Source organism: Ochotona princeps, chromosome 11, assembly GCF_030435755.1.
Source record: "Ochotona princeps isolate mOchPri1 chromosome 11, mOchPri1.hap1, whole genome shotgun sequence".
In the NCBI taxonomy this organism is placed as follows: domain Eukaryota; kingdom Metazoa; phylum Chordata; class Mammalia; order Lagomorpha; family Ochotonidae; genus Ochotona; species Ochotona princeps.
This window is the reverse complement of record NC_080842.1, coordinates 7,005,924-7,146,084: the sequence shown is the minus strand read 5'-3', so window position 1 is coordinate 7,146,084 and position 140,161 is coordinate 7,005,924. Positions and strand designations below refer to the sequence as shown.

Below are 140,161 nucleotides of genomic sequence, written 5' to 3'. Positions count from 1 at the left end.
AAGGATGCTGACTCCGAGAGTCCGGAGTGGGAGGCGTGCAGCAGATTCTCCGAACCCCCCCCCTCACACACACACACTGCGACCCTCGGAAACCGATATCCGGCCACATCCGTGTGCGTGGGTGGCAGCCCCTGGCCTCACACCGGCAGCTGTGGGCCGAGGTGGGGTGACAGGGGTCCACCTGTGATGTGGTCTACTACAGCTCCTCTGGGAGGAGCCTCCCAGGTCCTCACCGGCTGCCTGCCCTGCCCCTATGACCTGTACTCCCTCTTGCCCGGACACCTGCTCTTCCGGACGTGTGCATGGCGCTCTGACATGTTCCAGGGATGGAGACTCGTCTTCCCCCTCCTTCCTCTCCCACTTCCACCCTAACCCCCGTCCCGACTGCTCTGCATGCACCCCTGATTTTCTGCTGCAGCCTGCACCTTCCACACCTGTGAGCCAGGCCCTCTGCCTGTAGGGCTTTCCCTCTCCAGTCCCGCCCACTCCGACCTCAGCTGACCCCCTGGGACTCCGGTCAGGCACGGTCTGCAGCCCCTACCCCAATCAGGTCGCGGCTCCCTGCCCTGTGATGTGATGGATTCTCTGGAGCTTCGGCCTAACCTCATTCCGTCAGAGACAGAGAGCAGCTGCTTCGCATCTTCTGAAGCTTCAGGTTTGAATCCTGGGCAGCTTTTTTACTTTATTCCTCCCTGCCAGTTAAAAAGTCCAACAAGAAGTCAGTGCCATCCCTGTTCTAGACTGTAGGTGGCGCCACCTCCTGGCACCTGCTGTCATCACAGGCTGCTTTGGAAAGTGTGGAATCAGCTGGGAGTTACTCAGAGACCCTGGAGGAAAACCAGGCTGGGCTAGCCATGACCTTGGCACCCTGGAGGAGGCCTGCAGTGGGCTTGGGTGGCTTCTCACCTCCCGATGCTTATGAGCAAATCCTCAGGCACCTTCATTTGACCTTGGAGCCCAGCCTCAGGGGTAGGGATAGGAGACACAGAGGGTATGCTGTGAATCTGGCCTTTTCCACCCCCATTGACTGAGGTTCACGTTCACTTAGAAGACCTGGGCCTCTATGTGCAATAGACTGAGCCCAGAAGCTGGAGCAAGTGCCCCGCTGATGTGGGGCATGGGATTGCTGTAGTCAGTGGAAGCAGGGCCTGCAGGTATGCTTGGGGCCATTCTGGTCTCCCCTGGAGGGGACAGGCCTTGTCTCACCCTGGCTAGCAGGACGCAGGCAGCAGAGCCCCACTTCGGTCACAGGGACCCAGGTTTGTGCCCTGCTTCCCACAGCTTTCTTGTCTTGTAAATGGGGCCACTCCCACAGTTCCCCCCTTGTAAGGGAACAGGCTCCAAGGTCAGCGGATGGGGCCAGGGTCTCCTGGTGCTCAGGACCCCACGCTACTTTCCCAGCCTCTGCTCCTCAGCCTTGCTCTCCCACTGACACTGTGCAAGGGCCCGGCTGGGGGAAGACAGCACGGACACAGCCCAGGCCTGACCACTTGGCGTGATGGACTCGTCCACACAGTCTCTCTTCTGTGGTTCAGCTTCAGGGATTTTTCTCTTGCTGTCTTACCAAGCAGAGTGAGCTTGCTGTGTGTTTTCTTGGCCCTGTTGGACTGCCTTCCTTCCACTGCACCTGTCATTTTGGAATTTGAGTCCGGGCCCAGCCAGCCCTTTATCCATTCTGACCAAGCAGAGCCCTGAGTGGAGCAGGTGCAAGGCCCCCCTCCGCCCCCACCTCCTGGGAATCCCCTCCCATGGTTCTGCTCCCGGTCAGGATTAATGATGCCTCCGTGCTGCCCTGGTTAGCCAGGCTGTCTTTGGAGGAAGTTGATGGGATTTTATTATCTGCGGGAAGCAGCCGCACCCGCATGGAGCCCACTGCTGATGGAGGATGGAAGCTGGCTTCCCTTCTTAATAAGCCTCACCCGCAGTAGGTGACCCAGGGGAGAACTCCATGTACTCCCTCCGTGACCTGTGTGTTCCCAGGACAGAAGGTCACAGGCTCCAACTGGCCCAGGCAGTAGAAGCCTGGAGTGGGTCCTTGAGCAGCCAGGCTGTGGTCCTCTTTCTCTGGTCTCAGCCAGGGGGGTGGCTATTTTCTGGCGAATGCATGTAGCTGATAGTTACTCTGTGTGCAGGTAAAGCGGGTTTGGGAGCTGCCTTGACATTGAAAGGGGGCTGTTTAGGCTTGGACCCCTGCCACATACACCAGTTGTGTCAGATTTCTTTCCAAAACACAGCTAGGAGCATGGCACCCCGACTAGGGTGATGATTGGGTCGAGCAGGTCAGACTGCTGCCTGCTGGGGCAGCCCTGAGCTGCTCCCACAGTGCCCAGCTTTCTCCCAGCCTGAGTGGCTGTGACTGAACCATGGTGACAGGAAGGTGGTGAGATTGGCACTGATTCCATGGCCCTTGGCCTCAGTGCCAGCCGCATGCACTGGGCAGACCATGCAGCCACAGGAAGCACCCCCAGATGGACAGGGCCTCCCACGAGGTCTGCGGGGATGGGGAGGGTTGGAGGACTCCAGGGACAGTGATGGCAGAGAGTGAGCAGGGCATATCGCCAGTGGTTCCCAAAACATCAAAGTGGATTTTATTCATTTGATGTCTTTGTTTTTATTTGAGAGGCAGAGAGGGGGGGGATGCCCCCACCCCATTATCTAGTGGTTCACTCCCCAAATGCTTGGGATCCAGGAACTCAATCCAGGCCATCTGTGTGGGTGGCGGAGACACGGTGAGCTGAGTGGCCACTGCTGCCTGCTAGGATCGGTTTTGTCACAGAGCCAGAGGTGGGACTCCCATAAGATATGGGGACATCTGAGCTGAAAGACAGCAAGTCTGCCCCAGGTGGAGGTGTGGGGGACAGAGCTGGCCCCGACTAGGGTGATAATGGTGCCATGGGACAGCTCTCTGGCTGCCTCTGGGACTTGGCTTTCAGCATTTCGAGGCTCCTTGGAAGGGCCCAGAGGCTCCGCGGCTGTGAGGTGGGTATGGAGGGGAATTTGTATCGTATTCTCTCTTCCTTGGTGCTTGAGCCCTCTGGCCTTGGGGTGACCCACCCTGGAGAAATCCCAAGCCAGAAGAACCCAGCCAGGTGCACTGAGAGCTTACATAGCGCTGGGGTGGGGAGGGATACGTCCATGAGAAGCGTGGACCAGCCCTGTGCTTTCCTGGAGTGACCTGTCACTCAGTGCTGCCACCATCCAATTGTCATTCCCTTCCTGTTTCTGGCCACCTTGCCTGAGAATCTCCACAAGGGAGCTGTGATGGCCTGGAGGAATGGACAGCAGGCTGCAGCTCAGGGCCTGCTGTGTGTGAGGCCAGTCCCTGGGGCTTACCTCCTGCTGGGGGACACGAGGCTAGCTCCCAAGGTGACAAGTGACCGCCAGACACCAATGGGGGATTTTTTTTTTTAGCTCGCTCCTGTTTTTTTGTTGTTTATTTGTTTTTGAGTTTCCAGCTAATTACAATGACATGACTCATTCTTAGAACCGGAGCAGTCAGCCGTGTCCCTTAGTGGGCCAACGTGTGCTGGAGAGACCTGACACTAAGCTTGGCAGGGGTGGGGCGGGGCGGGGAGGGTGCACGGCAAGAGAAGTACAGCACACCCCACACCCCTGCTCCTGTGGCTGCGACAGGAGGAATGACAGGGACAGAGGGCGGTGACAAGTGCAGAGCCAGGAGTGGGTCCTGCAGCTGAGGCTCCTACAGTGCCCAAGCCAGACCCAAGGGGCCAGGGACAGCGCCAGAAGTAGGAGGAGCAACTGCATGGGCAGAAATAGGAGCAGAGTACCTGACAAGTAGTTGCTGGACTGGGTCGGGGTGCTGCAGGATGCACCCAGGCTCTGGGCCATGGCTTGGCAGGATCAGGGATCGTCCATGGAGAGGAGAAGCCCAGGGCTCAGTCCAGATCTGCCTGGCCATTGCTTCTCGGCCTTTTTGGCTAAGATCAAGTGCAGATCTGCCTGGCTCCATCCCGGAAGCTTCCCAGGCATCTCAACCAGCCATGGAGGCGGCTGCTACCTATTGCTGGGAGAAATCCATGCCCCACCCCGTGTGTGGCAGCAATACCTGCTGGCTCCTCTGCTGTGAATCGAGGAGGCTCTTCTTGTCCTTCTGGCCTGAGGGCGTGACCCAAGGGCCTGCTAATGCCAGATGTGGGCAATCACCCCTTGGCAAGAATTTCAGTGGAGGATTTCTAGAGCGTATATGGTTCATCCTCATGGGGGTGAGACCACACTGTGTTCCGGAGGCCTCTCTGGGACCCCCAGAAAGAACGCAGGCCCTGGAGCCGGGCAGCCACCTCCATGCACGGCTTCCATGCCCTGGGAACTGGGCAAGTTGGGGAGCGTGACACCTGAGCAGGTATCTCCATGGTTAAGCTCCTGGGGTGAGATGCAGTGGAACCCCATGCTCTTCTGTTTATATACGTATATTTAAAGATTTATTTATTATTATTGGAAAGGCAGATTTTTTTCTACTCATTTCGAAGATTTTAATATTTCTTTTGGTCTCTGCCTTCCTTTCCTTTTTGTGGCATGCTCTATTTTTTTAAATTATTTTTTAATAATCTTAGTTGATTAGGGTACAAAGGGTTAAGGGCTACAGGGTGGAAGTGGGTAATACCATTGTTTCCACACTTATATTATCATTTTTCCCTGTATCTGGGGTCAGGGGAGAAACAAAGGGAAAAACCCCACCCAACCTCCCAACCATCCCAGATCCCCAACAGGAGGCGCGCTCCGAGGGTCCTGCTTAAATAGTTTTGATAGTTCATCAGTTCTAGATTGCTGCCAATCTCGCCGTTCCAATTGCAATGAAACCTATTCAGAATCCACTGGCTGACAGTGTCTTTATGGTTGGGGTTCTAAGATCAGCAGCTCAGTTGGAGGGATCTCCAAAGAAACTTCATCTGAGATGATCCCAGACCTGATTCTTGAGTGAGTTTGCTAGTACAGACTCCAACATAGTCCGTCACACCAATCAGCTTATGCACATGCTGGTCGTTGGGATTGTTGGGTCCGTTCTGTTTCCAGCCCTGTCTTCCTCGTGAACCAACGGGTGTTGTAGTCCAGCTTGATCTTGCCCACTTCATACTCGGTCCTCACGCAAACCGGTTGGAACTGCAGCCTAGTTGGGGCAACTCCCCATACCCCCCACCAGTTCTGCCCCCTACCCTGGCTCCCATGCTTGCCAGTATGTACCACAGGCTTGTTCAGTCTGTCCCACATCCCATTTAGCTCTCGCACATGTCAATGGGCATTGAAGCCTAGTTCAACCCAACTAACCTACTATCCAGCCCACACACGTACTGGCAGGTGCCTTTCTGTCTAGCCACCCCTGCCCCTGTCCTGGTTTTCGTGCTGTCCAATGAGAGTGGTAATTCCGAGGGAGGTGCCCACTATTTCCCTTCTAGGCCACACCCACTCCCAGATTATGCACTCTCCAGGTAGTTCTGGCATTTGACTTGACAGAATTAGCTCCCAGTGCCAGCCTCTGCCAGCTAATGCTGCGGCTAGCCCAACCAACCCTCACCCACTCTAATTTTTGCTTGCACCAGTTGGAACGGTCAGCCCACCGTGGCCCTTCTCTTATCTAGCTCACATGAGGCCCACAGGTGTTATAGCCCTGCCTAGTCTGATCTGCCCCCATCCAGACTCACGGTTTCCAATGGAAATAGTTGTCCAGCAGGGGAGCCCATGTTTCCAGGTTGGCTTTGCCTTCTCCCCCTGATTGTCACATGTGCTGTTTGGTCGCTGCAACCACATCTGGTATGGCTCATCTCTCCTTGGCATTCCTTAATGTGTACTGGTATGTGTCGCAACCGAACCTGGCTCGATCCACACTCTGTTCTGGTGCTTGGATTCACCAGCGGGTGATGTGAACTGGTTCAGGCTGGTCTGCTCCCAACCCATGCCATGTGTATGCCAGTGGAATAATTTCCATTGCCTGTTCTGGGCTGTTTCCTATTGTGCTTCTTGCGCTTACCTGCAGGGACCGTGTCCTGCCAGAGAAGTTGTCCAGGCTCTGGAAAGGCAGATTTACAGAGAAGAGATACAGAGAAAAAGATCTTCTATCTGCTGGTTCACTCCCCAAGTGGCCACAAAGGCCAGAACTGAGCTGACTGGAAACCAGGAGCTTCTTCTGGGTCTCCCACATGGGTGCAGGATCCCAAGGCTTTAGGCCATGCTCGACTGCTTTCCCAGGCTGCAAGCAGGGAACTGGATGGGTAGTGGGACAGCCGGTACATGAACTGGTACACATATAGAATATCAGCTCTTGGAGGTGGAGGAATAGCCAGTTGAGCCATCACGCTGGCCCCTATTCTGTTTAATTATTAATGTTTATTTTTTTATTTGAAAATCAGAACTACAGATGGGGAGAGGGAGGAAGACAGTGGTTCTATCTACTGATTCCTCATTCAAATGGCCACCATAGCCGGGTCTGGCCCAGGTCAAAGTGGGGAGACAGAAAGTCCATCTGGGTCTCCCATGTGGGTAGGCAGAAGCCCAAGTCCCCTGGCCCTTATCTGTGGCCTCCCAGCACGTGCTTTAGCAGGGAACTGGATGGGAAGTGATGTATCTGGGACTGGACCCAGTCACTTCGACAGGGATGTGGGCATCCCATGCAGTGACACCACATGCCTTCTCCAGAAACGCACACTGCTCTGAGCCCTGCTGTCCGGCAGATGACTGGCCGCGGGGCATGCAGCCCATGTCCCCTGTTGCCCTGCAACATCAGGCAGCGGGTATGCTGTGGACAGCGTGTCGTCAGGGGCCAGGGGATGGAAGCAGTGAGAGTGCCAAGGGCCGAGACTGAGTTTACACAGGGATCATGGGCCCTGTGATTTGTGCTGATGTCTTTCTAAGATTTGGAAGTGAAGAGTGAGCTCTTCCATCCCTACATAGCCACCACGCCACAGCTAGGGCTGGGCCAGGCTGAAACCAGGAGCCAGGGGCTTCATCCGGGTTTCCCACATGGGTGGCAGGAGCCCAAGCACTTGGGTCATCTTCTACTGCTTTAACCAGCTCATTAGCAGGAAGAGAGATTGAAAGTGGAGCAACCAGGGCACAAACCGGTGTCCATATGGGATGTCAGCATCTCACGCAGTGGTTTAGCCTCCTGCAGCACACAAAAGCCAACTCCCTAAATTGTCAAATTTTAAAAATGCTAATGACATCCCACCCCACTCGAGTGCATGCACACGTGTGTTATCTAAGTCTCCAGAAGCTTGGGGTGTGACTGGTGTCAAATTCACCCTACTGGCTTATGGGGGAGGTCAGGCAGAAGGACTCAGTTAGGTGGGCTCAACTGGGCTCTCAGGGTTTTATTTCTTCAGCCAAGTGTGGACATGCATGCTGTATTTTGAACTCCCTTTTTCCTGTCTTAAGCATTGCATTTGAAGAAATGGTCAAACTGCTTTGAAAAAGCATCTCCCTATTAGTGTTAGCTGGAGAAACAGTGGTGGGCAGGAAGGTTGGGTGAGTACTATCTGTTTCCTCAACTGGGTACTTTTCTCTCTCAAGTTGTCTTCCATCTGCATCCACCGCATCTCCCCCCACCCCTTCCCAGGGGGCTCCCCACCAGCGTTCTAAGCAGTTCTATCTCAACAGTCAGTTAGAAGTGCACCTGACTTCATGCCATCTTCTGTGCGGAACGCTGTTGCCGCTATGTAGCACCTGCTCTGGGCCATGTTACACACATGGTCTCACATGGCCCCTGTGCTCCTCAGAACCAGCTGAGAACAAGGGAGGTGACAGCCACGCAGGCACACACCGAGGGGTCGTTGAGTCAGTCAGTGATTGGCTTCCCCCAGTCACCCGCCCCTGCCTCTGCCCTTACTTTGGCTCTCAACCTGGTGGCCGCTGGCACAAGCGTGTGGGACATCTGGCAGGCTCAAAATGTGGGCAGGGGCTTTGGAGGCCAAGAAAGGGACTAGTTCATCCCAGAAGGGGTGCTGATGCCCTGGCAAGGGCGAGAAGACTTTAGAACTTTATCTGAATTTGAAAACTCTCAAGTGTTAGTTTGTGTTAAGAGTATATATAATGTTGGGCCCGGTGGCGTGGCCTAGCGGCTAAAGTCCTCGCCTTGAAAACCCCGGGATCCCATATGGACACCGGTTCTAATCCCGGCAGCTCCACTTCCCATCCAGCTCCCTGCTTGTGGCCTGGGAAAGCAGTCGAGGACGGCCCAATGCATTGGGACCCTGCACCCGCGTGGGAGACCCGGAGGAGGTTCCAGGTTCCCGGTTTCGGAACGGCGCGCACCGGCCCGTTGCAGCTCACTTGGGGAGTGAATCATCGGATGGAAGATCTTCCTCTCTGTCTCTCCTCCTCTGTGTATATCTGGCTGTAATAAAATGAATAAATCTTTTTTTAAAAAAGAGTATATATAATGTATACATACAATAGTACACAAGTGTGAGTTATAAAGAAGCACACATTCATAATCTGAAGAAACAGGCTCCAAATCTTTGTTTTAAACATTATTTATTTGAAAGGAGAGTCCCAGAGACAGAGAGGAATCTCCCAGCTACTGGTTGACTCCCCGAGTGGCCACAGGAGCGGGTCTGTGCCAGGCTGAGGTCAGGTGCCAGGAACTCCATCTGGGTCTCTCCACATGAGTGGCAGGGATCCAAGCCCTGGGGCCATCCTCCACTAATGCTCTGGCAGGGAGCTGGGCCAGAAGCGAAGCACCCAGCACTCAGATGGGAAAGGTGGCAGCATAGGCGCTCTACCACCATGCTGGCTCCATGCAAGTGTTTATTGATGAGTGTAATGTTTGAAAAGTTTAGGACCCATATAGAGTCTGCTGCACTGAGCCAACACGCTACCGCATCAGAGACTGGCTCCCGAGGAGGCTGCGAGCTGTGGTCTGCCAGCTCAGAGCAGGCCTCTCTCCTGGTGCAGGTGCACGGGCATGTGCAGTCACCACGACACTGTGGAAGTGCTGGCAACACTGTGCTGAACAGGCCGGGAAATCCAGAGACCGGCACGGTTCTCACTGTTCACACGAGCAGATTTCACAAGGCCAGAGCCCTGCAAGGCATTTAGCATTGGCTGCTAAACAGATAGTGCAGGAGGAAGCAGCGGACCCTGGCTGCTAGTGTGGTTTTTGTGGGAACAAGGCTTGGCCAGCTGTCGCACTCAGCCGTAGGGTCCTCCTCTCTTTGTTCTGTGTATGCATGCGTGTGTTCACACTCCACGTGGCAGCTAATTACCGGGTATCTATCATGTTCAAAGTCGGTGGTCAGATGCCATCTAGCGATGGTTTATTGCTAGTTCCGCCCCCTTTATAATGTAGTGGACATACACGCATACAAATCACTGTTACCTCGGTGTCATCACGTGATATAAACAGCCAGGAGGCAGCTGGAGGGCTCCGGTGGGACCCACGATGCCAGTTCAGCCAGGACGGAAAGCATAGCCTTCTATGTCTTGGCTTTCCATACCATATTTTAAAAGCTATTTCAAAGTCTTGGCGACTTGGCAAGCAAAACATGGGTGAAGGGCGGGCCTATGGGTCACTTGCAGGACGTCTGTGTTCACCCAGGGGCACGCTGGCTTCACCACCATCACAGCAACGGCGTCACTGTATCTCCTGGGCAGGGCTCAGGTGCCGCTTGAGGTTTTCAGGGAAGGTTAAACCTAGACCAGATGGAAGTCTGATATTCAGAGTCATCCATAAGCATGGCCGTGGCCACGGTTCTTGAACACCGCACCATCTGAGGGCAATGAACTGGGTGCCCGTCAGCCCCAGGAGGCAGTCACCAACCACTGCTTGGTCCAGTTGGACTCATCCAAGGTCAATGAGGTGGCCCAGTCTGACCCAGGCCTGGAATCCAAGGCTGGGGCTGCCTGACTACCCAGCCCGTGCCTGGCCCCTGGAGCACACACCTGTGACAGGGAGCCTGGTGCCGGGTCAAGGTTACGAGCTTGTTGATGAGGCTGGTAGGCAGAGCCTGGACTTGATGGGGGTCTCAGCGCAGCAGCAGGTTTTGAGAGAGATAGGGAGAGAGAAAGAGGAAACTGGGGCTCTCTGAGGACAAAGGCTCCCAGAGAGGTCCAAGGAGGGCCGTGCTGTTTCCACCCTGAGGTCCTCCAGTTGTGCGTGGGTGGCATCATGGATCTGCATCCCCCACTGGGTGGCAGAGGGCTCCCTGAGGGGAACTTCCGGTTGGCAGGCTGCTGCATGGGGTTTCCCAATGCTCAGCATGGGTCAGTGTTGCGGTCTTCATGGGTGGCAAGAAATCACCACTCACCTCAGGGATTTGGGGGTTCTTGAAAGCAAAAGTCACCCCAGCAATGTGACTGAAGGAATTTGATCAGAAGATTGGATTCTGTGGCCTGTATCCTACAGCGCACAGCTTCGTGTTCCAACTGCTCCATTTCCTCTCCAGCTCCCCAGAAAGCAGTGGTATAGATGGCCCAGGTGCTGCTGGATCACCTGCACCCTTGGCCGGAGACCCAGATGGGGGCACAGCTAGTGGCCATTTGGGCAGTGATCCAGCAGACAGAAGACTGTCTCTCACTCAAATGAATAAAGCTTATCAAGGAAAACACTGATTCTGGCCTTGGTCGCTTATCTTCTACAGGACCGTGAGTAATTTGATTTTCTGAACTGTACTTCCATTGCAAAGCAAGAGTTACAATTTTTGATGATAAAAACTCTACAGAAATAATAGCTGTTTTTAAAGATTTGTTTCATTCTATAAAGCAGAATGACAGAGATGGGAATGGGGGAGAGAGAGAGGGAGAGGAAGAGAGAGAGAGATTATCTCTTGCGCTGGTTCAGTTCTCAAATGGCCGCAGCAGCCAGAGCTGGAGTTGGATCGCCACCCAGATCTCCCATGGGAGTAGCAGGTGGCCCAAGCACATGTGCTCTGATAAGGAATGCCAGGGTTCCTGGGGGCAGCTTCACCCCCTGCCCACCACAAGAACTTGTCCGAATTGTAGGAACCACAGAGAAGTTTGGGGTATGAGCCATCACGTGCAGGTCACCGTGACTGCAGCTGGCCGTCTGGGGACTGCTCTCTGGTCTAAACATGGTTTCTGATGACCCCCTCCGAGGATTGGAATCATTAAGGCCGCAAATCTTGCCCAGGCTGGCCCAGTTAGCGCACGTTTAGGAGGAAAAGCCCTAGCGATGAGAGTTCTCTGGGTCACAGCCCCCAGGGCATTAGGGGCCACAGTCAGGCCCCAGAGTAAACAGGCTGTGACCGGCTAGGTCTGGCCAAGTGAAGCAAGCCCAAGCCTCGCACAGGAAGCCCATGGCTGGCTGAACAGTGTGCGGTTCTGATCAGTAAGACGTTACCAGCCAGCAAGAGCGATTGTCCAGTGCATACACAAACCGAGAATCAGTTGGACAAGTATTCTGCGAGGAAACCCACAATGCCAACAAATAATGGTACCCTGTGGTTTGTCTGCCTAGGTCAGTGACATGCAAGGACCCAGGATACTAACTGGTACTTTTTTTTTTTTTTAATTGAAAAGGCAGATTTACAGGGAGGAGGAGAGACAGAAAAATCTCTGTCCACTGATTCACTCCCAACCGGCCACAATGGAGCTGAGCCAATCCAAAGCCAAGAGCCCTGAGCCTCGTCTGGGTCTTCCACATGCGGGTGCAGGAACCCAAGGTTTTGTTGTCCTCGACTGCTTTCCCAGACCACAAGCAGGGAGCTGGATGGGAAGTGGAGCTGCCGGGATTAGAACCAGTGCCCATATGGGATCCCAGCAGTTGTAAGACAAGTGTTGAGCCACAGTGCTAGGCCCACTAATTGGAACTTTGAAAGCAAAACATATTTATTTGAGAAGCAGAAAGAGGAAAATACACAAAGAGATCGTCCATCCACTGGCTCACTCCCCACCTGGCTGCTAGGGCCGAGCCAGGTAGAAGCCAGCAACCTGGAACGGATGTCTGGCCAGTCTCCCCACATCGGTGGCAGGAGTCCAAGGACTTGGGCCAGCCCTCTTGGGGTGCATTATCAGGGAGCTGGGTCGAAAGCAAGACAGCTGAGACTCGAACCGGTGCTCCATGGTGGATTGCCTGCACGGGAGGCAGCAGCTACACCTCATCCCATTGAGTTGTTGGAGAGCTAGCCTGGGTGTTTAGGTGTAGGAGATAGATTTAAATGAACCAGCAGACATTCCTAGGACACTTTGCAGTCAGAACAACCCTAGTGCCTAAAATGAAATACATATATATATATATACCATTGCTAAGTTAACAAAAGCAGATTATAAAACACCATAAATCCTAGTTTAGTAACCCCACCAATGTGTATGGGTGATAGTATATGTACTTTTTTTCTTAAAATCTGCAAGGATGTTCCATAGGGAACCAATGCCAGTGCTTGGGCCCTTGCTGCAGGGCAGGGCTATGTGTGTGGGATACCCTGTTTAAAGGAAGATATCTAATATTTATACCTGATGGAGAAGGCAGCCCAAGGGCCTCACGGTGCCGGTTAAATCTCGGGCCTTTTGGCTCACTTGCAATTAGGAATTGATGAGGGGCCTAGGTGCAGCCCAGACTCAGTTTTATGGGGGCTGATGCCCGAGCCCGGGCAGTCAGCGCGACAATGGGAGGAGAGTCTGCAGAGCGGAACAGCTGCTTTCATGGCAGCGAGTCCTGGGCACACAGCACTTGGCTTTGCAGAGCCTTGGTGTTCTGCGCAGGAGCTGCTGGTTTTGTTGCACATAACACACTCAAATCACCATGGTGCTCCCCACAACACTGAGGGAGGCCCCATCTTGGGGACCTTGCGAGCCTGGGTGTGGGCTGGGGGAGGCCAGATGATGTGGGGGTCCTGGTTTGCAGTTAGGCTACACGCATGCTTGACCACAACTCCAGGCATGTGAGGCCACCGGAGAAGGAGTTAAATTTTTTTTTTAAATTTTTATTGGAAAATCAGATATACAGAGAGGATGAGAGACAGAGAGGAACATCTTCTGTCTGTTGGTTCACTCCCCAAGTAGCCGCAATGGCCGAGCTGAGCCCATCTGAAGTCAGGAGCCAGGAGCCTCTTCCAGGTATCTTGAGCAGGTGCAGGGTCCCAAGGCTTTGGGCCGTCTTCAACTGCTTTCTCAGACCACAAGCAGGGAACTGGATGGGAAGTGGGGCTGCTGAGATTAGAACTGGCACCCATATGGGATCCCAGTGCGTGCAAGGTGAGGACTTTAGCCACTAGGCTATTGCGCTGGGCCCGGAGAAGGTCGTTAGACCCATTTTGTGGATGAGGAGAACTGAGGCTGTCTCACTCCCCAGTCCAGTGCTGTTTTCCTGGAGGGGGTTCCAAGAGGTTGGAGACCCCCTCTCTGCAGCTAGGGCTCCTCGAACCCCTGCATTTCACCCTTACACTCAGGAGCGTGAGTGTCCTCACAGGGTCACATGTTGGCTCAGGACCCATCCTGTTGGACACAGGTTCCCTTTGGCCGTCACCCTGCCCAAACCATCCTCATTGTCACCCCCAGCCCATCTCACGAGCTCCCCCACTCTTTGTCAATAAGAACTTGGGCAGAGCTGATGTTGTTAAGCTGCCGCCTTTCCCATCTGAGTGCTGGGTGCTTCGCTTCTGGCCCAGCTCCCTGCCAGAGCATTAGTGGAGGATGGCCCCAGGGCTTGGATCCCTGCCACTCATGTGGAGAGACCCAGATGGAGTTCCTGGCACCTGACCTCAGCCTGGCACAGACCCGCTCCTGTGGCCACTCGGGGAGTCAACCAGTAGCTGGGAGATTCCTCTCTGTCTCTGGGACTCTCCTTTCAAATAAATAATGTTTAAAACAAAGATTTGGAGCCTGTTTCTTCAGATTATGAATGTATGCTTCTTTATAAATCACACTTGTGTACTATGGTCCCTGTACATCATGTATACTCTAATACCCACATAGAGACTGCAGAGCTGATAACTCAGTTACGGCAGGTAGATGGGCAGGGCCTGAAAATGTACCCGTTTGCTAATCATGCCACACAGCAATCCAAAGGAGTCTGCTACCACTGCATGGTGGGTTAATTCTTCATGATCTTATCTCTCCTTTTCTTGCTCCGCTCCTGTCCGTGGGCACCATGGGGAGCGGGACTGGAGGGAAGCCCCTCTGCAGAAGCCATGGGGTACCAGCTGAGGGCTCCCGGGTGGTCATGCCACGCATTTGTCATGCTGTGGGGTGGCCCTGCCACACTCCTGCATTTTTTCTTGACCCACCGCACAGCATGAAATGTTCCAGTGCCTGTGTCTGCAGCTTCGTCGCACAGTGCACGGGGCCTCCGTCCTTCCCAGGAGCTTCCAGGATGTGAATAGATTTCATGATCCCAAGATCACTCGGCCACACCCATGCCGAGGATGCAGAGGCTTTCCTGGCCTGCTCCAAGATCCTGCGTGGTCGTCTAGCTCAGAAACATCCACGAGATGAGTTTTGGGGCAGCATCCAGCAAGAATTCCCTGGTCAACTGGCACCTGTTGGATACAGACCTGACAGGAGGGGTCACCCATCTTCTCTTCCCTTTTATTTATTTTTATTTGAAAAGCAGATTTTACAGAGAAGGAAAGACAGAGAGGAATCTTTCATGCACGGGTTCACTTCCCAGATGCCTGCCACAGCCAGGACTAGGCCAGGACTAGGCCAGGACTAGGCCAGGTCAAAGCCAGAAACCCAAAACTCAATCTAGGTCTTCCTAATGGGTGGCAGGGACTCAAGTACCAAGCCGTCATGAATCAGCAGGAGGCCGGATTCGAAGGAGAGTAACCAGGTCTCCAACTAGGCCACACTGTGTCTCAGTGTCTCAGCCACACTGTAGTGTTTGTGGATTCCGTTTCCTCTTTTTTTTTTTTCTGTGTCTTGTTCCTCTTTTTTTTTTCACCTAGTAGTGGAAAGAACAGATTTCACCTGCTGTAACAAATGCTTGCCTCTAAACAGACAGTTTTTAAAATTTTCAGTTTTGGGCCCTGTGCGGTAGCCTAGCGGCTGAAGTCCTCACCTTACATGCACCAGAATCCCATGTGGGCACTGGTTCTAATCCCAGGAGCTACATGTCCCACCCAACTCCCTGCTTGTGGCCTAGGAAAGCAGTCAAGGATGGCCCAAAGCCTTGGGTTCCTGCACCGATGTGGGAGACCTGGAAGAGGCTCCAGGCTCTTGGCTTTGGATGGGCTCAGCTCCGGCTATTGCAGTTGCTGGGGGAGTAAACCAATGGACAGATGATCTTCCTCTCTGTATATCTGACTTTAAGTAAAAATAAATCTTAAACAAACAAACAAAAAACAACCTCTCAGTTTTAATTTCTTATGTGATAAATATTGATAGATAAAACCTGCATTTGAAAGAGAAAGCTCTGGAGCCAGCATTGTGGCCCAGGAGGTTGAGCCACCGCCTGTAACTGGCATCCTGTATGAAAGCCGTTCTGAGTCTGTCTGTTCTACTTCTGATCCGGCTTCCTGCTGATGCGCCGGGGAGAGCAGCAGAAGATGACCCTAGTGCTTGCATCCATGTGGGGGACCTGGAAGAAGCTCCTAGCTTCTTCACCACTGCGGCCATTTAGGGAGTGAACTAATCTGTGGAAAATCTCTCTCCTCTCACTGACTCTGCCTTTCAAATAGATAAATAAAGCTTTTTTTTTTTTTTTTTTTTTTTTTTTTTTTAAAGAGAACTGTGGAGTCCTCTGTTGTTTTTAGAAGTGCAAAGTGGCTCTTAGAACAGGGAGTTTCAGCACCATCAGCCTAAACCGGCAGGAGTAAGTGGGAGTCGGCCTTAGGTTTTATTATTACTATTATTATTAGCTGACATCTTTGGGTCAGCCTCTTGGGCTTTTTGTCTCTTCAGACAGCCGAGGCCCTTCCCTGCTTCAGCCGCGTTGTCTGCTGCCGACAGCGGCTTGTCTTCCCAGCGCTCACAGACGGTGCTGAGCAGATGGGGCTGGGAAGGGTTGCAGAGACGGGAGCCGAGTTTCCCAACTCTAGCATGTGTTGGGAAAACATTGATCTCCTCCTTCACTGTAGCCCAGACGGACGGATCACATTTCCCACAGCAAGGCAGTAGCCACCCTCCACTGGAAAAGACATGTGGGCTGTTTTGTAGGTGACGTGAATCGTCCGTGCTTGGCTAAAGCTCACAGAGCACAGCACAGGGAACGAGCAGGTGGGCCTGCAGACGGGGAGGGGTCTGGCCACGCACTCTCGGCTCAGGTCCCTTTGGCAGTTCCCTGTCCTTTTGCCAGGGAAGGAACAATGGCAGAGACCATGCCGGGTGACATCTTAAGAGGTTCCTGGCATCTGCGTGGCTCTGTGGGACACTGGGGTGTGTGTTTGTGTGTGTGCAGCCAGCTGCACAGTACTTGGCGCTGGACCAGGTCAAGGCCGGGAGCCAGACACTCCGTCCCAGTTTCCATCGCCCTAACAGGGACCCAGCCTTGTGAGTGGCTCGCACTGGCAGCCAAAGTCTAATGAGTGAGCAGCTGGAACTGGGGGCATGTCTAGGTCCTGAATCTCCTTTCTGGGACCCGGGGACCTTACCATGCCTCCTGGCCTGTGGGCCAGACACCTGCCCCAGCACTCTTTACATAACTATTGATGTCTGTAGTGGTTTGGAGGTGGCTTGCTTCCCAGGGTGGCTGTACGGAGGTGCTGGGGTCTTCAAATACATGTCACTGCAGCCCAAAACACCGAGACACACTCTGCAGGAATATTGTGAGCGTTCATGCTTAAACTTGTAGACACAAATTCTGTTGAGCTTGCATTTATTTTTTTCATTGTCTGCAATACTTTATCGGTGCTGGGTATATTGATTTATTACTGCAGACACAGGCCAGGGAGCCTGGCTTGCTTGAATATTATCTGCTATGCTTTATCTCTTAAAAAACAAACAAACAAAAAACCCCAACGGGTATAACAAAATTTAATGGAGCTGGACAGTGGACACAGGAGCGAATGGATATTCTCTGTCCTGTTTAAATGTCTCATGAAAATAACAATAAAGGGTGGCCAAGGAGGAAGGGCTTCCAGATGGGCGCTGGGCTGTGCTGGGGATCCTGAGGGAGACAGGGGAAGACGCGGCACCCCCTGCCCTTCAAGAAAGGAGATCCCACTATTTCTGTGATGAGGCTGTTGAGATACTTATCTGTCTGACTGGTCTCAAGTGGACCACCAAGACAAGAACACGGTGACGTTCCACCAACACTCTCTATTCCCACACATACTAAGGAGCACACCCCTGGCAGCTCTGAGCTCCAGAAACAAGGATGGCGGGCGTGGCTTCCAGGCCCTCAGTCAGGGTTGCCAGGGTCAGAAACCAGGCTCTGCTCAGGAGTGGACTTCCTTTTCCTTTTTATTTTTCTCCCAATGGGGCATTATTTAAGTCAATACTTTAAAGTTGCACATGTGTATGTATGCATGTATGTATTTGAAAGGTGGGGTTACAGAGAATCAAGATGGCAGAATAGGGTAAGGACACTTTTTTTCAAATATATTTTTATTTTGAATTCTGAATTATGTGGTAAAATTTAATATAGGATGGACTCCCCTCCAAATTCCCACCCCCAACAGATTTTCCCCATTTTACCACAATAGTGTAGTCCATAAGGTATCATAATTCTATTAGTCTCTTATTTAAGTGTACCCCGACATTGTTGGTACAGACAAAATCAGGCAGTCCAGCACCCCATTGTCTACACATGTCCAACAGTTTCATTGGGAATCTATCTTACATCTGGAAGCAGGGATGCTTGTTCTGTTATTCCCCCACATCTGTATATGATAGACCCCACTACTCCATCACTATACATTTGCATAATTGAGAAGCCATGAAACCAGATCAACAACTGGTATGAGTTAGAACAGCCACAACAACAACAACATCAACCACAAATTACAGCACCATGAAAAAATGCACCACTGAGTAACCAATACTTGGATAACAAAAAGGAAACACAAAAGTCTCTTGGGAAAAATGATGCCACCGTGTAATCCATGAGCCAGTGATGAATTCAACAAGAGAAAAGGAATTGTTTGGAATAAACAAAACTGAGATAAAAAACATCAAAACACATGCGATATAGCCAAAAAGCAAACAAACACCCAAATAACAGTATGGATCGGATTATTGAAGTTACACTTTCCATGTTGGTTTCCTTATATAAGAGAGAGCATATGGTATTTGTTCTTTTTTGATTGACTCATTTCACTGAGCATAATGGTCTCTAGCTGGGACCACCTGGTTGTAAATGGTATAATTACATTCTTCTTAATAACTGAATTATATTCCATAGAGTAGATGTACCAGTTTCTTTAACCACTCTTCTTTGGACGCACATCTGGATTGTTTCCATGTCTTTGCTGTTGTAGATTGTGCTGCTGCAAATATAGGATTACAGATCCCCTTCTCATATGCAGATTTCACTTCTACTGGGTATATTCCTAAGAGCGGGATAACTGGGTCATATGGCAGGTTTATTTGCAATTTTCCAAGCACTCTCCATACCGATTTCTACAGTGGTTGTACCAACCTACACTCCCACCAGCATGAAGGAGGGTGGGTAAAGACACATTTACACTTGATCTTAGCCAAAAGGTCGAGAAGCGATGTAAAGACACATTTAAACAGAGAAACATTAGCCAGTGTGAAGCAGAGAAAGCACATTCCAGGAAAGAAGAGAGGAAAGAATGACAGCAGAGGGGCACCTGGAGACTGACACACACAGGAAAGCAGCAGACACAACAGTGTGGCGTTGCAGTGACTGATACCCCAGCAGCATTCAGCAAGTGGCGATTTGAACTGCAGCAGCAGCTGGAACTCCACCTGCAACAAGGTGACAAAGAGCTTTCACCGGGAGCTCAGGAGGTGAATCCAGACAAAACACTGTCAGTCCTGCTGCTCTGCTTGATTTGACCAGGAGCAGAGACAGGACGGCAGGTCCCAAACAGGTGATGCGGGAACAGGGTGGATTTTACAGCCCAGTCAGCCCCTCGGAAATGAATTGGGTGCCATTTGTTTAAGGAGCAAAGGCTAGGGAAAGAACTGAGCATACACTGAGCTGGGAGTGAACTCATTTCTGGCTCAGTGAATTGCAACAGCGTGACATCCTACAGGTTCCACCCAAGACAGGTCCGGGTAGCCCTCAGACCTGATGACCAGCAGATCAAGAACTCTAGTAGTGGCACATCAGGTGCCATTTTGTATGGTGTGACATAGGGACAACAGTGAAGTGTGCATACGCTGTCCTGGGAGCAAACTCAGAGCTCAGTGCATTGCACTGGTCCCACAAGGAAAATAATACCAACTATGGCATTATATGGGTCAAAATAAGTCTGTGTGGCCCTCAGACCTAAGACCAACAGGTTCTGGCAAGATCAGCATCACCAACAACCAGGTTATATAGGACACCTGGTGTCTCCCTAATCCTGGGACCTATTCCAACCAGAAGAGGGAGAAAGGTTGCAGAGAGAACAGTGCAGCCTCAGCACAGTAACACAGGAGGTGGAGAGTGGTGAACCAGGAGCTGGGGCTACAGAGACCATGGTGGAAGTCTGATGTAAGAACCCCGACCTGGAACTTGCTGGTGGGAGTAGCACAAGTGACTGCAAACAAACAGCCACGTATGTACCAACCACAATGAGTAAAATCGAACTGTAGACCTGTGGGTGACAGAGCTTAGAAACATGTCCCAAGGAGAAGTACAATGACCAAGAGCAAAAGAAGAGACAAAGATACAATGAATATTACTGAAGACTCCCCTGCAAAGGAGCTAAAGCCTTTGCTAACCTCAAAGTTCATGGAGGAAGACATCGAGAAAATGGGGGATGCAGAGTTCAAAACATTTATTTAAAAGCTTCTTATCAAAGCGAGAAGCACATGCAGGAATTTAAGGAATGCATCACACAGGAAATAGCAACACTGAAACAAATCAAGCTGAGTCATTGGAAATGAAGGATATAATAGAGCAAATTGAAAATTCAATGGAAAGTCTCAATAATAGAATGAAGGAGGCAGAAGAAAGAATCTCAGAATCAGAATATATTTCCTATCACCAGGGGGAAACAAACAAAAAGTTGGAACACAGCTGGGTCAAGCTAAAAGAAGTATTCAAGAATTCAAAGACACTATTAAAAGGCGAAATATAAGAGTTATGGGAGTTCCAGAATGTGCAGAAAGAAAAGCTGGGTTTAAAACTCTATTTAATGAATAATAAAGAAAAATTTCCCTAATCTGGAGAAAGAATTGGGAAACAACATCCAGGAGGGACACAGAACTCCCAACAGGGTTGACCAAAAGCAATTTTCACCACGACACATGATAATCAAGTTATCTTCAATGGAACATAAGGAAAAGATCCTGAAATGTGCACATGAAAAAAATCAATTGACATATAAAGGAATGCCAATTAAATTCACAGGAGACCTCTCACAGGAGACTCTACAGGAAAGAAGAGCATGGAGTGACATATTCCAGATTCTAAAAGAAAAAAAAAAGTCAGCCCAGAATAACATACCCAGCAAAGCTTTCCTTTGTCTTTGAAAATGAAATAAAATTCTTCCACATTAAAGAGAAGTTGAAAGAATATGCCTCTTCCAAACCTGCCCTACAAATGATACTTCAAGATGTCCTCTTGACAGAGAAGAGGAATGGCAACCATCAAAACCAAAGGCAAATGTGAAGAACATCCCAGTAAAATGACAACAGAAGACTAAATCAATGAATAACCGCTTGCTAAAATGACAAGACCAAATTACCATCCATTCATATTAACCCTGAATGGAAATGGCTTAAACTCATCAATCAAACATAGATAAGTAAACTGGACTAAAAAGCAAAACCCATCTATTTGTTGCCTACAGAGACATATCTCAGCAGCAAAGATCAGCAGAAAATGTATCTCTTGGATTTTTTTTTTTAGTTTCATCTCTTCAAAACACTTTCTCATTAAATTCTTCACTGACTCATAGATCATGCAGTAGCATCATTTTCTTCAAGAATGTTCTTGATTTTCATTTCTTCAGTGACACATTAGTCATTCAGCAGCAGCATATTTTTTAACTTCATGGCTTTGTAAGTTTCTATTTTTTCTTCCTATTGTTGATTTTGTATTGTGGTTTTTCATTTAAGGGGATGTATACTAACTGTAATGGAGACTATCATATCCGTATGTGAGGATAGAAAACAGTATGCATCTCTACTTCCAGACCAAAGACAGACTCCCAATGAAACTGTTAACTCTATCTTGACAATAGGATGCTGGACTCTGCCATTGTCCATGCCCTCAATGATGGACATATGACTATTTATGAAGAACTATACTACAGTAATAATATTGGGGAACTCAGTGGGGGGGAGAACTTCGGGAGGGGGGCTAAGGGAAATCCCAGGGCCTATGGGACTGTATGATAAAATTATAATGATAATAATAAGAAGAAATAAAAGGGGAAAAAGAAAAGAAAGACAGGTTGGAGAGAGTTCTTCCACCTGCTGTTTCAATCCCTAAATGGCTGTGATAGCCAGGATTGGGCCAGGCAGAAGCCAGGAGCCCAAAATTCCATCCACTCTCCCATGTGCCCAGAATTCCATTTGTCTTTCCACTGCTTTCTCAGGCGCACTGGCAGGAATCTGGATAGGAAGTGGAATAGTCCCAATTCACACTGGCTCCCATATGGGAAGCAGGCTTCACAAGTGGTAGCTTAACCCATTGTGCCATAACACCAGTCCCCAAGTAGATTTCTTGAATTCTTTAAATTGAGTGTAAATCATAGGGAAGATTGTACCAACTAATGAGAGTGATAGGAGTTAGGATTTCACTTAGGCTACTATATCCAGATGTGAAGACACAATGCAGCATCCATCTCTACTTCCAAACAAAAGATAGACTCCCAATGAAAGTGTTGGATGTATCTAGACAATGGGATGCTGGACCGCCTGACACTGTCTGTACCAGCAATGTCGGGGCACACTGAAATAGCAGACTGATGGAATTGTAACTCTTTATGAAGAGTGTGACATTATGGGAAAAGTCAATTAGGAGTGGAAAATGGAGAGAGGGGAATCCCAGACGATACAGAATTGTATGATTAATTTTAAAAATAAAAATAAAAATAAATCGAGTCTAAATCATAGGGAGGACTGTACCAAGTAATCAGGGTGATAGGAGCGTGTGTGGTGTGTGTGTGTGAAATAAATAAATGCGGGCCCAGCAGCATGGCCTAGCGGCTAAAGTCCTCGCCTTGAAAGCCCTGGGATCCCATATGGGTGCCGGTTCTAATCCCGGCAGCTCCACTTCCCATCCAGCTCCCTGCTTGTGGCCTGGGAAAGCAGTCGAAGACGGCCCAAAGCTTTGGGACCCTGCACCTGCGTGGGAGACCCGGAAGAGGTTCCTGGTTCCCGGCATCGGATCGGCGCGTACCGGCCCGTTGCGGCTCACTTGGGGAGTGAAACATCGGATGGAAGATCTTCCTCTCTGTCTCTCCTCCTCTCTGTATATCCGGCTTTCCAATAATAATAAAATCTTAAAATAAATAAATAAATAAATGCAACAAAACAAGCAAGGGTGTGGGAGGTGGTGCTCCAATCCAGGGGCTTTTCCCATCAGGACTTGGGGTAACCTTTTGGGTCCTGTCCAGAGATTTTAGACAGAAAAGGGTACTGTTGCCTGGCAGGAAACTTTGTAAAAGCTCTCTGGGCGGTTGAAGGAGTAACAGGTGCCATTCCAGCTCCGGACACTTGACACATGTCCATAGTTGGCTGTCGGGGACACAGCTGGAGGTGGGGCAGGCGCTGCCTTCAGGGGTCCAGGCTGGGCTCCAAGTATGGCATGAGTCTGGCCACGGGACACCAGCCTGGCGCACTATCTGCCTTTAGCCTGGTTGACTGGTTTGCAATGTCTGAACAGATACATGAAAAAATTTATATATTTGTGGGGCACAATTGTCTGCTGTCCAATCAGGGCAAACACATCTGACTCCTCAAACACTTAGCATCAGTGTGTGGTCAAGATGTTCAAACCCTGCTTTCTAGTTGCCTTTTACCTATATAGAGACAGTATATTAATATTACAAAGGCTCCCAGCACTGTGCCATAGAAACCCAGTGCTTCCTCCTCCCGTCCCACCACAGCCTAGCACCCATTCAACAGCCTCGCCCCATCCCATCAGCACACTGTGAGGGCACCGTGGTTTTAGACTTCACATATGAGTGAGTGAGATGGTGCTGGGATTGTCTGTAATGTGCTGGCCTCTGTCCACATTACTGTAAATAGTAGTATTGTATCATTTTTCGTGGCTGAGTAATATCCCACCATGTTTGGGGATGGCTCTTGGATCATTCCACTTCCTGGCCACTGTGAATGGTAATGGTCAGCGTTTGGAACCCTTCTGGACAGACCAATTCTGTTTTCCTTGGATCCAGCAGTGGGGTTGCCTGACTTTACCGTGGGCAGTGGTTACTTTTTTCTTTTTTAGCACCCTCCCTACTGAGTTCCCATCTGTGCTCCCAGCGACCAGCAGTTGCCCCATTTCATCTTTGTTGAACCTAGCCGTGCCCACTGGGACATGTGAGCCGTGCCCACAGGCTCCCCCTGTGGCTTTTGTGCGATTCCCTGAGTACATGTGTATGTGTGCCCTGTCCACCATCTGCGTGCCCAGCCCTCCTTCCTCTGGCTGCGCCAGGGGCAGGAGTGGAAACCCATGCTAGCCTCGAGGGGCCTGGTTCCCCGGTGAAATTCTGCAGTGACACCCCTCCAGCTCCTTAGCTAGTGCTTGCTTGGGGAGCATGGGGCCTCGGAAGAAAATGGCCGCCCCCCCTGCCCCTTTCCTGCATGGTGACAAGGCTTCCAGGTCTCAACATGGCACTGGTGGTAGCCAAGGGTTAAATCCGGAAATCCCTGCCGGGCACCCAGCCGCTGCAGCCCAGCTCTCGTGTCCACGCCTCCCACTGTGAGCCGGCCCAGCCTGGGATTCCTTGCCAGATGAGACCATCTGCCTGGTGCTAGCGCTGTTGGGACTCGCGTCTACCACGGCCTGCTGCTTTTACGTTTTTAGCTTTCCGCCCCCTCAAAAAAAAAAAAAAAGCCACTGTTTTGGGTCTAATGCTTCGCCTCCCGCCCCCAAAATGCCTGGAACGACCGTGTGGTGATCTAGCCCAGACCCTGCCTTCCCTATATTCAAATGTCAAGTGCTGGCCTGCAGGGCACCGGCCCGGCCCCTTGCGGAGCGTCAGGGCGGACTGGGGTACAGGGCCCGAGGCGGTCCTGGGGTGAAGGGTTCTGCGCAGCCGCAGCCGCTGCTGTGCCTTCCTGGCACGGCCCGGGAGGTTCTGCCGGCAAGCTGCGGAGCAGATGGTCACCGCGTCAGGGGACCTGGAGCGGCTCAGCCTAGCGGGAGGGCCTGCAGAGACTCTTCTGGGGCCCGCGGTGCCCTTGGCCATCGCCCCCCTCGCCTTCCCCAAGTGGCAGTTCCATCTGTTTGAGCCTCCACCCCCTGCCCTGGGCTCCAGTTCCCTTGGGTCGTCTGTTCTTCCAGGGCTTGCATTCTCAGGCGGTGGGCAGGTGCAGCTGGGGTTGCAAGTGAGCCCAGCACAAGCCAGACCTGCAGGGGGAGCTTGGCTTGGCGGGGGCAGCGCTGGGGCGGCCTCCGGAGGTGTGGCTGGGCCCCTCCTGTTCCTTGCCCAGCCGCTGTTTGAGAGTGACTCACCTCTGCTTCTCCGGGAACCTTGTTATTTTGGGCCCCGGTGTTATTAAAGTTGTGCCCAGATCCCTGTAAAGCGACGCTTAAGCCTCCTGGGAGCGCCCACTATTGGGGTGGAGATGGGAGGGATGAGGCACGGAGGGCCACAGCCCTGTAACATGGAGGGCCACAGCCCTGTAACATGGAGGGCCGAGGCTGACCCGAGGCGCAGGGGCCCTGTGTGCACCGGTCCCGTTCTGCGCGCTCAAGGCATGCCCTTGGTCTTCGTGCGCCCTAGTTCCCCTCTCTCCTCTCCCACCCCTCCAGGGGCCAAAGCGCTCCTCTAATCTGCTAGCCCCAGGTGGGCGCCGCCCTTGGCCTGCCCCCGGCACCCTCTGGGAGCTGAATAGATAGCGCGGCCTGGGCGGATAAGGCTGCCCCGCGGCGCGCAGGGGCCCCAGATGTGCCGGCTCGGCGGCACAGGCGGCTGCAGTACGCGCCGCAGCCCCAGCTGCTCCTCCTGCAGAGCCCGGGCGACCCGCGGCAGGACCCTGGCCAAGGACAGCATGCCCGGCCTCATGGGCTTCGGCAGAGTGAGTACCGGTGCAGGGGGCACGGGATGGGGAAGGGCAGGCTCCACGAAGGGCGAGAGACACCGTGTGGATCTCCACCCATGTGGTCCCTTCTGTGCTGTGTGGCTGGTGTCCCGTGTCACCAGCCAGAGAGGGCCCTGTTGTGGACTGGAGATGGCCTCCCCGGGGACTGGGAAGGGCGACTCCGAGTTCTAACGCCACACTGAGCCCCGCAGAGCGATACAGACACCTGTACAGGGTGTGGCGCGTGGTGGGGATGCGACCTCTTCATCTGGAAATCTGGATGGGGACGTGTGTGTGTGTGTGTGTGTGTGTGTGTGTGTGTGTGTGTAGATGTGGTGTGTTTCCTCAAAGACTCACCAAGGCCAGTTCCGTCCTGTTCACCTCTCTGCTCTTGGGATGTGAGCGTGGGGAGGTGCTTTAGCAAGGCGGAGAGCGTGCACAATAGAGTGGCCCGGGAAGATAGGGTCCAGGCAGAAGGGACCAGGTGGGCGTTGTGGAGGTCGTCCCTGCACCTCCCACGCAGATAGAGCTATCGGGGCCGCGCAGTGGGCGCGAGGGCTCCTGGGTTTGAGCGCCCAGTGCCCAGGGAAAGGCGCTGGGCTTGGGGCTGGCCCTGCTCAGAAGGCAGGATGTAAGAACACCTCTGGCCGTGTTACCAGCTGTGAGTGGGGGCATCTCTCTAAAGTCACCTGAGCGTGCCTTTCAGTGACATCGTGTCTTGGTGTCTTGGCTATTTGCTTTTCCTGGTTCCTGCTGAGAAGGAAGTGGAGGCTCCCTTTCAGCCTAGCCAGCGGCACACAGAGTCAAGTTCACCCCAGCCCGTTGCCTTGGTCAGACTGTTCTGCCACCGGCCGTGGACTTGCAATGAGCCTCCTTTGCCGGCTCTTGGCAGACCTCAGGAAATGGGCTGGCGGTGCCACAGGGGCTCTGTGAACCATCTCAGATCGAAGGACCCACTAAACAGCTCTTGAATTTTGGGGGACTTAGGCATCGCTGAGGAGCACGTGTTCCAAACTAGCCTGCTGCTTTCACTGGCCAGCTGGCAGTCCAGGGGATCTCTGGTTTCTGGGGCTCAGTTTACTGGGAATTGGGTCTGCTACCGGCTGCAGTGAGCTACTGGGGCATGAAGACATTACAGAAGGGAACAAAAAGTCTGGGGTGACCATAATTTCCCTCACTAAGACATACACTCAGCTGGTCCTGTGGGTAAACGGTAATGTTGTTGTTTAAACATTTATCTATTTGAAATGCAGAGTTACAGAGAATGGGAGGGAGAGGGAATCTTCTATCCACTCCACTCTCTCATTCCCCAAATGATCAGGGCAGCATGGGCTGGGCCAAGGCAAAGCCAGAAGCTTGGAGCTCCATCTGGGTCTCTTGAGTGAGTGAGTGAGTGGTTAGGAATCCAAGATTTTAAGCCATCCTCTGCTGCCTTGTCAGGTGCCTTCACAGGGAGCTGGTTCAAAAGTGGAGCAGCCGGTGCCCTTACAAGCTGCCAGCCCTCATCATGATGTTTTAGACCTCAGTTGCCGACCCTAATTGCAGTATCATGGCATAGTAGCTGCCTTATTCTGAGGTCATCCTGAGAGAGAGAATGTATGTGTGTGTGTAAACAGGGGGCTGCTGGGCCAGGAGAGAGCCTTGCCCACCTGTGCCCGTGCGCACATTCCAAGTCCAGCACCAGGGTGCATGTGGGAATAAGGAGGCCAGTGTAGCTGGGGCAGGAAGAGGCAGAGCCAAGACAGGCAGGAAGGCAGAAAGGGGGTGGGAAACAAGGAGCCTTGTGTCACGGTGCAAACTGGACCTTCACCTCAAGTGAGGTAGGGAGCAGTGGATGGCTTTCATGTCAGACAAGGAGAGTGGAGCAGGTCGTGTGCTGTGCCCACCGTGGGCGTTTTGGGGGAAAGAAGGAGCCAGTAGATGGGAGATTGGTGTCTCTCAAAGAAACAAATTGGGCAGCTCCTGGAAACCCCAGCACGGAGAGCGCTGGTGGGTTGGGGGTGGAGGGCAGAGCTGCCCCTATGTGACTAGGGTGAGGCCAGCCTGTTTGTGAGGTGCTTGGCCCACCCTCATGATCAGGCAGGGAATGCCAGGGAATCAACGAGGCCTGCAGCTGAGATCTCCCTGCCCTGTGGACTCCTGAGGCTGTGCCTTTAGGGTGCCTGAGGATGCCCCAAGGGGCTCCTCTCTGCCCACTCTCACTCCCTCCTCCTGGAGCTCCTTTTCCATCCTCCTCTGTTTCCCCACACCTCAGCGTTCATTTACATAAACCCTGCCCCCAGATAGTGACTCAGCCTTGAGTCACTTCCTCTTCCCACCCCTCCCATCCTCAAGCTGAGCCTGTCTTGAATTTGAACTCAGGGCTGAAAAAATAGGTGTTGAATGCCCCAACTGCGCCCTGGTGGAGAAGGATCAGTGACCGTCAGGGCAAGCCATGGTGGGTGGAGGAGCAGGCGGTCATGGCCAGCCCAGCCCAGGCCCCTGCACGTGGGAGCTGCTGCTCGGTTCCAGCTCCAGGTCTAGAACCATCTCTGCTCTGCACCCATCCTCTGTGGCTGCTGGTCACCTGTCCAGCCAGGTGATCTATGGCCCCAAGGAAGGAGAGAGGTGGCCAATCTCTGGGGGTGCTCTCAGGTGCAGAGGGGACCTGGGCTATGTTGTCTGTTCACAACAGATTAAGCAAAGCCAGCAATCAGTTTTCCCTTTCTGAGAAGGCTCCAGGTCCCCTGTCTGTATGTGACAGACCATGCAAGGCAGTGTGGTCCTCACCAGGCAGAGGTACAGCCGGACAGGAAACTGCTGTCATCACGTTGCACGTGATGCTATCTGCTGGCACCTCAGAATGTTCATGGGCAAGGAAATCGAGGCAGCTCAATTTGTTTCCATGCCTGAAAAACGTCCCTTCCATTTCCCATATCTAAGATTCGTTTGTTTGTTCCAAGGGCAAGAATTACAGAGAGCTCTTCCATTCGCTGGTTCACTCCCCAGATGGCTGAAGCTGGTGGTTTCCTCTGGGTCTCCCATGTGGGTGCTGGCGCTCAGGCAGTTAGGCCTTCCTCTGCTGCTTCCCCAGGTGCCTTAGTAGGGAACTGGATCAAAAGTGGAGCAGCCGGGACTGGAACCGGCACCCAAAAAGGATGCTGGCGCTGCAGGTGACAGCTTCACTCACACCGTAGTGCTGGCCCCCTTCCACAGACTTGTTGAAGCAGCTCATGTCTTGAAAGAGAGAGCGCCTGGGTTTCAGGTGCCTTCAAGGTGCTCATGCCTGGAAAAGCTGAGAAGACGCTGGCTCTGGGTGGCCCAGTGTGGATCCCGGGTGTTGACCACTTGCAGACGAGGGGACCAATCTTAGCTGCCCACCCGACCAGCCTCTCCCCTGGGTGGGGGGAGCTGGGCAGGTGGGAATGCGGTCCTGTGTGTGCTGTGGTTTCTCAGGGGGACTTCTCCCTCACGAGGCTGGCTCCCACGTAGTCCCCACAGTGTGACCTGCACGTGCAGCATTTTATTCCTGGTTCCTGAATGCCAAGTGCCACCACTGGGGCTCTGAGGGAGGATTGTCTAGAAATACCTTCTGCTGACCGTGTCTATTTTAAACTTTACACTCGGATCTTGAGTGATAACAGGGGCAAGCAGCTAATTCCCTGTGGATTCAGTTGTGATTTGGGAAAAACCAAGATGTGGCATTCAGGGCAGATCCTCGAATGGGGACCTAGGGAAGGAAAAGCTTGTCCAACACTAGGGACAGCTGGGCTGGAGCTGCCTCCCTAGGGACAGGGTTCCAGGCTGCCTGGGTGTCACAGCATGGTGCCTGCCTGCGGGCAGTGGCGGAAAGGTTGGCAGCTGTGACCAGGATCGCATGTGTGCCTCTCTGGGGAGGGTGGTCCAGACAACAACTGGGTGAGGCCAGGAGCTGACAGGGTCTTTGGGATGGTGTCCTCACTTTCCAAATCAGGTCATAGGGGCTGGTCCTGGCTGCTGTCCATATGCTTCTTGCCTGAGCAGACATGCTTACGGCCACCTAGCTTTTGCACACATACCCTGCCTCCCAATCCCGGTCGTACCTGTCTCCCCACTTTGTTTCAATCCCAGTAGAAAGGTTCATGGGGAATGTGTATTAGGAAAATATTAGGCATGAATGTCAACATTTTAAGAAAGATTTATTTATTTTTATTGGAAAGGCAGATCAGATTTACAGAGGGGAGAGACAAAGATCTGTCTGCTGACTCACTCCCACAAATGGCTATAATGGGCAGCGCTGAGCCGATCTGAAGCTAGGAGCCGGGAGCTTCTTCCAGGTCTCCCACATGGGTACAGAATCCCAAGGCTTTGGGACATTGTCTACTGCTTTCCCAAGCCACAAGCAGAGAGCTGGAAGGGAAGTGGAGCAGCCAGGACATGCCCACATGGGATCCTGTTGCATGCAAGACGAGGATTTAGCCACTGAGCCCTTGCACTGGGCCTGGATATCAACACTTTTTTGTACCAAAACAAACTGGTTTTTGACTGCATTTTCCACACACTGTGCCCACATCTTCACTCCTTGCCTGTCAGCTGGAGATGGTGGTGATGGCCATAGTGTGGAGGGTGGGGCCTGGTGTTCTGGGGAGCTTATTAGTATTAGCATTTGGGCAGGGAGTGGAGATGGGAATCGCAAGACCACCCCTGGATCAACAGTTTTCTGTATTCTAAGAACTCTGGAGATTCAACATTGGAAAAATCTTTATTTCACGCTGGCACTGTGGCACAGTAGGCTAAACATCCCCCTGTGACACCAGAATCCCGTATGGATGCCAGTTTGTGTTCCAACTGCTCCACTTCCCATCCAGCTCCCTGCTAATGGCCTGGGAAAGCAGTGGAGGATGGGCTAAGTCCTTGGGCCCCTGTACCCACGTGGGAGACCTGGAAGAAGCTCCTAGCTTCAGACTGGCTAATATCTAGCCCTTGCTGCCATTTGGGAAGTGAACTAGTGGTTGGAAGAGTTTTCTCTGTGTGTGTGTGTGTGTGTGTGTGTGTATGAGAGAGAGAGAGAGAGAGAGAGACACTGGCTTTCAAATAAACATCTTTCTAAAAATATTTATTTATTTGAAAGAGAGAGAGAGAGAGAGAGAGAAACTTCTATCTGCTGATCCACTCCCCAAATGCCCACAGCAACCCAAGCTGGGCAAGGCTAAAGCGAGGAGCCAGGCACTGAATCCCGGTCTCCCCAATGGATGGTCCAGCTATTTGTTGTCTCCCAGGATGTCCATAGGGTGGAAGCTGGAGTTGGGAGTGGAACTGGGACTCGATCCCAGGCACTTGGATATGGAGTGCAGGGGTGTTGAGTGACATCTTAACAGCACCCTAGGTGCTGAGAACTTTGGGAATTTTCTCCACACTAAGCATGCCTTTGATTCTGGCTAGCAATGCTGGTGGAGCAGGGAGTGACTGAATCGTGTAGCCCCTGGTCCCTGAGAAGTGGCCAGTCTACACTGGGGGGTGAGGGGCTGAGACCGAGGTTGGGGGGGGGCCTTAGCTCATTTGTCAGGAGCGCCAGGGAGTCTCCCAGGGCCCCTCCAGATAGTCATGGTTCAGAGCAAGCACACCCAAAGGAACGAGCAGTCCAGAAGGGCCTCGAGTGTGTGGGAAGGGGCTTAGTCAGAGATTAGAGGTGGGCGGCGGCGGACATGGCAGGACGTGAGGATGGGTAGGGGTTAGTGGCTGGCATTGTAGCACAGTGGGTTAAACTACCAATTGCAGTGTGAATATCCTGTGTCAGGACTCCTGTTGAGTCCTGGCTGCTCTGCTTCCCATCTAGCTCCTTGCTAATGCGCCCGGAAAGACAGCAGAAGGTGGCCCATGTGCTTGAACCCCTTGCTGCCCACATGAGAGATTCAAATGGAATTTCTGGCTCTTGGCTTCAAGCCTGACCCAGCCCTGACCATTTGGGAAGTGAACCAGTGAATGGAAAAGGTGTGTGTGTGTATGTCTCTGCATAACTCTGCCTTTCAAATACGTAAATCTGAGAGAGAGAGGAGGGTAGAGAGGGAGTGTTGTAAACATTTCTGAACTCCAGCATATTTGTCCTAGAGGGGTTGGGGGAGCCAGCTGAGAGTTGGAGTGGGAAAGTGTTGAGGTCAGATCTACCTTGGACCGGGAGGGGTCTTCAGGCGAGAGCCAAGCCACACTGCCAAGCGGCACCGAGCACCAGCCATGTGACTCATGTCCCAAATCGCCGGCATCAGAAATTCCTACCCTTGCAGCAGAAGAGCAAAGGGAGTTGGACACGGTCAGGAAGAGAGGAGGAAGGTTGCTGTCAGGGTTCCATCTGGCTGTCTGTACAGGTATCCCCACGGGGTGGGAGCTGGCCCTGGACCTGCCACTACTGATCTGGGGCTCACAGTAGCACATCTGAGGGGACCCCGCCTCCTGGAGCCCTGTGTCCTACAGTTCATCAGCGTCCTGGTGGGTGCAGGGAATCTGGAGGGGGCTGTCAGCAAGGCCAATGCATCATTCATGCCGGCAGCCGGTGGCATCACGCCTCCTACAAGTTGCTGATTAAACAACCCTGGAATAGGAAATCAGCCTCCTTGGCTGACGTCATTGCCGGTCCAACTTACAGCAGCTGCCTGGGGGGAGCCGTGCCCAGGGAGACCCTGAGCCCCACATGGGTGAGGGGCAAGAGTGCTATGATGATTTGGGAAACTCTCTGGGGAGCCTGGGCAGCAGGGGCACCATGGTGACAGGATGGCCATGGGCATGGGAGGCAGGGCAGCGTTCCTGTGTCTCTTCTCCCTGTGCCTACCCCGCCTCCTTCGGGGCATCCTGTTTGTTTATTTGGGTGCCGTCCTGTCTTTCAAGGGTGTCCCCGGCTCACCGCGTGTGTTGGTTCACTGGCTTGAAAATTCACATGCTGTCCCTCTCCCTGCCCTTCCTCTCCTCCCTGGCTTCCCTCCTTTCCAGCTCTCAGCCCTGTAAGGCCTCTGGCCCTCGGCCAGCAGTTCCCCACCCCTACCTTCAGCAGTCTCTGATACCTAACAAATAACCCATGGGGTTCTGAAGCCAGGGACCAGCAAGCAACAACTCTGGCTTTTCGTGGTCAGCATGAGTCAGGTACGGCTGCGTCCAGATCATGGCCCCTGACTGTGGAACTTCCTGCATCACTGCCTTCCCTCCTCTCTAATTGGAACCACCCCCACCATCCCCTCACCCTCTGCAAAGGAAAAAGAAAGCTTTTTTTTTCCCCCCTTAAAGAACTACAGGCCTCCCAAACATCTGCAGGGAGAGTGAGAGTTGACGAGCTCTGCATTTTTCCCTCTCTGCCGGATGCTGACAAATCACTGAGATTTTGTTGTCCTTGGTTCCTAGGGGCACTGGCTGACTGCCCCCAACCAGGAGTGGCCTGGTTAATGCCAGCTGGGTTTAAGCAGGTTGTTCTGTAGGTGTCAGGTACAAAGGAAGGTGGAAGTGGCCACCCCAGGGCTGGGGATGCCCGGCTCAGAGCTCTGCTTGTGGTCATTGATTAAAGCCGAAGGGCACTTGAATACTGTAAGCTCCTAAATATAAAAACGAAAATAGACATGAGACAGCTGAATAATACTCTATAACTATTTTAAGGTGTATATCAGTCAGTTGTGTATAAACTAAAATCGAGATGTCGATGAAGTAGTTACAGGATGTGGTTAAGAACTTGCATATTCTAACATATTGGTCACTCAATACCATGTGAGTTAACTTCCTGATGTTGTAAATTGTTGTTGAAGTTGTGAAGTGGCTTTTCATTGGAGGGGATGATATTCTGCCAGCTCTACTTTTGGACCAGGGATGGTTTCCCAATGAAACTGTTGAATATGTCTGGACAATGAGATGCTGGACTCTCTGCATGATCTGTGCCCGCAATGAAGAAATCATGACTGGTTATGATCTGTACTAATGTAACAATATGGAGGAATTCAGTATGGGGGGAGGGTTTGGGGAGGGGTCTGGGGAATCCCAGAACCTATGAAACTGTGTCATAAAATGAAATAATAATAAACAAATAAAAATGGAAAAAAAGAAACCCTCCTCCAAAAAAGCCGCAGGGGCAGCCTGGCATGGCTGGGAAAGACCTCTACTTGCTCATATATGATTCCTTTGTCAGGCTGAGATGCACCTGCTGCAAGACACAGACCAGCCCTTTTACACCTCCACACCTGGTGCTTTGTTATCAGGGCCCTCAGAGCTGTGAGTCTCCTCTAGGACAGTTGGGCCGAGGACCATCTGAAGGGTGGCCCGGGGCCTCCCCACCCTGGGCAAGGCGTGAGTCTCCTCCCCACCTGGGCCCTGCCTTGCATACTCATGGGTCTCCTCCCTGCCTTTGCCCTGCCTTGCGCATGCTGAGGCGTGAGTCTCCTCCCCATCGGGGGTGTGTCTTGCACACGCTGAGGCCTCCCACTGGAGTGTACCTGCCTCCTGGAGCCCTGCAGGGAACGGTGATCCCATTCCCTCAGAGGCTTGCTGCCTGTGGATGAGCAGTGCTGAACAAGCCATGGAGAGCAAGCAACCCTGCGCTGTGCTGCTCTGACAAGGAGGGTAGGTGGCCGTGCCTGCCCCACCCCGAGCCCAGTCCACGAGGTGTCTGTGGGGACCTGGCTGTGGGGCCACAGAAGATGAACCCAGGAAGCAACAGCTCCAAGCTGACTTGGGGTGTGGGGGACGCTGTGGGACAGGCTTCCAAGAGTAGATGGGCGGGAGCTTCCCCAGGGTGTTCAGCCCAGCTTCAGGCATGGGACTCCCTGGGTCCTCAGGCTGGGAGACACAGCTGCAGGTGGCCCATAGGGACCTGGGGAGGGGGAGGCAGCAGCGAGCAGCACTGGTTGGGGAGAGGTGAGGGTGCACCAGGCCTCACTGTACACGCTGTGCATTGGCCCCTGTGCAGCCCTCAAGCGCTGCAGTTAAGCCCCAGAAGCTTGCAGTATTGAGCCTGCACAAGGCTGCATGGCTCTGCAGCCTTCTTCTCTGGCCCACCATACCTCTTCCTTGCCTTTTCCTCTCTTTCCTTCCTTTGTTCTTATCTCCTTCCCTTCCTTGCAAATATGTATTTATTTACTTGAAACTCAGAGGTACAGAGAGAGAGAGAGAATACTCCATCCACTGGTTCACTCCCCAAATGGGCACAACAGCCAAGGTTGGGCCAAGCTGAAGAGATTCTTATGGGTCTCCCACATGGTTGCAGGGACCCAAGCACTTGGGCAATCCTCTGCTGCTTTCCCAGACATGTTAGCAGGGAGCTGGAGTAGAAGTGGAGCAGGAGCTGGGACTCGAACTGACGTCCATTTGGGATGCAGGTGTGGTAGGCCATGGCTTTTCACCTAAAGAATGCTGAAGCCCATGGGGTAGGTACTGAGAGCTGTGGAGCCTGTGGCAGGATCCCTTGAGGATCTGCAACATCTCCCACCCTGCCAACACACACACACACACACACACACACACACACACACACACACACACACAGATGATATTAGCAAATCCCAGCTGGGCCCATGGGGTGTGTAGAGAAGTTTCTTTTTTTTTTTTTTTTTTTAAGATTTATCCATTTTTATTACAAAGTCAGATATACAGAGAGGAGGAGAGACAGAGAGGAAGATCCTCCGTCCGATGATTCACTCCCCAAGTGAGCCGCAACCGGCCGGTGCTGTGCCGATCCGAAGCCGGGAACCAGGAACCTCTTCCAGGTCTCCCACACAGGTGCAGGGTCCCAAATCCTTGGGCCATCCTCGACTGCCTTCCCAGGCCACAAGCAGGGAGCTGGGTGGGAAGTGGAGCTGCTGGGACTAGAACCGGTGCGTCTATGGGATCCCGGCGCGTCCAAGGCAAGGACCCCAGCCGTTAGGCCACGCCACCGGGTCCGTAGAGAAGTTTCTTGCCTCCTCAAGCACAAACACGATGCTCCCTCACGTGTATAAGCATCGAGTGTTTTCCTACGGGCTTGTTTAATCCGCAAAAGCTTCACCAAGGGACCGCTTTTTTTTTTTTTTTTTTTTTTTTTTTTTTTTTTTTTTTTTTTACCATGTATACCATATAAAAGTCCCTAGAAAGGAATGACATTGTATCTGAACAGGTTCAAATCTCTGCATGTGCTGCAAGTCTTCAAACTTGTTTCCATTTTCTCCCTACTTGGCCTGCTTGCCAGTAGGCTTAACCATAAACACCGATTACCTACAAAACACCCTTGCAACAGTGAAGGCGTGGCAATGTGTGACAGGCAGGTCCTACTCCAGACAGAGAAACTTGGGGCTAGCATTGTGATGTGCAGATTAAGCTGGTCCCTGCAACGCCAGCATCCCATATAGATGCTGGCTGGAGTCCTGGGTGCTCCACCTCTAATGCAGCTCCCTGCTAATGGCCTGGGAAAGCAGCAGAGAATGGGCCAAGTGCCTGGGATCCTGCACCCACGTGGGAGACCTGGAAGTAGCTCCTGGATTCTAACCCAGAAGCTCCCTGGCTGATCCAGCCCAGGCCATTTTGGCCATTTCAGGAGTGACCCAGCAGCTGGAGGATGTCTCTCTATGCCTCTGCCTCTCCCATTCTTGTTGCAACTCTGCCTTTCAAATAATTAAACTACATCCTTGTTAAAAAGAGAGCGAGAGAGAATTTTACATATACAAAGCTGGAAGATTAGGCAATTCTTTCATCTTATCCCAGAAGGGACAGTGGGTCATAAGAAAGCAGATTTAGGGCCTGGCGGCGCAGTGGCCTAGCAGCTAAGGTCCTTGCCGGGATCCCATATGTGCCAGTGCTAGTCCCGGTGGCCCCACTTCCCATCTAGCTCCCTGCTTGTGGCCTGGGACAGCAGTCGAGGACGGCCCAAAACCGTGGGACCTTGCACCTGTGTGGGGGAGACCTGCGGGAAGTTTCTGGCTTTGGATTGGTACATCTCCAGCCATTGTGGTCACTTGGGGAGAGAATCACTGGACAGAAGATCTTCCTCTCTGTCTTTCCTCCTCTCTGTACATCTGACTTTGCAATAAAAATAAATAAATACAAAAAAAAAAGAATAAAAAGAAAAAGCAGATTCAAGCCGACTTTAACTAAGAAGGCACTTTCCAACACCCAGAGTCCTCCAAAGGAAATCCTTTTCAGAACTTTTACAAGCTTTTTATTATTATTATTTTATTTATTTAGAGAGAGAGGCAGAGAAAGCTCTCCCCCAGTGGTTCACTCCCCCAAAGCCTGTGACAGTCAGGGATGGATCCAGCTAAGGCCAAGAAAGAGCCAGAGACTCCATCCGGGCTGTTCAGGTGGGAGGCAAGGACCTATGTGAGCAGGCAGCTGGAGTCGGGAGCTCACACCAGGGCCTGAACCTCTTCTGTAGTCTCGGGCCTCCTGGCCAGTGTGTTAACCGCTGTGCCAAGTGCTCAACCCTGGGCAGGATCTGTGAGGCAGGGACCATCACAGGAGGGGGCAGATGGCCTGAAGTGGCCTGGCTGTCAGCCGCCAGCTCTGCGGGCAAGTGGCTGCAGGCACTGGGGCTCACTTAGCCGTGATGGCCCCAGCATAGGCTCATTTTCCTCTCCTGCCTGGCCAACCTGTGGGCCTCTGATGGGCTCCGAGCTGGGTTTGAGAGCTCTCTGCAGAAATGAGAAAAACACTCAGTGAGGCCTGGAGAGGCATGCAGGCGCCCTCAGGATCAAGCTTGTCGGGGGTGCCCTGGGGCCATTCCGACAGAGAAGTGAGGAGTCGCAGGACTTTGCCAAGGGTAGGTGCCTGACAAGGTGGGTCGGTGACCCCATGCGGGCCCTGGCTCCAGCACATGTGGCGCGATAGCTGACTCTGTGGAATGAACTTGGAGGAATTCAAGGCGGCCTCCATTTTTCAGGGAGGTGAGGGCATTCTGGGGGACAAGGAGGACCCCCCAGAGGCGGCAGCCACCAAGTGAAGACTCACTTCCAGTCAGCTCCTACCAGGGGGCAAAGGCTGCATTCTGCAGAATATGGCTCGCTGACACAGAGGAGACCCGTGAAAGTGGCTGCTGGGCAAGCCAGGCATGGTAGTTTTGCCCTCCCTGTTTGAGAGACAACCCTACCTCCCCCACCTGCCCCACCTGAGCAATGTCAGGCACACCCTCGGCAGTTGGTTTTCTCTGCGGTGTCTATTGTAAGGGACCCCTGTGCAAAAATTGGTTCTTTCCTTCCACAAGCAGGGAGGGGACTCCATAAGTGGGTGTGGCCTGGAGACTGACCTCACATCTGGAGCCAAAGGGGCGTGGCAGGCAGGTACTCTGGCTGGCTGCTCCTGGGGCCCTCAGGGTATTCCCAGGCAGCTGGGGGAAGATGGGCAGGGGGGTGGGCTTGATGCTGCTGTGGAAACCCCGGTGCTGATTTTCTCTCATCTTGTACTTTGCAGTTGAAAACCCTGCTGTTTCCTTAGCTCCCTTGGCAACTGGATCAGAGCCACAGGTGCCTGGGCCCCCTATTCCTATGACCCTAACCTCCCTCCTCAGCCCAGTGCTTCAGATCTGCACCCCCACCTCTGTCCCCAACCCCCAAGTCTCTGCACTGGGGGCAGGGTGTGTGTGCCCTAAGCTGTTCTGTGCTCCTTTACCCCGTCCCAGTGCCTTCAGTTCCAGCTCCTCCCCTGCCAGCAGAAGGGGCTGTGAATGCACGCACAGACCGAGACCTGGGGTCTCCCCGTCTACTGTCCCCAGGGCGGAATATGAGATGGGAGCTGAACTGAGCAGGCTGGTCTCCAATCTGAGAGCCCAGCATCCCTGCACATGGTATCCCCCACAAGCAGCAGGGACCTCCCCACAGCTCTGCCAGGGACAGGCTGGGCTCAGGGGCTTTCTGGCTGCAGATCCTGGTGTCACAGGTTATGATGGGCCCTCCAGCAGGACTGTGGGTGCAGGGGGTGCAGGAAAGTGGAGGTGCCTGGGAGACAGAGGGAGCGTACGAGGGCACCCCTCAGCTTCATCCCAGCACAGTGTCTGCAGGCTTCTCTCTCCTCTCCCAAGCGGAGCCCCCAGCAGGCAGGGCAGCTTGCCAGGAGCGTGGGTGAGCAGGGGCAGGGGATCCCGCTCGCTTTCTAGGGTGCTGAGGACTTGAAGGTATGGGAGGGGAAGGGTGTTTTCCTGGACATTCTCTCTCCCCGCCCGCTGTTTGCTAAACTATAAACACATCCATGCTTCTTGCAGGGGAGACAGCAGCTCCCCGCAGCCCTCCTCCCTCTTCTCTAGCACCCCCGGAGTGGAGTCTGACACCCTCCAACCTCAAACCTGCTCCAGCTGGCATTGCGTCTGTGTGTGTGCACGCACACAACTGACTCACACACACACACTCCGTGTGGGGGTGTGGGAAGCAGTGGAGCGCCTGACAGGTGTCACTCTGTGGGTCCGGGAAGGGTCGCCCCATTAGAGAGCAGGGAGGATGCAGCATCTGCTCCCAGCCCCCTCTGTGGGAGGATGTCTCATCCCTGGGGTGTGGGGGTAAGGAAGAAGTGGGTGCTATAATGATGGTGAGTCACTCCGGTTCCCTCAACAAACTCCCACGGGCATTTGAAAGATGTGAACATTCCTTACGCTGGATCCAGTTCCAGACCTAGAGGAAATCATGGAGAGAGAGAGCTAGCTCTTGGTTAAAAATCGAGACCAAGTCGGGGGTGAACCTACGGTCTGAGCAGCCATATGCATTGGGTGAGCCCTTGGGAAGGCCTGGGAACATGCCCACCTGCCTGTGGCCACCCGCAATATGGTGACCCTCGCCTAGCCTCAGGCCGGGAAGGCACTAGGCTAAGCTTGCCTGATGATTAGAGTAAGGGGCCTGGACGGTGTCCCTGGCTGCGATGGAGAGCGGAGGGCTTCCCTTGGTTCCCCATGCCTGCCATGGCTCTGGGATCACCCCCTCTGAGGCTTCAGAGCTGCGAGTGTATAGCTGCAGGCTCTGGTCACGGAGTTCATTTCTCTGTGCTGCGCCATCTCTGGCTGTGTGACTGCGGGCGAGACTTTGAACTCTGCGCTCTGTTCTCCATTTGTAAAGCGGCAGATAAATGCGTATGTGAAGTTGCTGTGGGAGGTCAGTGAGCTAACACTGGGAGCATACTTAGAACACAGCTTGGCACCGCCCGAATATTATCTTCCCCCAGCCTGCCTCCCGCCCTCCCCCTCCGCCCCTCCACACCTGCCATTGCCTCTACCTGCCTCTGACCAACTGGCCTCTATCCCACGAACACACATCCAAAGAGATGTAGAATCTACATGCCAGAGAAAAGCATTCCAGCCGGGTAGGAGGACATGTCTTGGCTATGGGCATGGTGCACCAGGTACCGCCTACACCTCCCCCTGCCAGAAACTGCAGGCGGGTCCCCAGGCTGCATTCAGGCCTGTGTTCCATCATCACCCCCATAGGAAGATCCTACCTGTGCCCCATATCACTCCACATCCCCCGTCCCCTTCAGCACTGTCCACTGTCCACATGACTTGGTGGGTTGGGTCTTCTGTGCCTGCCGCCCCCTCGCCCACTAGCTCCTGGGGAGCTGGACCGCCAATGTCCTTTCATTGTTGGATTCCAAACCGTGCCTACCACCTAGCAGACGCACACACATTTCTGTCCTTCTCCTTGAAAAAAAAAAAAATGTGGGGGCCCAGCATGATGGCTCAATTAGCTAAACTTCCCCCTGCAAGCACCAGGATCCCATATGGGTGCCGGTTTGTATACCCGTTGCTCCACTTCCCATCCAGCTCCCTGTTTGCTGTCTTAGAAAGCAGTGGAGGATGATCCAAAATCTTGGGACCGTACGCCTACATGGGAGACCTGGAAGAGACTCCTGGCTCCTGGTTTTGGATCAGCTCAGCTCTAGCTGTTGCGGCTATTTGGGGAGTAAACCAGTGGATGGAAGATCTTCTGTTTGTCTCAGCTTCTCTCTATAAATCTACCTTTCCAATAAAAATGAATAAGTAAGTTTTTAATATTCAATTTTCAGAAAAGATTTTTTTTTATTGGAAAGACAGATCTTCAGAGAGAAGGAAAGACAGAAAGAAAAGATCTTCCATCTTCTGGTTCACTCCCCAAGTGTCCTCAAGTGTCTTCTGGGTCTCCCACACTGGCGCAGGGTCTCAAGGCTTTGGGCCGTCCTCTGCTGCTTTCCCAGGCCACAAGCAGGGAGCCAGAATGAAGTAGAGCAGCTGGGACATGAGCTGGAGCCCATATGGGATCTCAGCGGTTGCAAGGCAAGGACTTCAGCCACTAGGCTATCATGCCAGGCCCTATTTTATGTATTTGAAAGACCGAATTATAGCAAGAGAAGGATAGAAAGAGAAAGAGAGATCTTCTACCTGCTGGTTAGTCCCCAAGTGGCCATAACCGCGTGGGCTGGTCCAGGCCTAAGCCAGGATTTTGGAAAGCTATCTGGGTCTCCCATGGGGCTGCAGGATCCTAAGCAGTTGAGTCATCTTCTGCTACTTTCCCAGATGCATGAGCAGGAAGCTGGATCAGAAGCAGGTCAGCTAGGACTTGAACTAGCACCCTATAGGATGCCAATGTCAGAGGAGTTGGCTTAACCGCAAAACAATGCTGGCTGTCTTTGAGGCAGAGAGAAACAGAAAGAGAGAGACTTGCTTGCATCTGTTGGCTTACTCCCCAAGTGCCTACAATGATGGTGTTGAGTGAGCGGGAGCCAGTGTGCTCTCTTGTGTGAGTGGCAGGGACCCAGTCTTTCTAGCTGTCACCCATGTCTTACCGGGTGCGCCTTAGCAGGAAGCTGGAAATGAAAGTCACCCAGACTCTCTAAGATGGGATGTGGACTCTTAAATCTCTAAGTCAGATTCTTGGCCTGCCTGGAATGTTTAGCCTCACTTCCATGTTTCCCAAGTGAATGAAAGAATCTGATGCTCTTCATCTCCTGTTCCTCATCCTAGCAAGCAATTACAACCTCAGCAGGTGCACTGTCGCCGGGGACCCAGGCTCCTCTCACAGAGTGAGCAGGCGTTTTCCTCCCTCCCTTCCAATGCTTCTGCCTCCATGAGCTCTGGTCAGGGAGCCAGGGCACAGGAATTACCCACATCACCACCCCTTGGCTTTCTTCTAGAACTCAACGCTGGGCATGCCAGGGGTGTCAGCTTTCTCACAACAGCAGTCCTTCAGGGCTCTGGTCAAGTCACAGCCCCACCTCAACCGTCCCCTTTAAGTACTGGGGCATCCCGGTCCCAGTCCCTCGTGGAACCTCTTTTTTGGAGCCTGCGTGTACACCATCAATGGGGCCTCTCTTCAGCTGTGTCTCACTGAGGGTCCAGCTGGTTCATGGTTTTTCTGCTGATTTTCCACATGGGGGCTGGGTAGTTCAAGAGCTAACAGAGAAGCAGGGTTAAGATGCTACTTGGGACGACAACTTCAGTTCAAGTCTCATGTCTGTTCCCAACTCAGCTTTCTGTTAATGGGCATGCTGGGAGGCAGCAGGGGATGGCTCCAGAACTTTCCTTCCCTGCCACCCACATGGGCGACCTGGTTGGAGTTCCAGGGCTTCTGGCTCTGACCTGACCCAACTCTGGTTGTTGCAAGCATTTGAGGAGTGAACTAGCAGATGGAAGATCTCTCTGCCTCTTAAATAAACAAAACATAACTAAAGGAAATCCATGCTTCAATTATTCGTAATACACACTCTGTATGAACCTCTTGAAGAGCCCCTGGGCTGCCCATTCACTTCTGCTTAATGTCAATCTTCCCACTAGTGGAAAATTCAGAGAATGTGTTTGATTTTCCTTCTCTGGGCTCCCAGGTGGCACACAGTGACCTCATGGGTTCCTGTTTGAGTGACAGAATGAATGAAAAAGGAAAACATGACTGTCAGTACCGATGGCTTCTGCTGTTGACACTGTCTGGGTTCCTCTCCCCCTGAGAACCCAAGGGACACTGGTTCCCTTTGGAAGTGTGCCTTGGCCTCCTGGCATCTCATTTCAGAAATCCTGTAAATGTACCCTGAAGACTCAACCCCAGATTGACCGTTCCAGAAACCCTAATGGTTGCTTGGTGAGAGGTGGCCCTGTCATTCCTTCTTTCTAACATTAACATAGCTCCAGGTCAACGGCACTAAGAAAGGTCATTTTAAAAGAAGATTTTTAAAAAATTTTTAATGCAAAGTCAGATAATCAAAGAGGAGGAGAGACAGAGAGGAAGATCTTCCGTCCGATGATTCACTCCACAAGTGACCGCAATGGCTGGTGCTGCACCGATCCAAAGCCAGGAGCCAGGAACCTCTTCCAGGTTTCCCACACGGGTGCAGGGTCCCAAGGTTCTGAGTCATTCTCTACTGCTTTCCCAGGCCATAAGCAGGAAACTGGATGGGAAATGGAGCAACTGGGGCATGAATTGGAGCCCATATGGATGCCTGCATTTGCAAAGTGAGGATTTAGCCATTGAGACACTCTGCCAAGCCCCAAAGGGTCATTTTTTAAAAAAATCTACCTATTTATTTGCAAGGCAGAAGTCCAGAGAGGGAGGGAGAAGCTCCCAGGATGGCCACAACAGCCAGGACTGGGCCGGGCAGAAACCAGGAGCCTGGAGCTCCATCAGGGTCTCCCACATGTTGCAAGCTTCATGTGGATCCATATCCCACTGCTTTCCCAGGAGCATTATCAGGGTGCTGGATCAGAGCAGCTGGGATTCAAACCAGCGCCCGTGGGAGTGGTGGAGTTGCATGTGGTGGCTTAACCCTCTGCACCCCTGCATCTCCTGCCTTCAGCTTCCTGCTGAGGCCGCTGCTGGCTGCAGTGATGGCTCATGTGGTTGGACGCACGGATGAGGCTACAGGCTCCTGGCTTCAACCTGGGCCAGTCGAAGCCCTCATGGGCATTTGAGGACATGGGTTGATGAGCGGCATCTCTCTGTGTCCTTCCGAATCTCAAAGGAAACAGGAAGAAAGAGACTGGTGTTAGAGGAGGGATGAGGTAGGTGTTGATGGGGGAAGGGTTGGGGAAGAATTTCAGGGCCAAAGTTTTCAGAGGGGCTGCGAGTTATCCCTTTGGAGCCACCCGAGCAGCTGGGGTTTTCTTGCAACACAAAATAAAGCAGGTTAGAGAGAAATGGCGGGCGTGGCTGAGCTTTCTAACCGATTTCCTTGGCATTTGTAAACAGTTATTAAAAGCGTGATGGGAATACTCGACAAAAAGCTGCGGCCAGAGAAGCCAGCGAGAGTTCGCAGACACTTTCCGGGGAGAGCTGATGGTCTGAGGGCTGTTATTAAGCAGAAAGCCCGCGAGCCCAGGGGAGGCAGCGTTTGTCCGGGCAGCTGCTCGGCGCCCCGCGGAGAGGCGCTTAAGAGGATCTGTGAGAGCAGAGCCCGGCTTCCTGTTAAGTCGAGAAAATGGCCAATTTCAAGAGCGGGAGGTAGGATGCTTAATAGTTTAATTTGTCTTAATTGCTTCGCGCTGTTCTGGCGTTCTGGCTCCCGGAAGGCAGCAGCCTTCTCTTGAGCTGGCTGGTCTGCCCCTGGAGCCGGGGCCTGCAGAAGGGACAGGAGAATGGGGTGTCCGCCACCTCTGCACCCCTCCCCCGCCAGGCTTAGCACCTGCTTCCTGCAGCCGCTTCTTCCGCACTGGAAGGCTGCAAGGGCTGAAGTCCTGGTGCAGGGAACTGGCTGGAAATAGGCCTGGGATTAAGCTCAGCGTTCTGTGTCACAGACCTCTCAGACCTGTGAGGCCCTAGCTTGGTGCAAATATATATATATATATATAAAGATTGATCTGTTTATTTGAAAGCCACAGTTACAGAGAGACAGACCGATAGATCTTTCATCAAGTAGTTCTTTCCCTAGATGGCTACAATGGCCAGGGTTGGGCCTGGTCAAAGCTAGGAACCAGGAGCTTCCTTTGGGTCTCCCACATGGGTGCAGAGGCCCAAGGAGTTGGGTCATGCTCCGCGGCTTTCCCAGGGCACCAACAGGGAGCTGGATGGGAAGTGGAGTAACCAGAACACAAACAGGCACCTATATGGGATGTTGCAGACGGTAGCTTTCCCCACTACACCGCCAGCCCCACTGCAGGAATCTTTCTGCCTGGAGTATGCCTCTGGTGTTGTTGGGATGGAAAGATTGGTTGACATAATCAGGGTGCCCCAGTGGCACCCCTATTTCTGAGACTGCCTGATTCTTTCACTTGTTTCCCTTGACCTAACCACTGCTGGGGTTCGATGGGAGCCCTTGCCCTTCCTGCTGCCTCGTGCACCTGGACCACATCACTCTTGATGCCTCCGTGCCTTGGAGCCACTCCTGCCAGTGGCTGAGGAGCTAAGACATCCAGACTACTTAAAACTGCGCAGCGGGTATATTTTTGTTGCTATTTTCTTTCTCTCTGATAAGATTTATTTGTTTATTTGAAAAGCTGAGTTATAGAGAGGCACACAGAGATCTTCCATCTGCTGGTTTTGCTTGCTAGGTGGCCACAACAACTGGGACTGAGCCAGAATGCCTGGTCCCCGACATGGGTGCAAGGACACGCACATTTCGACCGTCTTCTGCTGCTGCTTCCAGGCCCATCAGAGGGAGTCAGATGGGAAGTGGAGCATCCCAGGACTCGAACTGGTGCCCACATGGGGATGCTGGCATCGCAGCAACAGCTTTACTTACCATGCCTCAGTGCCAGTCCCTCACTGCTGCTGTTTTCAAACCCATTCTCCCTTCCTGCTCGCTCCTGTGCGTGCCATCATCCCCGTCATGAGCCAGAGCCAGGGCAGGGGTTTGTGGCATGACCCCTCGGGCTCCACTTCCTTCCGTGCAGAGACCAGCCATAGCCCCTGCAGGAGGCTCAGGCAGGCCTCCCACCGTCCTGGCTGGGTCCCTCCAGAACGAGTTCTTCAAATAAAGGAGACACCTGGGTGGACCCACTGGCCAGTCCTGTGGGTGCTGGGTGGGTGCCCCAGCTCAGTGTGCTCACAAGCTGCATTCTCCCTCCCGGATCTGAGCTTGCTGCTCTGCCCAGCGTACGCCACTGCTCTTCCCCCGTAGCAGCAGGCTGCAGAGGGAGCTTCCCACAATGTTTGAAAACACTGGAGGTCGCTTGCTAAAACAGGGCCGATCTGGCAGTGCGGCTCCTACCCGCACTCCAGAGCGTGTGCGGTTTCCACTCTAGTCCCGGTTCCCCAGTTGGCAATATGTTTCCTCAGGCGTCGGTTCTAAATGGAGCCACGCATGCACACGCCAGGGTGGCAGGGAGGCCTGCAGAGCCTTGGGTGTGCACTGCTCGGACTGCAACTCCAGCAGCAAGGTGGCAGCTCTGATGGCCCTAGGAGGAGGCTGTGAAGTGCCAACAGGGACACAGTGCAGGGTCAGGGGGGCGGGCTGGGGCCTTTCTCTGCACACAGCAGCACAGGGTGGCCCCAGGATGGATGGGGCTGGGATGGACACGTAACCCCTGCTACCATCTGTCCCACTAGGCAACTCAGGCCATGGCAGCTTGCAGGGAGAGGAAGGAGTGAGTTAATCAGCCCCAAACATTGGACACCACCCCCTATACACCCAGACATACACACACTGATGTGGCTCATTTTAAAATCTGCATCGCTTGCACTCATTTGGATTCCAATTTAGCTAACATTTATTGCAGAGCCGCAGGCGCCCAGCCAGCAGTAGCACACATGCTCATGTCCTGGCAGAGGCAGGCTCCTGCTGGGGGTCTTGAGTCTCTGTTCAACTTGGGACACATGCCTGCAGCGACACCAGGATCCAGGTGCATGGGCACCATGAGAAGCCTTAGCTCACCCCCACTTGCCCGCCCGCCTGGGTTCATCCTGGGTGACCCCACACAGTCACCCCACCCAAGCACCCGCTTGCTTGCCTGAGGCGGTGGGTTCCGCAGGAATCCTGGTTTTATTGCTTAGCTGAAGCTGACATTCACCATTGCACATGAAACATTTCTGTTCTCTTGCTCTGGCTGTCTGGTGAGACACAGTGACTGTGGATGCCCATGTATCTCTCGCTAGATGTAAAGGAATCCTGACCCCACAGACTCAGTACCCGCAGAAAGGCAACAGCACGCTCTCCCGGGGCCTGGATTCCTGACCCAACAGGCCATCCTGGAGCTCCCCACTGGCAGGCTCATGGCTGTGACTTCTGAGCATATTTCGAAAGAGAAGACGTAAGGGTTTGAGTCCCAGATACTCCACTCCCCAGCCAGCTCCCTGCTGATGTGCTTGGGAAAGCAATGAAAAATAACCCAAGTGCTTGTGCCTCAGCCAACCATGTAGGAGACCCGGATGCAGCTCCTGGCTGCTGGCTTTGGTCTGGCCCAGGCCACCGGGCTGTTTGGCCACATGGTGAGTGAACTACTAGAGGAGCGATCACTCTCTCTGTGTCACTCTTTCAGAGACAACAAGTAAATCTTTAAATAAAAAGAAAGAGGGAACTACCTCAACAATGAAGTAGCACACCCAGAATGAAAAACCATTTTTTTTCCACTCCAGGGCTCCTTAGCAGTCAGCTGAGGCTTTGCCGAAGACTGGGCCTGGGATCCAGCAGAACCCTTTGTGGGGTGGGCAGAGTCCACGTCTGGTACCAGGAACCAGGGGGACCCCGAGTGTGTGCTGAGAAAAGCCCAGGGCGCTCTGCCCACCCCCTCCTCCTGCAGGAGTCTCAGGTTTACTGTTGGCCCTCCACGGAGCACCTTCATCATGGGGTTAAAAATAGACATGAGGGCAGCCAACCCTCTTAAAAGGAACACGGCTGAGACTGGCGCCAGCTCTGGGACCTGACACCCAGGCTCCTATCACCTCCCTAAATAGACCCCCAGCCACTGGCTTCGCCCATTGCAGTGGGGTTACCCGATCAGCACTGGGGTGGGCCCCCCCGAGTCAACAGACAGGCAGCCAGGCCTCCCTGGCTCCCCTCTGCACCATAAGGAAGGAACCACAAGGTGTTTTAAGTGGAAGGAGGGAGAAGGGTCAGCCCCTGGATTTCCTAGTCAACTGGGGGCAGCATTTGTACGGAACAATCTGGAAGTATTTCCGAGGGAGTCAGGGGTGGGATTATGAGCCTCCAAGCTGTGACATCTCTCCCGTGGCACATGCACTGCCCAGGGTGTTTCTCGCCTGGCTCCTCACAGGAGATAAACCGGGCCCCATTTTCTCAGCAAAGGGTGTGTGTGTGCAGGTGGTTGGGGTGGGGTGGGGGTAGGAAGGGTTCCTGGTATCTCCTTATCAGTGGCACCCAGAGCCGGAGTAACTGAAGCTACCCCCTCCCCTCGTGCGTGAGGGACTCTGCAGATAGAAGGGCCAGGAGCTGTGGCCTCTGGCAGGAGCCTCTGCAGAGGCCCAGGGCAGGCCTTGCTGCTCTCCGCTGCTCGGCTCCAGGGCAAGTGGAAGCCCCGGAGGTCGGGCATGCTCCGGGCAGGTCTCAGGCTCCTGTTCTTGGCCATGCATGTATGACCTTGACTGGGGCCCGAATTTGCAGGGTAGAGGCAAGGTTGGTAGCACCACAGGAAGGAGGGAAGGGAAGGAGGGGGAAAGCACACTTTTGACATGATTCCCCCCAACACGAGGACACCCTGCAAAAAGCTTGTGGTGGAGGGAATTAAAACAGAAACTTCTTTTGGTGAACCCTGCCCCCTCCCCCCCCCCAAAAAATACTGCAATGCATGCATAAGAGAGCTTCAAAAAGTTCATGGAAAATGCATATTATGGGAGGAAAAAGGTATGCCTAATTTCAGGGCAGTGGGCTTTTGAGGGGCACCAAAACAAACTTCAATCTCTTTTTCCACAGACTTTTTGAAGTTCTCATTTTGTACTCTGCGTTAGCTCAGAGAAAGTTTCAGGCGCTGCAGGAAAGTTTCTTTCCCACATCCAAGTCGTGAAGGGGCCATCCGTCAGGACAGCCACGTCTTGGTTCACAGGGATTTTGTGAGGTGATTAGTCCTTGCCACGGCGCCCAAGCTGCCAGGACACCCTCCCAGCCAGTCGCCCTGGCAAGAAGCATCCAGGAGAGGCCCACTCTTTCAGGACTTTCAACTTCAAGCATTTTTGGGGGAGGGGATGCTTCCTGGTTGGGGGATTACAGCCAGTGGGGTTCTGGCCTTGGGTCCCCACCACCTCTTGGACACCAGCTGAGGTGAGCTTGGGGGCTGTACATGTCACTCCTGCCTGACACAGCCCAGTGTGGCCTGCAGCGGGGAGTGTCCCGACCCCAGCCTCCAGCACAGTGTGCTTGTCTACCGAGGGGACCAGAGATGCAATTGAGGATATACTTGGCGGGACTGGGGAAAGCCTGTAGACTCCGTGTCTCCACAGGAGACAGGGGTCAGGAATGCTTGCCGAGAGCCTGTGGGTTCTCTAGTCTCCTTCTCTCTCAATGTCAAGGTCCCCAATGGGCTGTTTTGGTGCATTAAATTCCTGCTTTGGAAAGCACAGGCTAGATGAAGGGAAGAACAAGGGATGGTGAAGGAGAGATCATCTATGGTCCTGAGGGTGCAGAGAAACAATGCCAGCTAGCTTCTCCTTCGGAACTGCCCAGGGCCTGAAGACGCCTCGCAAGCTGCTTCCACTGCCCCGTACAGGGCAGGGCCTGTATCTCCTGGCAGACTCCTTTTCAGGGTCATGGCCCCTCGCAGCTGCACATGGGCAACTTAACCCTCAGACTCAAGGTTGCCCTGTGACATGCAGACATGGACAGCGTGTCCTCCCTGGCCAGCACTGGGCCAGCCCTTGGAGGTTGGGCTGATTCCATCCACCTGGGAACATCCAGCTCAGGGGTCCATCTTGGGGCAAGGCTCCAGGCCCGGGCAGGGCACTGGGTGGTGATTAGCTCGCCTCTGAGGTTCGGGGGCTCCCGCCTTCAGCCTCCTCTTCTTTCCTCCTGTGAGCCCAGAGCCTTCCAGAGCAACAGGCCTGAACAGTGGCATCTTTCCTTTCTGCATTGGCCCTGCCTGACTCCTGGGTATGTGCAGGTGCACTCAGCTCCATGTGAATGAGGTCAAGAACTCTGGGCAGTACTGGGTGTCAGTGTCCTGTGATAATGCCTTAGCCTCTTACCCATTGCACTCACCGGACTCTATGACATGTCTTCATTGCGATTCATTGGTTACTATGGAAATGCGAGTCAGACTCACACCAACATACTACTACTCATCTATTGGGTTGTGTCAATGAAGGCTGACCCTGCGGAGGGTTGGCCAAGATATGGATGGCAGGCAAGACACAGGGGCGGGAGCAACTCAGAGAGGCGGTTGGCAAGTGTGCTGGGGTGACTTCATGGCATCCCACATGTGTCAGAACCCACCAGCTTGTGTGTTTTCAACATTCAGATCTCAGTGCACCACTTGTCACTTAAAAGGCTGTTGAAATAGTCTGTTTTTCAGTTCATGGTACAAGAGTTCGCTCGCATCAGTGTTTTTGAAAGCGTTATGCATATTCATCATCCATTTGAGTAGGGCATTCTCTTTTCCTCTCGCTAAATATTAATGGAGGAACAGTGCTTTTGGATCCCCTGGGATGTGCCGCTGGGCTATATTCAGGGTTGTTCCAGTAACCATCACTTATTAATTGAAGTGCACTGGGCACAGGATTCTAGCCAATCTGGGAGGCAGCCCCGAGAGGCCTTGAAGAGCGAGGCATGTGGTCACAGCAGGTGCACACAGAGGGCTGGCTCCAGTCACCAGTCACCAGCCACCTGCCCACCTGCCCACCTGCAGCACCTGCACGTGGGACAGCAGCATGAACATGTTCCAGCTGCCTGGCAGGGCTGGCCTGTCCTCTAGTTCAACCTCCATTGGTGCAGGGGGTCCCTGCCCCAGGGAATTCTGCTGGCACTGTCCTAGCAGTACCCCCATGAGGGGAAGTGAGCCACATTGTTGTGTTGTGTTGTTTTGACTTTTCAGCCACATTCTGGTCTCTTCTCTTGCTCTACAACAATCTTACCTTCCTTGCTTCTCCCTTTGCCCTCCTGCCCCCACCAATGATGCTGTGTGTTTGCCGAGCAACCTACCTTATAGGGCATTGCCCTTACTTTCTCATAGAAGTTCCACCATGCAGTGAGTATGCCCTTGCTATGTCACTGGTGCCCTTAGTGAGCACACTTGGTGGTAAGTTCGCCCTTGGGCTGCTTGGACCCACGGTTCACTCGTGGCAACCTGGGTACTGACCCGTCACCTCTGCGGTGCAGCTTCTTCACCCACACAGCCACAGTGGCAGGCACTGCCTATCTTTCCATGTTGGGGTTGGAGGGGATCAGGACGCTGTGAGGTCAGTCAGCTGCCAGGTGCTCACTGGCACCCAGCCGTCCTGTACAGTAAGACTGAGACAGGTGGGGATGAGCGCTTGGTATTGCGTCCAGACTGTTCTTGAGAGACAGCATGAAGGCGACCTAGTGACAGAGGAACCTGCAGCTGGCACAGGAGCCCAGCTCCCTGCGGTCGCTCCACTGTTTTCTCATCACTCAGATTTGTTGTCTCCAAAGAACTTGCCAGCTCCTCACATGCCTCTCGCTCCTGCCCCTGGAATGACCTCATGGACGGGGGCCTGTGTTGGGGGGGCACCGTGCCTGGGAGGACAGGAGGGACAGCCAGGTGGCAGGCACAGGTCTGTCCTCGTCTCCTGTCACTGACTGCGTTTCACCCAGTGGCTGGCTGGCAGGAGCTGAAACAGACTGATTAACTGACATCTCGGGACACCATAGAAGAGCTCCAATCCTTGCCGATTGGCTAATGGGGCGCCCACAGTCGGTGCTGAGCTCACCCTGGCCGGCCCTGTGTGCGCCGGGGCCCATTTACGCGGGCAGCCGGCGGCGGCGCGCAGGCAGGCGGGGGGCCATGCATCTTGAAGCGCCTCACCTCCATCGGACGTGTGCGTTTCTCTTCTGCAGCCGCAGGACGCTCGCCCTGCGCCCGGGGCCGGCCGGCACCTGCCGCTCAGGTTGCGCCCGCGCCCCTGGACACCTTCTGCTAGGAGACCGCCTCGTGTGAAGTTTGCCCGCGCCCGGCTAATGGAGAGACCATGAAGAGACCCCGTTAGCGGCGAGAGGCGGGCAGCGGGAGGCGCAGGGACCGGGCGCGCCGAGCCCTGCGGAGCGGAGGGAGTCAGTATTTTTAGCCCAATGCCGCGTAACTTGCCGGCGCTCCCCGCACCACCCAGCAGATAACCGGGGAGGGTGAGCCGGAGCCGGGCTCGGATTTCAACCGCGGGCGCTGGACTATGGCAGCGAGACAGGGCAGGTCCGGGCCAGACTCTGCGGTGAGTGGACGAATCTGCTGGCGACCGCGCGGGAACACGGGGCCAGCTTTGCGGGGCACCCCCCACCGCGGGCTGCGGCTCCCGCGCCGGCTCCGGCCGCCAACTTTCTCCCCCGGGCGGGTGCGGGGACGCGGCCGGCGCTGCCCTTCTGCAGCCTCGTGTCGGGCGCCCGGGCTTCTAGCAGGATCCAGAGGAAAATTCCTCTGGCCCGGAGATTGCGGCCGCGAAGGGATGGGGGCCCGGGAGGCGGCGTGGCCGATGGCCGGCCTGGAGGGAGGCGGGAAACGGCCCCCGGCGGGGAACGCAGAGTCGCCGCAGGACACCCCCTTCCCCAAGGTATTAGACCCACGCGCCCCCTCATCCCAGGACTAGAATGGTCGTGGCTGTGACCGTGGCCTTGGCGGGAGAGGCGACCTCCTGGCCCCAGGGCAGCCTGACCCCTAGCCCTGAGAAGCGTTGTGGCCGGGAGGTCTGGGGGTGGCAGGAAATGAATGGGACGCAGGCGAGGCCGACCCGTTGCGAGCCGGCGCCTGCGCCGCCACCAGCTCCCGCACGGCGCGCGCGCTTCGGTGCGCACAGCCTGCGTGCAGCCCTTGAGGCCGGCAGTCCATAGCAATGAAGGAAAAAATATGGGGGTTTGGGAACTTGGCCGAGTCCACAGCATCAAGTGTCAGAGCAGGCGGGTCCTCCCCAACCCCCCCCCCCGGGTCGCCTGGCTTTTCTGGTCCAGGCGCCCTGGGTCTCCAAGGTGGGTGGCAAAATGGGCAGCCTCCTGCTTATGCCTGGTTCTTCCTGGTTTGCCCAGACAGTGTCACCTTTAGTTTACTGGTGGGGTCTGAGCCCCCAGCACCACTTTGGGTCTGAGTTTGGGTAGGGGTGGAGGCTCGGAGTCAGTGTGTGAGGCAGGTGTGGCAGCGAGGGGCTCCCCAATGGCTTATCCCTAAGGAGGGGAGCAACAGGCTGGGGCCTGGACAGCCCCACCACTACCACCACTGTGTGCCAGCGGCTGCAGGCAGACAGCAGGTACTCCGCTCCCATGCATCTGCCTAGAGAGGAATCTGACCCGAAAACCCCTGAGAAAGCAAGTCCTGAGGGTCGGATGGGGGCAGTGGCCAGGCCTGGGGTCTGCTCCCCAGGCTCACCCCGTAGGTTGCCCATGAGCTCATGCATTGGAGTGTCCAGCTGCTTCTGGACACCCCCCTGTTGCTCATATGTTGCTCTGTGAGATCACTCAACTCCGGAAGTGCAAGTTTAATAATAGTCCGAGTGTCTCAGGGACCCAGGGTTCGCAGCAGGCCTGGTAGAACTTGAGCCCCAGAAAGAATCCCGCTGCCTTCTGTTCACTTCCGTTGCCTTCCTCCGGTCAGGGCTGAGCCAGGGAAGCAGCTGGCCAGCAAGGCCCAGGCGTCCCCATGGTCAAGCAGAATGACACCGGGGCGGGGCCCGAGGCTAACTACTGTGTGGCTTTGGACAAGTCCTCACTTCTACACTGGAGATGGTCACAGTAGCTGCTTCCTGGGCCTGTTGGAAGGGGCAGGTGCACCAAGCGCTTACCACACAGGCTGATTCTTCAAAAAGGCAAACATACTCTGCTTTGTGTGACAATTCAGGGCCCTCCTGTGGGGCATTCAGGGATGTGTTGACCAACAACACCTGATGGGTGCTGTGTGCACCACCACCCTCACATACCTATGCGTGTACACTGGCAAAAACACATTAAAGTGACACTCAAGGGGCTGACATTGTGGCATAGTGTGTTAAGCTGTGAAGCCGCTGCCTGTGTTGCCGGCAGCCCATTGTCAGAGCAGTGATCCCAAGCCTTAGCTGCCCTGCTTCTGATCCAGCTCTCTCTCAATGCTCCTGGGAAAGCAGCAGAAGATGGCCCCAGTGCTTGGGCCCCCGCACCCACATGGGAGACCCAGGTGGAGTTCCTATCTCCCAGTTTTGACCTGGAGCAATCCCAATTGTTGTTGCCGTTTGGGTAGTGAACCAGCAGATGAAGGATCCATCTCTCTCTCCCCCGTCACACTGCTTTCCAAATAATTTTTTTAAACAAATGACACTGCAAGCCAAATGGGGCAGCCTGGGAGTTGTGTGCAGGAGATGGCCAGTGTAGCTGAGGGGTTCCCGATGCCCTGGGTTGACTTATAAGGCAACAGGCCACGCCCAGCTCCCCTGGCTGTCTGGCCTGGAGCGTCCTCTTTGTGGCTGGCGACAACAGGGCGGCCGGTGGCTACGCCTGGGGACAGGCCAGCAATGTAGCTGTGGGTTCTCCCAGCCCAGACAGCCTGGCTAGTGTTTCTTCATCTACTCAGGAAATGTTGCTTAGGGGAGTATCGGATTCTTGGACCCAGCTTCGGCCTTCCCAGGTCCCATGGCCCTGTAGACTGGGAAGAGGAAGGATGAGAGCAGTGGGGATTAGTGGGAGGGGAGATCTCTCATGCCAGCCAGGGCCGCCCCCAGAGGTCCTCCAGGGATACATGTGGCCTGGGCCCATAGTGCACACACCCACAGCACCTTTGTAACCTAGTCCGTTGGTTTCCCATCTCAGCAGGGCCAGGGACCTGTATTCTGATTTTCTATTCTCTCTCGCTCAGCTCTAGCTCAACAAGGGCTCTCTGTAAATCCACTGTGGAATCAGAGGCACAGTCACCAGCGGCAGTGATGTCATTCTGCCACTCACCTGTGAGTGTCCGACCACTGTGTGCCAGCCCAGAAAGAGGGCACAGCCCCTGCCCCTGGCCACCACCACCAACCAGTGAACTTCCCACTGACCCCTTGACCTTGGGACCCTCATTATGCTCCTCAAAAGGCAGGCTGAGAACTACACAGGGACTGGGCCCAGAGCCTGAGTCAGCATAACTGGCCCAAGTGGCCAGCCCCGGCACAGCCCCACTCTTGACTTTAAACTGGCTCAGAGTTCTGGGGCTGGGAAGAGTAGTAGGGTGTGGAGACGGCCAAGACAATGGGAACACAGGAGTATTTCTGTGTGCTCAGGCGGAGTCAATCTCATTGCCTCTGGAATGAGTTTGGTCATGACCCATGGTGGCAATAAGGAGGGAAGACAAGATGCCACTGAGGCGCCTGGCCGGATGACTCCGGGTCGTGTGGTTCCATTGCTTTGTTGCCTTAGCCTGGTCTAGGGTGGGTTTCACCGGCCCATCTGTTGTGCGCACTCTGCCTTGCTCCCCAGACTCAACACTCTTAACCTTCAAGCCGCATCGTCGTTGCTTGCCGTTGTAACCTATTTTTATCTGGGTTTTCATCCCGAGCTCTGTGATTGCGCTGTACGTGCTAGTGAGCTGAGGGAAACGTCTCTGTAGCAGTTGGATTCTGGGGGATAACACAAGTGTTTCCCTGCAGTGGGATCCAGACAGGCTCTCTGAATCAGCAGGACTCAGGGGACGGCCTGGGCTCTGATGTCCCCCAGGCGTGCATGCGTGCCAGCGTGGGGGCCATGGCAGAGGCCTGGCCTTTTGTAGAAGCACTTCATGAGTGGCCTTGGGGACAGGCATGCCGTGTCCAAGGGTCCTGCTGATGTCTTTGGAAGGCTCAGAGAAGGCTTGGTTGCTTGACCCAGGCCTTGGGGAGACGAGTCTCCCATAGCTTAGGCACCCAGGGGAAGACAAGTTCCAAATATGCAGTGAAATCCGGCCCCTCTCTGGAGTTCCCAGATTTAAAGACCATAAAATCCTGAGTAACCAAGGCCAGCCTCGGGCAGGAGCTGGGCATCAGTGTGTGAGGGGGCAGGGCAGGGGTGGAGCCAGCAAGCAGGAGAGAGGGTAAGAGCACAGATGCAGGGAGTAGTCCCTGGACAGCCAGGAGGACAGAGTTGGGCATGCCTGGGAGGTGACGGGCAGGCGATGAGAGGGCAGCAGGCAGTGAGGTCAGGAAGCAGCACTCCTAGGGCAGGCCTGTGTGTCCAGCTGGGCAGTGGGAAAGGGCCTGTCAGTGAGGCTGCAGCATCCTGGTGCTGGCTGCTGGCTGCTGGCTTCTGGGTACTCTTCCTGCCGGTTACTCGGTGTCACGTGGTCGTCATCTTCTGATTCCAAGTCTTCACAGGTCCAAGGTCTGAGGTCCAGGTGCTGCCCCCGTCACTCTGCAGCCTGCCCAGCCACTGGCGGTAGCCCTGTCACCCCCACAACTGCCTCCCGGGCTGCTGGCAGGAGGATGTCCTTTTCCCAGGCCGACTGGGATGATCTCACCTCAGAGCTACAACCTAGCTCATAGGCACACCCCCAGAGAAGGTCGGGGGAACACGCAGAGGCCGCTGGGAGGGTGTGTGGATACAGCTTTGGGGGCTGCGGGAAGCCCACCCAGCCAGCCATCTGCAGAGGGTGCCCGGAGAAAGCCTGCTCTGAGCCATTAGCCTCAGCTTGCATCTCTGCCATGCTCACATTACAGACAAGGCTGCATCTGTGTGTTGGTGGAAAACATGGGCCAGCGCGATGGCTCAGTGGCTAAATCCTCAGCACGTGCCAGCATTCCCTGTCGACGCCGGTTCATGTCCCGGCTACTCCACTTCCCATCCAGCTCCCTGCCTGTGGCCTGGGAAAGCAGTGCAGGATAGCTCAAAGCCTTGGGACCCAGGAGAAGCTCCTGGCTTCAGATTTGCTCAGCTCTGGCCGTTGTGACCATGTAGAAAGTGACCCAGTGGATGGAAGATCTTTGTATCTGCTTCTATTCTGCCTCTACAGTAAAAATAAATATATCTTTTAAAAACAAAAGAAAGCATGGAATTGAAACAGGAGTTTATGTGGGGGTACTTTCCCCCCGACCCCAGGACCTAGGTGTAACACTTCTGGCAGGCTCTGGGCAGTATTCTCTGTAAGGGTCACAAGTGAGGCTGTGGGCAGCATGGTAGGTGCCTGCCTAGGGCACAGAGCTGGGCCTCAGCAGCTGTTCCAAGCCCAGGGGGACTGTGTCCTGGCCCTGCATGCTCGTAGACTTCCTCCCGCTGTTGCAGTGCCCACACGCTCTGCTTCGTCACTCTCCTTTGCTCTGAACAAGCGTAGCTGGTCCAGCATCGTGCTGTGCAGGGCAGGGGGCTCAAAAAGCAAAGGGCGTCTATCTCGTGCAAGATCTCTGGCCGGAAACAGCCACCAGAGGTGACACTGGGAGGGAATGTCAGGGTGAAACCACCTGCCTGGGATCCCTGGGAGTGCCTCTTTGCTCCTGGGTAATCCTGCGCAAGTTGCTTACCTGTGACTCGGGTTCCTCCCCTGTGAAATGGGACCGTGCTGGCACTTACCTCTTGGGTTTTGGAAATGAGAAGTGTGTGTAACATACACTTGGCTACTTCCAAGAGTTCATTGGAAAATGACATTCAGAGATAAATTTTGGTGCAAAGAGTTTTTGAAATCTGTACGTAGGGTTTTTTTTGTTTGCTTGTTTTCCTAATAAACATTTTCCCTCAGCTTTTTTCTCCTTGTTTGTGAGAGGCCTGGGAGAGGAAGGCAGCAGTACCCTAGTCTGCTGGTTCTAACCCCAAGGGCCTGCAGTGGCCAAGGCAGGCTGGAGGCCAATGGGAACAGCCTGGAGCAGCTCTCCAACCCTGTCACTTGTGCAGCAGGGACCCGGTGACCTCAGCCATCACCACTTGCCTGCCAGGGTCTGCACGAGCAGGAAATTGGGGTCAAGAGCTGGAGCTGGGACTTGAACCCCAGGCCCTCGAATGCAGGTCAGGAGCCTCTTCACTACTAGGCTAGTCCCTCCATGGACTTTTTTTTTTTTTTAAAGATTTTATTATTATTGGAAAGCCGGATATACAGAGAGGAGGAGAGACAGAGAGGAAGATCTTCCATCCAATGATTCACTCCCCAAGTGAGCCGCACGGGCCGGTACGCGCCGATCCGATGCCGGGAACCAGGAACCTCTTCCGGGTCTCCCATGCGGGTGCAGGGTCCCAAAGCTTTGGGCCGTCCTCCACTGCTTTCCCAGGACACAGGCAGGGAGCTGGATGGGAAGTGGAGCTGCCGGGATTAGAACCGGCGTCCATATGGGATCCCGGGGCTTTCAAGGCGAGGACTTTAGCCACTAGGCCACGCCACCAGGCCCCCTCCATGGACTTTTTGAAGACCATTCATATGCATGAGTTTGAAGGTTTTTGCACCAAAATAAACTTTCAATTCTGTTTCCCACTGGCTCTGTAAAGCCCCTTCATATTATATATGAAGTGCTGCTGCTGATTTTTTTTTTTTTTTTAGTTCACTCGTTTATTCAAAAGGCACAGTGACAGAGAGAGATCTTCCATCTGTTGGTTCACTCACCAAACTACCGCAATAGCCAGGAGGAGCCAGGAGCGCCATTGGGGACTCCCAGGGAGCTGGACCAGAAACACAGCTGCCACGTGTGGTGACAGCGTGCCAAGCAGCAACTTAACCCACCACACCACAACACGGGCACCCAGTGCTGGGGGTGATGTTCAGTTACTAGACAAAGAGGAGGAGAAGTGCACGCTGGGCTCCCCGGGTGCTGGCCTCCAGGACTCTTGCTGTGGCCCTGGCCTTGGCCCTTGACTGAGCACAGCGAGGCCGCTCACAGCCCTGTCGCTTCTCTCCACAGGCCGATGCCGCCACGAGTTTTCTGAGGGCAGCCAGATCCGGCAACCTGGACAAGGCCCTGGATCACCTGAGGAATGGGGTGGACGTGAATACCTGTAACCAGGTGAGTGCAACAGAGGCGGGGCGCAGCACGGCTCCACCTGGGGTGTGATGGACCCTTGGGGCCTGACCTGGTCACCTTTGCCCAGCCACCGGCCTGGTGCTGGTTCCCAATCAGCAGGGGGCGCTGCCTTCAGGAGCCGCCTGGCTCCCTGCAGGTGTCTGGGGCTGTGTGGCCTTGGGGAGGGAGAGGGCCTTGAAGAGGGCCCTGCAGGCGGCCTCCGTGGGCTTTGGGCTGGGCTGAGAAGAAAGCCAGCCAGGGAGTTCCTGCCTGGGAGTTTGCCGTGACTTAGTCAGCAGTGAGTGTGGCCAGTGGGTCTCGCTCCCGAGGGCTCCGGAGCTGAGCTGCTGGCCAAGGCCTGTGTTCAGGAGGCACTGCTCAGGATGGGCAGGAAGGTGCAGGTTGTTCTTGTGGGTTGGTGCTTGCCAGGCCATGCCAGTTGCGACTGCCTCCCTTCCCAGCCCCTTACAATTTTTACCGTCCTAAAGACTACTTTTAATTAAGATGGACTGGGAGGAGGAAATGGAACTAAATGAATCTAGATTTGCTATGAGTTTTTGTTTTTAAAATGTGTTCATTTCTTTACTTGAAGGTCAGAGTCAGACAGACAGAGTCTTCCATGCTAGTTTACTCCCCAGCTGGCCACAGAAGCCAGTGCTGGACCAGGCTGAAGCCGAGAGCGTCTTCCCAGTCTCCCACATGGATGCAGGGGCCAAGTGTTTGGGTCATCCTCCGCTGCTTCCCCAGGTGCATCAGCTGGGATTCGACCTAGTGCCCATATGGGATGCTGGTACTGCAGGCAGAGGCTCTACCTGCTATGCCACAGCATCAGCACCTTCTGCAGCTCCCTGCCCCATAGTTCATACAGTGTAGCAGCATGTCCATGGTCCCGTGTGTGGCTTGGGGCACATTCCCAGAGTGCTGTGCAGTTACAGCCTCCAGAAGCTGGAGCCCGCCAACCATTACCCCAGCCCTTATGACCAGCCTTCCTTCCCCCAGCTCTGAAGGCCCTCCGTCAGGAGCCTCATGTCCCCACTCCCCTAGCCCTCCTGCCTCTGCTTCTAGTGTCAAACGGCATGTGTTGCCTTGCCCAGAGCCGAGACCTCATTGGTTTTGTGGTGGGGGACAATCACAGGTGGAAGGTGAGAGTGGATGGAGTAGAGGAAGCAGAAGGAAGCGCTGTGATGCAGATTTCACGGCAGTGGACTGTGGCCTTCGGCAGGACTGGGGACAGCTGCAGCTGGCACTGACCTCCCACGAAGAAGGTCCAGTCTCTACACAGGGGCCAGGATTCCAGGAAATGGGATGAGCCGACTCCAGGCAGCAGGTCGAGACTGAACTCATTTCTTTGGGGAGATGGAGGTGGAAGCAGCAAAGCTCTGGGTTTTAGGGGCTCCTAGCACCACAACTCCAGCAGCCGCTGTGTAAGCGGCCATGGCGGTACCTGGGGGACTGCTCTCCCTCCCCTCAGGGCGCCTTCCTGGGCACCTGGAGATGCCAGGTCTGGGAAGAGGAAGCCTCCCTCTACCCCCCCCCCCCCCCCCGGCTCTCAAAGGAAGCCAGTTAATGAAACAGGGACTATGGGATGTTTACCCTGTGTCACCGGAGTGAGGCTCAGGAGGCTCCGGGCATTTCCTGTCTGCAGCTGCTGCCACAGTGCAGTTGCAGACCGCAAGGCACAAACCAGCAGGGCCAGTTGGGGCGTGAAGCAGCCGCAGGAGCCAGCCCATGGCAACGGCTCTGCACTACAATGGCTCTGCGCTGGGACAAGCCCTGTCCCCATCCCCAGGGCAAGGTGCTTCTGTAAGTGCTCCTGCAGGGTACTTCTGCAAGATGCTTGTGGTTGTACAGGGTGTGTCTATAGCGTGTTCTGGCTGCACAGGGTAGCTTCCACACCGTGCTTCCAGTTGCATAGGGTACTTGGCTTAAGCTCCTGTGGAGAGTGTGTGGAATGGGGGCTGTAGTGGCTGCATCCTGTCCTCTCCTGGCTGACTGGGGCACGCCCGGGAGGCAACACTATTTCCCAACAGCCTGCTAATGGCCCTGGCTCTCCCCCTCTCTCCGCAGTGCCGGCATTGTCTTGCGGAGATGGAAGTAGTTCCTGCGGGGCAGGGAGAGGGGGGACGTGCCTTTAGGACCTGCTGGCGACTTGAATCACGGTGGTGATGGCGGGGGACATGGGCCATACCCACCCTTACATAAGCAGCATGCTTCCAGGTTGTGTGTGTGTGGACAGAATGTGCACTGCTGACCATCACGGGAAGTAATTACTCCATGGAGCGTGGAAAGAGGAATTCTGAGCTTATATAAGAGATATCTGAAGAATCAGGGCAGTTTCCTTCTTCCACAGATGATGCCTACTAATTTTAATCATCATCATCATCATCATTGCTGTTCTGTTTATAGGGTGGGAGAAATCCATTGCTAGGAGCTCACACGTACACGGGCGTGCGCGAGCATCTTTGTAGGAGGGAAGGCCCGGCTCTCGGACTTGTTCCAGCGTTTGCTCGAGCGTCAGACCCCTGCCTTTCATTGTCTTCCCATGTTTCCCCTGTGTGTGTGCATGAGGGCTGAGGGACGTAGCAGGAGACAGAAAACAGGGCCAAGTCCACGTCTGCCCTGAGCTGTCATTGCTGACAAGGACAGCTGCCAATCAGATCATGCACACCAAAGCCTGTGTTAGCGACCATGGAGGAATGACAGGATAGGTGGGCATAGGAATCCTCGTCCTCAAGAAGGCATGAGAGGCCTGGCTTGGCATCAGAGAGGGCTGCTGCGGGTGCGGGAGTTGGGGGTCTTCTGATAGAAGAGAACAGTCCCAGCATGACAAGGTCCAGAGGCAGGGGAAAGAGTGGGGAGTTTGGGGCAAGCCGGACAGGGGAGCAAGAGAGCAAGAGGGTCCAGAAGAGGCCCACAGCGAAGACACAATACCCTGCAAAGTGTGTGTGTGTGTGTGTGTGTGTGTGTGTGTGTGTGTGTGTGTGTGTGAATCCTACTGGCATTGGCTGACAGGCAGAGATCAGGTGGAGGGGGCAATAGCATTGTGAGAGCAGCAGGAGTGTCACAGGTGTGTGAGGCTGTTGAAGCAGCAGGTGTGTCACGGGTGTGTGAGGCTGTTGGCCAGGAACAGCAGGTGTCACAGATATGTGAGGCTGTTGGCCAGTGGTAGCAGAGATAACCCGTGCGGCTGTGCTCAGGTGTCCCGGCTGAGTCTACGCATGGAAGCCGAAGCACCTCGGATGGCCGCCTTGAAGTGACAGGGTCTGAGAGAGGAGCCTCAAACCCAGGTGGCCCCTGTGCAGGCAGGGGACCTCCAAACCTGTGCAGGGAGCTTGCTTGAGGATGGAGGCGGAGTAGGGCCTGCAGGCCTGAGGGATAGAGAGGGTGGGGAGATGGGGAAGGAAGCTTGGTCTGGGCCTGGAATGCAAAGGAGAAGCTCAGCCCTGTGGCAGGGATTTGGATGGCGCTCGGCGCTCAAGGAAGTCCAGTGCCGGTGCAGGCGCCAGGGCAAGAGGCGTGGTGAGCAGGGCCGGGGGCCACCCCACGTGTGCTTATTCACTGCCTGCTCTGTGCCAAGAGCTATTCCTGGATCCCAAGGAGACAGGCAAAAAGGCAGCATGTGCCGTTGTGTGAAGCAGATAGGCAGGGGAAATGAGGCGTGGGCAGCATCAGACTGAATGAGACAAGGAGACGCACGCAGGAGAATGCCACTGGGCCTGCTGCAGGTGTGGGCTCAGAGCTGAGAGCTGGCTAGTGGGAGCCTGGTGTGCCCCACCAGTGCACGGTCTTGTGCAAAGGTCCTGGGGTAGCAGTCGGCTGTTCAGAGAACAGCCTTGAGGCACGGAGGGGCAAGCACTGGTAATGGGTTGCCACAGTGGAGCAGCTAGGACCCTGTAATGATCCTATGGCTCCAACTGTCATACTCAGTGGCGCACACAGTCATACGCAGTACCGACACTGCCTTCCAATATTCTGTTTCTTGAGTGAGTGCTGGATTGTATACTTACAGCATATCAATGAGTTCATGCACCTACCAGTTCACCCAGATGGAAGGCAAGCCAGTGCAGTGGTGACTTTGTCCTCCAGCATCGCGAGAGCTCTTGGGAACAGCAGGGTGTGATGCCAGGGGCAAAAGCCTGAGGGTCCCGCTGGTCCATCTTACTCATAACACTCACCAGCGTGGCTCCTGAGACTTTCCTGGTAGGAGAGGAGTTGCTGGGGTTTCCCCCTGACCTGTGAGGAACCTGCAAACATGCAGTCATGGCCGGCACATCCCAGATGTCACTTGGGCCTTGGCTTGTCCGTCTCTCCCTAGCCCCAATGCCCCATGCCCACTGTGTCTTCTCCTCGCAGGAACTGGCACCCTGAGGGGAGGAGATCATGACCTCTCGGTGCCCTGTCTCGCGCTCCTGTGGGGCATGTTGCAGGTGCACCCACGTGCACTCAGTCGATGGTTTACCAGCGCATAGGGCTGCTAAGGCTACTGTGGACCCTGCTGGAAGGAGACAAAGGATAGCCCTCTCATCCGGGCACTGTTGAGAGGGGATGTGTCATCTCCAGGATCACACACAGAGAGGGTCCCTGCGCGAGCCATTCCCACCGCTGGCCCACACTCTGCCGTGCCCTACCATCCTGGGGCCACACCCGCCTGACCCAAGGGGTGTGTCAAAAATACGGAGCCCAGGTTGGGATCATGGCTACTGCCGAGGTGTCTCAGCTGTGGCAGGCGCACGCCACGTCTGTTGAGTGGGGTGTGTTGGCCCCTGGTGATGACGACAGGGTTGACCACCTAACCCTTAGTGCTGCAGGAGATGGTGTCACTCAGTGCTCAGGATGCTGAGGTACAGGGGCCACTTGTGAATATCTCATGGGCCTCATGACCTGAGCGCTGGTGAGATGGGCTTGTGTGCCCACTGTCCATGCCTAACCAGAGATTGGGGCTAGCAGAGAGTAAACCCTGCCCATGTCAGAGAACTCAGAGGCTGGCAAAGGATTCTGGCTTAAAGACAGGCAGTTCCCATCTCCAAGTTCTGTGTGACAGCCATCGCTCCTTCATGCTGCATGCATTCAGTGGGGCTGGAGGGCATCGGTGCTGGCTGGAGAGGTGGAGTGAGTCCAGGGCCTGCCCTCACACTATTGGTCATCCCAGGTATCGGCTCATGTGCCATGAGTCACAGAGCGGCCTGCAGGGGAGGGCAGGATCTCCCACAGAGACAATCAGGAGTTGGGAATTTCTGCAAGACCCCACCTGCGGAGGCAGTGGGAGAGAAGTGAATGGGGGTGACGATGGTGGGCCACAGGGCCAGGGAGGGGCTGTCAAGTCCACATGAGACAGAGCCTGTCACTCCTGTCACCTGCTTTTCCTTAGAGCTAGGGACAGGCACAGAAATGGGGTACAACTATGCAGTTCATTACTCTGCCCTACAAACACACACACAGCCTTCTGATACGACACCTTGGTGATGCAGAGCTTTCTGTGTTTCAAAAAGGTTTATTTGTTTATTTGAAAAGCAGAGTCTCAGAGGCAGAGGGGAGAGAGAGAGAGGGTGAGAATCTTTTGTCTGCTGGCTGCATCCCCTTGGTCTGGTCCAGGCCGAAGCCAGGAGCCTGGAACTCATCCTGGTCTCCCACAGGCAGGGTTGAATTCAAGCACCTGGGCTGGTCTGATGTTGCCTTCCAAGGCACCATAGCAGGGAGCCGCATTGGAAGAGCAGCCAGGGTTCGAACCAGCATAGCAGAGGGCAGCTAAGCTCACTGCGCCAGCAGAACTGATCCCTGCTTAAAGCCTTCTTAACCCATGCTGGTCTAAGCAGTGATGAGGAAGAGAGGACATGCGCTAGTGATCCCCACCTGGACTGGGGAGCTGTGTGCTCCCAGTTAAACCAGATGACAGTGCCCCCTGGTGGTGGGGGTCCTAGGACATAGATGAGAAGTGTGAACAAAGTGGGCCCTGAAAACCTCCACCTTCTCATTTAGCTCTGAAAGTAAAATTCCCTCTGCATCTGGGCAGGAAAAGGAAAACAACTGTTGGACGCTGGTTAATTATAAGGCCCAGCTGGCTGCTTGGAAGATACTGAGGACTTGTCCCATGTCAGAATGATCACGGTGGATAATGAGCAGGGCTGATGGCGGCCCGGTGTCTGTTAACCTCAGTATGGAGAGCTTAGCAGTCAGAGCTGGGCAGGGCCAAAGCCAGGAACTCAATCCTGGTTCCTGTGGGGGTGGCAGAGACCCAGCTGCTGGGACCATCAGCACGGCCTGCCAGGGTCAGCATGATGAAGAAGCTGAGGCTGGGAGCAGGAGGGGATTGCTGCATCTGAATCCAGTGTGGGACATGGGTGTCTTCAACGCTGGACCAGATGTCTGCTTCTCACGCTCCTGTCCCCCTGGGTGGGAGCTGCTCCCCCGCTTCGGGCTGCCTGCCCATGCACAGCTCTCCTCTCTCCCCTTCTGTGGCAGGGAAGGGGGAATGAACCAGCCAGTTCAGCTGCACAGCAACCTTCTCCTGCCGTGGCAATGGGGACCTCTCTGGGAGGGGCTGACATCTCGGGGAGACATCCAGAACACCTGTGCCAGCAGGCACAGCTTCCGAAGCTTACTCTATGTGTTGATTGCTGGGAGGGTACCACGAGCCTCAGCACCAGAGCAGCGCCTCCTGGTGTTGAGAGACCAAGTAAGAAGATAGCTGTGTGTACATGTGTGCGTGCATATGTGTGCTGTGTGCATCATATGTACATGGGTGCATGCATGTGCGTTTGCATATGTGTTGTGTGGTTGTGCATATGTGCTGTGAATCATGTATGGTGTGTGGTTGTATGTGCATGGCTGTCATGTGTTTGCTGTGTGCATGTTGTATATGTATGCCTGATTTGCATCTATGTATATTGTATGTGTCATTTATATGCATGGTTGCCTGTGTGTCTGTATCTGTGTGTTGTGTGTTCTCTGTATGTGTGGTGTATGAGCAGTGATGGTGTGTGTGTGTGTGTGTGTGTGTGTGTGCAGTGAGCATTCAGTTCCACATAGTCTGCCCCAGGATCCATGCTACACCCTAAGGCCAAGTTAGGGAAAACACAAGGGCTTCCAAAGCCAGGTAGGGACAGAGGTGAGGCCTCAGCAGAAGTGTCCGGGCTGCCCCGGGGACGTGAGGAAGGAGCTGGAAGTGGGGAGGAGGCAGGGGAAGTTGCCGCCGCTAACTGCTACAAATCCTAGAATCCGGTAAGATAATCCAAGAGTGCTCCAAAAAAGTTCATGGAAATGAAACTACTTCCAAAGTGAGCTACTTCAGGTGTAAACATCTTTTTCTTTAGATCAGTGCATGGCTCTGGCTCCAACATCCGAATGCTGCAGTCAAAAGTAGGCAAAGTCAGACCAACTGCCTAGAACTGCTGGGGACACGTGGTTCTGGCTCCCGCTACACGGCCCTTGTCCCTGCAAAGCACCATCTCCAGTCCCCATGGTTTCCTATAAACTGTTGTGTTGTTTTATTCTTAGGACTGTGGAAAGGGAAGGAAGCTGGGTGACTGGGCGGAGCCTGAGGCACAGAAGCCCCACCCTCCCCTTTATGGAGCAACCCAATATCTTGTGGACCTCATCCCCCTCCTCTTTTGAGTTTGTCAAGGAATACCAGCATCTCTGACAGGGGTCCCCCTTGTCATTCATGGAGATCTTAGCTGCCGCACCTGATGCCAGCAGCCCATCCTCTCACTGACCTGAGCCGGGCACTCCCCCAGGGCCCAGGGCTGCAGCTGGGTTTCCAGAACCCAGGCGGGATGGGGGCACTGCTTCAGGGGCTGTAACAGCCAACAGGCAGGCGGGAGGAGGTGCACTTGCAGCAGCTCCGTCTGCTCACGGGGCTCCCAGAGCTTGAAAAAGATGCCAGTGTTTTTCCTTCCCGTGAGTGTCTAGTGAAGGATGAGTCTTCGTGCAACCTGGGCAGGAGAGCTAAATTTAGCAGGCAGTAAAGTGAAGGGGGGCATGGGCTCAGGGCGGGGCCTGGGCCTGGCTCCCAGTGTGCAGGATCCTGGTTCCCTGCCCCTGGGTGAGCTGCGGGGCTGCCACGAGGCTGGTGCTGTAAGGCGTCAAGCAGCAGGTGCTCTGACTTGCTCTCCAACTCCCAGATCCTGTATTTTTAGCACCACATGGTCTCAGGGGAGTCGTAAGCTACCTGGGTCTGGAAAAAGCATGCAGTTGGCCGTGCACAGCCAGGAGGCTCCCTGTCTGCAGTGCCCAAGAGGGACTGAGGCTAGACTCTTCCTCCTGGAATGATAGGTCAAGGTCACCACTCAGGGTCCTTAGAGATAGGTCAGGTGGAGGTGGTCATCTCTTCATAGTACCTCAGAATTGAGTCCACCTTTGCTCCTCCACCCAACACACCACTTCCCCCCATCGCCATCTTTTATGCAGTTTTTTTTTTAAGATTTATTTTCATTGGAAATGCAGATTTACAGAGAGAAGGAGACAAAGAGAGAAAGTTCTTCTGTCTGCTGGTATATTCCCCAAGTGGCCACAACAGCTTGAGCTGAGCCAATCTGAAGCCAGGAGCCAGGAGCTTCCTCCAAGATCTCCCATATGGGTGCAGGATTTCAGGGCTTTGGGCCATCCTCTACTGCTTTCCCAGGCTGCAAGCAGGAAACTGGAAGGGAAATGGAGCAGCCGGTACATGAACCAACTCCCAGCGTGAGTGCGAGGAGAGGATTTAGCCACTGAGCCGTAGCTCCAGGCTCTTTTATGCTTCTTTTTTTTTTCTTTAAAAAAATTATTTGAAAAGAGTCAGAGAGAGAGAGAAGGAGGGAGAGAGGGAGAGACACAGAGAAAAAGAGATCTTCCAGCCATTGACTCACTCCCCCAATAGTCCCAATAGCCGGATCTGGGCTAGTCTCAAGCCAGGGTCCCGGATCTAATCTTCTTCTGGATCTCTCACATAGGTGCAGGGGTCCAAACACATGGGCCACCTTCCATTGCTTTCTCAGACACATTAACAGGGAGATGGATCAGAAGTGGAGCAGCTGGGACTTGAACTAGTGCCCATTTGGGATTCCAGCCTCACAAATGGACCCATTCTGCCACCGCACTGGCCCTTATGCGTGTTTAATGTTTCAAGGCTAGAGAGCAGTTGTGGGAATGGTACACAAGATCCCTGCACACCCAGTCCTCTCGCACTGTGTCCACACGAGCTCTTCCCCAACTTTCACCTGTCTCTCCATCTGTCAAGGGAGCAGACTCCGAAGCGTTCACCAGAAATGGAATTTAAAAAGTCGAAATGAGAAACCTTGTTCAAGACACTTTTGTAGATCAAGGAGACCAGTTGTTTGGTCTGTCCCTGAAGAACCAAAGGTCCTGTGACTTAAGCGTTATTATCCAAAGAGAATGGGTGCTTGTTAAAGATTAGGGAAACGGACAGCCAAGGGACCTCATGATTTCCTGTAGAAAATAGGGTGGAGTTGTGGGTGTTCAGGGGAACCAGCGGGAGCTGGTGGAGCTCTGTCATGGAGGAGGGCCCCTCTTTGGTGTGACTGTCCCCAGGGGTTCTCTTCCTTTCTTCCCTAGAGAGCTAACAGGTGAAAGGCTGCCACTGTGACCTCTGCTCTGACTGGCCACCTCCTGCCTTGACCAGACTCCAATCACCTCTTGGTAGCCGCCGCTCTGATTGTGCTTTGTCGTTGGGATTGTACTGGGGAAGCTGTGGGTCACCCCCCAACGCTGTTGTTGAAAGAGATGACTGCTCCAGGCCCCAGTTCCATTTCTCCAGAGACCCTTAGTTCCTGGTTTGATTGGTTTTTTTTTTTTTTTAAGATTTATTTGTTTTTGTTGGAAAATCTGATTTATTCAGAGAAGGAGAGACAGAAAGATCTTCCACTCACTGATTCATTCCCCATATGGCCTCAATAGCCAGAGCTGAGCTGACCTGAAGCCAGGAGCCAGGAGATTCTTCCAGGTCTCCCACATGAATACAGAGTGTCAAGGATTTGGGCCTTCCTCTGCTGCTCTCCCAGGTCACAAGCAAGGAGCTGGATGGGAATTGGAGCAGCCAGGACATAAACCAGCACCCATTGGATGCTAGCACTTGGAGGTGGAGGATTAGCCAGTTGAGCGAATGCACTGGCCCCCTGGTCCCTGTAAGTGGAGAAATTTAGGCACTGAAATCTGGTTTTTGGTGTACCCATTGCTGCTCATTGTTGTATGTCTGTGTATTTATGTGCACACACAGAGGATGAGTTCTATGTCTAGCTCTGACAATCTCCAAAAAGCTCTTGGAGGGGATTAAAGCTCATGTGACATGGGAGAGTTAAGCTACCACCTGTGATGCTGGGATCCATATGGACACCAGTGCATGCCCTGGCTGCCCCACTTCCCATCCAGCTCTCTGCTACGTGTGCCTGCAGAAGCAGCAGAAGATGGCCCAAGTGCTTGACCCCTGATGCCAACGTGGGAAACCCCAGGTGAAACTTTTAGCTTCAGGCTGGACCACTTGGGGAAATCTCTTTGTCTTTGTAAGTCCAACTTTCAAATAAATCTTTAAAAAAAAAAAAAAGCTTATTGAAAACAAAACTAGAATGCAAGCTTTACTTTGTTGTTAGAACGTTTGAAATTCATGCAAATGAGGTGTCTGGAAAGTTCTAGGGGAAAAAATGTGATCTGGACAAAATATGACTCAGCCTCCGAAATCGCCAGCAACAGAGTCACCTTGCCTTTGTTGCATTTTCCACGTGACCTTCTTGTGGTCCCCAGGGCTAAATGAAGTCACCTGAGTCCTCGGAGAAGACTGTGTGGCCCCAGGAAAGGCACAGGCGGCTTGAAGGGGCAGCTGGGTAAGAGGTGGCCATGGCTTGGGCTGCCTGGCCTGGTTGGCCAGGACCAGGGCTGAGGGCAGAGGCAGGTGTCCTCCACAAGGTGGTCTTGCGCTTTGCAGAAACAGAGGGGCACAGAGCCACCCTGGTGGCACATGTGCACCATGTTCATATATTGGGAGATCCATTCCTGTACGTGGGGTAATTGGAACAGCCAAATAGCAGGACAGTTGGCCAAGAACAAGTGTCTGGAACTTGTGACGGGCAGGACCACAACATACTCCAAATGTAATTGCTCAAGCCAAATGGGACATATGTGCCTAGCCCAGCTGCTGTGTATCCTCCTCCCACCCCGACCCCAAGACACACTTTCTCAGAGGCCCAGGAAAAGCTCCAGGTGGATGTGCTGGGCAGGAAGACTTTTTCTAAGACTTCTCTATTTATTGGAAGTCAGAGACAAGCTAAAGGGCAATCTTCCATCTTCTGGTTTGCTCACAGATAGCCACAGTGACCAGAGCTGAGCCACTCCAGGCACTTTCTACATGGTCTTGTATGTCTTTTTGTGTGCTTGTGTTTGCCTGCAGGGTGCTGGTGACACTCACCCCTGGGACACAGTGGGGCCCAAAAGTGGGTTGCAGGATACCCTGTGACCAAGAAGGGAGGCTGCCTGTGAGTCAGGCAGCTGGCAAGCCTTCAAGACCACAGCAGAGGCCACGAGCAGCGCATATTAACGCTAAGCTTCTTGGGTGATCAAAAAAGAGAAAGGTGGTCCCGGCACGGTGGCCTAGTGACTAAAGTCCTTGTCTTGCATGCCTGGGATCCCATATAGGCACTGGTTCATGTCTTGGTGGCCCCACTTCGCGTCTAGCTCTCTGCTTGTGGCCTAGGAAAACAGTAGAGGACAGCCCAAAGCCTTAGGACCCTGCACCCGTCGGGGAGACCCAGGTTCCTACCTTTGGATCGGCTCAGTACCGGCTGTTGCAGCCACTTGGGGAGTAAATCAGTGGATGGGAAATCTTCCTCTCTGTATCTCCTCCTCTCTGTATATCTGACTTTCCAATGGAAAAAAAATCTTAGAAAGATTGTTTCATCGTTGATTAAAAAAAAAAAAAAAAGAAAGAAAGAAACACACAAGAGTGCCTTGGGGACACTGTTGTGGCACCCCATGTGAAGGGTCTGCCTATAGTGCCAGCATCCCACATGGCTGCCACTTCATGTCCCAGCTGCTCCACTTCCAATCCAGCACCTTGCTAATGTGCCTGGGAGAGCAGTGGAAAATGGCCCAGCTCCTTGGACCCCTGCACTCCCATGGGAGACCTGGGTGGAGTTCTAGGCTCCTGGGTTCAGCCTGGCCCAGCTCTGGCCATCATGGCCATGTGAGGAGCAAATCAGCACATTGACAATCTCTCTCCCTCCTTTTCTGCAGCTCTGCTTTTGATTTTTTTAAGTGCCTTAAAATATTGATGGGATTAAATGCTGAGTTTGCTTGGGTTGCCAAAGAGTCTTGAAATTCATTCATAATTTTTCTTTTTTTAAAATTGTAATGTTTAGTTTTATATTTCTTTTTTAAAATTATTTTTTAATAATCTTACTTAGTTGATTAGGGTACAAAGGGTCAAGGGCTACAGGGTGGAAGTGGGTAATACCATTGTTTCCACACTTATCATTTTCCCTGTATCTGGGGTTAGGGGAGTAACAAAGGGAAAAGCCCCACCCAACCACCCAACCATCCCAGATCCCCAACGGGAGGCTCGCTCCGAGGGTCCTGCACAGTTTTGATAGTCCATCAGTTCTAGATTGCTGCCAATCTCGCCGTTCCAATTGCGATGAAACCTATTCAGAATCCACTGGCTGACAGTCTCTTCATGGTTGGGGTTCTAAGATCAGCAGTTCAGTTGGAGGGATCTCCAAAGAAACTTCATCTGAGATGATCCCAGGCCTGATTCTTGCTAGTACAGACTCCAACATAGTCCGTCACACCAATCAGCTTATGCACATGCTGGTCGTTGGGATTGTTGGGTCCGTTCTGTTTCCAGCCCTGTCTTCCTCGTGAACCAACGGGTGTTGTAGTCCAGCTTGATCCTGCCCACTTCATACTCGGTCCTCACGCAAACCGGTTGGAGCTGCAGCCTAGTTGGGGCGACTCCCCATAACCCCCACCAGTTCTGCCCCCTACCCTGGTTCCCATGCTTGCCAGTATGTACCACAGGCTTGTTCAGTCTGTCCCACATCCCATTTAGCTCTCGCACATGTCAATGGGCATTGAAGCCTAGTTCAACCCAACCAGCCTACTATCCAGCCCACACACGTACCGGCAGGTGCCTTTCTGTCTAGCCACCCCTGCCCCTGTCCTGGTTTTCGTGCTGTCCAATGAGAGTGGTAACCCCGATGGAAGTGCCCACTATTTCCCTTCTAGGCCACACCCACTCCCAGATTATGCACTCTCCAGGTAGTTCTGGCATTTGACTTGACAGAATTAGCTCCCAGTGCCAGCCTCTGCCAGCTAGTGCTGCGGCTAGCCCAACCAACTCTCACCCACTCTAATTTTTGCTTGCACCAGTCGGAACAGTCAGCCCCCCGTGGCCCTTCCCTTATCTAGCTCACATGAGGCCCACAGGTGTTATAGCCCTGCCTAGTCTGATCTGCCCCCATCCCGACTCACGGTTTCCAACGGAAGTAGTTGTCCAGCAGGGGAGCCCACGTTTCCAGGTTGGCTTTGCCTTCTCCCCCTGATTGTCATATGTGCTGTTTTTTCATGGTGTACATTTTCCAAGACTTTGTCAAGATCCTCTCAGAGGTGTGATTTAATTTTTTTCTGTACAAAGCATCGGATTTTAAATCTGCATTTACTTGAAAGATAAACACACACACACACACACACACAAGCGTCCACGTACTGGTTCACCCCCTTCAAATGCCCACAGCAGCCATGGCTGGGCCAAGCTAAAGCTGGAAGCTCAGATTTGAGCCCGGGTTTCCCACCTGGGTAGTGGGGACCCAGCTGACTGAGCTGTCACCTGCCACCTCCTGGGGGTGCTCAGTGGGGAGCTGAACCTATGAGTAGAGCACAGCATGTGGGAAATACCTGTCCCACTGCAGCAACCTCTCCGGATTCCAGTCTTGCGTGAGCTCTTTGAAGTCCCTAGCTGGGGGGAGGGGCCCAAACCCTTTTCTCTGCTGAGAATTGCTGGCTGGTTCTGTGTGTACTGGTGGGTAAGCAGTGTGACCACTGCTGACAGCTGGACAGCTCCAGGCTCAGTTTCCTCTGGGGTGCATAGATTCCACCTCCCTATCCCTTCCCGCAAAGTTGAGACGCACTTAGCACAGTAATCAGGCGCCCATGGGTCAGCATGAGGCCACGGCAGCCACTCCCACGGCCAGCAGTCATGGTGTTTATCTGCTCTCGGTCCCAGTATGGGAGCTTGAGGAGGGGCCTGTAGCACGGCTTGGGCCCCATCATCTGTGCTCCACAGCCCATGCCCCAGGCAGAGGGCAAAGCTGCAAGTGCAAGTCATGGGCCACCTGCTCTCTGGGACACACTCCGAGGAATCTGTGGCTTGCAAACTGAGCTGGAAGGCATCACTTCCTGTCTACCACACCCCTGCCCCTGCTCTTCTGAATGGCCTGGGATTTAGTTCCTCACCCCAGGCTGTCCTGCTTCCAAGCCCTCCCTGGCTCCCTATGATCAAAACTGGCTCAACCCTATCTTTCATTTGATTAGCTCATCCACACCCACCTTTCCTCGGAAAACTGCAAGCTGCTTGGAGTTGACTCACCAGCTGCAAGTGGAAGGAATCTCACGGTGATTTCTCAGGCTTTTGCAGGGGCAAGTAGTTGGTGCATGTGCCCTCGCTAGCCACCCCCTGCCTGCCCTGGCCAGCACACACCCTAGCCAGGCTGTGGGGTGCAGGGTGGGTCTGCTCTAAAAAGGGGTGTTCTGGGGTGCAGGGTGGGCCAGCTCTAAGGAGGTCCAGCTTGCACCTCTTCTCCTGTCTCTGACCCCCCCCCAAGATTTTACCTAATATGCAAGGGGGGGTCTCAAGGAAGTTTGAGGGAAAGTTGAGCATTATGGAAATATTATACAGACACTTCTTTGGCGGGGAGCACCAAACAAACGTATCTTTTCATTTCAGTTCCCAGGAACTTTTTCTTGAAGAGTTTTATTTGCTTTGCTTAAAAGGCAGAGTTGCAGAGGAAAGAAGAGACAAAGAGGTCTTCCATCTCTTGGTTCACTCCCCAAATTACCACAATGAGCATGGGTAGGCCAGGCAAAAGCCAGGAGCCAAGAGCTTCATCCAGGTGTCACACCTGGGTGGCTGAGGTCCACAGTACTTGGGCCATCTTTCACTGCTTTCCCAGGTGCACCAGCAGAGAACTGAGTCAGAAGTGGAGGAGCCAGGGCTTGAACTGGTGCCCATCCGGGGCGTCAGCACCTCCAGGAGTATTTTGAAGTCCCCTTGTAGGTGCCCTGTCCACACACCTTCCACCCTGTCCTCCTTATTTCCAGGCGGCTTTTCCCCAACCGGCCAAGGCAAGGCCACCTGACTGTAAGCAAGTCAAGGCACAGCAGGTGCATCTGTGGTTTGATGGGCATCTCTTGAGAACACATAAGAAATCAGAATTTCCAGAACCAGGTGGGGATGGGGGGATATCCTGCAGAGATATTAGGGGATAGGAAAACCAGAGGGTCCTCCTCTTATTGGTGGGGGTGGTCTCTGTTAGCCAGGGGAAGGAAGGGAACATGATGGACGGCAGAGGCCACTGGCCACTCAGCTGGCCCCTTAAGAGCTGGGTCCCTATGCAGAGCTGACACATCATCTGCCAGTTGGCGGCAATGTCCTTGCACTCCCTTGCATTATGAGAAGTGTCAGTGGCTTAAAGCATTTTCTGGAAGCTCTCGGGGCCTCTCACAGCATGGCTGGGGCATCCAGGATGTGAGAGAAGGCAGAGGCCCAGCTGGGCATGGTCACAGAGGGCTCTGCTTTCATGTGTTTGCATTCCTGAAACTCAAAGGCTGATCTGAGCTGGCGGGACAGCAGAGCAAGGGCTGGTCTCCCGTGGCCACCTCTGAGCTGGCGGGACAGCAGAGGAGCTAACAGTGCTGCACGACACTGGTGGGGGGGGGAGTGACGCAGTGGTGTTGGCGTGTGATCTTACTTCAGTGTGTGTCATCTTACTACCATGTGCAAGGGGATCTGTCTCCACCCAAGTTCACAAGCTGTGATTGCTTTACTTTTCCTGTTCTTTGCTGTGAAAATTCACCAGAGGGTGGAGGCTATGCCATTTAAAAATTAATTTACTTATTTATTTGAGAGAGAGACCTGTCTGCCCTTATTCTCCAGAGCTGGGCCAAGCTGAGGCCAAAAACACTCTCAGTCCAGCTCTTCCATGTGGGTGGCAGGGAACCAAGCACGTGGGTGGCAAGGATGCTACCACCTTGTCCACCACTGCCTCCCAGGGTCTGCATTGGCAGGAAGCTGGAAAAGCTGGAGCCAGGAACTGAACCCAGGACCTCAGAAGTAGAATGAGATGTCTTGGCTGCTAGGCTAAACACCTGTTCCTGTACTGTTTTTATTAAGTGGGAATTCGGAGGCCTCCCAGCTCAGAATGTCTGGGCTGCTCATGGGTGCGGGTGCACTTCCCCAAACTTTGTGACTCTCCAGGGATAGGGCTCTTGGTGAACCCATCCCTTCCCCTCCCTGCCAGCCTGACACCTGCTGCTCCATGGGTCTCCTTCATGCACCCCTCCTCCTGCCACGCCCCATAGGGAGCTGCCTCTCCCACTCACTGTCCCTGTGTCTCGCTCTCCACAGAACGGGCTCAATGGCCTGCACCTGGCTTCCAAAGAAGGCCATGTGAAGATGGTGGTCGAGTTGCTGCACAAAGAGATCATTCTGGAGACGACGACCAAGGTAGGCTGTGGGCCCTCGCAGCTCATCCCCGGTCCCCCAGCAGAGAAAAACCACACCTGGCCTTCCAGCCACCACCTCCTAGTTCAGTGGGAAAGTGGGAAAAAAAAAAAAAAAGGACTGCTTTTCCAGAAAGTTTCATGAGCCTGTGGTGTCTTCTCATCTCAGGATTACAGTCTACAACCATGGCTCCCTGCCTCTGTGGCAGCAGGCTCTGGTTGGATCCTATGGCCAGGGCCACAGCTGTAGAATGGATTCAATGACAGCACTGGGGTGCTGAGACAGAAGGCGCATATGCCAGGTAGGGAGGGCTCGGGGCTCTTCTGTCCAGTGGTCCCCAAGACCGACCACCAGAGGGTGAGGCAACAGTGCTCCTCTGCAGTAGCAACACTGGAGACAAACTGATGGTGAGGAATGTCCGTTTATTTAAGAGAAGCCACAAGCTTACATAGGGTAGGAAGAGGGGGGCAGGCAGAAGGTGATCCTGACAGTACTTATATCTCACCACAACATTGTGACTGGCTAACAGATATGTCTATCTCTCTGGACCCTCCAATGAAGTTCAAGGTCAGGAAGCATAGGAAGCTATATCTCAGGGCAGACTGGTTACCTGCTAAACAGGAAGAATGTAACATTTGACTTCCTAGAGTTGTTTACCTAGGAAGTTCTAGCACAGTTCATTAAAGAGCCAGAGAAGAGAGACTAGAGTGCAACCCATCGCTCTTGCTGCCTGCAAAGTGAACAGGCCATATTGGGGCCTCGGTTAGCTGAGGCTCCTGTCAGGGATTCCCCTGGGGACATGGTGTGCCATGTGCCTACGGCCTTCCACATGAGCTAGGCAGGCAGAGATCCAGGGGCGATCTCCCAAGGGAGGGACCTGCAGGTTGGAGCTGCAGAAGATAGGAGCGCAGGTGCAAACACACACCACACACATCTCATCCACATGCGCCATGTTATTGCATCATCTGTTGTGGAGTGCAAGAGAAATCACACTGGACCCAAGTGTAGGGTGTTAGAAGGAGTCTGTTTCCCAAGCTTGGTGACAGCAGCTCCTGTTACACTCCAGGAACCACTGTGCCAAGCCGCGTAAGTCAGGGGCTTTTAAACTCTCATCCTGCAATCAGATTGAGAGCCATGCAATACAAACAAGGTTTCAGACAGGAATGGAGTTACCAGAGCCCAAAGTTTTCCTATGGTTAACTAACCTAACGTAGCACAACAGGAGGTGGGAGGGGCCAGGTGCATGGAGTAATTTCCACACTGTCAGTTGTTCTGAATGGTATGGAAGGCAGGAGGGGCAGGGAGCACTTTCCCACCTTCAAATAACTTGAATGGTGTGAGAGGAGGGAGAAAGGGCAGGGTGCAGAAACTCCGTTTCCATGACTTCTCTGCTGTTAATTTACCTGGCAGGCGGTGTGTGCCGTCAGTGGTACCACCCCATTACACATCGTGTCAGATTCCCCAACACTGCAGTGAGAACACACATGTGTCTGTGAACTGTAAAGTAAGTTTCGTGTCTTGTCTTACACTTTAAGCAGGGTGCAGCTGGCGTTTAGGAATGAAGGTAAACCAGAAGTACCAGCTCCCATACTGATTCTAGTATCAGTCTGTGATTTTTTTTTAAACTTTTTAAACAAAAGATTTGCATATTTATTCAAAAGAGGGTGAAGAAGAAACACAGAGAGGTCCTCTTTCCCTGGTTCATTTCTTCAAACACCCTCAGCAGCTGGTGCTAGCTTAGTCTGGAGCTGGGAGCCCAGAACTCCATCCAAGCCTTCCACGCGGGTGCAGGGACCCAAGCATGTGGGCCATCCTCCTCTGCTTTCCCCAGGTGCACCAGCAAGAAGCTGGATCAGAAGCGGAGCAGCCAGGATGCCAAGCAGTGCTCTGACACGGGATGCCGGTGTCACAGGGGGCATCCCAGGCTGCTGCGCTCCAGCGACGGCCCTGGGTTCCGAGTCTTGCTTTCTCATCTCTCGAGTTTCCCAGCCCCTTCTTCCCTATTTGTGACTTGCTCCACCTGGTCTCACACACAGCTTCCGCTTCAGTCCCACACAACAGACCTTTCGTTTTTTCAAGATTTACTTATTTAAAAGGCAGAGTTACAGAGAGAGCAAAGGCAAGAGAGGCGGAGGTCTTCCATTGCTCGTTCATTCCCCCAGATGACCACAGTGGTCAGAGCTGAGCCAGGCTGAAACCAGGAGTCCCAAGGGTAGTGCTCAAGTGCTTTTGATAGTTCTGAGATGCTATTGGTTTCGTTGCCTCAAGATTGAGGAAATTCTTGGGCCCGGCGGCGTGGCCTAGTGGCTAAAGTCCTCGCCTTGAACGCGCCGGGATCCCGTATAGATGCCAGTTCTAGTCACGGCAGCTCCACTTCCCATCCAGCTTCCTGCTTGTGGCCTGGGAAGGCAGTCGAGGACGGCCCAATGCCTTGGGACCCTGCACCCATGTGGGCGACCTGGAAGAGGTTCCAGGTTCCCGGCTTCGGATCAGCACAGCACTGGCCATTGCGGTCACTTGGGGAGTGAATCATCTGACGGAAGATCTTCCTCTCTGTCTCTCCTCCTCTCTGTATGTCTGACTTTGTAATGAAAATTAAAAACAATAAATCTAAAAAAAAAAAAGATTGAGGAAATTCCTCCAATGTCCATTGACTGACATGTCCACCTCAGAGTCTCCATTTGTCCAGATACTTGCTGTCAAAGTCCGGCCAGGAGAGTTGTCCAATGTGTTCTGCCCTCCATCCTCAACCGTGGTACTAGACGTCCTCTGAGGCCTCAATGAGCTGTCATGTCCCCCATGTGTAGCTGGAAATGCTGTCCACTGCCCCAGCTTCAGCAACTAAGGAGGTCAAGTTCTGACATGTGCACTCCACAGTCAGGCCACAGAACTTGTGATTTTTCCCATGATTGGAGTTTTGAGTCCAGCGGCCTGAGGTGACCCAAGACCTGGCATCTGTGTGTGCCAGCCAGTGTGGGATCCGGCTAATTCCATCATCCACTCCAGCCTACACCCACAGTGGTGGATTCCATTGCCCAGTCAATTCTATCCTCAGCTCATCACATACACAAACCAACAGATACTACAGTCCAACCCAACCCTGACCACAAGACACTCAAACCTCACACACACCAGTGGGAACTGCAGCCCAGTTGGAGTGACCTCCAATGGCTGCTACCACACCTGCCCCCAGCCCTGATTCCTGTGAATGCCAGCATATGCAACAGACTAATCCAATCCATCCTGCATCCCACTTGACTCTTGTATACATCAATGAGTGCTGCAGCCTAGTTCAGCCCGACTGACCCTGCTATCTAGCCCAACATATGCCAGGAGGTGTCTTGCGCTACCACCTGTCCAGCCCGGCCCACCCTCAGCTCTGGTTTTCCATGCTCACTGGTGGCAGCTGCAGCCCATCAGAAGTGTGCCCACAATTTCTCTACTAGGCCTGCTCCCAGCCCTGGATCTTGCACTCTCCAGTTGGTACTATGGTCTAGCCTGATAGGGCTTGCCCCAAGTCCTGACACTTACTGGCTGATGCTGTAACAAAGCCCAACTAGCCTGCACTTATTCTGGCTCATGTATGCCCAGCCTGGCTTTCCCCCTAACCCAACTCACATGCAGGCCAGTGGCTTTTGTAGCCCTGCCCAGCCTGATCTGCCCCAAGTTCCAGTTCTCACGCTCACCAGTGGGAGCACAGGTCCAACAGGGGAGTTCTCACTGACTCCCTACCAGGCTCATCTTCCCCCACCCCAGAGTCTTGCATGTGCGGGTGGGTGCCATGGCCCCCTCTGGCATGGTCTACCTCACCTTGGCATTTGCAGGAAAGTATTAAAGCCAGGTTTAGCCCAGCCTGTCCCCAGCCTAGTCAACCTACCCAGCATCCAGTCCTGGCCCTAATATGAACTGGCTGGTTATGTGGCCCAGCCTGACATGTCCTGTACCCTGTCCTGGTTGTCACATCTGCCAGTGGGTGCTATGATCTGGCCCAGACCAGGATGCCCCCAGACCTGACCAACATGTATGCCATGGGGTATTGTAACCTGGCCTGGCCTGGGCTGCTCCTGGCCTTGGTTCTTGAGCTCACCAATGAGAACTGCATCCTGATAGACTTCCGCAAGCTCCTCTATCAGGTCACCTCCCAGTCACAGGTTTCACGCACACTGGTGGGTGCTTGGCCCAGGCTGACTTGATCTACCTCCTGTCCTGGCAGGCAGCAACCTTGCCCAACTGACCCACACCCATTCCAGCTCTTATCATTGGGTGCTACAGCCCAGCTCTGCCTGGTCTACCCCTAGACCCAGTTCTCACATGGTTCAGTGGGTGCCGAGACTTAACCCAGTCTGTCCTATACCCACCCTAGCTCTTGCAAGCTGCAGCCGAGTTCTGGAGCCTAGCCCAATCTGACACACCCCAGTCCATATCTGTGCCAAGGGACATTGACGTCATGTCCAGCCCAGTTCACTGCCCCCATTCTGGCTGTAGCGCTCACCAGTGGGAACCACAACCCAGCAGGGAAGTCCCTTTAGCTCCCTGACTAGGCCTGTTTCCAGCCACAAATCTTACACGTGCTGGTGGTTGCTCAGACCCAACCTGGCATAGCCTATTCCCTGTCTTGGCTGTTGCCATTAGATTCTGTAGCCTGCCCCTAGGCCCAACTGTCACTGATGGGTGCTACCACCTAGCCATGTGCAATCTGCCCCCATCCCCTGCTCTCATGCATTCAGATGAATACAAAAATCTCGCCCAGCATGGTCCACACCCTGTCCTGACTCCCACACATGTCAGTGTGTGCTACAACTTGGCCTAGACTTACCTGGTTTGTCCCCCTAGAGAGCCCCCACACCTGCCAACAAGTGGAGCAGCCCTGCCTGGTCTAGCCTACACCCAGCCCTGACTTCTCCTGTTCTTCGGCAGTAGCTACAGCCCACCAGGGGAGTTCCCCAAGTTCTTCCACCAGGCCCCCTCCCAGACCCAAATCTCATGCATGTCAGGGGCGTTAGGGACCTGCCCAGCAAAGTCCACTCTCCAATCTCACCTTTGTGAGTGCTGGTGGATGCTGTGTCCCAGCCTGCCCCCACACCCAATTCTTGGGTACACTTGCAGATGCTACAACTTGGATCAAACCAGCCTATTCTTAACCCCAGTTCCCATAAGAGTCAGTGAGTTCTGTGGTCATGCTTAGCTTGGCCTTCACCACCCCTAGCTTGTGCAAACCAGCGGGTATTGCAGCCCCTTCAGGGGTAAGCCTGCAAATTCCTCACAGAATCTGCGCCCAGATACAGTTCTCTCGCGTGATGGTTAGTGTCATGGCCCAGCCTAACATGATCCACCCCTTACCCCGACACTCACTCATAGGTACTGTGGTCCAGTGCTGCCAGGCAGTGCCCCAGCCCTTTCATGTGTGCCAGTGGGCTGTGAGAGATGCCACCTATCCCAGCCTAGTTCTCCCACATGGGCAGGTGTCCTGGTCTGACCCAGACATAGCCTCCTGCCTCCGAGCCACCTTGTCTCAGCCCCTTCAGTTACCTTCAGTTACAGTGGGCTGGTCCATGGAAGTCCCCCAGAAGTCATTCTTCATCTGTAATGCACTTCCTCAGTGGTCCCCCTTCCCACACATCCCCCTAAGCCCTTCCGAGACAATTCACAGGCACCACATTCGTGGCCACAGTGGTCCATAGGCCTAGCGGTCCCAGCTTTGTGTACCTCCCCAGTTCTGTAATTTTTGTGTCATTTCCCAAATGTGGGATAAAAAAAAAAATCTGTGTTATCCTTAGTGGCCAATAAACTCCAGATCTTCCAAACAGTTGTGGAAGAAACTGTATTGTAAGCCAACATTCCCACACCGTGGCTGCTTGTATCACTGCCCAGATGTGGTGCCTGCCACCTGCTGGCTCCGTGGCACCATAGCAGGCCACCGCTCCCCAGCTTCCTGCCCTTGGGTCATTACATTGCAAGTGAATGCTTTTGATGTGTCTTTTTTTTTTTTTTTTTCACTTCATGGGTGTTTTCTTAGCCAGCCAGCATGGCTGCAGGATGCCACATGGAGTTAGCAGAGGGGGAGGTGACGCGGAGGCCATGGGTTAAAGGGAAGGCAGAGCGACTTGGGATTTGCAGTGAATCTTCCAAGTGTGAGAGCTGTTTGGAAAATGTGGGGGGGGGGATCCCCAAACCTACCTGTCCAGGTGGCTAAGCTGTGCTGAGAAAGGGTGTCAGCATAAGCCAGTGTGTTCTCTCCTGTGTGCTACATGGAACACAGACGACGTCCTTCTGCCTTGGTGGGAAGTCTGTTTCCCCACACCCCCCCCCACATGTATTTTCTCAGCCCCTGTCCACCCAGCCTGCCTTCTGTGAGTCCCTGGAAATGGAGAAATTCCTTCATTTGTGGATCAAAAGGCAGTCATTAGCTTCCTGCCATGTTCCCTCACAGTGGGGGCAGACAGCACTAGCTCTGTGTGTGTGTGTGTGTGTGTGTGTGTGTGTAGCTGCACATGTGTGTGTCTGCATCGCCCAGGGAAGCCGCATAGCCCTCTTGTAGGGTCCCCCTCGCCCCCATATCAAGCATGGTGACGCATGTGGCCTATGGGGGTGTGGCCACGATACGCTACCTCCTGAACAGGATGACAGGAACACATCACAGGGAGCTCCGAGTGCCAATTCTCCCCCACACACATTCACCTGGCATGGCAGGTGCCTTGGACTCGAGCAAGTGCCGGGTCGTTTAAGGACTCGGGCAAGAGGAATTCTCATCGGTTCAGCATGGTACAGTGGCTCTCTCGTGTGGCCTCCATCCCCTGTTGTTTGAGTGGCTGCTCAGCTCAGACACACAGGGCCTGATGGTAACTGCCTTTCTCCTACTCACCTGACCCACAGAAGCCCCCATGGGACCTGTGTCCCTGGCCCGCCCAGCATACACACACACTGCAGGGAGGCCAGTGGGCTGGAAATGGGCAGTGTTGACAGTCCTGCGTGTACAACATCCAGACAAGAAAGTCTGCATCAAGCCTTGGTCTCCGTGATTGGTCCTTACTTCTAATGGAGCCTTTTCTTTTTATTATTATTATTATTATTATTATTATTATTATTATTAATTACGTTGCATTATGTGACACAGTTTCATAGGCTCTGGGATTCCCCCAACCCCTCCCTGTGCCCTCTTGCCATGGTGGATTCCTCCATCTTGTTGCAGTGTTATAGTTCAAATTCAGTCACGATTCTTTCTTTGCAAACATATTCCAAGCATAGAGTCCAGCATCTTATTGTCCAGATAAATTCAGCGGTTTCTTGGGGAGACCATCTCTGGTCTGAAGGTAGAGCTGGCAGAATATCATCCTGATCAATTAAAAGCCCCAACACAACATCAACAACAATTTACAACATTATGGAATTAATTGATATGGTATTGAGTAACCAATATGTTTTCAAAAATGCAAGTTCTTAACCACATCCTGTGACTACTTCAATGACATTTCAATTTTAGTTTATATACAGAACCAGCTGCTATACACCTTAAAATGGGAGCCTTTTCTTACAACACAAATGAAAAAGATTTATGTCGTTTATGTCTGAAAAGCAGAGTTACACAGAGAGAGAGTCTCTATTCACTGATCCACTCCCCAAATGACCTCAAAGGCCAGAGCTGGCCAGTCCGGAGCCAGGAGCCTGGAGCTTTATCTGAGCCTCCCAAATGGGGTACAGGGACCCAAACACTTGGGTCATCTTCCGCTGCTTTCCTAGGTGCATTTGCAGGGTGCTGTGCCTCGAACCAGCGCTCACATGAGATGCCAGCATCACAGGTGGCAGCTTAACACACTGTACCACCATACCAGCCTCTGCCAAGTTTAAAACCACTGTGTACCTCACTGCCTTCCAGTGCTCATTCGCTGGCGTTTCTGCCCTCTCTTAGTAGGTGAGCCCTTGCTGGCTGTGTCTCTGATGTTGATACTGCACACAGTGATTGTGTTCTCCATTGCCAGATGGTGTTCCGTGTGTTTTCCCTCTGTTATGTTCACACTTACCTTTTCTGACTGGTGTCCGGCTCACCCTCTGACTCCGTCATTGCCTTGGGCCCCTTTGGGTGTGGGCTGAGCACGGGGGACCTGTAGGCTCCAGGCCACAGGAGGGCTCCCTGCTGCCTTTGCACAGTTAGGGCCTAGAGGAGTCAGAAGTGCACAGCTGCCTGGCTTACCTGGGGACCCTTACAGAGGTTTGCCCACAGCACATTCAGTGTGGTGAGCTGTGGGCCATTACACAACTACTTCAGGCCCTGCGATGGCTCACACACACACACACACACACACACACATGCCTCCAGCCCTCTGGGCCATAAAGAAAGTCCCCTGCACCCACACGCTTTTATTTTTCTTTGAATATTTATTTATATGAAAGGCACAATTACAGAGAGAGAGGGATAAACAAAGAGAGATCTTGTATCTATGGATTGACTCTGGAAATGGTTGCATTGGCCAAGGCTGAGCCAGGCAGAAGCCAGGAGCCGGGAGCTTTTTCTGGGTCTCCCACGTGAGTGCAGAGTCCCAAGGACTCGGGCCATCCTCCACTGCTTTCACAAGGTGCCTCAGCCAGAAGCTGGCTGCAAAGCAGAACAGCTGGAACTCGGACTCTGCACCTCCAGGAGCTCCTTGTGCCCAAAACCTTTTTGATGGCTCCAGGCGAGTGAGCCACCTGCTATCTCCTTCCACCCACGTGTGTTTCAGAAAGGGAACACGGCCCTGCACATCGCTGCCCTGGCGGGTCAGGACGAGGTGGTCCGGGAGCTCGTCAACTATGGCGCCAACGTCAATGCGCAGTCACAGGTAACGGGCAGCCCTGTCGTGTTCACTGGCTGCATCGTCACCATACTGGTCACCGTCTCAGCCCCGAGCCTGGGAGGGTGTGCCGGCCACTGTGCCAATTCCCTGGTGCACCTGCTGTGACCCCCTGACCCTCTGTGGGTTTGCCGGCACCGTGTCTGCAGAACAAGTGTGGGGCACCCGGCCCTCTCCCTGCATAGATTGCTTGTTCTGCGTGTGATGCAGTGGCGTGGTCGCAAGCCCCATGGGCATGGGGTGGATGAGCCAAAGCCTGGATTTTGTTTGGGTTTACTTAGGGAGAGGAAGTGTGTGTGTGTGTGTGTACAGACACGCACGCGCCTGGGACAGTGAGGAAGGAGGAATCGTGGTATGGTGTGAGGACAGAGTGGACACCATGGAAAGCGGCCCCCTCCCCTTGGCCCATCCCTCTAGCCAGGCCACCATGCCATGATGAGAAGTTTCCATAGTGCCTGGGGCTGGGTGAAGCCAGGACAGGGAGGGGTGGGGCGGGGTAGGGGACAAATTCTGGCCCAGGCTCATCTCCGCTTCTCAAGAGTTCCTTTCCTCGTCCACAGAAAGGCTTCACCCCCCTCTACATGGCCGCTCAAGAGAACCACTTGGAAGTGGTGAAGTTCCTGCTGGATAACGGAGCTAACCAGAATGTGGCCACAGAAGTAAGGGCCCCACCAGGGGCAAGGGGCTTGCAGGCTGTGCTCCTGCCCTGGAGGAATGAACCATTCGATGACTGGGGGAGTGTGGCAGGGGGCTCCCAAGGACAAGCCACAGCAAGCTGAGAAGTCATTGCAGAAAGGAGGGCGTCAGGGAGGCGGTGGCTGCTGGGGAGGACTGCAGAGGGCAAGAACTGGCGGGAAGTGCTTGGTGAACTGGGCTCCCCCTCCCCTCACCAGGACGGCTTCACCCCGCTGGCCGTGGCGCTGCAGCAGGGCCACGAGAACGTGGTGGCCCACCTCATCAACTACGGCACCAAAGGCAAGGTGCGCCTGCCTGCCCTGCACATCGCCGCCCGGAACGACGACACCCGCACTGCCGCAGTGCTCCTGCAGAACGACCCCAACCCCGACGTGCTCTCCAAGGTGACGGGCCCAGAGGGGGCGGGGTCCGGAGAGGGAGGGGCAGAGCTTAGAGACCGGAGGGGAGGTCGCTGGCGCGGGGTGTCTAGGCAGGCACCGGAGAGCGAGCCTTGGAGTGGTCTTCTGTGCCCATTGAAGTCCCAGCCTGTCCCCAGGACCGCTCCAGGCCTTGGGGGTCTCTGGGCAGAGTGCAAAGGGACTTCAGGGGCTTCTGGACTATTTCTGCCCCTTGCCTGCTCCCCCTGGGGTAAAAGGCAGTGTCTCCATTGTCAAAAGGGGTGGCCGAGTGGGAGACAAAGTTGTGGAGCAGAGCAGAGGTCAACTGGACACACGACCCCCTGCAGCTGATGTGTCAGGGCCCTGCTGTGGCCAAGCCATCCCCAGTGGGGCACCCCATGCGCTGTCACTCTCACAGCCCCCACCGCACCCAGCTCCTGGGGAACTGGCTTGGGGGCAGGTGGAGGCCCTGGAACAGAATGATTATCAAGGAGCCCAGCAGAGGGTGGGGCGACAGTCTCTCAGATAACACTGTGGACCGCAGGGAGGGTCATTCATTCCTTCATTCAGTCTGTCCCCGAACGACCCTTGGAGTCTGGGGCTTGTTGGTGTCACTGGGAGCTCTGGGCCCTGGCGGAGGATGCCACTGCCTTCGAGGGGTCCTGGTAACCCTCCCCCACCCTGAGTGGGCTCAGAGCTGTCATGTCTAACCGCTGCCCTCTCCCTATCCAGACGGGATTCACCCCCCTGCACATCGCAGCCCACTACGAAAACCTCAACGTGGCCCAACTACTCCTCAATAGGGGGGCCAGCGTCAACTTCACACCACAGGTAACTGGTGTATCCGCCATCCCTACCTGTGCACCTGCCGCGGGGGTCTGGAAGCAGCCCCAATATCCCCTTGGCCAGCTCACTGTTGGGAGGGTGGTCTCAGAAGAGAACAGCAGGACGGGGCAGAGGTGAGAGGGGACCAAGGCCGGATGCCTTGCCTCACCCTTGCTCTTCTCCCCCCACCCCCTGCAGAACGGCATCACGCCACTGCACATCGCCTCCCGCAGGGGGAACGTGATCATGGTGCGGCTTCTGCTGGACCGCGGAGCCCAGATAGAAACCAGGACCAAGGTGGGTGTCAGTGGGCTCCCCGGTGGCAGGTGGCCCCAGGGCCAGGGGTGCGGTGGGATCCTGGCTGAGCTGGCATCCCCCAGCACAAGCGCGTGTGTGGCCGCGCTTGTCCACACCGCACACAGCGTCTGACAGCCGCCCTCGGGGCCTCGTGTCCATGGCTCTGTCTTTTCAAGGACGAATTGACACCTCTCCACTGTGCAGCTCGGAACGGGCACGTCCGCATCTCCGAGATTCTGCTGGACCACGGGGCGCCCATCCAAGCCAAAACCAAGGTGTGTGCCCTATCCGCGCCTGAATCCCCTCCCACCACAACAGTGGAGGGGCTGGCCGGCGGGAGGAGAGCGGTGGATCTAGGTCAACTCCAGCTCTGCCGCCGCCAAGGGAGCTAGGACCACGCTTGCTCGCGCAAGAAGAGGCCCCGGGGAGGCTTCTAATTCTGATCTAGATCGAGGCCAGCGTGGCCTCCCTGAGATAGATCCGAAGCCTCCCGGGATCTGACAGTTAAACAGGATGTAGCAGGCGGGACATCAGCTCACAACCCTGGGCCAGGTGCCACGGTGGGTGCAGGTGCTGGTGCTGGTGCTGGCGGCTGGAGGAACCTGCTGCTGCTCTCTCCTCACTCCAAAGAGGCAGGAATGCAGGGCTGTGGGAAGGCCTGGGGCCTACCCCCAGTGTTGCGCAGCACTTAGGGACAGAGGGAGAGCTCTTGTCTAGCCCCTTCAGAGGCCAGAGTCTCCCAGGGCCACCCCACTGCAGACCGCTGTGTGCTGCCCGCACCCTCCTCCCTGGGAGTGGCTGTGTGATTATATTTTAAGATTTATTTATTATTTATTTGAAAGCTAGAGACAAAGAGTGACACATACACACACATCCGTCTTCCATCCCTTTCCATCCCCAAATGGCCACAGCAGCCAGGCAGAGGCAGCCCCAGCCTCCAGCCACGGCCGGCTCATCGCATGATTCTGACGGGACGTGTCTGTCCTATGCCCTGCACCCCCGTTTCATCATGTGGAGAAACCCACCCCTCTAGGCTAGGGCTGTTTGGGGTAACTGCTCGAGACATGTTTTCCAAAGTACCCACAAACAACTGGCACCAAGACATAACAGACTAACCCGCCTGTGGCAACTGCAATCCCATATGGGTACCTACTCGTGTCCCAGCTGCTCCACTTCCCATCCAGCTCCCTGCCAATGTGTCTGGGAAAGCAGCAGAGGATGGCCCAAGCGCTTGGGACCCTGCACCAACACGGGAGACCTGGAAGAAGCTCCTGGCTCATGGCTGTGGATCAGCTCAACTCTGACCTTAGTGGTCATTTGGGGAGTGAACCAGCAGGTAGATCTCTCTCTAACTCTGACTTTCAAGTAAAATAAACAAATCTAATAAATAAATAAATAAATAAATAAATAAATAGACACCTGCAAGAGTAAACCCCCCTGATAAGTGAACAGAGAGGTGCTACAGTGAGCTATTCCTGGAGAAGCAGATGAAAAGATAAATTTGTGTTGGTGCAAGACAAGTTGGCCCCTACATACAGTTTTTCTGCATTACCCGACTTCCACAAGCCGTCTCAGACTCAGGGAAGAGGCTCCATTCACCTGTCACTGCTTTGTACTTTTTGAGATTAGTTAATGGATTTGAAAGGCAGAGCTATAAAGAAAAAAAAGGGTTTCCATCCGGTGATTCATCCTCCCACAATGGCCACAACAGCCAGGGCTGGGATAGGAGCCAGGAGCTTCTTTCAGGTCTCCCATCTGGGTAGCAGGGACCATCTTTTGCTGCTTTCCCAGGTATGTCTGCAGGGAGCTAGATTAATGGTGGAGCAGCCGGGACTTGAACTGACAGCGCATATGGGATGCAGGAGTGGCCTGTGGCGGCTTTACTCACTGTGCCACCAGGCCCCTTAGCCTGGAGCCTCTGGCAGTCAGCTCCCGTGTGCTTCATGCGCCTTTCTGTGGAGGGGCAAGAAGCAAGGCCAGTGTTCACACAGCCCAAACCATGCTAAGAAAAGGCAGGAAAAAAAAACAAGACGCATGCTGGTGGGACTCCTGGGGCCATTGAAGGGACAGCAGGCACAGCTGCAAGTTGCCAGGCGGTCCTAAAGGAGGGGAGAAGGCACACTCCCTCACCCTTCCAAGAAGGAGGCTGTAATGGCACTATCCAAATGAGGGCTTCAGAGAAGGTGCTAATCCAGGAGGGCTTCCTGGAAGCTGTGGGCGTTCGTGGCGGGAAAGGGCTTGAGGTCTGGCTCAACCACTTGGGAGCCGAATGTGAGCGTCATGGCAGGAAGCAATGAGGGGTGGTGGGACCATCCTGAGTGCCCCTGTTCTGTCCCACCCCTGTGCTCTCCCAGAACGGCTTGTCCCCAATCCACATGGCGGCTCAGGGAGACCACCTCGACTGTGTCCGACTTCTATTGCAATACAACGCTGAGATTGACGACATAACCCTGGACCACCTGACTCCGCTCCACGTGGCAGCCCACTGCGGCCACCACCGGGTGGCCAAGGTCCTCTTGGACAAAGGTGCCAAACCCAACTCCAGAGCCCTGGTGAGTGGCAGGCCTCTGGAGTGACTGGTGGGGACATCGGGGTTGAGAGAAAGCCAGATCAGATGCTGTGTGCCAGCCTCTCACCATGGGCAGTGGGAGCAGGTGCCCAAGGCTGCTGCTGTGACACAGGGCCCTGGGTGGAGTCAGGGTTGAGTGTGCCACCCCACCGCTGGCCGTATCCAGCTGGGCATTGCCTCCCATGCCTGCCAACAGGCTGCAGAGGGCAGAGGTAACTTTGGGCCTGGGAGGCTGGACTCTGACCGTACGTGACCACTGCATCCGGAGCTGAAGGCCAGCACCGCCTGGCTTGCTTTGGGGCCCCACAGGGTGGTCCTGTGGCCCTAGCTCCCCTCCCTGCTGTCCACTTCACACCAAGCCCCTGAGGAGGCGCTCTGAGGGGGCAGGTGCCCTAGAGAATTCATTCACAGAAACAATCATTGCCATGCATCAACCTCGGCCAGTTAGACAGCTGGCATCAAGGGCAATGTTTTATCCTGCGTAATGGCGCAGTTGTGGCCCACATGGACCTCTGGACTTGTCACCATCACAGTGGAGATGTGCCTCATGGAACTACAGAACTGGAAAATGGAGCACACACAGAGAGACACACACACAGCTCCCTGTTCCCCAAATGGCTGCAATAGCTGGAGCTGAACTGGTCTGAGCTAAGAGCCAGTAGCTTCTTCCAGGTCTCCCTCATGGATACAGAGCCCAAGCACTTGGGCCAGTCTCCGCTGCTCTCCCTGGTGCATTAGCAGGGAGCTGGGTGGGGAGACAGTTAACTGAGACTCCAATTGGTGCTTACATGGGATGTCGGCAGCTCATGCCAGGGCTTAACCCATTGTGCCGTGATCCCAGCCCCATGATAAATTTTTTAACAAGAATCTCTCAAGCACATACCAGAATGTGCTTGGTGTATGGTTCACAGGACAGTGGCCAGCAGCCAGCATGACTGAGCCCTCTGTTGGTCTCTAGGGGACCTGTCGGAATAGGGGTGAGGTCCCAGGTGTCCTTGGCCTCACTGTCAGCCCCTGCATGTCCGTCTCCTTCTCTCTGTGCCCCTGCAGAACGGCTTTACCCCCTTGCACATCGCCTGCAAGAAGAACCACATCCGGGTCATGGAGCTGCTGCTCAAGACAGGAGCCTCCATTGATGCGGTCACCGAGGTAGGGAGGCTGTGCCTCCAGCCATCCTCGCTGGGCACTTAGTGGGACTGCCTGCAGTGTGTGTGCAGGTGCGCGCGTCTGGACTGCTTAAAGGAGTAGACCCCAGGGTGACCCGGAGTGATCGCTTCCTACACTTGCAGTCCCTGGGAGCTGAGGCAGGTGCACCTGGGGGTGCCTGCTCCCCGGGGAGGGGGTGCTCATCTCACCCAACCCCTGTCTGTTGCAGTCCGGCCTGACGCCGCTGCACGTGGCCTCCTTCATGGGCCACCTGCCCATCGTGAAGAACCTCCTGCAGCGGGGAGCATCTCCCAACGTCTCCAATGTGGTAAGGAGAGGGCCAGGGCACCCAGGGCAGAGGTCCTGGGGTGTGGGCGGGCCCAGGGAGCAGCTCAGAGAAAGCCCAGTCATTCACAGACGCCTTCCGGGTTGTGTGTGCCGGTAAATCATTTTGGATTGTGGACAATATTTGTGAGCTTCTGTGTTCCCTGGAAATGCACTGATGGCCTTGACTGCCCTTGAGCTCCGGGATTTGGAAGGAGTTTGCACATACATACATGGACATATATGCATAGACACATGTATACACACACATGTGTATGCGGGTCATGGAGCAACTTTGCTGGCCCAGCCCACCTGTGAACAGGCACCCTGCACAGCTGTCCTGGGGAACAACAGAGGATGCCATGGTGTTGATTGGCCTGCCATTCTCTCCCCGAGCAGAAAGTGGAGACCCCGTTGCACATGGCGGCCAGGGCAGGACACACGGAGGTGGCCAAATACCTGCTCCAGAACAAAGCCAAAGTCAATGCCAAGGCCAAGGTGGGTTGTGGGGGGCAGAGAGGGAGGGACTGTGGGGGTGGGAGCAGGGCAAGTGGCAAGAGAAGCCACTGGCCCAGCCAGGAGTGGGCGGGCCAAGGGCGCCGACAATGACGCAGCTTACGCTGAAGGAGCAGAGTGCCCCCCTGTGGAATTTTAAAGAAACCAGAGGAGCTTTGGGGGGAGAGGATACTATTTATTTATTTATTTATTTATTTATTTAAAAGCCAAAACTTGAAACACACAGAGAGAGCGAGAGACAGAGAGAGAGAGAGAGATCAGCTTTCTGTCTGCTGATTCACTCCGCAAATAGCCCTGACATTCAGGACTGGGTCAGGTTGAAGCCAGGAGCCCATCCAGGTCTCCCACATGGGTGGCAGGAACCCAAGGACTTGGGCCCTGTTCCACTGCTTTCCCAGGCACCTTTGCAAGGAGCTGGATCCAAAGTGGAGCAGCCAGGATTCAAGCCAGCCTACCCTACAGGCAGCTGCTTGGCCCACCCTGCCATAATGCCAACCCCTACCCCCCCATAAGGGTTTTTTGTATTGGAACTGTGTTTATATTTTTAAAACTTTTTATTGAGTTTCTTTTTACATGAAAGGCACAGAAAGAGAAAGGAGACAGAATTGTTAGGATTGTTTGTCCATATTCCCAGGCCAGGACCTGGGAACTGCATCCCAGTTAGGGTTGGGGGCCCACGTTCCTGAGCCCCCAGCCGCCACCTCAGCAGATGTGCCTGTGTAGGAAGCGGAATTCAAAAGCAGAGCTACAACTTGCTCCCAGGCTCTCCAGTGTTGGAAACTAGTGTCCCAGGGCCCAACACAGTGGTCTAGTAGCTAAAGTCCTCGCCTTACACGCACTGTGATCCTGTATCCAGGTTCTAATCCTGGCAGCCCCACTTCCCATCTCGCTTCCTGCACTGGAAAAGCAGTGGAGGACAGCCCAAAGCTTTGGGACCCTGCATCTGCGTGGGAGACCCAGAAGAGGCTCCTGGCTCCTGGCTTTGGAGTTCCGGCAAGTTGCAGCCACTTGGGGAGTGAATCAGCTGACAGAAGAGCATTCTGTCTCTCCTGCTCTGTATACCTGACTTTCCAATAAAAATTAATCTTTAATAAAAAAGAAAATTAGTGTCCCACAAGGTGTCTTTTTTTAAAAAAATCATTTTTATTGAAAAGGCAGATTTACAGAGAGAAGGAGAAGCAGACAAAAATCTTCGATCAATGGATTCACTTCCCAAGTGATTGCAACAGCTGGGGCTCGGCCAGGCTGAAGCAAGGAGCCTGGAGCTTTTTCCGGGCCATCCTCCACTGCTCTCCCAGGCCACAGTCAGGGAGCTGCATCATAAATGGAACAGCAGGACACGAATCGGTGCACATGTGGGATTCCAGCACCACGAGATGGATGACTAGCCAGTTGAGTCATCACACCAACCTATAAGGCATCTTTCTAGTTTTATTTATTTATTTATTTATTTGTTTATTTTGAGAAACAGAGTTACAGTGCAAAAGAGAAGGAGAGACAGGGAGAGAGATCTTCCATCCATTGGTTCACTCCCCAAGTGACTGCAACAGCTGGGGCTCGGCCGGGCTGAAGCCTGCAGCTTCTTCTGAGTCTCCCACCCGAGTTCAGGGGCCCAAGCACTTGAGCCATCTTTCTCTGTTTTTCCATGTGCATCCATGAGCTGGATTAGAAGTGAAACAGCCAGGACTCCTACTAGTGTCCATATGGAATGGTGGCACAGTAGATGATAGCTTTACTGTCTGTGCCACAGTGCTGGACCCATCTTTTTTTGTTTTTAAGATGTATTTCTTTGAAAGATTGAGTTAGAGAATCTTTCATCCACTCCCCAGATGGCCCACAACAGCCAGATCCATCCAAGGCTCATCTGAGAGCCAGGGAGTCCACCAGATCTGCTGCATGGGCAGGGACCCAGGCACTGGGACCACATCAGCTACCTTCCCAGGCACATCAGTAGGGAGCTGGATCAGAAGCAGAACAGCCAGGAGTCTGCATGCAGCATCTTAAGCACTGTGTCAAGCACCGGCCCCAGAATTGCGTGTCGGGATTTAACAGAGTGGGAGTCGAGCGGGCCTGGCTGGCCACCAGCGCTGTCATGGCTGCTGCCCACGCTTCACCAGCAGTCCCTGGGTGCCGGACTGTGGTGCGTGACACTCTGTGTGCAGCACCCGCTTGGCCCTTACCCTAGGCCTCCTGGGGAAAGGTGATGTCACACCCATTCTACAGATGGGAGGCCTGAGCCTCTGGGCCAGTCAGCAGAAATGATGGTCACACTGAAGCTAACTGCCAGGATCAAGTCACGTACAGCAAACTCCGAGACTTGAGCCTGTTTTAAGGTCGTCCTTCCATTAGCTGTGCCACCTGGAAGAGATCTGTGGACCTCTCTGTGCCCCCACTTTCCTTGTCAGAAAAAGCCAGAAGTTGGGCTCATTGACGTCAGTGGCTCCTGCGCTTCCTTCCAGTGAGGCCCCATAACAGAGGTGCCAAGATTTGGGTCCCAGCCTTGGCTTCTAATGCCAGCTTCCTGCCGATGCTTCCCCATCACCGTCTGGAGGCAGCAGGTGGTGCATGGACCCCGGCTTTGACCTGGGCCAGCCCTCCAAAGCTGTCAGCAGGCGTCTGGGGGAGCACACGGGCCGCCAGGGGCCCTTTCTGGCTAAGCCACCTCGGCCGCGTGTCCCCACAGGATGACCAGACCCCGCTTCACTGCGCCGCCCGCATCGGCCACACCAGCATGGTGCAGCTGCTGCTAGAGAGCGGCGCCAGCCCCAACCTGGCCACCACAGCCGGCCACACGCCCTTGCACGTAGCCGCCCGCGAGGGCCACGTGGAGGCAGCCCTGGCCCTCCTGGAGAAGGAAGCGTCACAGGCCTGCATGACCAAGGTGCAGTCCCAGCCAGGGGGCCTGTCCTGCCTGCCTCCCTTCATCTTGCTCTGGCCACCAGGGCACCCAGGATGGGGCGGGGACCCATGGGCTCCCACGGGTCCTGACTGGCTGTGTTTGTCCTCAGAAAGGATTTACCCCTCTCCACGTGGCTGCCAAGTATGGCAAGGTTCGGGTGGCCGAGCTGCTGCTGGAGCGGGACGCACACCCCAACGCGGCTGGGAAAGTGAGTATGCCCCTCAGCCTAGGTCAGCATGCAGGGGCTGCTTGGGGCCACGGCCGGCTGTTGGGGTTACCGAGCTGCCTGCCCACATCCCTGTGGACTTCATGGGAGCATGGGGTGGCAGAAAGCAGAGGGGGTGCTGGGTTGGGACTGGGTTCCAGGTGGAGGCACAGACACATTTGTAACCAGAATTGGAGACAAAGGAGGGCTGTGGGGAGGGACAGGGACAACCCGAGTGAAGGTCACTGCCTCCTGTCTTCTCTGTACCTGCAGAATGGCCTGACCCCGCTGCATGTGGCTGTCCACCACAACAACCTGGACATCGTCAAGCTGCTGCTGCCCCGTGGCGGCTCCCCGCACAGCCCCGCCTGGGTAAGCAGCAAGCCCCAGGGGCCAGCCCAGGCCATGCTTGGGGGAGGCTGCCCCCTGCAGGCGGGAGTGGGTACTGCGGTGCGTGTGTGTCCACCAAGGATTGGGCAGGGAACCCAGTGGGCACTCCAGGGCGTGCGAACCTGGGCGCTGTCATCCATGGTGGAGAGGGGCAGCTGCAGAGGAAGGGCCCTGAGTGGACACCCTTGGGTGACATCAGGGCACGGCCCCATGGGCACAATCTGCCTTCACTGTATCATTTTCTTGCACACACAGCACCTCCCGGGCTGCCCACAGCACCTCCCACTGTGCCCAACCGAGAGGTGCACGTCCTCCTGATGCTAAAAATAAGCAGGCAGGCTCCCTCCCTCCTGTGCACTGTCCAGCTTGCCCAACAGGGACTGGAACCAGACTGCTTGTTTCCAGGGAGCCGACTCCCAAGCACAGATCGGTACAAGCAGCTCATGCTCCCTCTCAGCCAGCCTGGCAGCAGGGGGTCAGGGCAGAGGCAGAGAGGGGGTCTCGTGCTCCTGTCCACCCTGTCCCTGTGTGACCCGTGGAATCCCCTGGCAGCTTGTGCCCTTGGCTGCGCTGGACTGAGTGCTCTTCTTACCAATGTGAGCACCTCCGGCTGCCCTCGTGGCTTGGGACATGTCCTTCAGGCTGCTCGAGTGGCTGTCCTTCAGCCATGGGAAGAAGTCCCCATGGTTCTTATCACCTCCCACTGGCAGCAGCCTGCTAGTGAGGTTGGGCACGCAGAGCCAGCATCCCCAGGCGACCACACTTCCTTGTTCTGTCTCTATGTGCCTGGCACGAACGCCACCCTGCCTACTGATTGGCCTTCTCAGGACGCCTGTTTGGCTGTAGAAGAACAACCCATGAACAACAGGGCCGTGTTTCTCTCACTGCATCATCCAGGGAAAGGGAGGAAGGCTAGCAAGATGCCTCTTACATAACTCTTCAGAGAATGCCCTTTTTACTATAGACTTATGTTTCTGAAGGGCAGAGAGAGCGCATGCGTGTGCTTCCATCAAAACTGATTCACTCTGAGCCCGGCGGCGTGGCCTAGCGGCTAAAGTCCTCACCTTGAATGCGCCAGGATCCCATATGGGCACCAGTTCTAATCCTGGCAGCTCCACTTCCCATCCAACTTCCTGCTTGTGGCCTGGGAAAGCAGTAGAGGACGGCCCAAAGCTTTGGGACCCTGCACCCACATGGGAGACCTGGAAGAGGTTCCTGGTTCCCGGCTTTGTTGCACTCACTTGGGGAGTGAATCATTGGACGGAAGATCTTCCTCTCTGTCTCTCCTCCTCTCTGTATATCTGACTTTGTAATAAGATAAATAAATCTTACCAAAAAATACTGATTCACTCTCCAAAGGACTACAACAGCCAGAGTTGGGACAGGTCGAAGCCAGGAGCTTCTTCCGGGTCTCCACCATGGGTGCAGGGGCCCCAGCACTTAGCCAGTCTCCCACTACTTTTCCTGGCATAGGCTGGGAACTGGATGGGAAGCAGAGTAGCTGGGACTCAAACCGGCACACAGCACGTGGGCCACTGCCCTGCCATGGGGCCAGATGTCCACGCCAAGTCCTGGCCTCCCCACCCAAGCTCCGAGTTCTGAGCGCTGTAGCACTTCACAATTCATCTGTGCGTGTCAGTGTGTGCCTGTCTGTATGTATGCATGTGTGTATATAGTCCCCTTGGAGTGTGTCTCTCTATAGCGGCACTGGTGCTTCCCAGCCTGGCCATGACAGGCTGCCCACGGGCTTCCCTTTCAGAACGGCTACACACCTTTGCATATAGCCGCAAAGCAGAACCAGATGGAGGTGGCCCGCAGCCTGCTGCAGTACGGGGGGTCCGCAAACGCTGAGTCGGTGCAGGGCGTGACGCCCCTGCACCTGGCCGCCCAGGAGGGCCACGCCGACATGGTGGCCCTGCTCCTCTCCAAGCAAGCCAACGGCAACCTGGGCAACAAGGTAGGCTGACACCTGGGCCTGTCTGCAGGCCTGGCACCTGCCAACAGGAAGCCTCCGTGCCAGCATGTGACAGCCACAGGGTGTGAGCACGGGCAACCTTCACAGCCACTGCCAGGTTTCAGGGTCAGCTTCGCACATGAATAGACAGCCAGAAAGGGGTCTGGATCCTGAGACTACAGGCTGTCAGCCCGATCCCATGCCAAGGCCACAGCTGAGTCTACAGAAAGACCAGTGCTTGGACATATGATGCACGTTCTAACATAAAAACCACTGTGCACACTTGGGACTTTTCTTTAGTTAAAGATTCATTTGATTATTTGAAATGCAGAGTTGTTGAGAGGTGGGGACAAGTGAGCGAGAGAGGTTTTCTGATTTGTTGTTTTACTCCCCAAACGGCTGTGACAGCCAAGGTCGGGCCAGGCTAAAGCCGGGATTCTGGAACTCCTGATTTCCTCACGTGGGTGAGGGGCTAAAGCACTTGGGCCATCTTCTACTGGCCCTTCCCAGGCAGCCTGAGCCAGGGAGCTGGATCAGAAGTGGAGCATCTGGGACTCTTGGGCCAGTGCGAATACCAGCCCCACAGGCTGCTGCTTTACCTGCTGAGCCTCAACGCGACCCCTTCTGACGTCAGAACATTTTAACCACCCTGAGGGAAGTCCCAGAGCTGTAGAAATAGAGCATTCCCTTGGGAAAGGCATCACACAATTCAAGACCAGGCACCCAACCCTGGCCTCATGCTTCTGTGTAAGCAAAGTTTTCCTGGAACAAAGCCAGCATCCAGCATCTGTTTGGTATCTGGCCGGTGGCTCTCCGCAGGTGGCCAGCAGCTAATGGGCCACTGTTTTCTTTCAGAGTGGCCTCACCCCACTCCACCTGGTGGCACAGGAAGGCCACGTTCTGGTGGCAGACGTGCTGATCAAACACGGCGTCACGGTGGACGCCACCACCCGGGTAAGGCGGGTGGTGCAGCCTTCAGTGCGTTCTCCCGTCCCTCGCCCCAGCTGGTCCTGCTCCAGGAAGCTGCGGGATCCCCCAGCCCAGCATCCCCACCCCCATCCTCATAGGAAGGAACTGAACTGTGTCCACAGCAGGCTCCTGGCTTCACTCAGGAACCCGGCCTGGCATCCAGCATCCAGCCTGACCTGCTCTCTGTGGGCACGGAGCTACAGGGTGGTGGGGAAAGCATACAGGGAAAATTCTGGAAGCTCCACAGAGGCTGCCTGCAAACCCAAGACACTCTCCATCTTGGGGGACTGTTCTCTCTTGCAGCCTCAGTTTAGTCATTTGGGGTCCTGACCTCAGGGGGGACCCTGTGCCAGCCCCTGCCCTGTCCCCAGCTCTACTCTGACCATGGGAGGGTTCCTCCAGGGGCGCACGGCTCATGGGGCTGTCCGTCATCCTGCTTCCCACCACAACTTCCAGATGGGGTACACCCCTCTCCACGTGGCCAGCCACTATGGCAACATCAAGCTGGTCAAGTTCCTGCTGCAGCACCAGGCAGACGTCAATGCGAAGACCAAGGTAGGGAGGTGGCCAGGGCTGGGCTGGGGGCGGAGGTGCTGCCCTGCAGTCCGTGGGCAGCTCTTGGCATGGCAACAAGCTGACCCTACCCAACCAGCCCTCTCCTGCCCCATGTCACAGCTGGGGTACAGCCCCTTGCACCAGGCAGCCCAACAAGGACACACGGACATTGTGACGCTGCTGCTGAAAAGTGGTGCTTCCCCAAACGAAGTCAGCTCAGTGAGTGCCCACGCTCTCAGGGGCAGGGCTTGGCAGTGGGCGCCTTGGCCAGCCTCTCCCTCCCTCGGGTGGGTGCCCCACCGGTGGCCCTGTTTCTGTCTGCAATGCGCGGAGTGACTTCCCAGGACGGTGCAGGTGGACAGCGCCTGGCCTCGGACAGCGGCTCCTGGCTTCAGTCCTAGGCGCTGCCCTCGGCGGGAGCGGTGAACATGGGCTCTTGCTCTGGGCCCAAGGCTGAGCCCCTCAGAGCCCTGCCCGCTGTCTGGGACCAGGTACTCCTTCCCGGGGCGCTCCTCTCACCCTGTCCCGGCCTCTCCCTCAGAACGGAACCACTCCACTGGCCATCGCCAAGCGCCTGGGCTACATTTCCGTGATAGATGTGCTCAAGGTGGTCACGGACGAAGGCAGCGTGGTGGTACGTAGGGCCGCTCCCCTCCTTGGCCCCTGGGGAGCCCTGTGCCCTGGCTGGTGAGCAGACAGGTGCTGCCGCCCCCTGGTGGCCGGCAGAGTGGCCGGGCACTTTGCTGGAAGGCCACAGAGGGAGCTTGGGGCGACTGGGGGGACCCTGGGAAGCTGGGTCTGATCCCCTTGGTTTGGTCCTCTCCTGCTCCTGTCCCTGTGGTGACCAGCTAGCCTCTGGGCAGGGGCAGCCTGCCTGCTTTGGGCTGAATCTTCTGTTCTCTCACTACAGATGGTCAGTGACAAGCACCGCATGAGTTTCCCGGAGACGGTAGATGAGGTCCTGGACGTGTCTGAAGATGAAGGTGAAGTGCAGGGTGATGGGCTTGCACGGGAGGGGCAGGGCTGAGCACTGGCCAGCACTTCCTGCCACCCTAGAGTCTCCCAGACATGCTCCGAAGCCAGGAACAGACTGCTCGTTGACCATTGTCCATTGCTGAGAGAGAAAGAGAGACTCTTCCATCCATTGGTTCACTCCCCAATTGGCTAAAACAACTGGAGCTGCGCTGGTCTAAAGCCAGGAACCTGGAGTTTCTTCGAGGTCCCCCACGTGGGTGCAGGGGCCCAAGCATTTGGGCCATCTTCCACTGCTTTCCCAGGTGCCACTAGTAGGGCACTGGATCAGAAATGGAGCAGCTGGGACTAAAACTGGCATCCAGGCAAGATGCCATAGTCTCAGGTGGCAGCTTTACACAATGCGCCACAAGGCTGCCCCCCCAAAACATATTTTTTTAGCATTCTCCCACGTAGGGAAGCTTAAAATCATGTACAATTTCGTAAACAGCTGTGTGTGTGTGCATGTACTGTGTGAGTGGATCGCATTGGACCGAGTTCCACCAGGTGCTGCCCACACGCTTTAAACAAGTCCTCAGTGGGGCCGCTGAGAACCTGCGAAAACATCTTGTAGTTAGTGGCCCTTCCGAGCGACACTGGGAGGGCCCATGGGGTGTGGGCTGCACCCCTCTCCCCGTTTTAGATCTCACCAGGGTGATCCAGCTGGAGCCCTCCCACCACGGTGTAGGGTGGGGTGAGGGGGGAGGGGATGGACCAGCCCCCCTCCCCGTGGCCTCTCTGGCCGTGTCCCTCCACCAGGCCCACGTGCGCCGGAGCTGTCCTTTCCTCATCCTGGCTCTCCTTTGCTTTCCAGGCACCGCTCACTTATCTCTAATGGGTATGAGACGCTTTCTGTTCCCGTGAACTTTCTCACCAGAACACATTTCACTGCCCTCCCCCAAGCACCCCCAAGCCCTCACTAACCCACCTCTGCTTCCCATCCCCCACCCTAACAACCTGGAGCCCAGAGCCTGGGGGCAGGGAGAACCCGCAAGTTCCCACCAGGCCCTGGAAGGGGTAAGGGGGAGTGGGGACAACATCCCGCCTGTCCATCTCTGTGTCTGTCCCCATGCCGCCGCCGTGTTGTGACCATAACTGCATGAGCTGCCCACATCGTTATTCCATTGTCAGTGCCAGATCACACTGCCCAGGGCAGGGGGTGGGGCAGCAGGTGATACAGTTCAAGGTCAGGCCTCAGCCCCACCACACCCAACCCCTGAGCTCCACTGGAGTTCCAGCTCCCAGCTCATCCCAGGAGACACACAGAAATTCAGTCTGGCAGTTGATTGACCTGGAGTTTGAACCTCTTCGTAACGGAGCTTTGGAAAGAGTGAGGTGTCAGCTCCCCTGGTTACAGAACAAGCCAAAACCCTTCAAAACACGAGCCACAGTGTGGCTGACTTCTTTGGGGGTGACTTGGAGAGGGGAAGCCACAGCCCCTCTGGTAGGTACCGTCACATGCTCACAGAGCAGGTCCTAAGGTTGAGCTCTCTGCTTCTACAAAGCTGAAGGCGTTAGGAGCTGGTTGCCCCACTCCCCAGGATGGGAAGCAGGAGGGCCGGCAGGTGGACCCCCTTGGAGCTCCTGGCCCTTCCTGCTCTGCCCAGGAGCAGCCCCACGAGCTGGACCGGGAGAAGCCCTTACCCTCCGCCAGCCCAGAGGCTCACTTGAACTTTGGGTCTGTCCAGGGGAAGACCTCGTGGGCTCCAAGGCTGAGAAACCAGACGCCAGGGATGTGGATGAAGAGAGAGAGCTGCTGGACTTTGTGCCAAAGCTTGACCAAGTGTAAGAGGGGGTCCCCTTTCCTGGCAGGGGCTTGGCAGTCTTGGCGTCAGCATCCCTGGGTGGGGGGTAGTGCTTCCTGGCTCTGTACCCTGATCTTCCCTCATGAACACACAGAAGTGCTCACCGGGTCCTCTTCATCCTCTGCCACCCCTGCCCTCCTGATTTGCTTCCCCCCCTCACTCGCAGCCTGTCCTTGTGAAGGTTCTGCATCTGAAACTATGACCAAGCTAAGCTCCAGCTTGGTCAGCAGCTTAGAAAGGCAGAGCTGTAGTCGCCTCCTGGGAAGACCCTGGCAGCCAGCAGCTACCTTCACAGGAGACCGCAGCACAGTAGGCACCAGGCAGCAACACTACCAGGCTTCTCTCAGCCACAAGCATTTACTAAGTGCCTATTAGAAAACTGAACAGGAATACCTGACCGTCGGCGGTCAGTGAGCTCACGTTGCCAGGGCCAGAGTGAGGGGTCCACCACGTGGTAGATTAGAGGTGGTCAGGACCTGGGGCGCTTAGCAGAGGGAGCAGGTCCTGCAGCCAGGCTGGTGAGGACAGCTGCAGGGTGGTGGGGCAGCACATCTCCAAGGCGCAGGCAGCTGGGGCCAAGCGAGGGCCATCCCAGGGCCTGTGAGGAAGCTCCTCTTCCTCTGATTGGCACATACTCTCGTCATGCAGCGTGGAGTCCCCAGCCATCCCCAGGATCCCTTGTGTCACGCCTGAGACTGTGGTGATCCGATCCGAGGAGCCAGAGCAGGTAAGGAAGTCCCCGGCATCCAATTTCCCACTGGCTGGGAAAGGGAGCCCCTGCATGGTAGAGGCACAACACAGGAAGGGGCCGTTGTAGGGGCAGAGCATAGGACCATGGGCTCCTGGTGGCACATCATCCCAGATGTCCACCGTGTGGGTCACCCCCAGACATGAGTGAGGGTAAGGTCTGATGCCACAGGCTGGTCCCTCTCTCTTTTCCCAGAGGGTGTCTGTCTGAATCCATGCCCGGGAGTAGGTCAGCTGGGTTGGCTGTCCTGGGTCTCTGTGGTTCCCTTGGGGGCTGGGGTGTCTGAAAGGTGGCGGCTGTGGCTGTTACTGCTGGGGTGTTTTCCCAAGATGCCACTACCATCAGTGAGATAAACAGCTCTGAGGATCGTCTGCTTGTTCCTCAAAACACTTTAAAACAAAACAAAAACCCACATTATTTATTTGGAAATCAGGGTTACAGAGAGGAAAGAGAGATCTTCCATCCACTGTTTCATTCCGCAAATCACCACAATGACCAGAGCTGGGCCAAACCCAAACCACAGCCTGGAACTCTATCCGAGTCTCTCTGCCAGGAACAATACCCGCTGCTCTCGCAGGCGCGTTAGCAGGGAGCTGGGTGGGAAGTGGAGCAGCTGGGACTGGGCAGGGCTGAGGCAGCAGCTGTCCCTGTCAGACCACAGTGCTGGCCTCCAACTCCTGCCTCTCAGCTGGGTCATGGCCTCAGGCCAGCAGGTGCTTCCTGGAGGGACTCCTGCACACCCTGCCTGGATCTCCAGGTGACAGGACCAACCAGCGGGAGAGGCCAGTTAGTACCAAGTACAGGAAGGGGCAGCAGCCAGGTGCCCCCGCATTCTCCCGGAGAGACAAGAAGGAGGCCTAGGGCCCACGGAAGGCCTGTTGGGGGAGAGGACACCCGTGAGAGCTGGAGAGAGAGCAGAGCTGACAGTCGATGTGGAGACCCGGCCCATCCCCGGCAGCGCTGTCCCCGAGGCTGTGAACAAGGCCTCTTCTGCAGAGAAGGGAGAGAGAAGCCTTCAAGGGCACTCGCTGTGGGTGCCCCAGAAGCCGGCAGGACAGGGAGCTGCAAGTGCTGGTGCAGGGGGCCAGGCCCTGCCCGCGCACTGCACGGCGTCCCTTCTGGGCAGAGCTGGGCAGGAGGAGGCCGCCTGGTACGCCTCGGACTGCTGGGTGTACCCCTGCTCTGGCTCCGCCCAAGACCAAAGAGGCCCAGAAGGTGGGAGGGAGCCCCCTCCCACGGGCCTCGCCTCCTGCTCTCCCCAGGCCTCCAAGGAGTACGACGAAGACTCCCTCATCCCCAGCAGCCCCGCCACGGAGACCTCCGACAACATCAGCCCGGTGGCCAGCCCTGTCCACACAGGGTGAGTGTGGCCCACGGGACCGCCCCCTCACCCCAGCTTCCCCTCACCCCGTCTCTCCCTGACACCGGATGCCCAACGCCCACCTGCTCACGGCCCCAGGTTCCTGGTCAGCTTCATGGTAGACGCCCGGGGAGGCTCCATGAGGGGCAGTCGGCACAATGGCCTCCGGGTGGTGATCCCTCCGCGCACCTGCGCAGCGCCCACACGCATCACCTGCCGCCTGGTCAAGCCCCAGAAGCTGAGCACACCGCCTCCGCTGGCTGAGGAGGAGGGCCTGGCCAGCAGGATCATCGCACTGGGGCCCACGGGTGTTCAGTTCTTGAGGTGAGAGGGCCACCCGCACCAAGTCTCTTGCCTGTTCCTCCCTTCACTGCCCACTGCAGGGGCTGAGAGTGCTGGATAAAGGCACCAGGGCTGGGATGGTCTGCTGAGTACACCAGGAGGCCCACAGCACCACAGCACCAGCCTGGGAAGGGACAGAGGGCTGGGGGACTGCTGGGCTCAGGAGCACCTCCTCAACACCCACTCTTCCCGTTGCAGCCCTGTGATCGTAGAGATACCCCACTTTGCCTCCCACGGCCGTGGGGACCGTGAGCTGGTGGTGCTGAGAAGTGAAAACGGCTCAGTGTGGAAGGAGCACAAGAGCCGCTACGGAGAAAGCTACCTGGACCAGATCCTCAACGGGATGGATGAAGGTACCCTGGGGCCTGGGGATGCAGGATGGACGAGGGTCCCCTGAGGCCTGGGGATGCAGGATGGACAAGGGTCCCCTGAGGCGTGGGGATGCAGGATGGACAAGGGACCCTTGAGGCGTGGGGATGCAGGGTGGATGAAGGTACCCTGGGACCTGGGAATGCAGGGTGGATGAAGGTACCCTGGGACCTGGGGATATAGGATGGACGAGGGTCCCTTGAGGCGTGGGGATGCAGGATGGACGAGGGTTCCTGGGGCCTGGGGATGCAGGATGGACAAGGGTCCCCTGAGGCCTGGGGATGCAGGATGGACAAGGGTCCCCTGAGGCGTGGGGATGCAGGATGGACAAGGGACCCTTGAGGCGTGGGGATGCAGGGTGGATGAAGGTACCCTGGGACCTGGGAATGCAGGGTGGATGAAGGTACCCTGGGACCTGGGGATATAGGATGGACGAGGGTCCCTTGAGGCGTGGGGATGCAGGATGGACGAGGGTTCCTGGGGCCTGGGGATGCAGGATGGACAAGGGTCCCCTGAGGCCTGGGGATGCAGGATGGACAAGGGTCCCCTGAGGCCTGGGGATGCAGGATGGACAAGGGGCCCTTGAGGCGTGGGGATGCAGGGTGGATGAAGGTCCCCTGAGACCCGAAATTGTGTTTAGGGGTGTCCCTCCTAAACAGAGGGACAGAGCTTGCGTGCTGGGGATGGCAAGTGCGAGGGGCTGTCAGGGCCAGCCACGGGAGGTTGCAGCCCACGGGCATGACCCTGACCAGGGTGCGTGTGGGGTCACAGAGCTGGGCAGCCTGGAGGAGCTGGAGAAAAAGCGTGTGTGTCGCATCATCACCACGGACTTCCCGCTGTACTTCGTGATCATGTCGCGCCTGTGCCAGGACTGCGACACCATCGGGCCCGAGGGCGGGGCTCTGCAGAGCAAGCTGGTACCCATGGTGCAGGCCACCTTCCCAGAGAACGCTGTCACCAAGCGGGTGAAGCTGGCCCTTCAGGTGATGCCCCGTGGCCCAGGCAGGCAGGACGGGGGTAGGGGGAGGTCTGGTCTGCTGGGCAGGGGGCTGGGAGACAGTTCCAAGGAGAACAGGCAACAAGGGGCTGGGGACAGTCCAGACCCAGCATGCATGCCCTGCAGTTTTGCCCTGGGTATGGTGCTAGGCTGCCACTCAGGCAAGAATGCACCCTTGGCTCCCGGCAGGCCCAGCCTGTCCCCGACGACCTGGTCACCAAACTCCTGGGCAACCAGGCCACCTTCAGCCCCATTGTCACTGTGGAGCCCAGGCGCCGGAAGTTCCACCGGCCCATTGGCCTGCGCATCCCGCTGCCCCCGTCCTGGACGGACAACCCGCGGGACAGTGGAGAGGGGGACACCACCAGCCTGCGCCTGCTCTGCAGTGTCATCGGTGAGTGAGGATGCCCACCTGCACCCCTACCCAGGCAGCTGCTCCCCATCCCTGCCTGCCAGGAGGGAGCCCTGGCCTTTCTTCTGAAAGAGCAGGGGACCCCAAGCCCCCCAGGAGAAGGAGCAGGGCAGCAGAGAGCCGGCCTTGCACACCAGGGCCTGCTGGTTGGGTAAGCCCCCCAACCCTGTTTCCCCTGCCCTTGCAGGTGGAACAGACCAGGCCCAGTGGGAGGATATCACAGGAACAACCAAGCTCGTGTATGCCAATGAGTGTGCCAACTTCACCACCAACGTGTCTGCCAGGTGGGTCTGGATGCTGCCCCGCTCCACCATGGCCCCCACAGGCTGGCCTGAGTGGGGAACACGCTTTCAACTCGGCCTCCACCCTCACCTTCCCCCACAGGTTCTGGCTGTCAGACTGCCCGCGAACAGCCGAGGCCGTGAACTTCGCCACCATGCTTTACAAGGAGCTCACAGCGGTGCCCTACATGGCCAAGTTTGTCATCTTTGCTAAGATGAACGATCCCCGGGAAGGGCGGCTACGCTGCTACTGCATGACAGATGACAAGGTGGACAAGACCCTGGAGCAGCACGAGAACTTCGTGGAGGTGGCCCGGAGCAGGGACATCGAGGTACAGCCCCCCTCAACGCGGTCACTGTGATCCCCTCAGGGCACTCGCTCTGCAGAAGTCCAGGAAAGCCAGCATCTCCCAGTGTCTCCCAGAAGCCTCGGCAGACCGAGAAGAGGCCTCATGTGGGAGACAGCTGACTGCAGGCCTAAGGACTTGTGACATGGGGAGGACACATACTGAGTTTTTTAAAGATTTACTTATTTTTCTTGAAAGTGTCACAAAGAGAGAGAGTGCTTTTCCATCTACTTTTCCATCGACTGGTTCATTCCCCAAATGGCCGCAACAGCCAGACATGAGCTGATGCAAAGCCAGGAGCCAGGCATTTACCCCAGGTCTCCCATGTGGGTGCAGGGACCCAAGAACTTGAGCCACCCTCTGCTGCTTTCCCAGGTCATAAGCAGGGATCTGGATTGGAATTGGAGTTGCTGGGACTTTAACCGGTGCCCTTATGGGATGCTCGTATCACAAGCAGGGGATTAGTAGCGTTGGCTCCTGTTGATTAATGTTTTAGACATCGATTGTTTGAAAGAGTTAAAGAGAGAGGTGGAGAAATACAGAGAGGGAAAGACCTTCCTTCCATGGGTTCAATCCCCAAACGGCCATAGTGACTGGAGCTGGGCTCAATCTGAAGCCAGGAGCCAGAAGCTTCATCTGGGTCTCCACATGAAGGCCCCAAGCACCCAGGGCATCTTCTCCTGCTTTCCCAGGCACATAGCATGGAGCTGGTTTGAAAGCACAGTAGCTAGGATTCAAAAACATGCTCCTATGGGCTGCTGGCATCACAGAATGTGGCCAAACATGCTGTACCATACTGTGGCCTGAGAGTGGATGTTCTTGCTGTGCTGCAGGCCGGGCGCTCATGAGAGCAGTGGTCTGGTCCTGTCTCAGGGGCTGAGCGGGTAAAGCAAGCATGGGAGCCACTCTGCCAGTTCATCACACATGCAGTTAAAGGACACCTTCAGGGCAGGCACTCGGCGTCCGAGGGGCCCCGGCTCCTGACTCCACACTCCTGCTGATGCAGGCCCTGGGAGGGAGGCAGCAGTGATGGCTCCAGTGATTGGGTCCCTGCTGCTCGCGGGGGAGAGCTGCCAGCATCTGGGAAGTGAACTGGCCAGTGGGTGTGCTTGCTTCTGTGTCTGTCTGTCTCAGTAAGAATCTTTAGAGGTAAGTCCATTTTGATACAAAAGAATTTTTTAACTCCATGCATAAGTTTTTCATGATATGCATTTCTTAAATTTTATTTTTAATATTATTTACATGATGGGATGTGATGCATGCCCACATGGGCCTCTGATTAAGGTGGGTAGGGTTGGGTAGGGAGACCGGTGGGTGGGACAACTTTTTTTTTCCTGTGTCCCAAGGGGAGGAGGCCACTCCTTGCTGTCACACTCTATCTGCACCTGGTTACTGGGGTTGGTCCCTTGATGATGCTTTAGGGACCCCAAACTGGGAAAGAGTGTTCAAGGGGGTATTTGCTGAGTGGTTTTTAATAGCTCTGAGATGTTGTCCACTTCATTGCACCGGAGTTGAGATCTTTCCAAGGTCTGTTGGCTGACCAAATCCACCTTTGTGTATCCCTAGACCCAGACACTTGGCAAAACTTGGATAGCAGAGTGGTCCAACCTGTTCTGCTTTCTGTCCTCTGACGAGGCATTCGACGTCCTCTGCTGGCCTAGATGAGCTGGCTGTCATGTCCCGTGTGTGCTTCTGGGTATGCTGTCCACTGCACAGGCATCAACAGCTGAGGAGGCCCAGTCCCAATTCATGCACTCCAAAGTTGGACAGCTGTTGTGACTTTTCCTGTGCTTGGAGTTTGAGTCTAGTCATCTAGTTGGGGAGCTCCCCAAGAAACCTCACCTGGGGTGACCTCAGACAGCTCTTACATGCGTCAGCCAGCCAGTGTAGAATCGGATTCGGTCCATCAGCTTTAGCAGCCAGCACACATACAGGTAGATGCAGCCGTCTGGTCAGTTCAGGTGCCTGCACTCTCTCTCTCGTAAACTGGTGGGTGCTGCAGCCTAGCCCAACCCAACCCACCACAGGCCCAGTCTCACACACATCAGCAGGTGCTGCAGCCCAATCAGGGCAACCCCCGATGATCCCCACCAGGCCCACCCCCAACACCGGTTTTTGCATGTGCCAGCATGCAAAAAGCCCGGCCCGGCCCACATTGCATCTGTTTCTGTGCATACCCGTGATTGCTGCAATTTAGTTCAGCCCAGACCCATGCTACACACATGCTGACTAGTGCTGCAGCCTTGCCCAGCCCAGTCCACTCACAGTTCTAGCTCTCACACTCACACCAATAGGAACTGCAGCCTAGCATGGGAATTCCCAGAAGTTCTACCAAACCCATTCCCAGTCCTGGATCTTGTGCATGCTGGCAGGTGCTTCAACCCAGACTGGCATGGTCTACCCACAGTCTCAGCTCTCACTGGCAGGTGTTTCAGCCCTGCTCAGCTAGGCATGTTCCACACTCTGTCCTGATTCTCATGCCTGCCATCAGTGCTGTGGCCTTGGCCTAGCCTGTTCTGTCTCCAGACCTGGCTCACACAAATGCTGGTGAGTTCTACAACCTTTCCTGATCTGGCCCGCCCCCAGCCCTGGCTTTTTTGCTCCCCAGCAGGAACTGCAACCTAGTCGGGCAGTTCTTCAGGTTCCCCTACCAGGCCCATTCCTAGTCTCAGATCTCACACATGCCAATGGGTGCCTCAGCCTTGCTTGACATGGTCTGCCCTCAGTCCCAGCCTCTGCATGTGCTGGCAGGTGTGGCCCAGCCCGCCCTCCTCCTAGTCCCAGCTCCCACAAATGTCGGGAGAGCTCTCAGCTGAATTCCGTGGTCCAGCATGGCTCGGCTTATCACCACCCCCAGCTCTTATGCAAACTGAGGCAAGCCCACAGATCCTCTACAGAATCTGCCCCAGATCTGATTCTTTGGTGTTCTGATAGGTGTGATGGCCCAGCCTGATGTGGCCCACTCCCTGCCCCTATACTCAGGTGGACACTGCAGCCTGCCCAGCCAGGCGTGACCCCCCCACCCCCACCCCAGCCCCAGCTTTTGTTTGTGCCGGCATACAGGTGGCGGGAGATGCTGTTTAACACAGCCCAGGTCTCCCATGTGCGCGGGTGCCTTGGCCTCACCCACACGTGCCCTCTGGCTTCCCCTTTCTAAACCACTCCATCTCAGCTCCTCACCTACCTGCAAGTGCAGTGATTCCCAGAAGTCATTCCTCCCCTGTCAAATGCACTCTCAGCTACATCCAGTACATCCCCAGGCCCCCTTCCCTGGGCAGTTTGCAGCACCCCGCCTAGGGTGTGGGTGGTATATCCAAGCCCAGTATTGCTGCCTTCCCCACATATCTTCTTTTTTGTTTGTTTGTTTAAGTAGAATAGGCAACTATGCTGGCACAGTGGTACAGTTAACACAAATTTGGCATTAACCAGGTCCACAATGCCCACCAGTTGTTAGCTGCTTTTCCCCCAGCAGTGGAACACTTGCCTAGGTACGAGGTAACCAAGGCAGTTGCCTACAGCTGGAGAACACGGTATGCATTTTCCATGGGAAAAAAAGAAAAAGTCTTTTTGAGAGATAGAAACATAGGGAGAAAGAGAGAGAGAGAGAGAGAGATTTAATGGCCTGGATTACTCTCCAAAGCCCACCATAGCCAGGCCTGGGCCAGGAGCCTGGCGCTCCATCTGGGTCTCCACCTGGGTGGCAGGCAGAGTGTACACAGGCACGGGGCTGGAGCACAGGCGCTCCGACCTGCTGCAGGATGAGGGATCCTGAGAGGCAGCTCAACTGCTCAGGCTCTGGGAACTTCCACTAGAAACTTGTTGTGTGGATTTCAGACATGGTTTTTGGTGGGACAGGTCACGGCATAGCTAAGCCTGCACCTGCAGCATCCCAGGTGAGTGCGGATTTGTATGCCAACTGCTGCACTTCCCATCCAGCTCCCTGCTTGTGGCCTGGGAGAGTAGCAGATGGCTCAAGTCCTTGGGCCCCTGCACCCGCATGGGAGACCCGGAAGAAACTCCTGGCTTATGATCAGCCCAGTTCTGGCTGTTGCAGCCATTTGGGGAGTGAACCAAGGAAATGCAAGATTCTCTCTCTGTAACTCTTTCAAATAAAGATAAATCTCTCAAAAATATTTTACATCAAAATGGGTTTGCCTTTTAGTTCTGTCTGGTGCTCCTGGGCCTGTTTCCTCGCTTGTCAGGAGGGTTCATGATGATTTCCAAGTCAACAGCTTTAGCAAGCAAAGAGGCTGTGAAGGGATGGCTGTTACCGTGGGACTGGAATGTGGGGTGGCCTTCGCAGCACCTCTCCAGAGCCCAACATTGTTTCTTTTTAAAAAAAATATTTATTTTTATTAAAAGGCAGATTTACAGAGAGAGAAGGATCTTCCACCTGCTGGCTTATGCCCCAAGTGGTTGCAACGGCCAGAGCTAAGCTGATCCGAAGTCAGGAGCCAGGAGCTTCTTCCAGGCCTCCCACATGGGTGCAGGATCCCAAGGCCTTGGACCATCCTCTACTCCCCTCTCAGGCCACAAGCAGAGAGCTGGAAGGGAAGTGGAGCACCCAATACATGAACCAGTGACCATGTGAGATCCTGGTGCGTGCAAGGCGAGGACTTCAGCCACTAGGCTACTGCATTGGACCCCCGACATTGTTTCTTAAGAATTGATTTGCTTTTTTGAAAGGCAGATTGAGAGAGAAAGAGACATCTTCCATTTGCTGATTCATTCCCCAGATGGCTGCCATGGCCAGGGTTAGGTCAAGCCATAGCCAAGAGCGTCTTCCAGATTTCCCACTTGGGTTTAGGGGCCCAAGCACCTAGACCATCCTCAGCTGCTTTCCCCAGGTGCATCAGCAGAGAGCTGGATTAGAAGTGGAACAGCCAGGACTCGAACCCGCATCCCATGCTTAACTCCTTGCATCATGATGTGGTCCCAAGATAAAACATTTCAGATTCAGATTTTCCCAGAAGCCACCTGGGATCTAGCAGGGTTTTTCTGGAGCCGGTCAGCTTCCTACAGACGCGGCAAGTCCCTGCCGATCCTAAGCGCCTGGTCATTGTCCTCTCCCCATAGCAAGCAGCGAACATCAGGGCAGCACGGATCAGGTGGCCGTGGCCTCTGACACATGCACGTGTGGGGCGATGTGCCTCTGCTCTCCCCACAGGTCCTGGAGGGCATGTCGCTGTTTGCAGAGCTGTCAGGTAACCTGGTGCCGGTCCGCAAGGCCGCCCAGCAGCGCAGCTTCCACTTCCAGTCCTTCCGTGAGAACCGGCTTGCCATCCCAGTGAAGGTGCACCCACCGTGGGATCTGGGAGGCATGTGGGGTGGCCCGTGCTGCTACCACGGCGTCGCCTGAGTGCCTCCTGTCGTATGATCATGTCCAGGTGCGCGACAGCAGCCGGGAGCCAGGGGGGTCCCTGCTCTTCTTGCGCAAGGCCATGAAGTACGAGGATGCCCAGCATATCCTGTGCCACTTGAACGTCACCATGCCCGCTTGCACCAAGGTGAGCCAGACCTTCCCCAGAGCTGCTGCCCCAGGGGCTCTCCTGACTCTTCTCCAGTGGGCGTGGTGGGGGAGCTTGGTGTGGGCTCCTGGCTGCCCGCATTTCCCTCAGCCTGGTAAGTAAGCTACCTTTCCCACACACACTGGGTGAGCATGCAGCCAGATCCCCTCCATCCCGGGCTCTGCCCTCAGCGTGGGAGCCTTGTCAACTGCCTCCCCTCCCTGTCACCCCGTCTCCACACTTACAGGTTGTTTCCTGTGCACCCAGGGCCCACAGGAGTATGGGGGGGACGCATCATCCCCACTCCCGCCCCATCCCCACAGCAGAGGGGCCCCAGCCACCTGTGCCAAGAAGGAGGGATCGGGTCAGCTACCAATGGCGCCCCCTCCTCTCTGCATTTCTTCTGCAGGGGAGCGGAGGCGAGGACAGGAGGAGGACCTTGACCCCACTGGCTCTGAGATACAGCATCCTCAGCGAGTCCCCAGGTAGAAGCCTGAAACATGTGCCCACCTCCTGGCCTGGGGCAGGGCCAGTGGCTCCTGGCACCACAGCCTGTCAGGGACCCTAGGGGCCCATGTCAGTCTCAGCTCTGAGCCCAGCCTGGAGAACCAGGGCCTAGGTCAGCCCTGGCTAGGCCCCTGACCAGGGAGGGATGTCTCATCACTCTCCGCAGGTTTTCTCAGTGGGACAGACCGAGCAGACATGAAGATGGCGGTCATCTCGGAGCACCTGGGTCTCAGCTGGGCAGGTGAGCAGCCCCATGCCTGCCCAAGCCCTATCCCATGCCTCACCCCCTTGGTGAACCACAGAGGAAAACATTTCTGCCCCTCTCTCTTCCACCCCCCACCAAGAGAGATGGCAGGAGCCTAAAGGGGAAGCTACACATTTAGGGGAAAAAAATATTCATTGGAAAAAACAAATGACAGAGACAGATCTTCTACCCATTGGTTCACTCCTCCAAATGACTGCAACAGCTAGAACCAAGCCAGGAACCTGGAACTCCATCGGACTCTCCCATGTGGGTGCAGTTTCCCAAGCACTTAGCCATCCTCCTCTGCTTTCCCAGGTGCATAAAGGAGGGGGTAGGATTGAAAGTGTTTCAGCACCCATATGGGATCCCTGGATGGCAGCTTGACCCACCACATCATAGCAGTAGCCCCTTCTTGAGTCAGCTCGCCTTCTGCAGAGCACACGTGTGTGAGAGAGAGACAGAGAGAGAGAGAGAGAGATCTGGCTTTGCTCCCCCTTGAGTCTTCCCCACACTTGGGCAGCACCCTGAGAGGCTGTGATAAGGACCCCTCATCCCCCCACGCTTTCCTCTTGAGGTGGGGGCACTGCATAACTGCGGCTGCCTGTTCCCACAGTCAGGGTCCTGCCACGACACCAGCTGCCTTGGGACCAGAGGCATGTCCCCGGCCCCTTCCTGGCTTAGGGCCAGCCTGCTTTGTGACTTTGGAGAAGCTGGCCATCGTGCCAACGGCTTAAGGGTCTCATGTTTGAAGTTGTAAAGACAAAAAAGGGGCCTGGCGCAGTGGCCTAGGGGCTTAAGTCCTTGCCTTGTATGCCAGGATCCCATATGGGCGCCGGTTCTAGTCCCAGCAGCTCCACTTCCCATCCAGCTTCCTGCTTGTGACCTGGGAAAGCAGTCGAGGACAGCCCAAAGCTTTGGGACCTTGCACCTGCATGGGAGACATGGAAGAAGTTCCTGGCTCCTGGCTTTGGATCAGCATAGCACTGGCTGTTGCAGCCACTTGGGGAGTGAATCATTGGATGGAAGATCTTTCTCTCTGTCTCTTTTCCTCTCTGTACATCTGACTTTGCAATAAAAAGTAAATAAATATTTTAAAAAAGAAAAGACAAAAAAGGGCCCTTGTCATCCATCCACTCAGGATCTGCTTACTGAGCCTGAAACTGCCAAGTCCAAGGGGAGATGCAGGCCATCCCAACCCTGCCCACCACACCACACCCCATGGGGGGACGGGCTCATGAAGCGCCATGTCCCTCTGCTTGGCTTGCAGAGTTGGCCCGGGAGCTGCAGTTCAGTGTGGAAGACATCAATAGGATCCGCGTAGAGAACCCCAACTCGCTGCTGGATCAGAGCACGGCCTTGCTGAACCTCTGGGTCTTACGCGAAGGCAAAAACGCCCAAAGTCAGTACCCTGAGCTGGGGTCCCTCTACCACCCCCCAAGCCCGTGGCACCTCCAGCGCTTCTGTTCCTGCTGCTGGCACCTCTTTGCCTCTGTCCTTCTCTCCCTCCCTCTCTGTGTGACACAAACACACCGACACGCACACACACTGCAGCATGTACACACACATACACACACATAGCACTCATGTGCACAATGTGACAGTCGACAACACATGCAAGTTGCACATGTGTGCGTGCCCATACGCATGTGTGTGCAGATATATGCATGCATGCACAGTATGCATGTGTACCTTTGTATGCATATAGGTGCGTGCATAATGCACTCACACACACACACACACACACACACACACACACACACACCACTTCCCAGCCAGTACCTCTACAAAGCAGTCCTGGTAGAAGTTGGGGGGACCAGAGTGTATATGCCTACGGTTCTGGCTGTCCCCGGGAATCTACCAAACTGACCCCAGCACCCCCAGATGACGGCATGTGTGTCTGACATCTGACTCCTGCTAGCGTGCTGAAAGGCCTGTTTCAGTGTAAAAAGACACAAAGTCTGTAGAGAGGCGGCTCACTGTGGCCCTGTCTCCTGCGGGCACCTCAACTCAACCACGTGGGCCCCTCATGCCTGCCCTCTCCTCCCGCAGTGGACAGTCTGTACGCGGCCCTCCGCAGCATCGACCGCGGGGAGCTCATCAGCCTGCTCGAGGGCTCAGGCAGGCAGAGCCGCCACCTGAAGCCCGACCGACGGCATGCGGACCGCGACTACTCGGTGTCACCCTCCCAGATGAATGGTGAGAACTGGTGGGGGGGCCCTCTCGAGGCACTGTGCCTCTTCTGCCTTGGTGGGGGAAGGGAGGTTTGGTTTCTGGGTCACCAGCTCCATCCGCCCCCCCGGGGGTTGAGGACCCCTTTCCTCCTCCCATCTCTTGCTTCTTACTCCTTAGTTGTAGCTCAGTGTGGTGGGGACAGTCCTGCCCTTCCCCAGGGTGATCCAGCCTGAGAGAGAGCCCAAGGGCTGCCTCTTGCTCCCCAGCCCCAGACCCCCAGCAGTAACTTCTGAGGTGCCCATGCCTCCCCCTTCAGCCACCCTCCTGCCAGCCAGGGCAAGGCGGCTCAGGGCACCTGCAACTCTGGTGTGCCTGAGCCCATGTCTCCTGCTCTCCAAAATCAGCTGGTTTCACAGATCCCACCTTGAGACATGTCCCCAAGGCCTTGAAATAGCTCCCAGGCCCCTCACCCCCAGAGCTGCCCTGCATGGCTGCGCAACAGCGTATGACATCCCAGCTTTAGTGCTGTCCCCAGCTGTGTTTGCTGGGTAGCACTTGAAGCAGTGGGCAGTGGCTGAGCTGCAGGCTGGGCCTCCCGCCTGCCAGGAGTGTGCACACTGGGCGCCACCTCCTGTCTCCTTTCTCTTCTGCCTCTGACCTCACCCTGACCTCTGGCCTCCACTGTTCATATGTGGAGCAAATGCACACCAGAGCTGACCAGGCGCACAGATGCATGTCCCAGCAGCCTCCACCTCCTAGCTGTTGCCACGGGCATGTGCGTGCATTCGTGTGTGCCCTGGTCGTGGCTGCTGCAGCTGCTGCTGTGTGCTTTGCTCCTATGGGCTGCACACCCCAGGGGGTCAGCCTCTCCCTGCCCCAGGGGGCTTGCAGAGTCGCTGCTCACCCAGAGAAGGGAACAGCAGTTTGAGGGATGGCCAGTGTCCAATCTTCTCCCTTTCTGAGTAACAGTGGGTTATGGTCGGTCTCCTTAATGCCCCCACCCGTGGGCTGTTTCAGTCCAGTCCTGGTTTAGGTGTCCCAGTCCCATCCCTTCAGGACAGAGCCCATGGACCCATAGCTGTGGCTAAGCAGGTTAAAGATGCGGCGCCAGATTGTGCATGGTGACCACAGAGTCCCAGGGTGGCAGAGACTCTGGGTGGCAGCCAAGGGGATGAGCTGGGTGTAGGCGCCAGGACCCGCAGGGGCTGGAAGCCCCTGGGGAGAGAGTTGAACCAAAGAGTGACATCTCAACATTCCCCCTCTCCCTGCACAGGCCTCTCCCTGCACCACTCCGGGTCCAGTGCCTCTAGGCATCCAGCCTGGTTGGGCCCCCAGGCCTCCTGCACCAGCCCTAGCCCCAGCAGACGCCCACAGCCCAGCGCCTGGCAAACCCCTTCTGCTGTCCTGGCTACCATGCCTTGGCTTCCAAGGGTTTTCCTGCTCTGTGCCCTGTTTCACATCCAGTGACCCTGTGGCTTAGGAAGTGGGGAGCAGGAGATATGAGGGGCAGGCGCAGGGCAGGACGCAGTAGCCTCCCTATGTCACTGGCTGTCTCCGGCCCAGAGCCACCCCAGCTCGTCCTGGCACCAGCCCAGCCACCAGCTCACCCACCTGACCCCAGTCTGCCCTGTGCTGTCTCAGGATCCTTTGCTGGTCTGAGCTTCCTTCTGACTCAGACACACAGGTGGCAGGAGGAGTCGCCTGGTGTTGCTTGGCAAGCATGGGCTGAGCCCAGGGGACAGCTGTCCTGCACAGGAAGGGCCAACCTGACGCCCTTGGGACAAACGCAGGTCCCTGTAAATCAGAAGCTCAGTGCCTTCCTGACGTAGAAATGATTTCCCTGTGGGGGCAAGAAGTGTCCCAACTGTGGGGAGCTAGCGCAGTAGCATTATAGGCTAAGCCTCCACCTGCAGTGCCAGCATCCCATACAGGCACCGATTCATGTCCTGGCTGCTCCACTTCCCATCTGGCTCCCTGCTGGCGACCTGAGAAAGCAGTGGGGGATGGCCCAAAGCCTTGGAACTCTGCACCCACATAGGAGACCTGGGAGAAGCTCCTGGCTTCAGACCAGCTCAGCTCTGACCGCTGCAGATATTTGGGGAATGAACCAGTAGATGGAAGATCTCCATCTCTCCTTCTCTTTGTAAATCTGCCTATCCAATAAAAGTAAACAACTCTTTAAATAATAAAAAGAAGTGGGCACCCACTCCCATGATTTGCTAAGACACACATTAATGTCTACTGGGCAGTAAGATGCATTTTGTTGCTATCAGCTCTTTAAAATATATACTTTTATTTATTTATTTGAAAGGCTGAGGGATAGAGAGAGACAGAAAAACAGGGAAATTTCCCATCCACTGCTTCATTCCCCAAATGGTTACAACAGCAGAGGCTGGGCCAGGCTGAAGCCAGGAGCCTGGAACTCCCATCTGGATCCCCCACATGGGTGCAGGGGCCCAAGTACTTGTCCCATCTTCTGCTGCTTTCCCAGGCCACAAGCAGGGAGCTGGGTTGAAAACAGAGCAGCCAGGACTCGAACCAGCACTGTGATATATGATGCTGGGTGCCCCAAGAGTAGGTTTGCTCACTGAGCCGCAGTGGCAGCTTCTTCTAGCCACTCTTAGTGAATGCAGCTAGTGCCATGTGGCTCCTGTCTGAGGCCAGGTCGCCCACCTGCCCCTTTGGTCCAGTTGGCTGCTGAGCCCAGGGCACTATCGAGAGATGAGGGAAGACCGTATGACTGTGTGCTGACTGCAATGTCTGGGAAGTCACTAGAACCCATGCCCGTACATGTGGCCCCTGGGGAGGCCTTGGATGGAGGGATAGGCTGATGAAGTGGCCAGAAGGAAACCAGATGAGTCAGGCCAAGCCCAGACCTCGGGTCACCACTAGGAGGCACTGGAGCCTTCATGAGTCTGCTCCACAGTCCTAGCAACCACCCCCCCCCCCCATGGGGTTGGCCACCTGCAGCCCTGGTTCTGAGGCCGACAGATGGGAGGGAGCAGCCTGGCATAAGCCCTGAACATGAGGACCAGTAGGGAGACACAGGCATAGTGTGCCGTCTTCACCCACACGAGTAGAAATCCACTGGCGTGTTGTTGGGCTTGAAGCTGGATGGCTGTCCTGAAGGGGGTTCCAGGGGTCCCAGGGCCATTCCCTGAGTCGAGAAGTTGCTGAGAACCCGAGAGAGCCATGTGGCTGGAGTTTCCAAGACAGAGGACCAAAGAGGAAATGGCTGCACTGATAGTTCTAGAGGCCTGGGGAGTGATTAGATGGCCAGGAATGTCAACTGACAGTTACCCAGATTGGTCATTCATAGACATCAGCTATAGGGTGGACAGAGAAGGATCTTATCTCAAAGCTAAAGGAACAAGCACCGGAATCCCAGTCCCAGACCTAGAAGGGCTGCAGTTCTTCCTGGTGAATCTTAACTGCAACCTGCAAGATCACACTGTTTCCAGATAGCCGCATTACAGGGCAAAGCTCAAGAATATTTGCTTAAAAGAAAAGAATATTTGCTGGGGCCCAACACCATGGCACCTCAGGCTAAGCCTCTGATTGCAGTTCTGGCTTCCCATATGGGTGCTGGTTTATGTGCTGGTTACTCCACTTATCATCCAGCTCCCTGCTTATGGCCTGGGAAGGGTTTGGTCCCTTGTACCCATGTGGGAAACCTGGAAGAAGCTTTGGACTGGCCCAGCTCTGGCCATTGCAGCCATTTGGGAAGCAAACCAGTAAATGGAAGACCTCTCTTTCCTTCAGTCTCTCCTTCTCTCTGCAATTATGCCTTTCAGATAAAAATAAAATCAATCTTTCTTTTTTTAAAAGATTTATTCATTTTATTACAGCCAGATATACACAGAGGAGGAGAGACAGAGAGGAAGATCTTCCGTCCGATGATTCACTCCCCAAGTGAGCCACAATGGGCCGGTGCGCGCCAATCCGATGCCGGGAACCTGGAACCTCTTCCGGGTCTCCCACACGGGTGAAGTGTCCCAATGCATTGGGCTGTCCTCAACTGCTTTCCCAGGCCACAAGCAGGGAGCTGGATGGGAAGTGGAGCTGCCGGGACTAGAACCGGCGTCCATATGGGATCCTGGGGCTTTCAAGGCGAGGACTTTAGCCGCTAGGCCACACCGCCGGGCCCAATAAAATCAATCTTAAAAAGAACATTTGCAGGGCTATAAAAGCATTCAATGATGCTGGAATCCCATGAACCATCACCAGACACACACAGGAGAACAGCACCCCTTCTGTGAGGAGACCAGTGAGCTGGTGCTGACTGGAGCTGCCAGGGGCGTCAAGATGAACAGGCAAGGGGGCCAACCAGATGGAATGGTGTTTCAAACCTTCAGAAAGGCCACAAAAGTATGGAATTTGGAAGGAAAAAAAAAGCCAGAGCCAGTCTTACAGAAATGATGCTGTAGTGTGTGGGGGACAAAGCCCACCCTGGACAGGACTGGACACGGCAAAACAGCTGATGACGTGCACAACACAGCCACTTAAAAAGCTGCAAAAGGAAACGTGAGGAACACTCTGGAGCCCTCTCAAGGACCTGACGAATGTGAACTTGGTGTTGACACTGGAGAGGACAAAAAGTCTCTGCTGAAGAAACCAAGGTGGAAGCGAACAGCTCTCTTCACGCAGAGTTCACAGACACGCCCGGCCACAGCCAGGGGCACAAGGAGTGACACGGACCACCCTGTCCAGGTGGCTGTCTGTCATCCAGCTGTATCTTTCCGTCATTTATCTACATTCTTCTATCCGTATAATCTGTCTACACATACACATGCAGGGGAGCGGAAACCATGGATGACATCTGATTTCTTCCTGGGACCAATGCAAATGGGAAAAAGGATGAAGAACCATCTTTAAAAGGAGAGATGAATTCCTCGCCTTGTGCACCCAGGATCTCCTATGGGCACCAGTTCGCATCTCAGCTGCTCCACTCCCCTTCCAGCTCCCCACTTGTGGCCTGGGAAAGTAGTCGGCCTAAAGCCTTGGGACCCTGCACCTGCATGGGATACCAGGAAGAAGCCCCTGGATCCTGGCTTCGGAGCTGTGGCCTTTGTAGCCACTTGGGGAGTGAACCAGCGGACAGAAGATCTCTTTCTCTCTGTCTCTACTTCTCTCTGTAAGTGCCAAGAGCCACCACGAGGGGCCTAGAGCTATCAGATCCGTGGTCTACCATCAGGAACTGAAAGAAGAACAAATTAAACCCACGTGCACAGGTGAAAGGGAAGAGTCAAGGATCGGTGTGGAGACCGAAGAAATTCAAAGCAGGAAAACTCACTGGAGGGAGTCGTGGGCACCCACGAGCAGTGCTTTGAAAAGCATCAGCATGACCACAAATAAAGTCAGATACTAGCAATATCAGGAATGAGAAAAACAGATAGCTCACTACAGATGCTGCAGGGAGTAACAGGATAACTTTTATGCCAACAACTTTGAAAAGGGTGGAAGGCAAAATGCCTTGAAAGACACAGTCTGTCACAGCTTGCTTAGCAAGAAACAGGTGGCCAGTGGAAATGAAAGAAATTGAATTTACGGTTAAAAAACAGAGCCGCGGACCACTGTTCTTTCATGAATGCTTATGCAGAAAATGCAAACAGCGAACTTTGATTCATTTTGTTGTGTACAAAAGTCAACTCTGAAGGGATTGTAGCTGAAATGTAAAATCTAAAACTACAAAGCTTCCAGAAGATAACGTAAAAAAAAGAAAAAAACATTAGGATTCAGTGTTGTGGTCCAGTAGGTCAGGCTGCCGCGCACCATATCCTCTGTCAGGACACCGGCTCAAGTCCCAGCTGCTGCGCTTCGGATATGCCGTCTGAGAGGCAGCAGACGATGGCTCGGGTGCTTAGGGTCCCTGCCACCCATGTGGGCCACCCAGGTGGCGTTTCAGTTCTTGACTTCAGCCTGGCCCAGCCCTGACTTGCTATGACCATTTGAACAATGAGCCAATAGATGGATGGGATGTTCTCTCTCTCTCTCTCTCTCATCCTACCTTTCAGATAAATAAATGTATCTTCTAAAAACTAGGGAGAAAATTAGATTTTTGGGTTTTTTTTAATATTTTATTATTATTGGAAAGCCAGATATACAAAGAGGAGGAGAGACAGAGAGGAAGATCTTCCGTCCGATGATTCACTCCCCAAGTGAGCCACAATGGCCGGTGCGCGCCGATCCGAAGCCGGGAACCAGGAAACTCTTCTGGGTCTCCCACACGGGTGCAGTGTCCCAATGCATTGGGCCGTCCTCAACTGCTTTCCCAGGCCACAAGCAGGGAGCTGGATGGGAAGTGGAGCTGCCGGGATTAGAACCGGCGTCCATATGGGATCCCGGGGCTTTCAAGGCGAGGACTTTAGCCGCTAGGCCACACCGCCAGGCCCGAAAATAGATTTTTGAATCAAGCAAAGATTTTTTAAATGCAACACCAAAGGCATAATCCACAAAAGAACAGATTGATACGCCATGTCATGGTCTCTTCCTCCTGTCCTAAATTTTAAGTATTTATTTTACTTATTTGAACAATGGAGAGACAAAGAAAGAAGCAGGCAGACAAAGGTATACCATCTGCTGGTTTGCCCCCCAAACCATCAGCCGGGACTGGACCAGGCCAATGTCTTGAGCCCAGAATTCCCTGCAGGCTTCCTACATGGCTGGCAGGGACTTAGCCCGTGAGTCATCACCTGCCACCTCTGAGGGTGCCCAGCAGCAGGTAGCTGGTCTCAACAGCCAGAGCCCAGGCCTGGGCCAGGCCCTCTCCATGGCATCTTGCCCCCTGCACCAGAGACCCACTATGTCACTCCCCTTATTCTGGACCTAGAGCCCCCTAGGCTTGTAGCAGGAAGAAGATGCTACAAGCAAGAAGACATAGCAGGAACATGGCACAGCTCTTGGCCCCACAGGCAGGGGCTGGCAATGGAACATTCAGGAGATGTCTGGCTGCCAAGTCTTTCACATCCTGGGCACGTGGAGTCATAGGAAGAGGTGGACATCATCCTTGTCCTCAGGGAGGGGCCAGGGATAGGCTCAAAGATGGGGGCAAGGCGTGCAATCGAGGCAGCCCAAGTCTTTGAAATATACCGCACAAGGCAGGCAGGGACAACCAAGCATGCGTGTCATGCTGGGGACCGCTGCCAGCCATCTGCTTCATGTCTGGTGTGTCGTCAGTCCTCAGCACTGGGGGGGGGGAGTGAGTTACGATGAGGCATGATGGGGACAGTGTGGGTCAAAGGGGAGAGGCCGTGGTGGAGGCAGGGAGGCCTCACCTGGAACTGAGGCTTAGTCCAGAAATCCCTAGAGGTGAGAGGTGACAGCAGGAGGAAGGTGGCATTTGGACAGTCCCTCGACACTCTGCAGGGCCAGTCTCAGCCCATGCCTCCCTCACTCTGCTGACTCTGCCGTGGTCCCACACCAGCACAGCCCAGAGGAGAATCTAGCCTTCTTGTCCCTTCCACCCACGGGTTGGCACTTGCTTGGAAGATGGGTCAGAAGCCCGCTTTCCCCTGTAGCAGGGACCACTAGGCCCCCCAATATACACAGACTGCTGGCTGGAGGGGGGCTAGAGAGCCTCTTTAGAACACGAGCATCCATGCACACACAGGCAACCTCCTGGTGGCCTCTGGACAAGAGGGAGGCCATTGCAGAGCCCCCACCAGGGACGGCTCACTTAGCTGGGGAGCAAGGAGCAGGTGCTGACCAGGGCTGGGATGAGTCCATCTGCCCTTGCCTGAATCTTTGAACCTGTAGCACCCTGAACTGGATCGCCATAGACCAACCAGGGTTTCCAGAAACAACATCAAGCTTGAGTAGAAGTTCATGGTAAACCAGAAGCCTATTTCCCACTCAACCACTTCACTGGGGGTCTGCAGCTATCCAGGGTACCCAGGAGGGTAGGGGCAAGACCCGCAACAGCAGCCCAGGACTGGGATGGGCCATTCCCTTCTCTGTGAGGTGCATCCCCAGCAGGTCCCATCGGGGACTGAGCCAAAGTGGAGTTGTGAGCAAAGCGAGAGTGAGCGTTTATTTCTGCTGCAGCCGTGGAGACCTGTCACTGTCCTCCCAGCACAGGTGGTCGAGAGTAAACCCCCATCTCAGCCTCTCGTCCTTGCCACCCGGCAAAAGGACCCTCCTCTGCTCTGCCCCACCCCCTGGCTGTGCCCCCTCACTCCCCCCCACTCAGAGCCTCGTTTCTCCTGCCTGGGTGCTCTTCCCACCCCCACATCCCGCCCCAGGCAGTAGCCACAAGGCCTGAGCGTCTGACCTTGAGCTTGGAAAGTGCTCCGTTGCCCAGCCCGAATGTGCATGCCTTCTCCGTGCCTGTGCCTGTGCGTGTGTGCGTGCACCTGCGTGACCACAATCGCTGCTGGAGCATGTCGCCCTGTGTCTGTCCACGCAGGTTACTCCTCGCTGCAGGACGAGCTGCTGTCCCCCGCCTCCCTGCACTACGCCCTTCCCTCTCCGCTGCGTGCAGACCAGTACTGGAACGAAGTGGCCGTCCCAGACGCCATCCCCCTGGCGGCCACGGAGCATGACGCCATGCTGGAGATGTCTGACATGCAGCTGTGGTCCGCGGACCTCACGCCCTCCCTGGTCACTGCTGAGGACTCCTCCCTGGAGTACAGCAAGGCCGAGGACTCGGACGCCACGGGCCACGAGTGGCGGCTGGAGGGGGCGCTCTCGGAGGAGCCGCGGGGCCCTGAGCTGGGTTCCTTGGACCTCGCAGAGGACGACACGGTGGATTCAGATGCCACCAATGGCCTTATCGATTTGCTTGACCAGGAGGAAGGTCAGAGATCAGAAGAGAAGCTGCCAGGTCCTCCGAGGCAGGATGAGGACGCGGCAGGTGCAGGGCGGGACTCGGAGAGTCAAGTTTCTCTTGTTGCAGGCCAGCAGAGGAGGGTGCAAGGCCACGCCTCAGACTTACCCTCCGGGCGGCAGGTACTGGAGAGCAGCCAGGACAGGTAAGGGATTCCCATGCATGGAAGTTGTATGCAGGCGATGCCCCCACCTCAACTGAGCATTTTAGATGCCCACCACCAAGCACCCGGGATCGCTTGGAAGCTGCCCCACAGAAGAGCTGGGATAGGGAGGGAGAGAGAGAACTTCAGGATGGGGAGTTGGCCTCAAGGTGCTGCCCGACCATGAACATGGCAGTCAGAAGCAGAGATGCGAGGTGCGGGAGTGACAGACCTGGCAGCAGAACCCTCAGAGACTCGACCCAGGGCCTCCAGCTGCTAATAAGCAGGACTGTTCCTGTGCCCCACACCTGCCTGAAATGCAGAGCAGGCAGGGGCCAGGCAGCTCTCAGTGCAGAGTGGGACAAGTCCCTGGGGTGCAGAGGGGCAGGAAGCAGAGGCCCTAGGGTGTACCTAGAAGCAAACAGGAGGTTCACCTGCTGCCCTGGCTGTGGCTGTCCAGGGCGCCACGCCCACCTCCTCCCCCCTGGTTCTGGCCAGCTCACTGCCCAAGCTGAGACAGCAAGGAGGTCAGTTTGCTTCCCAAGGCTGCCCTTTGCTTAACAACAGGGAACCAGACTGAACCTGTGCTGGAGCGTCCCCTACAGCAGCCTGCGATGGCCAGTGCCTGGCTGACAGGGACCCAGTGCCTGTGCCAGCTGTTGTCACGGCACAGCTCAACAGCAGGGCTCTTCAGGGTTCTGGCCTGGCTGTGGCACTTCCTGGCTCCGTGACCCTGACCTGCATTCCAGTGGTAGTGATGGGGTAGAAGGGAGGGGCACAGAATTCACTGACTCTCCACTGGATCCTGAATGCACCTGCTCCCGACCAGGCTGCCTGGGGGCTGGGCACACGGCCTTGAGCTAAAGGAACCAGGAGGGCGGGATAGAATAGACACAATTAGAAGCTACTCAAATAGAAACACCAAATACTGATGAGTGCTGGGAAGACAGAGAAAGTAGGGGAGGCGGGTGCTTGCTGGAGGGACTGGCAGGGCAGGACAGAGTCAAGTGCGTAGCAGCCGAGGACTGGCTGGTGGACAAGAGAACAAGGTTGGGGGTTGGAGGCAGGACCGAGAGGGCTTGGCTGCCCATAGCAGTTGGTGGGTGAAGAGCCGCCTCAAGGGAGTGGAAGGGCGCTCCTAGGAGCCCTGGCATCCATGAGGAAGGGAACCTGACATGGCAAAGAGTGGAAGCAGGCAGAGGACTCAAGAGGTGGCAAAGCTTGGGGCCAGGATGTGTCTTGAAGAGGAGCACCAGGAGGCCTTGCTGCTAAATGCAGTGTGGAGTGGAGAGAAAGGGACCCAGGCAGGCACTGGCGTGCGCACTCCCCCTAGCTCCACTGCACACATGCAGCTGTGGCAGCCGGCTGGCACCAGATGTGGAGAGCTGAGCGTGAGGGCAGCATGCCTATTGGAGGCCCCATGTTGTTGCCTGAACATCCGCATGCAGTTCAGTCACTCTGGAGCTGGAGACAGAGCCAGGCACGTGGGCAGGGATGGAAAGAGCCCAGCCAGGTCATGGTCTCAGGCCGTTCAGAAGGCAGGCCCACCAGAGGAACTCACGGAGGGCACAAAGAAGGGGTGGGCAGAGGGCAGGGTGATGCCCAAAAGTTGCTTCACTCCCCACGGCTGAGCCAGCTAAAGCAAGGAGCTTCATCCAGGTCTCCCATGTGGGTGCAGGGGTCCAAGCACCTGGGTCATCCTTTGCTGCTTTCCCAGGCCATTAGCAGGGAGGGAGCTGCATCAGAAATGGAATAGCAGAGACACACACTGGTACCCATATGGGATGCCAGAGCTGCAGGTAGCAGTTTGACTCACTAGGTCACAACATGCCAGCCTCGTGTCCTTTGATGAGGAGGAAGCCTTGTGAGATGACCCAGAGTGCAGAGTGAACTGATGGGGTGGAGACCCCGATGAGATCACTGTTAGTACTTGGCCCAAAGAAAAGGGACCAGTCCCCTGGACAGCAGGAGAGGGTGAGCCACGTGGGCTACCATGGGACGGGATGGGGTGATTTCAGCAGTGGGTGAGACCAGCAGCAATGACCAGGTGTCCTTGTTCTCTCTCTGATTTTTGGCTACCTCTCCTGGACCCCAGACTGCAAGACTGGGACGGGGCAGGTTCCATGGGCTCCCACGTACATGGAGCTGCACAGAGCTCCTGGCTGCAGGAGCTGACGCCCAGCCCGCACTCGCAAGATGATGTCCTGAAGGCGTCCACCGGTGAGGCCCTGGCCTACAGCCAGCGGATGCAACAGGCCAAGCACACCCTCTCCCGGGAACTACAGGTGAGAGCCAAGCCAGGAACGTTTCCCCTCTAAAAGGGTACGGTGGTAATGACTTCCTGTCCAGGGGCAGGGTCTCCAAGTCCGCCCCCTGGCCCCATGCTGGGGGAGGATGGGGTCAGCATCAGCCCTCGCTGTCACTTAAGTCCTTGCACCTGCAGGCTGCGTCTGGCTGACTGGTTTGGCCCCAGGTTCCGCCCACAGCTTTTGTGGTCCCTGAGACCACACAGGACACCTTGGTGGGTTTCCTCTTTGGCAAATGAGGGAGTGGCTAGGTTCCTCCCCTGGCCCCAGCAGGGGATTTGTGTATCTGGGATTTCCTCCACTTCCCACTGAGTGTTCACTTTTCCACATCCTCTCTGTTTCTCTCTCATTCCCCCTCCCCGCCTCCCTGTCTCTCATCTTCCTGTGGAGAAGGGAAGCCCAGCCAGCTCCACCATGGCCTGGCGGGAGCTGGATAGGGTTTTATTTAGAATGCAGCCCCTGCCAAGTCTGTACACCCAGACAGGACAGCAGCCATGGCCGCACCCACCCCCGCATCTGCTCTGCCTCTGTTTCCAAAGCCCCAGACCTTGTCCCAGAGCGGTACAGGAGCAGGAACCAACAGAGGCTGAGATGTGCCCCCTCCAGGTCACACAGCCCAGGCCCAGAGAGCTGAGGGTCCAGAGAGGTCACCCAGGAAATGCGGGTCACAACTGGGGGAGTTTGGGTCTCTGGGCTCGTTCTGATCAGGGTGTGCCAGGGCCAGGACAAGATGCCCTGCAGGTGGTGGGGCACCAGCTGGGGGTCTCCCAGGACCAGCCTCTTCCCCCGCGCTGGGTGTTGGGGTGCAGCTTCTTTCCCTGGTGCGACAGGTAGAGTGGGAGTTTGCAGCACTACTTTCCACTTCATGGTAGCAGGTTACCTAAAGTGCCTTGAGCCACCTGCTCAGCAGGTAGTGATGGGAAATGGGCACGGAAAGCCCATGGGGCAGCAGGAGCAGTGTCCATCTGTTCTCTTCAGTCCAGAGACACAGATATGGACCCGCTGCGGGATGGGCCAGCCACACCCTGGCCAAGCTCAGCACGTTTCGTCTTTGAGACAAAACCTGAAGCGTGCAAGGAGTGGGCTGCACCCTTCTGCTCCCTCCTTCCATACGATCCCAGGCAGCCACATGACGGGGCAGCTGAGGGAGATCTTGCCTGGGTAGCTTCTTGCAGGGCCAGGCAAGCCAGGGGACGGAAAGTGACATTGACACTTGCTTGCCTTGGGTGCTGGGGACACTGCACCTGCCAGCCTCCGTCCACGCCAGCTGCACAGCCCCGGCAGCTGGTTGGGAGCTAAAATTACAGCAGCGTGACGTCACTGGGAGCAGCTGGGCAGGAGGGCCGGCCGTTCTCCCCCCAAGGGCCACTCCAGACAGGGCCCGCTGGGTCTCTGGCCTGGCAGGTTGAGAGAGGCGGGGGTGGGGTATGGGGGGAATGGAAGGGCTCAGCGAGGGTCCCGGCAGCCCGTGAGGGGCGGGTCTGTGCGGCAAGGATGTGGACCTTCGTCACCCAGCTGCTGGTCACCCTGGTGCTGCTGGGCTTCTTCCTGGTCAGCTGTCAGAATGTCATGTACATTGTCAAGGGCTCCCTGTGCTTCGTGTTGAAGCACATCCACCAGGAGCTGGACAGGGAGCTGGGGGAGGGCGAGGGCCACGGTGGCGACGATGAGGAGACCGTCTCCAGCAGGGTGGTCCGCCGCCGGCTCTTCCTGAAGGTAACCTCCCAGTTATATGGGGTGGGGACAGAGGGATGCTGCCTCGACACCCCTGCCTGCCTGCCCCTGCTGGGCCTGGGGAGGCTAAGGCAGACCTGTGTGCAGGCAGGGCTGGAATTGCACCACCACCCAGCAGCCTTAGGTCCCCATGGCAGGCATGTGGTGCTCCATGCAGCCCTGGCTGTGACATTGGACTCTGTGGAAACCTGAAACAGGGATCTCTTTCATCAGACTGGTGTAATGCCTCCTCCCTTTCCAGCCTCACCTAGGGCCAGGCCCATATCACAGTTCTGTCTCAGACAACCAGCGACTGGCTCGAGCAGCACTTCCCTATTTGAAATGGGGGTACAGGGTGTTGGACTGCAGCTGTGTTGTTTGCTCACTGGTTGCCGTCTCAAGCTCCCACTTGACCACTGTCATGGGTGTCCCTTTGTCTGACTGCAGGGGCATGAGCTCCAGAGCATTCCAGGGGAGCAGGTGACAGAGGAACAATTCACCGACGCACAGGGCAACATTGTCACCAAGAAGGTGAGTGCAAACAGCACCCAGGCACTGGGGCCTGGCGAGCGGGTGAGGCCTCACAGCCAGGAGTGCCCTGTGAGGACGTGGCAGATGGTTCTCCACCTTCTGTGCCACAGACATGGCACTTTGGTCCCCCAGACAGACTCCCCATCAGTGGTCGGGGGCAGACTGGAACGACCAAGCTGCCTCCCATCTCACTCTTGGGGACTTACTCTATGCTGACCATTTGACCGACCCTATCTCTCTCTCTTTCTCTCTCTCCTTCTCTCTCTCTCTCTTTTGCTCCCTCTTCCAGACCATCCGCAAAGTCGTTCGGCAGATAGATTCGTCCATGACTGGGGATCCCCAGGAGCATGAGGAGGTGATCGTTGGGGGGCCCCTAGAAGACTCGAGTGAGCTAGAAGCTGACATGGATTACCTAGCAAAGCTCTCCAAGGTACGGAGGCGGCCCCTGAGCCCCGCCTCTCCCTCCACACACCTCCTCTTTATGCCTGCCCATCCAGGTGATGGGCTGCTTTCTGTCCCCGCTGCTGTGCCCAGGTGGAGCTGAGAGGGAGCGGCCTGCAGCCAGACCTGGCAGAGGGCAGGAAGGGGGCTCAGATAGTGAAGCGGGCCAGCCTGAAAAGGGGCAAGCAGTGAAGCCGGCCTTCCGGGCCCGGAGCGGCTCTGTGGGAGGTAACAGACCCTGTCCTTCGCTGCATGGCCTGGCCGCACCCTGCCCCGTCCGGGCAGCCACTTCCCTGCATGCCACAGGAGGGACCCGCAGGTCCTGGGGTCTTAGGATCCAAGGCAGGTGCCATCCCAGGGCAGCCTAGCTTAGTACTAGCCAGAGCAGATAGAGCATTGCCTGGGGCAAGGCCCTGTGGGAGAGCATGCTGGGCCTGTGGATGGGTGGACGGGAGCCTACAGGAATGGGGGAGGCTGTGAGCTGGCAGCTCAGGTGCCCCTGGGTCCCTTGTGCTCCCAAAAGAGGCTTCTGTGGACAGGTCCTCCTTGGAGTTGGTGGCTATCTCTGCATGCCAGGGGGAAAGCGTTGGGGCCAGGGTGCATGGTGTGTGTAAGTGTGCGCAGGGTGTGCTGTGCCGCATGGTTGCGAGTTTCCCAACCAGCTCCCAGCTTGGAAGGCCATCCTCCCTGAGGGATCCTGTACTGAGCTGCCCTGAGGTCCTTGCTTGTGCCCAGCTCGGGGCAGCTTAGTACAGGATGCATCGGGGTGGGAGTGAACGGGCAGCGAGGAGGTGCCGTGGCAGGCTCCAGCCCCAGCCCAGGTCCAGCCGCCCGCCTCCCCGCCCCCACCATCACCACCAGGGACTGGCAAACCAGGCCTGCTGCCACCTGCCTCCTGAGCCCCCAGAAATGCTGACTGTGGCCTTCCCAACATATCCCAGCACCCCCTCCCAGGTTAAAATTAGACCTGAAGGCTCAGCAGCTTAAGGAGGCCACTGTGTTAACCCCAACGCTGCCAGGGGACCCTTCCCACCTGCACCCACACACACACATAGGCAACTTGGAGGATGGGCATCAGCTGGCGCAGGCACCAGGAAAATCCCCCACAGATGCTGAGAATGTTAGCTGGGTGTGAAGGGAGAGAGGGCACTTCCCGCACTGGATTTGTCCCAGGGTAACAGTAGCAGTGACTTTTGACTGGAGCTTCCATCTTGCTCCGCTCCTGTTGCTGCCCCTTACCATGACAGAAGCGAGGCCAAAGGAGGGAGCCAGCGATGGCTGACGCCCCCCGAGCGTGTGAGCCACCCGAGGGTGCTGGGCCCCGTGCCCAGGCAGGGCCAGGGTGTGGGATGCAGGCAAGCAGGGTCTCCATCCTCCTCCACTTCTACAGAGAAGACGAGGGAGGGGGCTGTGGATCCCCCAGCTGCTCACAGGCTCCCCAAGTGCAGCACCCGCCACACACAGCATGAGCCCCCAAGGCAGAGCCAGGTGACACCCTGCCTCCTCCTCGCTGCAGCTCCCACGCACTGGACCCGTGTCCCCCTGTTTTTCTGGTGGCCCCAGAATGTGTCATTTCACCGCTTCCTGCATTATGTGGGTGATGTCATCCCCAATTGCAGCTCCCTCCCCCACCAAAGTGGTGCCAGAGTCTCAGGATCTCAGTCTAAGAGGCTGTGTGACCCGCGTGTCAGACACAGGGGACACGGGAGGTCGGAACCACATGTGCAGACCGCGAGACACGTGTGCACAGGCACAAGGACCTCTGGCACAGCGTCCGGGGTTCCCCAGGTCAGTGCTGGCTGTGACCTGATGGGACACAAGTGAGCAAGACCTGGCTCTACTGACTGCAGAGGGCCAACGCTGTGCACCAGGATCCCAGTGCCTCTGGCTCCCGCGGCCGGCGGGAGTGACGTGCTTGAGTCAGTCAGCTCAGCTGCTCCCCGCTCGCTTCTGAACACCCTCTTTTCTCAACACACCAATATGTGGGGAGCCAAGAATTCCTGCCAGTTGGGGCAGCTGCGAGGGTACCCACCCACAGCCCAGATACTCCGGGCCCAGCAGCAAAGCTACATGTGGTAGCTGAGGGACTCCCGGGAGCTCTCCTTGCCTTACCTCCCAGCAGCAGTGTGGCACAGGTACAGACTTAAGGCCTCAAAGATGGGCCGAATGGCTATGACCACCCCCTGGGGGAAGGGCCCCTTCCCATGGTGGGTGAGGACTGATTCAAGTCCTCCTGACCCACTCCCATCCCCCCACTCCACCCCTCCCCTGCCCCAAGCCACTGCCAGTGTCAGGAAGGAGGTTGGTACCTGAGGCCGGGTGGGGCTGCCAGGCAGCCAAGGCCCATGGGATGGGGACAGGTGCTGGGCTGTGCTTGGCCCCCAGGTCCCGAAGCAGCTGGGGGTAGCTGGGGCAGGAGGAGGAGGAGCCACAAGCAGCAGGGGTGTGGGAGGTGGAGACAGGCGCAAGGGACAGAGCTAATTTCTCCCCACTTTCTCCTCTCCCTCTCACATCCCCCTTCTTTGTAACTTTATTTGAAAGACAGAATTCCCACTCCACTAATTCACCTCTGAAAAACCCAAGAACCTCACAGCCCAGAGCAGGGCGGGGGCCTGGCCCAGACCAGGCAGCACCGGCTGGGCAGACATGGCAGTGCTGCACCCAAGGTAGTGCCGGGCAGGGAGGGCAACAGAAAGTCCTTCCTGCCGACAGGATGAGCGGGAGGAGATTGGGACCCACGGGGACCACAGGCAGACAGCGTGGAGGAACCGTGGCAGCTCCCCCAAGCAGCCCGGCAGCATGCCTGTCCAGTCACTGGTCAGGCCTGAGCGGGCTCTGTGCCTGTAGAGCCCTCTTCCTACCTGCCTGAACTGAAACACCTATACCCCTCCCACCAAAAAAAAAAAAAAAAAAAAAAAAACACGGGAGCTCTTTAGGGAAGATTTACCCTGAGCCCTCAGTTTAGGGGCATCCACCGTCAGGCTGGTGGCCGCTCAGGTGCATGGTGGAGGCCTGATCCCGTGGCAAGGCAGGCCCTGTGTCCTGGAGGCCCACCCACCATCTGCCCTCTCTGTGGGGAGCCAGCTGCTTCTCTCCCAGGGAGCCACCACCATCCCACCCACAACGGCCCCTTCCAGGTCTGTCACCTCCCCCAGCCTTGCCTTCAAATACCAAGAGGTGAGCAAGTCCCAACCTGAACCCTTAAGGTACATCCCTGGGGACACAGGCCTTGGTCAGGGACGCCAAGCCGATCCCAACCCTAACACCACCCCCACCCAACTGCCTGTCAGCATCCTCATTCAAGGGTTCCCCATTAGCAGGTGGGCCATGGGGTCCCTGAAGGCCAGCTCAGGGAGAGAGGCCCAGCTGCAGGACTGAGTGGTGGGTGGTTGGGGGGTAGGGGGGATGGAGATCAGAAACTCCCTAGGGTGAAGGCACTTGCTGGCTGGCTACACCTGAGGCAGCCGGCAGTGAGAGCGGAAGAGGGGCCTGGAGCCCTGGGGCGGCCGGGGTTGGCATAGAGCATGCTTGTTGGCTGCACTGAGAATGGGAAGGACTAGCAGGGCACCGGGCTAGCAGGGCAGTGGGGACTGTATGTTTGGAGGGGGGAGTGGGCATGCAGGTCAGGGCCAGTTTGTACCCACCTGCCTAAGCAGCCTTGCCCCCACTCCTTGCTGCACAGCGGGGGTCTCGTCCTCAGCCTTGACCTCATAGGTGACCCATCCTCTCTCTCTGTCCTTTAGGACCTCACCTCGACGCCCAATCCCTGAACTCCACATACCCTGCCATGCACACAGGAGGAGAGCCGACCCTGGGGAGGGCTCTAGACCACGGGGCCACTCGGCTGCCCTGCCCCCTACAGGCCGGCGCCATCATCTGCAGTAAGGGACTTCCTTTAAGCCTCCTCCGTGGGTGTGGCCAACTGGCCAGGACACATGTGCCCCACAGCCCCCACGACAAGGACCAGGGCAACCAGGCTGGTGGAGGGGGGCGGGGGTGCACGCGCGCGTGGGCAAGCAGGCACAGCACATGTGAACAAGGGCTCTTGGGCAACTGGGGATGGCTTTGGAGTGTTTTCGTTTTGACTGAGTACAGGGTAACTTTGTGTTTATTCTTCGACTTTTCATCTGGAAGGAATCCATGTGGCTTCCTGCAAGAAGTGTGTGTGGTGGGCAAGAAGGGAGCCAACAGGCCTGCAGTCAGTAGTTGGTCCTGTCCCTTCTCCCACCACCCTCAGACACCTCCATTGCGTTAGGACGTCTCCTCACTCCAGTGGGTGGACACGGAGGGGCACGGATGCACACACCTTCACACCACACACACACACACACACACCATGGCACCCGGAACACACACTCATACACACACAGCGTTACTGTAGAGCCACTGGGATTTTTTTTCCTTCTTGTTTCTGCAACTTTCAATATTGATCAATTTCCAAAGGAAAATCATTGCCTTTAGGGGTGCACTCAGGGTCCCTTAGAGGCAGGGACCCCCACCCGCCCCCCTACACACACACACACACACACACACATATACACAACGGGCTCTGCGTCAAGGCCCAGTTTGGGGGCTTCTCTCTCTCCGAGCTGGGGAAGGGCTGGCAGCCGCCCCAGGAGACGGAGCGGATCGCACCAGCATGTTCCATACAGAAGAGGTGGGTTTTTTTTTCTAATATCTTCCAGCACTTAAATCTCATATAATAGTCCTTGCCCATAAAAGTGTAAAACTGTACAGTCAATCAGCTTTGTGTATATGAGAAAACAAAAAAAAAAGAAACAAAAACAATAAATACTATGCAAACCAATAGCAACACTTTAGCGGTATGTGCACACACAGCCCCAGCCAGCCGGGCTGCCCAGGGCTCGCGCGGGCTGCGGGAGGAGCCGTCAGGGAAGAGAGGAGGGGTTTGCGCGAACGTCAGGACCACCCCAAGCTCTCCCAGAGCCCACTTGGTGCTCGCACCCCGGGCAGCCCGCAGGCTGGGGCGGAGCGGGGCAGGGCCGGGGCGCCGGGGCAGGGCAGGGAGGCAAGGGGCGGCGCGGCTGTTCCCCACCCCTGCCAAGCACCCTTTTGCCCGCGCCTCGTTTCAGCCAGGGCAGAGCCTTAAGCCACACTCACACAGCGGGGTGCGCCTCCGGCGGAGGGAAGCCCGAATCAGCACAAACTCCAGGGGCCCTGACCGCCGCTCCGCAGAGCCGCCGCTGGGCGGACCCTTCCTAGTAGCACAGACGCGCCCGCGGTTGGCGAGGGCCCGCGCCGCACCGCACCCGGGCCGGCCGGGCGGCGCGGGGCCGAGGCTGACCTGGTGAGGCCGCCGCGACTCCCCGCCCGGCCCTCGCTCTCCCTCCCGGGTCGCGCCCCGCGCGGGCCCGGCTCCGCTGCGCTTTGGCACCCTGCGTGCGCTCCGCCCGGCATGGCTACTTGGCCGCGCGTTTCCCCGCGCCAGTAGGAGCTGCTGGGCGCCAGCTCAGCTCGGGGAGGTGGGGTCCCCCACACCCACGCCTAGAGAATGCTGCACAGTCTGCGCATTAGACGCTTTTTAGAAGTTTGGAAATTAACCTTGAGGTTTTTTTTTTAATTGTTATGAAAAAAAAAAACGAATTCATGTTTCGACTCGCCTCCCACCTGCAGTTACTGGGAGGGGGTCGCCTCCATTCCCACCCTCACCCCATTATGATGATGTATACACCATTTTCCCTACACCAGCTGAACAAATGTCAAAATTAATAAAGAAATGGACCCATGGCACAGGGCTCCGCGCTTCTTTCTGGCTACGTCTTTGGGGGTTGGGGAGGGGGAGGGTAGGAGTAGCATGTGATAGCTCTGTCTTCCAGTGAAGACCCCCCCTCCAGGGTCCCCGGATTTGGATCACCCATCAGGGAGAAACCCCTTGGGGGGTCTAAGGGATGATGGCGCCACACCACGACCCCAGGGGACTTGGCTGCCGTTGGACCCGCTGTGAGAGTCCTTGGTTTCTCAATGCTATTCAAACCCCAAGAGCTTGCCCTGCTCCAGCAGGAAAACCACCTTATTCCCAGCCATGCCTAGCATTTGTCTTTGGTTTTGTTTTTAAAGACTTTTCTCTTTTTTTGAAAAGCAGAAAACTCTGTCCACTGGTTTGCTCCCCCAAATGCCCATACCAGCCAGCCAGGCTGGACCAGGCTGAAACCTGGAGCCAAGGGCTCCATGAGGGGCCCGAGGCCAGGTGCTTGGGCCGGCACCTGCTGCCTTCCAGCCCGCATCTGCCTGGAGTTAGTGGGAAGTGTAGGAGAGGTGGTGCCACCTCCCAGTGGCCTCCCCTCTCTCCCCCCAAGGCTGGGGAACAGGAACTGTGTTCCCTATGTGATTTCAAACTTGCAGAAACAGCATGTGCGCAGCTTCCCATGAGAGCTTCACCGACTCATGTAGGCCACGAGCACAGGGCTCACAGGGACTCCACTGCACCTCCCTGTTTGTTTTTTAAATCTTATTTGTATTGGAAAGGTGAATTTACAGAAAGAAAGCAAGAAGGGAACTGCATGGGAAGTGGAGCAGCCAGGACACAAACCAGCGCCCAGGGTGCTTGAAGGGTGAAGATTAGCTAACGAGTCACGGTGCCAGGCCCTCCTCCTTGTTAAAAGGAGGCGTTCCTCCTACAGAGTGGCTGTTGGGGTGGGGGAAGCATCATAAGAGAAAACAGGAAAGTGTGTTCAGTGTCTAGGCATCAGATAGCTGGCTGGTGGACGCCCCAGTGGAAGGGTGAGCTTGTGGGGATGCCGGGAACAACGGAAACTTGGTAGTGCAGGCATGCAAGCAAGGTGTTTGCAGAATACGCATTTCCCGTGAACCTAAGGCCCCTAGCCGTGCATACATTCCAAATCAATCTTTTCATTCCTAAGGCCATAAAATTTTTGAGGTATCCCTTCACCTCCCCTTAAGTAGGAGGGGAGGGTACACGGACCCCACCTCTCCCTGCAAATCCGCCCACCAAGGCAGACTAGCTGCTACCCCCAGGAGGCAGCCACAGCAACTCCTGGGTGGCCTTGGTGAGCAGGAAAAAGGTTAGCCAGCAGCCGCCCTCGGCCCTGCCCCACTGGCCGCCCGGCACCAGCCACTCAGAGGTGCCCAAGTTTGGGATGGACGGCAGGTGCGCCCAGCCAGCATTTCGGCTTACCCTGAGCTCGGCAGGCGGCTGTGTCCTCCTACGGTGTTCGGTCGGCCCTCTGCTCAGGGCAGTGACCTCCGGCCTTGGACCCCTGTCGGTCTGTCAAGGGGGGGGTGGGCAGCAGCCACAGCAGCAGGAGTTGTGACTTACAGAGACCTCCCACAGACACCCCCTCTGCATCCTTCGGATTGGGGGGAGCAGGTGGCCCCTCGGAGGATGAACGGAGCTTCTGGTCTCTCTCTCTCTCAGACAAACACGGGCTGATCTTACAGTCAATCTTTCAAAGTGTAATTTGTCTAGGAGAAGCCAATGCTAGGCCTGTGTGAGTGCGTGTGTGTGTGTGTGTGTGTGTACACGCGCGCATTCACCAGCCAATGGCAACCGGTCTCCCTCGCCTCAGCCAGTCCCAGGGCTGTATTCTAATAGGCCGGAGCTTTATCAGGGAAATGTTCCTCCTCTGAACTTCCAACTTCTCATGGAGGGTCCCCAGACCTGCAGGAGTCTCAGCTGAGGCCGAGGGGCAAGGCGGGCGGCAAGAAGCACCCCCCACCCCCACCCCTGGGAGCACCTGACTTCCGAGTGGCAGCGGACGTAGGTGCCCAGGGCTGGGCCCGGATACTGTAGGTGGGAGGGCCAAAGTGAGGACCGGGGGCGGGTTCCGAGTCTCTAAACCTACCATGAGCTCGGAGACTGGAGCGTGGGGTCACGGGCTTTAGGGTCCCCGAACTGGGGGGCCCTGGCCTACCCGCTGTGCGTCCCCACCACAAGCTGGATACCATGGAGTCCAACCTGCAGGGGCCGTTCCTGCTCAACAACACGCCACTGGCTCAGTTCTCGGAGGTCAAGGCCCCCGTGTGCCAGTACTCGGTGCAGAATTCCTTCTACAAGCTCAGTCCGCCAGCGTTGGGCCCCCACCTGCCCGCCGGGACCCCCCACGGGATCACGGACATCCTGAGCAGGCCCGTGGCCACACCCAACGGCAGCAGCCTCCTCTCCAGCTACCCCCACGTGGCAGGCTTCGGGGGCCTCGGCTCCCAGGGGGTCTACTACAGCCCCCAGGTGGGGAACTTCTCCAAGACTGTCGGCGGCGGTGGCGACTACCCCACCCGGACCCGGAACTGCTGGGCGGACACGGCCCAGGAGTGGCGCAGCGGGCGGCAATGCGGCAGTGGTGAGTACAGCAGGGCAGGCGGTGGGCCTCTTGCCACCACCCAGCCCGAGGGCAGCCTGGGCAAGGGGACTAACAGGGTGGCCCAGCTCAGAGCTCCGGGTCCCTCTACCTAGCCAGGTGCAGGACTGCACCTTCTTCTGCTGGCTCACCTGTCTGGTCACTGCCTCTACACACGCATGCCCCAGCCACCCTCCCAGGCCACCAAGGCCACACACACCCCATGCCAGGCACACCTGGCAGCCACACTTCTGCCCCCCCAAATACTGCCCCATGGCAGAGCCCCAGCCACTGTGTCACCTTCCCTTTGGGGTCCCTGCTGTGAGTGTGAAGTCTGTGTGTGCTGGGGAGAGAGGGGTCCCACCTTCCTCCCTCAGGGTTTTTGTTGACAATGGCCAGCAACCACCATCCCAATATGGGACTGGGGAAAGCCTAGAGGCAACCGGGGCTCACCCCAGAGACAGGAGAGTAGCCCACATTGCTGGACTCACACTCAGGCCCTGGCTGACTGGCCGGCTGAGTTCAGGCACAGCCAGGGCCAAAGGCAGTGTGTGTCCCAGCCCCAGGCTCCGTCCACGCCACAGCAGGGTTTGGGGGGCCAACTTAAGCACCCTCCCCCGGAGCCTCCCTGGGGTGCAGATCCTATCTGGGTGGGGGTCATGTTCAGTCTCCAACTGTCTCTCACCTCTCAATCTACACACTCCGTCTGCAGCCACTGCCTGGCTCCTGAATGCACACACAAGGAGAATAATCTAAGAAAGCTGGGGCTGGCAGCGGGCAACAAGCAGGTGCAGGCTGTTGAGCCCCAGCTTTCTTGCCTGCAGTGCTGGGAGCTGGGACAGAAGCTGCACTGAGCCAGGCTGAACGCCCCCCACGGGCCACAATGCCCAAAACACCCCCCAAACACACACAACCTGCCCCCTGCCCTACCCCCTGCAGGACAGGCAGCCTGGAGCCACGAAAAGAGGAGTAAGTGGTCTGGGGAGGGGGACTAGAGGGGGTTTGTCCCCTCTTTAGCTCCCGCCATAGACCTGGAAAGTTGGGAGTCCAGCAACAAGCGAGTGCAGGTGGAGTCCCTGGGCACTGAGAAGGTGACCCAGCAAGGCAAGGAGAGGAGAGGACCGTGCTGCGGCGCCCAGGGAAGCCGGCGCCAGGGAGCAGGGAGAACATTCAACTGCGGCTCGCCAGAGCTAAGGACCCTGCTGCCCTCCTCACCACCACCACCAGGAGCCGGAAGGTGGGGGCTCCCGCACAGCTAGACACCCAGGTCACGGTCACTGCTACGTGAGGGTCAGGAAGGCTGCCCCGGTGTAACCTGGAGGACCACCGGCACTCAAGCAGGCCAGGAAGTGTGGCTGGTTCCCGACCACTGCCATGCCTGCCCCTGCTCATGTCCTCTCTCACCTCCCTTCCCCGCCCCTGCCCCACAGCCGCAGACCCCCTGAACGACGGCATCCACAAGAAGAAGCACACACGACCCACCTTCACGGGCCACCAGATCTTTGCCCTGGAGAAGACCTTTGAACAGACCAAGTACCTGGCTGGTCCAGAGCGAGCCCGGCTGGCGTACTCGCTGGGAATGACCGAGTCACAGGTCAAGGTGAGTATGTGTGTGGCGGGTAGGGGTGGCATGGGGATAGGTGCCACCAGGCCACAGGAGCCCCACAAGATGTCATGACGGGCCCAAACCCTCAGGTGGACACTGTCCTGTGAGTGGGTGAGGTCTAGGCACTGCCCCTCCACCTTCAGTTCTGATGATGCCCAGCACATGGCGGTCAGCCAGTGGGCCCTGTTGTGCAAGCTGCACGGGAACCCCCAGCTATGGGGGAGCAGCCATTGCAGCCAGCTCAAACTGGACACAGGGTTGGCCCACCTTGGGGCAGCAAATGGGCGCTGACCTTGGTTTAGCCAGATCTGTAACATGGAGACTTGGGGAGGGGGACTGACTCAGGGAGGAGCTGAACTTCTGTCTCCTCCTTAGGTGGCTGGGTAGCTCGAGCTCTGCCAGGCTCTGTGTGAGGTGGCGAGGCTTCACAGGAAGGAAGTATCAGGGCCAGGGGTCTTCAGTGAGTTGCCCACTGCCGCAGCCTCCCACATCAGCCTCATACGAACTTTCACAAATGTTCATGGGAAACCTGTGCTCGGATTTCAAAGCATCCTGCAGCCATGTAACTCAGCTGTTTTCCATGAGCCTCCCCCGGTGGCCGCGTCCTAGCCCTGCTGGAGCTGGAGCCCAGGACTGTGGGCAGGAGGTGGCGTGGACCCCTGCTGCATGTTCCTCTGCTTCTGGGGATATTTTTCCGCACTCCTTGGCTATCTGGGGCAATGGGCTTCTTTCTAGTTGGAGGGGAGAGTGAACCACGGTCCGTGAGAGTCTGGGGAACACACACACTACACAGAGCTGGGCTCATCCGAGTGCAGGAGAGGTGCCCAGGAAAGCCGTGCGGCTGCAGTCCCAGCACTTTGAGTGCATGTCCCCAGCCGTAAGGCAGTCTACCCCGGCCGGAGCCATCTGTACTACTGTAAATTAAATAAGGACTGTGTACTGTCAGCGAGCCAGGTCCCGGGCCCTGTGTGTGCTGTGCACAGCGCTGTTTGTATGTGCGTATACATGCAGTGTGTGGCGCCTGGCTTGTGCATATGTGTGCCTAGGTGTGTACTTATGTATGCTCTGTAAATGTGCTCCTGGCCTTTGCCTATGCGTGCACATGTGTGTTCTGCATGTGTGCTGTGTGCAGTGTTTGTGTACACATGCGCGCCTCTGCATGACCTTGAGCGTGCGTGTGCTCTGCCTGGGACCCTTGTCTTTGCACCCAGGTGTGGTTCCAGAACCGGAGGACCAAGTGGCGGAAGAAGAGCGCCCTGGAGCCGTCGTCCTCCACGCCCCGAGCCCCCGGCGGCGCGGGCGCAGGCGGGGACCGGGCGGCCTCGGAGAACGAGGACGACGAGTACAACAAGCCGCTGGACCCCGACTCGGACGACGAGAAGATCCGCCTGCTGCTGCGCAAGCACCGCGCCGCCTTCTCCGTGCTCAGTCTGGGCGCGCACAGCGTCTGACGCCGCCCGCCCGGCCCGCCCTTCCCCAGGCGGCTCCGGAGCCCGGGGCAGAAGGAGGAGCAGTGCGGGGAGGGACTGGAAGACGGGGAAAGACGCAGGGACAGGGAACCCAAAACGGAGAGGGGGGAAGAGGAGGAGGAAGAGGAAGGGAGGAGAGGCAGGAAGGGGAGGAGAAGAAGAGGGGCGGGAGGAGGAAGAGGAGCAGGGGTGGAGGGCAGGACACAGAGGCGGGGCCTGGCTGGCTGAGGGAGGAGGGGAAGGGAGGGCCGCAGAGGCACCTGCCAGACCTGGGGTCCCGCCCTGCCGGCTCTCCGCCAGCGGGGTCCTCAGACGCCGGGCTCTGGGGGCGCGGATAGCCCTGGGAAGGCGCACCCCGAGCCTGAGCTAAGGAAGCTCTCCCTTCTCACTGAGCTGGCCACGTCACTCTCAGGGGGAGGCGGTAAACGGTTAGCGCAGCCTGCGGGCGGGGCCCCTGGAACAGGTGAGGGTCAGGGCCGCCGGGAGCAGCCAGGGAAGGGCAGGCGCCCCTCGGGGCCGGGAGCAGGGCGCCGGGGACCACCCCACAAGCCGTCTGGTCTTGGCGTTCTGCAGCTGGCGCTGCGGGGGCTCCTGGCGCCCTGGGTGACCCTGCGTGGAGGGGACGGGGTGGGGCCGGCGGCGGCGGGGACCGAGACTTTGCACATACGCAGTGGCTTTTTTCGAAACGAGAGAGGAAAATAATAATAAAGATAAAAAGCCCCAGAAACCTCGTGTGCTGCTGTGGGAAGAGCTGACACAGTGGCTGCAGGTGCGTGGGGGGGGGGGGAGAGCAGGTGCTTCGGAGTGGACACTTCCGGGTCACCTCCGCAGCGGGAATTGGGGGGCGGGGGCCTGCCCTGTGGCAGGTACTGGGGACTCAGAACCCCTAGGCCCTCGAAGCCAGACTTGTTTCACCCCACATGAGCCCACCGGATCCCACCAGAAACATAGGAAGCAGGTGTTAGGAGAATACTTCAAAACATTCTGGGAAAAAAAAGAGCTCATTTTGATGCAAAAAAAAAAAAATAATGCATACATCTTTTCTTTTTATAACAGTTCTTTGGATTTTTTGAAGCCCCGTTTTCTTTACACATGGATTTCCAACATTGTCCCCAAACATACATCTTCAATGCCATAACCAAGTGCCCTCCTATTGTCATGGCATGAGGGGGAGACTGAGTTCAGAGAGTTCCCAAGTGGAGTGGCAGAGTTGGGGGCAGGGACACAGACCTAGGGGAGGTAAGACGCTAGACCAGCTGGAGTGGCCATGGGCCAGCGCAGCTCCAGCTCGGCGTGGGAACACCGCCACCCAGGAGCCCCTCAGCCTGTGCACTAACAGCTACGAAGCTGCAGAGAGATCTTCTGTCTGCTGGTTCACTCCCCAGACAGCCAGAGCTGAGCCAATGCGCAGCCAGGATCCAGGAGCTTC

At 55.6% G+C, this 140,161-nt stretch overlaps 2 protein-coding genes across 2 annotated transcripts; both read left to right on the top strand.

The window, feature by feature from the left end:
• The first annotated feature begins 25,074 nt into the window (after positions 1–25,074).
• Positions 25,075–131,666, top strand: ANK1 (ankyrin 1). Its single transcript, XM_058670471.1, has 45 exons — positions 25,075–25,218; positions 57,939–58,040; positions 74,641–74,739; positions 83,451–83,549; positions 84,122–84,220; positions 84,455–84,640; positions 85,367–85,465; positions 85,658–85,756; positions 85,933–86,031; positions 88,111–88,308; positions 89,376–89,474; positions 89,701–89,799; positions 90,195–90,293; positions 92,995–93,192; positions 93,320–93,418; positions 93,689–93,787; positions 95,565–95,762; positions 96,615–96,713; positions 97,185–97,283; positions 97,404–97,502; positions 97,825–97,917; positions 98,194–98,266; positions 99,983–100,079; positions 100,748–100,826; positions 102,110–102,207; positions 102,307–102,531; positions 102,748–102,902; positions 103,690–103,901; positions 104,105–104,309; positions 104,515–104,611; positions 104,712–104,940; positions 110,123–110,248; positions 110,343–110,462; positions 110,872–110,947; positions 111,136–111,210; positions 112,481–112,612; positions 113,263–113,409; positions 121,790–122,179; positions 122,279–122,354; positions 124,447–124,636; positions 125,957–126,373; positions 126,818–126,901; positions 127,191–127,331; positions 127,436–127,570; positions 131,086–131,666. The coding sequence occupies exons 1-44, from the start codon at positions 25,087–25,089 to the stop codon at positions 127,532–127,534; spliced, it is 6,036 nt and encodes a 2,011-aa protein (XP_058526454.1). The 5' UTR covers positions 25,075–25,086; the 3' UTR covers positions 127,535–127,570; positions 131,086–131,666.
• A 3,434-nt stretch (positions 131,667–135,100) lies between these two features.
• Positions 135,101–138,796, top strand: NKX6-3 (NK6 homeobox 3). Its single transcript, XM_004592723.2, has 3 exons — positions 135,101–135,660; positions 137,088–137,257; positions 138,475–138,796. The coding sequence occupies exons 1-3, from the start codon at positions 135,267–135,269 to the stop codon at positions 138,712–138,714; spliced, it is 804 nt and encodes a 267-aa protein (XP_004592780.1). The 5' UTR covers positions 135,101–135,266; the 3' UTR covers positions 138,715–138,796.
• Positions 138,797–140,161: the final 1,365 nt, after the last annotated feature.

Excerpts from the sequence above, each read along its gene's own strand:
- ANK1 (XM_058670471.1), top strand. The coding sequence starts at position 25,087 with ATGTGCCGGCTCGGCGGCACAGGCGGCTGCAGTACGCGCCGCAGCCCC. Across the intron at positions 85,757-85,932 it reads AGATAGAAACCAGGACCAAG|GACGAATTGACACCTCTCCA; the intron begins GTGGGTGTCAGT and ends TGTCTTTTCAAG. Across the intron at positions 126,374-126,817 it reads GCCGCCGGCTCTTCCTGAAG|GGGCATGAGCTCCAGAGCAT; the intron begins GTAACCTCCCAG and ends GTCTGACTGCAG.
- NKX6-3 (XM_004592723.2), top strand. The coding sequence starts at position 135,267 with ATGGAGTCCAACCTGCAGGGGCCGTTCCTGCTCAACAACACGCCACTG. Across the intron at positions 135,661-137,087 it reads CGGGCGGCAATGCGGCAGTG|CCGCAGACCCCCTGAACGAC; the intron begins GTGAGTACAGCA and ends CCTGCCCCACAG. Across the intron at positions 137,258-138,474 it reads TGACCGAGTCACAGGTCAAG|GTGTGGTTCCAGAACCGGAG; the intron begins GTGAGTATGTGT and ends CTTTGCACCCAG.